This window comes from Spea bombifrons, chromosome 1, assembly GCF_027358695.1.
Source record: "Spea bombifrons isolate aSpeBom1 chromosome 1, aSpeBom1.2.pri, whole genome shotgun sequence".
Lineage (NCBI taxonomy): Eukaryota > Metazoa > Chordata > Amphibia > Anura > Pelobatidae > Spea > Spea bombifrons.
In genome coordinates this window covers 88495938-88640116 of record NC_071087.1, presented here as the reverse complement: position 1 = coordinate 88640116, position 144179 = coordinate 88495938, and the positions used below count along the sequence as shown (strand labels likewise).

Here is a 144179-nt window from a genome sequence, read left to right as displayed (position 1 = left end):
ATCTTTTTAATGTTTAAAATGCAGCAAATCATTGGAAAAAAGAAGCAAGGTGCTGTGTTGTACTGGAGAGAAGAAAGGGGATGTGATAGAAACACATATATCTATTTAAATAGACACACAGGAGGGACCTTTATTTTAATGGAATAGAAATGTTAGAACAATAGGTCATAACCTAAAACTAGAGGGTCAGAAGCTTAGGCGTAAAGGCAATTTTGATTTACTGTAGGAGTGGTAGAACAATATCCCATCTCTCTCCAGCCCCGATAGGAATCAATCTTCTGTTTGCTTTTTTTCTCTGTTTTGTATTGGCTCTCATTCATTCTGCTGTCTAACTTAGTATCACACATTACAATATAATACACTTCATCCCACAGCAAATTTAGTTAAGTGTGAAATTAATTTAAAGGCTCCAAAACAGTAGCTAAGGCCCAATTATAGTATGATTTAGTGGGTAGTGCCCACACCAGATTGCTACAAACACCAACCTGTTGCTACAAGTACTATACATGTAAGGCTACCCTAGTTTTCTAACTTTTTTTGCCACCAATACTAGCTTTTCATATTTAGCAAAAGCAGTTAATCAGAAACAAAAATAATAAAAGTACCAAAAAAACATACCAAATAACGAGGATGGGTAGGATGCTGCATATGCAAGAGAGTAATTAAAAAGGAGTATCGACAGTATGATGCACTGAAGGAAGATTAGTGTTGGATTGTGGAAAAACCTAGGTGGTGGTGAACATAGCTGCAGCTGGTGATTTGGCCAGAAAAGAAAAGGAGAGAGACAAGAGGAAAAGAGGAGAGACGAGAGACAAGAGGAAAAGAGGAAGAGACGAGAGACAAGAGGAAAAGAGGAAGAGACGAGAGACAAGAGGAAAAGAGGAAGAGACGAGAGACAGAGAGACAGAGAACTGAAGCCATGACTACATAGAGACGGATCTGTATTGCACAGGGACCCAGTAGCAAGGTATTGGAGGAGCTGGGGAGCAAGAGCTTGCTGCTTAGCAACCAGGGCGATGCAGGTTTAGGTTTGCAGAAAGCCAAGAGGGATGAAGGAAAATAACAATGCACGTTTGGTGGTGTTCGCAAAGGATGATGGAGACAGTGCAGTAGAGCAGGAGAGACATATTATACCTGATACTGATGATGTCGGAGTAGCGGCTACAATGTGATGGTTTCCTCTGTATGCCAAGAATCGTTTCCGCAGAATGGCATAAGGCTGGATTGGAGAAGATTAAATAGACTTCCAGACCCTCCCACAAATTCAGGCAATGCCTTTAACACAATAATTTGAATTCCCTATTTCATTGCTCCAAAACAGGACCAATGAATATATGTGAAATTCAACAGTGGTCTAATCCTTCTCATTGACATAGCTTTATGGCACCCCGTAATTGCATTGCCAATACAGACCACTGATACAGGAGAAGTGAGAAGACACAAAATACAGCATACAAGCATCATGTATTTCTTTATTAAGTGCTTTATTTAGTAGCTCAAAATAAAGTATCTGCTTGCACATTGGTAAAACACAAAGATAATTATTAAACCTTTATAACAGCTTTCCCAATGTTTTCTCCTTTAAGCATCCCAATAAAGCCAGCTGGCATGTTTTCAAAGCCATTTGTCACGTGTTCATGGTATTTAAGCTTCCCCTGGTTTACAAAAAAGGACAAAAAAATGTAAGCATTAAAAATATGGTCTTTATTTGTTATACTTTATTAACACATGTGTATTCATTTATGTTTCAATTAATTTAACCATGGCAAACTCCAGTGCAACATTTATAGGTGGGGGTCACTGTTTGATGACTTAATAACGGGCCTTGTCAATAGTGTATAAAAATATCTACGGGGTCTATTCACTAATACCGTAAGTCAAGGGGTAACTTGACTCCAGTCCCTCATTTATAAGTGCAATTATAAATATTTGCACCTATTGCAAACCCCTATTGGGGTTAAGTGATGGTTAAAAACAAAGAAAACACATAATTCGGGGGCACAAATACAAGATCCATTCTACACCCTATTCCAGCAAATTTTAAAATTGCCCCTTTTGCATGTATGTAAAATACCGATCTCAAGTGGTTAGAAGATGTATCCTCTGTTTACTTTAATGGGACTCCATTGAATAAGTGGTCATATTTATACAAACCTCAACGTATAAACCAAAAGAAGGCAAAGAAATTGCATTGACAAAACGTCCTGTTGAAAAGGGAAAAGGTATCTAAATATTATGAGAAAATCTGGTTTCCTTGGATCAATGGCACATACATTATCTGTTACGTATTCTAACACTTAGAGGGTATTGGCGAAAGCTGACAAAACAACAGTCCTTAGTTCTATCCTATAATGGACAAGTAATCTAAAGTCACGCCACATTAAAGATGTTATTTTCTCAGTATGGTCCAGAGTATGTGCACAACAGGGATTTTTTTATTATTTATTTACAGAGAAAGAATAGGAAATTATTACCTCCACAACCCACTCCAAGAGTTGTTTCTGGCCTTCCTGATGCTGTGGTTTGTCCTCCCAGCTACTCACTAGAAACCCTTCCATGCGAAGTTGTTTAAAGAGTAAATAAGGTTGTATGAATGGTCCTATAGGGGAAAGATATTCATAAATTCAATAAATGGAAGCTGGATTATACATTGCCGATGTGCATAAGTGCTTCATCAGGTCAGTTTCTTTGTACCCAAGAATGACATGTGGCCACACCCACTCTTTGCCCACATTCCCTCCCACAAATGACACTCTGGGACTAGGCCCACCCCTGTACTAAGCCACTCCCCCAAGAGGGAGGTGCACCAAGTAGCCTGCCCTGTAAAGTTGCTAGGTATGCTGACGGATAGCCAAGGGTTACAAAATACACTTGAACAATCTTTAAACCTATAAATATCAGATGTGTTCTCCGGCCCCAAAAAGTCCATGTCTCCGAGTCTTTTTGTGTTGCCTTGAAAGGAGATGCAACTAATATTAATGGACTCTTCATTTAGGAACTCCTGCAGTTATGCTTTGTCCAACCTTTTGACAGTAATCTTAAATGAGAATCGCAGGCAATGATAGTCCAAAACATTTAGCTAGGCAAGAATTCAGTTTCTTTATATTCAGAATATATTCAGAGACTTTAAAAAAAAATAAGCTTGACTAATCTCCCTACATTTCCCTGTTTTAAGATATAAAATAGTAACGTTCGGTCTAAATTACACAATGTTTATTAAAAACAAATGTTGACTAACTCATTACATTTTACAGTAAATATAGGTTTGAACAACAAATAACTGATGATCATGCACTTAAGATTAGTGTGAAATGTTGACAAGGTTGAAGCGAAGAAGCTTTAGGGCTTTCTGAATATTTTTAGGTGCATTCAGAAAGGTTTGTTGCCTGAACGTCAAGTTTAACCACATACCTGTTTGAGGCACTGAATCGTTGTACATGGAGATAGCCCCGCACACAGCAATTCTTCCAAAGTTTTTCATTTGTTGCAGAGCTGTATCTGCATATGTTCCACCAACCTTAAAATATACAGATATATCGCATTGTATACACAGTTACACAAAGAGCCAGTGTGACCAATGCCCTATTTTAAATATAATATATATATATATATATATATATATATATATATATATATATATATATATATATATATTATATGTGTGTCTGTGTAAACCCAACACATACCGTGTGAGTGCTAAACAAAAGAGGGCAGCACAAAACCTATTTAGAAGCTCAAAGTTTTGGAGTATTTAAACAGAACTCATTCAACTGTAGTGTTAACCCATCACAGATAAATGATGGCAATGCTTTTGTCAATTCACCTTAACACTTTTACAATAGTTCATATAAAAATGAAGGACAAATGTAGTCACACACATATGAATGTGTATGAATGTTAATGCATATGAATAAAGGATATATTGAAAGTTATCTAAAACCAAATATTTCTGTATAGAAATGTCAGCAATTACACAAAAGCATATGAAGTGCAGTATCTCTACTGACATGCCCCATGTTCTTTAAAAAGGGATTTTATGTTAAACCCCCTTTTATATTAAGAATATTTTTGAATGGTCATTACGACATAATAGTAGAAGCTAGAACATCCCCAATAGGGATGGTGCAGGAAAATGTCCCGCAGGAGTCAATGGGAGCCCACACAGTGCGCATCCATTCACCCAGTGCTTGTAAACTTATTACATGGTAGCATTTGTAACTGTACCAGTCCCTTCCAGAGGCATCCAGTACTTTTCCCAATAACAGGGTTTTTTTTGTCACTGACCCCTGCCCTTCCTGATTTGCAAACCTATAATGTTGGAGATTAAGGCACTGTTTAAAATGTTTCAAAAATATAAACTTACATTCTCAAAATAACAATCGTATCCCTCTGGAGATGCTTGTTTCAGAGCTTCCTCCAAAGAGCTCACTGTCTTGTAGTTAAAGGCTTCATCAAAACCAATTTCCTTTAGATAGGCAATTTTGTCATCTGAGCCAGCAGATCCAACTGCCTTACACCCCTGATCAGGAATACAAGTAGTTCAAATTAGCACAAGCAAAAATGGCTTTATTCAACATTGGAAATATAATTGTAAAGGTTGTTCACCGCAACATAGTTTGAAGACTTCATGTAATACTTTTCTACCTAATAAATGTTAGGTGTCCTGGTTATCACAAAATAGAGATCGTAACTTCTGCTCTTATCACTTCAGGGCACGATGGCAGCCGACTCAATGCTGTCAGAGGTATGCGAGTTCTCTTATCAACAACACGTTCTTCTTGACCATTATGCTTTACTTTGCCGTTTTGTGCATCAGCCAGAAAATCATGTAAGATTGGGATGATTATTGTCATATTAACAACAAAACCAACAAAGTATTCATTGTATATAACACACTGGATTACAATCAAGCATTTGCTAAGCAAAGTTAACAAAAATTTGGAATTCCACCGAAAATGTCCGCTATAAAAATATTTTATAATAATATGCTGTTACCAAATCATATGATAGATATGAGTTTATATTCCCTTAGCGAGGCATCGTGCCCACAAGGACTTGGTCATCTCACAGTAGTGATGTATCCTGGCTTAGGGCAACTAGGTCTAGGGCAGCAAGTTCAGGGAGACAACAGTAGTTATGACATCATATGCCTATGCACAGGCCCATTTATTGTATTTGGGATGCCTTCTGCAGGGGGTAGAGAGTGAAGAAGCTGCCCTAGGCCAGCTCCAAAGGAAAAACACATCACTGTCTCATAGTATTTACTATTGAGTGTTAGGAGTTATCTCAGAGAAACTTGTCAGGTCTCTGTGCACCCCCACTTTTCCATCCACTGCTCATGATCATGGATATCTAATGGCAAATGCATAGAAATCAAAGTGGTCACAACCTAGTCAGTTGCTCTTAGTTTACTTACCTTGATTTTTGCAATCTGTCCAACTACAGAGCCAACAGCTCCAGCTGCACAGTTGACAAGGACAACTTCCCCGTGTTTTGGCTTGCATATTTCTAACAGGCCAATATAAGCTGTCATTCTATGGAGAATATAAGAAAACATAAAAAATGGTAGATTTCTCCATATTGTTATGTGCAAATTATTTAATATATTAGATGGTCTGGATTTAATATTTAAAATTATTTTTAGTCTTTTCACTGTTTGGGTAACCTAACCCATTCACACAAATATGCGATTGTTTTCCACCCCTAGCCCATCCACTTTTGAGGGTTATAACTCCTCGTTATAACTCAAGCTGAGGGCCCTGTGCCAATGACTTGTGGCTGTTGTCCATAAAAGCATATAAGGTGATTTTTATTTCAACAATATTACTTATATAAATGTAAATGCCAGAATGTGTTTTTTTTATTCATTTATTTTGGGAAGGAAGGAAGTTTTGACAGTGGGAATTGGGGGCACTGCTGACATCACATTGATAGATGCATGCAGAGATCAGACTTTTCTAATCTTTATTTTACATATAGAGAAGCTGTCAGTCGGCCACTGACATCACAGTATTCTCCCAAACTAAGCCTCATATATAAGTCTAAAAGCCTCACTTAAAAACACAAGCCTTCTGTGTGTAGGCAATAGAATGCTGCAGGCCCATTTTTCTGTTATCGCTTTTAGCAGATATGTGGTTGGCACTTTGACCTTGCAGTCAACAGGTTATGATTAATTTATGATTGTAATTTATGATGGACTATGGACTAATAAGAGTTGCTATTGGAATTTACCCAGGCATGCCAAGTACTCCCAGCGCCAATGACTTGGGAAGATTCTCTGGCCAGTTAGAAGGCAGTGCACGAAGCCCTTTACCATCTGATATGAAGTGAGTTGTCCACCCAGCATATGCAACGAAATAGCCACCTACAGGGAAGTCAGGATTTTTACTTTCAATTACCCTGAAAACAAGGAGAAAACATGGTCAGCAAAATCAATTAACGCAGCGAAAGCAATAAAATTTATATGGCCTTATTTATAGAAGATCAAGAAACTGGGTAATAGGGACTATCACGTCATGGCATCAGTGATGTTCCACCTCTACAGAGGGATTCTCCATAGCAGAGCCTGGATTATTTTAACATTAACGAATTATACAGTTATTAACAGTTATGCGGATATTAAATACAAACAGCCTTTTGCACCACCCTTTAAAATGGATTTTCAATAATCTATACATTGCCATAAGATTTGTTTTTAAATGCACCACAATAGGTTTAATGTTTTTAATAACATTGACAATTTTCTGGTAGAACAAAATATACGTGACAGCGTTCTAATCTAATGCAATATTATGACAAGCTATAATGATGTTTGGAGAGTCGGAGAGTCTGGTTATATGCAGTATTTGGTGTGTGTGTTGGTGTATAGTAACTGGTCCCAGTAAATGTATGTGTGTTAGAATGTCAGGGATAAGCCTCGACTTATTGGTTTGAGGAAGAGGATGTAGACTTGTGCACGTACTGTGTGCGCAAACGTTAGGGTGAGTGGGTGTTAGAGCAGGTTTGACCATTAGTATTAGTGTGTGTTTTTACGTTACGGGAGAGCCAAACAAATGCAGCACCAAAATTTCACTACCGCTAGGCTCGCCCCTGACCTTAGCTATATTAAAAATATGGAATGTACAATTAAGAGAAAGAAATATAATGCAGTTGTTTTATTAAAGACCCAAATTCGCTTGAAATTTACCTGGCAACTTGTGATCCCATCATAACATCACCATCCTTCAACCTTAGTTTGCTGTATGGCCTGGTAGAAAAGAAAAACCAGACAAGTTAAACATACACATATTCAAAACAGGATAAATATATTAAAATGAAAAGTATGACAAAATGGCAAAGAGGTCTATTCACTAAAAAGCTGAGTGGTCAAATGAGTTATGGATTTACTTGACCGACCAGACTCATCTGAGGTGGGAATGCCCTCATATGCTAACACCAACAAAGCAACACACTCATGTTCACCAATAGGATTATGTCCTCCACAATTGAGAGAGCGCTGATTGATTCTGCAGCCATCATGTATGAGGTATGTGGTTGGCTCCTGGGTTTAATTTTTTTCAACCACTTAACATGCATGTTTGCCACTGAAGGGTTATATATGTGATATTTTCCACTTTCTGGTATTTAATATGGTGATTGCTTACATTTACTAAAATGCTTAGAAACATTTTTTCTTTAAATACCATACATTACTGTGTTACCTCATATATGGGTCCACACTCAGAAATTCAGATTCCAGCAACAGCTCTGAAAAAGTTCAAAATAAAGAATATCACATAGGTTTCCACTGCAAAAAAACATAATTTTTATTTTAACAGTCTACTTAGAGATGCACAGTATTAACTGCGCAACGTTAACTGCAAAATCCGTAAAGTTCAAGCACTGTTACTAAATGTCATGGATTCATTTCAACTATTTTTCTAAATCAACCTTTGCTTATACTATAACCTTATACCAATATAAAATAGCCCTAGTATTCTGAGGAACTATTATAGGCTATACTGTATACAACTTCTTACCCTTGGCTGCTAACATAATTTAAAAAAAACAAAGAATACGTAATATCAGATGTCATTGTGTTTTACTGTAAAGAACTAAAGTGTCACAAAGAATGAAACTAAACCTTTACATTGTGTTCTCCCTAACCTGGCCCCAAAACATGAGTAACATGACAAATGATCCAAGAAAGCCTAGTTCCAAGCATGCTCAATTAGTTGAGCAAAGACAATCAGTAGTATGATTGGTGCAAAAGGGGTAATGTTTGTGTATCAGAATAGTTTAATGATTAGTGTTCCTGAGGCTGATGCAGACACATGTACGGAAGTTGTTTGCCACTCCAGTGGCCCTTAAGCTACTGAATTGATGATGGCATCGATCATTAGCCCACAAACAGGTTAACGCAAACACATTGCCAGCAGCACAAGTAAGAACGAGTAAAAACTTGGTGATCAAAATTTTACAATGTACAGTAGATAGGTAATAATGGTCTTATCTGAATTTTCCATGTGTTGTCTTCTTGATATTGGGAGGATTGACAGTGAAAAGCATGCAGTATTATTTTAAGGAGTCCTAAAAAGACTTAAAACATCAAAACAAGCAGCCTACATCTGAGATCTATCCTGTCTATTGACTATTATTCTGGCGATTGTCTGGCTTTATGTAGAGGTACTCTGATTGCATCCGTTATTACTATAGACAGTTTTTTTTGAAACCCAAAAGACTTTACTGTGCAAAGAAACTGCAGGGTGATTATTACTATAGTGAGAACCGGTAGAAACAGTTCTACCGTACTTTATTGCGTAAAGTATTACAGTGTTCTTGTTTATATACAGTCTGATATTGTTTCATTGTTTGACATATTATGGAGGCATAAAAATGTAACACGTGTAATTTTATCACCTGCCTAAAATTGCTGAATTCTTGCTACACAACTTATACATAAATTGGTTCTAATTTTACCTCCGTCTTTAAGGGATGGTAGTTCGTTCTCTATCAATTTAAAGTCCTCAAGTTTAGGAGCACCTTCAAAATGTCTCACCATAGTCCATGATTTTGCGACAACCATTTTGCCTCCCTGGAACAAACAAACATAAACACAAAAACAATGTGGTATCCAATAAGATATGTTTTCACTGGTCATATTACTCCTGTTAAGTGTATTGCATTTTAAAGAACTTTATATTGCCACAATACTACTAATACGACAAAAGCCCAGAAACAATGATCCAGGGAATATGTCATGAGGATTCATAAATTCTATAAAAGGAACAGTTGTGGGGTTTTGTTCCTATTCAACAATACTTATGTAGGGATTTCCAACACCATACAACCTAATTGTATGATCTGAGCAGCAGGTTTGCGAGATGTGAAAGCAGCGCACATATTGCTCAACTAAACTGTGTACATAATGGATAACCTGGTAAATTCTTTACATTGTTAAAAAAATGTTATCAGTTTTAATAGATAACTATGGTATGACATACTGTAAGCCATCCAGAGCTACAAAACAATGGTTTTCATGTTTGTTTAGGATTTCTTGTACAGGTTATATGTTATGACAGAGAATTCCAGCCAAACTTGTTCAGCTGCATCTCTCGATTACAGAAATACCCAACATGTACGGGTTTTGTCCAAATAGACCATGAAACCATCATTGATGCAGGGTCCTGGCAGATAGGGACAGGAAAGGCAGTGGTACCTGGAGCCCTTCATAATTTCTCTCTTATAGCAGCCTATGCATCTTTTTTTTTTTTTTTTTTTTTTTACCCCTGTGGGGTCAAAGAGGAGGAGAAGAAAATATGGAATGTATAATATGTAAATTTATTTTTGCAAGCTCTCTAGTTAATCAAATACCTGAAATATGCATAGATACAAACACAATGTTTGTAATCACTAGCTTTCCTAACATAACCTGTATATTACAGGCAACGGTTTTGAGTGAAACCATTCAAAAGTCGTTCTGTATTTTAGAAACATTGGAACAGAAATAATAGCATTTCATAACACTAGCTAGAAATGTTCTGCATAAAAAAATAATTATGCTAATATATGAAATTACTGATACATTATTAACTGAGAAACCTGGGTCATGGTGCAGTTTAGAATTTTTTTTAATTTATTGTGGCACCTTTGGGAAAGCCTGTATCTGCCCTTTGGGATGTAGTTGGATCACACTGTTCATAAAATGGCAAATGTTACGATCACTACAGCTGGATTTTAGTTTATTTCTTAAAGGATCACCGGTTGAGGGTTGAGGGGCCAGTACACTGCAAATACCTTTTGCACACTCATTTCTGACACTTTGAAATAATTAACTTCAAAAGTTCCTGAAATACCACAAAACACAAAAAAATATAGTTGCACAGTTGTAATAATTAACTAAAATGTAATTAGCAATATCAGAAAGATGTTTATTTTCTAGGTTTTGAAACACATATGTAATGATTCAAATCTTGCCTAGGATATCCTAATAAGTTCAACTCATGGCGTTCCCAAACCTGCAGGCCTTTAACGTTCCTAATCTTTGATGAAAATACAGGTACTATTAACGTATAAAAACATACAAATGATGACCTCACGCATAAGTATAAAGCAATATGATCAGACTGCTTGTTTCCCAATGAAACCACAATCCAAGTGGTAAATAATGGTTTGAGGATTATATTAAGGATATATTTCTTCTCTTTGGCTGATTAAAATATTAAATATATTGGTTTACCTTATTAAATGTGCTTCTTACGAAAGAATAGGTTCCTGAACTCAAAGGGCCAGCAGTTGTGCTTCTTAGCAGACCTATACACTTCCCTTCACTCTGCAAAGTTATTCACTCCCTTCCCCCCACCTCAACTTCATACAATAGCCATAGAAAAAAGCAAGTGAAATACCAAACCATCTTAAAGGGACATTTACACCAACGTTAAGCCTCAGCAATGTTCACGGAGTTGGAACAAATGAAATAAAAAAAATTATTTAAAAGAAAACAAACAACAAAAAATCATGTGGGGGTCATCATTAGATCTTGCAATATAAAGAAAGAAGGGGACCTGAAACACAGGCCGGTTTATTCACTAAAAAGATGAACAGTTTGTCTAGTTAACTCAACTGAAAAGACTTGATTGAAGTTGCATTATGTCCCATGCCAATAATAATAACAATCATATTACTTGGTGCATGTCACCGTATGTACATTTGACAAATAACAACATTTTCAAATGATAACTACCATGTCTTCCCTTGCATATATGAAAAGTAGAAACCAAAGTCCCCCTCTCCTTGTAAAATACTTGGAAAAGAAATGTAATGAATTAGTAACTAACAACCAGTTAACCAAAAGGATTGTGTAAACATTCACCACCCCATGTGAAGTGTAGTAAAGAGTAACCAGTGGGGGTTAACAGCCCACCAAGTTCTGCCACCATAGGCCTTGGCTCACTAGAACATGCTACTGCTCAATGAGTGCTCTACCATGCATTCTTCTTTAGTTAGAGGTGTCAGGGAACATGTACTGTCCCTTTAAGAAAAAGCTTGTTGCAAGGTATGAGGGAGATTTTGTGCCTCTTAACTTGACAGAACGAGAAACAGATGGAATGTAAACAGCCTGTTTTTAATGCCTTGATACATTATACGGATTCATGGTCAAAACATGTAGATGACTGTGAAGATTTCGCTTTCTTACTTTATGTCAAACTTGTCTGAACGGTCAGAAATTGATAAGTTCGTTGAACTTCTGAAATACCCAAACGCAAGGTGCTTCTTCAAAGGATTAAAAGAGGTTCAGAATGGAATACGTCACTAGTTGCCATGTCTGTCCCTACATGGAATCCATGTTTCGCACACAAAGAAAACATGGAAAAGCCTAATATTAAACTTCAAAAACCTGCAGAAGTACTACAATGCTTGCCTTTAGAAAAAATCTTTTTTTGAAAACAATTTGTGGACTTCTGAGAAACAAATTATGATTTTCAGCACAAACATTAAATGGTTGAGTTTAGACTTTTTGAAGAAGTTCTCGAAGCATAAAACTATTCCCGCGTAGATTAATTCCGCTAACAAATACAATAGTTAATACCTGGTGCTGCATCCGAGACACAGATACATGTACCAATGTGGATGCATAAATAATCAGGACCATTACTAATGATAATGGCAGCCTGGGAACCAGGGACGTAACACTCATGGTCACAAGGGTAGCAATTTGGACAATTGATGGGAGATTAAGCAATCTAGACAGTAGAGAAAAGTCATTTTCTTAATTGGACTATATATAAGGACTGTTGAAGGGGCAGGGTTTAAGCACCTGAGGAAGCCCATTGGGCGAAATGTGTAGTGCACCAGGAAGTAAACATTAACCAGAAGTCTTGTGGGACGCTGTACCACACGGCTGGAGGCTGGAAGTACACGGTGCTATAGGCAGCGTAAGGCCAGGTTCTTCCCTCTGGAGCATGTCTTCATTTGTTGTAAATGTAAGATGTGGATTGTTGTTTTGGGAATAAAACTTGTTATACCTTTTTAACCCCGGCCACTTTGGTCTGGTTGTCATTTTGAGCCATTGATTTGGCTGATACTGTGCCTGTGGCGATCCTGGTCTCTTGTGGGGTTTCCCTATGGCCAGAAGCTATTTATATGGTCACCTATAAATCCATACTTAAACATTGTTGCACTATATGTATATGGGTTTATATATGTGGGTTTATATATATTGTGACAAACCCTGTAGCAGGAGGGCCATACATGTCACTTTTAGGGGTCCTAAGCACAGTCCTCTAGGGCAATCAGTCTCGGGAACACCAGCTTGTAACAAAACAGATTTTTATTTTTAATCACTGAAACCCCAAAAACCAAATCATAAAAAGAAAACCTAGCTCCCAATTGAAGCCCTCTCTAACTGAACTATGCTGTCCAGACTGACCAGCCTAATCACCCACTAACTCAACCTCCCAGCCAGACCCAGCTATACCAGGCTCTGCAAAACCTCCCACAGACAACACACAAAATGTCCAGGCAGGTATTGCCTCACTTGGCTCAGGGATTGTCTTCTTCAGGGCCTCTCCTTGCCCTGGGAGCACAGGGAACTTCCTCTTCCCCCAACAGTCTCTCTGAGTATCAAGCTCCAGGGGTTTTTAATGTCCAGCACCTGTGCCTGATGCCGGCCCCATAGGAATCCCGGACCGGATCCTGCTGATTTCTTGCCTCCTGGAAAACCCGGCATGGAATTTCCACAACATGGGGAAACGGAGCATTGGCCCACCCTGCTCTCCAATTGCTCCACCCCAGGGACCCATATTGACGATCTGGATAGCACCTGTACCCAAATGCCACACTAAGCATCTCCCTGGGGTTTACACTGTCACAATATATATATATATATATATATATATATATATATATATTATACACACACACACTACTGGAATCAAGCTGCATATAGAATTTTTTTTTATATAACTTCACCCTTGGTAGACACTAAGATGTACATTTTGTCACATTCGTAATGTCTCTCTAGGGGGCCCGGGTGACCACCCCTTTAAAAGCAGCTAGCTGTACCCGCAATTTGTTTTTACACTGGGGCCCTAGTGTTTCTAGTTACAACCCAGCTGGGAACCCTCCTGTCATAGGTTACACAGCCCAGTTAGTCTGACATACTGTATTCTTTTACAATGCACAGGTAAGCTGTAAAAAAAAAAAAAAACCCAAAAAAGCTGCAGTGCCCAACCCCCCCCCCCCCCGTAAGCTGACCTTTTTGCCCCTACTTAACCCTATAAAAAAGTGATGGAACCCTTCTGTCATTTGTGTTTAAAAAATCTAGAGGAAAATCTTAGGCATATGAAGTGTTTCTAAACTCAAGACAAGTAAATTATATTATATATATATATTCCGTACTTTGAATGAGCTGCGTACAGTTTTTAATGGATAAAACTGTGGAAAATGTCTAATTTTCCCCATTCTCTCTTTTAAAAATCTTAAATACAGTGTGTTGTACAGTATATATAAATATGATTTCAAATGAATGATTCACTTTTCCTGAAAACTATATACGGTAATTTGCGTGGGTAACCTAAATGTGAGAGTAAATTTCTGGTTGAATAAAAAGACAAAGTTAAAATGCTGAAAATGTTTCCAACTTTATGAGTAAAAAGATATGTCTGTTTAGTTACTAATCCAAATAGCGAGTATTTGCAGCTTCATTCCATTCACGTCGCCCCTGTAATATTTGATTAGTAAACATGCCAGCACTTAACCCCTTAATGACAAAGCCTGTACATGTACGGGCTCAAAATGCATTGTTTTCAATGGGTTTAGGAACCGCCCATTGTCCTTAAGGGGTTAAAGTAACAGAAGCACATGGTGTGGGCCAGACTTGGCTGTGTGTGTGCTTTGTCATGCTGACTCTGTAATGACTTCTCATGCAACCAATCACAGGCGGCATAACTTCCATGAAAGGAGTGTATTGTGAAAATACGTTGCTGACTGTAACAAGAAGACATTGAGATTTGTAAGCATTGCACATAGGGTTTTTTTAATAAAAAAAACAAAACAAAAAACTTTTTGAACTGTAAGCTACCATAACAAGTGACGGAAAAGGGACCACACTTGTCTCTCCAGACACTCCGGAGGACTCCCCGTGCAGGTTAAATATGTTGAATTCAACCATGCAAGTCAATGGAGCCCAGCTTTCTAATCACAATGTGATTAGTAAAATAAATGGGGGGGGGTGGCAACATGTAAAAATAGTTTCCCTCTGATGTCGGCATCAGGAGAACCTTCCAGTTCCAAAAAATGGTAAAAAAAAAAAAAAAAGACCAAAAACCCCCCCAAAAAAACATCCGGTGTCAGTAGATGAGTGTATAATGATGCTTCTACTACCCCTTTATAGATAGGAGATGGCACTGAACACATATAGGGGTGTTGTGTGACAGTGACATATACCAGGGCCTGTTAATTCATACATGAAGTAAAATGTGTGTGAAAAAAAATGCAAAAAATTACTACCACAAAGTTTGCAAAGACTGGTTGTAGAATTAGTGCATGGAAAGAGTTAAAATAATAGCATTTGAAATACCCTGGGGTGTCTAGTCTTCAAAAATAATGTAATGTAATAAATAATGCCCCTGTAATATTTGATTAGTAAACATGCCAGCTAACAGAAGCACATGGTGTGGGCCAGACTCGGCTGTGTGTGTGTGCTTTGTCATGCTGACTCTGTAATGACTCCTCATGCAACCAATCACAGCCGGCATAACTTCCATGAAAGGAGTGTATTGTGAAAATACGTTGCTGACTGTAACAAGAAGACATTGAGATTTGTAAGCATTGCACATAGGGTTTTTTGTTTGTTTGTTTTTTTACTTTTTGAACTGTAAGCTACCCTAACAAGTGACGGAAAAGGGACCACACTTGTCTCTCCAGACCCTCCTGAGAACTCTGGCTCCCCGTGCAGGTTGAATAGGTTGCCCAGCTTTCTAATCACAATGTAACATGTAAAAATAATTTCCCACCGATGTCGCCATCAGGAGAACCTTCCAGTTCCAAAAAATGGTTTAAAAAAAAAAAAAAAGAGACCAAAAAAATAAATATTTTTATGAGCAAGTCTTAAAATTAGCGCTTTATTTTCTCACATGGAAAGAGTTAAAATACTGGCATGTTAAATGCCCATGAGGTGTCTACTTTTAAAAAATTAATGATTTGAGGGGCTTAATTGAATTGGACGGATTCAACAATGTCCCAATTAACACACGGGGAAGGATGGCCCCATGTCTAATTTTCAATTAGAAAAATGCACACATCCTAAATGTGGCTTTTTAGCCCCCAAGCAACCCAACAAACCCATGCATGGGTGGTATCACTGTACTCAGGAGATGGTACTGAACACATATAGGGGTGTTGTGTGACATATACCAGGACCTGTTAATTCATACATGAAGTAAAATGTGTGTGAAAAAAAATGCAAAAAATTACTACCACAAAGTTTGCAAAGACTGGTTGTAGAATTAGTGCATGGAAAGAGTTAAAATAATAGCATTTGAAATACCCTGGGGTGTCTAGTCTTCAAAAATATATGGTTTGTTGGGGTAAATTGCATTGGCCAGCTTCAAAGATACCTAAAATGGCACATGGGGGAAGAATTACCAGATTTGGAAAAAATGGTTGTACTTGTACTTATTGCCCCATAACCATACCTGCGAACTTTCCGGATTTGGCCGGAGATCTCCGGGTGAAGCTCCGCTTCTCTGGTTCTCCGGGTGAAGACCCAAATCCTCTGAGTTGCGGGAGCAGTGTCTTCACACGCCCCGCTCCCTGCCCATTTTCCCTTTAAATGGGGGTATTTCCCACTGCCGTCAGGGGGAACGCCCCCAATGTCAGGGGGACCTCCCACCGATGTCACGGGACCGCCCGTTGACATCAGTGGGCAGTCCTGGCCGCGCCCCGCAAGGGAAGGCTCCAGGTAGCCAGAGCCCAGAAGTTCCCAGGTATGCCCATAACGTGCATAAAAAAGCAACAAAACATAAAAACAGTGGGTAATTTTAAACTCAGGACAAAAAATAGAATCTATTTAGTAGGTTTTTTCGTTAGCTTTTATAGACGAGTAAAAGATCTTTCAAGTAAAAGTCAAGTTTTCACCGTATTTTATACTTTTTTTTTTTGTAGTAAATGATATGATACAATCCAAATAAAGAAAGCCTTGCTTGTCCTAAAAAAAACCCAATATATAACTTGTGTGGGTTTAGCACCGCAGAAATGTTAAAACAGCCATTGTCACGAAGGGTACATAAAATAAAATCAGCCATTGTCACGAAGGATTTAAAGAAAATACTTATGAAAAAAAAGAAACATATGAATAAAATAACATATCCAAAACAAAACTCTGCGATGGAGGGTATAAAGATCCCATAAAAGTCACTATGTTTAAATATAAATTAATAAATTTAAAAGATACACCTTACCTATATTTTTGTCAAATTATAATTTTTTCCTTCAGCTGATATGCCCCATATCAGCTGAAGGAAAAAATAATAATTTGACAAATCTATACATATGTAAAACAATCCAAGAACACATGGACTGCAAATACCTAAGGCGTAAATGTTAAGGATTCAGTCACGCTATTTGGCCATATTGCGTTGCCTGCCACTACGTCAAAATACCTGAATTTTTCGCGAGTTCATTCATCAGTGTACAAGTTATGGATTAATCCATTAATGTCCGATCTCCTCTTCCCAAAACGAAATAAGTCAAATATAGTTACTGCTAAATTTATCAAGTATATATAATTGCCTATGGTTGCAGAAATATCTCTCCATGCAGAACTAATTCATGTGCTTTTTAAACTCCTAGTCTCCCCTCTCGTATAACCTATGTGTGTACACATAAGTATTCAATGTTTATCATGAATGGTATATATGGAGCATCAACGTGACAGTGATCAAACAGAAACAATCTCTCCTCGGGCCGTTTTCTCCAAACCCTAGTATAAATTACTACTAAATTTTCCATTTACAAAATGGGACCCAAGTTCATTGATCCCTGCACACTATTCACAGTGTACTTGTATAATATAATTTGTGCACAAATTCATAATGAGCTTTCAGATTTTCAAATATGTAGTATCATGATTCCATATTACTTCTGCTTGCTTTGATTTTGGAATAAAAAGTTACTACAGAAAAATAGAATGGCATATAATATTTTTTTTTCCAAAAGTGTAGTTAAGGTGAAAATTAGTCATGCACATCAGCCATCTCACCACCAGAGGGCAGGCTTCCTGCTGATTCACCAGATATAGCAGAAATGTAAATAAGCCTGTTGTCTTTGAGATACACTATATGGACATAAGTATTGGGACCATTACACCAATAGGGACGTTTATAATATTGCATTTTGATGTTGGATGTTGGATGAGAAAGCCCGGCTTGCAATCTCTGTTCCAGTTCATCCCAAAGGTGCTCAATGGGGGTGAAGTCAGCTGCTTTGTGCGGCCAGTCAAGTTCTTCCACACTAAACCCATCCAACCATGTCTATGGACCTGTGAGTTGGGATATATGTATAAGTGTTTGTGTGTATATATATATATATACACACAATATATAATATACACAATATATGTGTATTTGTGTGCATGAGAGCATGGATGTGTACGTGTGTTTGCGTGTATGTGTGAGCATGGATGTGTATGTGCGTGTGTGTGTGTGTGAGCTTGGATGTGTACGTGTGTGTGAAAGCATGGATGTGTATGTGCGTGTGTGTGTGAGCATGGATGTGTATGTGGGTGGGTGTGTAAGAGCATGGATGTGTACGTGTGTGTGTGAAAGCATGGATGTGTACGTGTGTGTGAAAGCATGGATATGTACAGGTGTGAGAGCATGGATGTGTGTGTGCGTGTGAGAGCACGGATGTGTACGTGTGTGTGAGAGCACAGATGTGTACGTGTTTGTGTGTGAGAACATGCATGTGTATGTGTGTAAGAGTACAGATGTGTACGTGTTTGTGTGTGTGTGAGAGCACAGATGTGTATGTGTTTGTGTGTGAGAACACGCATATGTACGTGTGTGAGAGCACAGATGTGTACGTGTTTGTATGTGAGAGCACGGACGTGTACGTGTGTGTGTGTGTGTGTGTGTGAGAGCAAGCATGTGTAAGTGTGAGAGCACGCATGTGTACGTGTGTGAGAGCACACGTGTGTGTATGTGTGTGTGTGAACATCAATGTGTACGTGTGTGTGTGTGAGCATAGATGTGTACGTGTCTGAGCATTAATGTTACATAGTTGCATAGTTCATAAGGTTGAAAAAAGACCTAAGTACATCAAGTTCAACCCTTCTACCTAACCTTCCTATTCTTGATCCAAAAGAAGGCCAAAAAACCCTAATTAAGCTGCTAAGAATTCTGCCATCTGTGGAAAAAAATTCCTTCTTGACTCCAAGAGGCAATCGGATTTCTCCTTGGATCAAGAAGCTCTAAAAATAACACCACCTCCTTTGGCAGTGAATTCCATACCTTTATTGTCTTTACTGTAAAGAATCCCTTCCTTTGTCGTCTATGAAACCTGCGCTCTTCCAGCCTCAGAGGGTGACCTCTTGTTCTTTGTACATTTCTGTTAATGAACAGGTCACTGAAGAGCTCTTTATATTGGCCCTGCATATATTTATATAATGTTATCATATCCCCTTTTCTAGCGTATATCATTTTAACTTTTTTAGCCTTTCTTCATAACTAGTATCTCCCAATCCCCTTATTAATTTTGTAGCCTTCCTTTGCACTTTTTCTAGTTCCATAATGCCCAGAATTATACTGCGTATTCAAGGTGAGGTCTTACCATTGACCTGTAAAGAGGCAAGACGACATTCTCCTCCCGTGAATCGATAGCTCTTTTTATGCATGCCAAAACCTAATTGGCCCTTGCAGCTGCTTGCTGGCATTGCGCACTATTGTCAAGTCTGTTATCTACCGTTATTCCTAAATCCTTCTCATTTGTAGTTTTCCCCATGGATATATTTAAAGAATAGGTTGCATTTTTTATTATTTCTACCATAATGCATAACTTTGTTTCTCTATATTGAACCTCATCTGCCACTTGCACGCCCAGTCCCCAACTCTAAATCTTCCTGCAAAGAAGAAACATCCAGATTAGTCTGAATTACCCGGCCTAATTTTGTGTCATCAGCAAAAACTGTGACATGGCTCTCAATGCAGCTTGGGAGATCATTTATAAATTGAAAAGAAGAGGACCGAGGACAGACCCCTGAGGCACTCCACTTAATACCTGCGTACAGGCTGAGAAACATCCATTCACAACAACTCTCTGCATTCTATCGTTTAGCCAATTTCTGATCCACATACAGACATTTGCCCCTAAGCCTATTTCTGTTAATTTGTAGATCAGCCTTTTATGTGGAACTGTATCAAATGCCTTAGCAAAGTCCAGATAAATCACATCTACAGCCACAACCAGGTCTATATTTTTACTAACTTCTTCATAGAATGCTAATAGGTTGGTTTGACAAGACCGGTATTTCACAAATCCATGTTGACTTCTACTAATTGGATTATGGATTAATATGTGATCTTGAATGTATACCTTTAGCAACCCTTCAAGTCATTTTCCCACTACCGATGTTAAGCTTACTGGCCTGTAAATGCCCGGTTCAGATTTTGATCCCTTTTGAAATACGGGCACAACATCTGCTTTGTGCCAATCTAATGGAACTATGCCTGAGCTGAAAGAGTCCCTAAAGATTAGTAATAATGGTTGGGCCAGAATTAGGTTTAGCTCCTTCAGTACCCTTGGGTGTATACCATACGGTCCAGGGGCCTTGTCTACCTTAACGGTATTTAATTACTTGAGCACTTTTTCTTGTGCCAGCAGGGGCTCCGTCATTGGCCCTTCGTTGGTATAAACAGAAGAAAAAAGTATTTAAGATGTCGGCTTTCTCTCTGTCCTCACTAACCAAATTTCCAGTTTCAGATAATAAAGGACCAACATTCTCTACCTTTAACTTTTTTCTATTTACATACTTAAAATTTTTCCAGTTTAGCCATTTTAATCGCCTTTTTGCAGGCTATGTTGGCATCTTTGTATGCCATAAATGATACTACCGTCCCTTCGCTTTTATAATGCTTAAATGCCATTTGTGTATTACTTATTTCCTGTTTTACTTGCCAGGTAAGCAACATAGGTTTTGATTTGCTTCTTTTGTATTTGTTTCCCATGGGTATATATTGGGATGTGTAACTTTGCAATGTGTGCTTAAAGGTATTCCATTTGTCCTCTGTGTTTAGCCCAGAGAACAATCCATCCCAGTCCCATCCCATGTTTGAGATAAGTTCTTCATTGTCAGTTATTACCAGATCCAGACAGGCATCCATTCTGGTTGGGGTCTCTACTAATTGCGACATGAAATGGTCATTAAGCAGGTTCAGAAACTTGCTGTCCTTAGTGGAACAAGTTCCACTACTCCAGTCTATATCTGGGTAATTAAAATCTCCCATGATTTAAACTTCATTCCTATTTGCAGCCTTTTCAATTTGAAATAGCAGCTGATCTCCCCCGCCATTACTTATGTTGGGTGGCTTGTAGTAGAGCCCTGCGTGGGACTGCTTTTGGAATCCCGCTCCCGCTGTTTTGAATCCCGCTCCCGCAATGTGGGTGTTCCGCTCCCGCCACATTTGTGGCCAATCCTGCCCGCTCCCGCCACATTTGTGGCCAATCACGCCTGCCTCCTTACCTGATTTCCCGCGCAGTCCCGCAAGGCTGCCCTCGAGTTGTTCCCTCACAGCGTCTCTTCTCTTGCTCCGCCCAGAAACAAGGCGGAGTCAAAGGAAGTGACGTCATATCACGTGACTCCGCCTTGTTCGTGGGCGGAGCAAGATAGGAGACACTATAATGGAGCAGCGAGAAGGCATCCTTGCGGGATTACCGGGACCCGCAGGTACAGTGCCTGACCGCCCGCTCCCACCCGCAGCCCCAGAAGTTTTTTGGCGGGTCCCGCGGGACCCGCAGGACCCGCCTCCCGATGCAGTCCTCTAGCTTGTAGCATACACCCACAAGTAATGTGTGACTCTTTCTACTATCTAGGTTAATCTCCACCCACAGTGTCTCCACATTACCACTGTCATCATGCACAGCTTCCTTAACACTGGGCTTTAGTTTAGGAAACTTTAGGGTTTGCAAATAAACAAATTCCTTCCTCTTTTTTATTGTTCGTGTGTTAGCATGAATGTGTACATGTGTGTGTGAATATGGATGTGTAAGTGGGGTGAGATGGAGTGTGTGTTAGTGAGTAGGAGTAAGTTTATGTAATTTGTGTAAGTGTGCTTTGATATGTTGTATGTTGGATGGGGGCAAGGGGAAAAGAAGGCACAGACCAGTTATGTGGGGGCAATGATGGCACAGAAATTGCTGCTGAAATTGGGGGACCTGGGACAATTATCACACCAGGATCCCGTGGTTTCTTGTTACGCCCCAGGCAGTATTGATTAGTTTGAGGCAATGTTGTTCAAGTATGCATTCGTGAGTTTGATATTTCTCTTTGGCTAAAGCTGATCTGAGTGATGGGAGTGCTTCAGCATGGCTTATTATTACAGTAGGTTTAAATACCCCCTCACACTGTCTGCCAAGCCCCAACCTCCTCACAGGGACTACTAAATCTCCAATAGTGGTCACAATCTACCCTAGTGGGCCCAATCTGCACCTGCATGCCCCCAGGGGCATGATCTGCAAGCCAGCCCCCAGGGGCATGATCTGCAAGCCAGCCCCCAGGGGCATGATCTGCAAGCCAGCCCCCAGGGGCATGATCTGCAAGCCAGCCCCCAGGGGCATGATCTGCAAGCCAGCCCCCAGGGGCCTAATCCTCACCAGTAGGCAGAGAAAGTCCATTTTAAGCTACCTTACAGGTCCAAATAGAAGGCCTTAAGGGTTCTGTCACCCCCATACTGGGCTCCATGGGTTTTTCTTATTCCTAAACTGGAATATTTGTTAATCCTAAACAGAGTGGAATGGGTCCTGTACCCTCCTCACAATTGGGCTACATGGACCCTGTACCCAAAAAGGAGGAGACTGACAGGCCCAGTACACCAGTACTGGTTATACCCCCCTGCTGACCAATCAGCATTTACAAGGGTAAGGGACCAGCACAGACATACAAGTCTGGTCAGTAGTAGCCATAGACTCAGGGCCAGATTAACGTAGGGGCTGATGGAGCTGCAGCTCCAGGACCCTACCTTAAAACAGGTCCAGTCAGAACCGGACAGACTGGGCTTATGCACCTGCCCCTTAAACCTGCAGCAACTGCGACCGGGCCCGCCACTCTAGGGGACCCGGGCAACTCCCACGATCAATTCCACAGGGGCACGCTACTTACTTCTACCACCAGGGGAACGCAGGAATCCAGCGGAGTCACGTTATGTACGTCACGTACGCCACATGACCCTGCTGCGCGTCTGCTTCCCCTGTGCAGTAAAACAGAAGGAAAGCAACCCAGAAGGAAGCAGCGAGCCCCTGCGGAAGTGAGTGAGTGGCACACACATCTTCAGGTAAGGGGGTGGGGGAGGCGGTTTGAATGGGTATGTGAGATTGAGTGAGTAAGTGAATTAAAGAGTATCTGTGAATTAGTGAATGAATATTTGTGAACGAGTGAATGAATATGTGTGTGTGATAGGCTGGCAGCATCAAAACACAAGTGGGCCAGCTGCGGCCATCACATAAATCAATACCAAAGGGAGGGGCAGCCTGGGGGTATAAATACACATAGGGCTGTCTGGGGACAATACACAAATGACATAAGCAGCATGGAAACCGTCCGGATGCGGGTGTCAGTGTGGCACAGCCTGTCCTGGTGTTTGGGTGTCGGTGTGGCAGGGTCTGTCCTGGTGTGTGTTCGTGTGTCGGTGTGGCAGAGCCTGTCCTGTGTGTGTGTGTGTGTGTGTGTGTGTGTGTGTGTGTTCGGGTGTCAGTGTGGCAGGACCTGTCCTAGTGTGTGTGTTTGGGTGTCGGTGTGGCTAATTCCCTGCACCTCTCCGACAGTCGGGGAAGGTCTGCGCGATGGACGCAGACAACCCCCGCTGATAACTGCACCTCCTTCCAGCTGCAGCGGAAGTTGCCTACGCGAATCGAGTAGACGTCAACCCGCTGCCCCGGCTCCACAGCAGGGAGTGGGAAGCACCGGTATGTGTGTATGTGTGTGGGGTGTTAAATGGGGGCATAAGGCATTTCTGTAGGCAGAGTGCTCTATGAAATGCCTTATGTATTAAATACATATAAAAAAATCTATATAATAAAAAAGCATCTCGGCACCAAGACACATATAGGAAGGTACATATGAACAAGGGCACATATGAAGGCACAAATGAGAAACACAAGGATGACACAAAGGAACAAATGAAATAACATACAGCAATGGTACATCAGTGCTCAAAAGTAACTAACCAAACCTAGAAACAAGGCTGAAAACAGCAAAAAGCCTGGGGTAGGTACGTTTGGACATGGCACCATTCATCACCAGGCTTTTTGCTGTTTTCAGTATGTAGAAAAACCGGGGCGCATAGATATGTGGGAAAAAAAATTAAACAAATATAGTGTAATAAGTCTCAACAAAAATTAAAAATGTGATATTAGGGGCGTGGTCTGCATGGCGACCTGATCAGACGCTTTTTGCTGGAGCTCCGCGGCCTACCGGCTAAATCGCATTTCATCGACACGAATTAGTGTTTTTTTTTCCACATTTTGACCCATCTTCTTTTCGCCTGCCTATGTCCTCTCATCGTGCGAGAAAATCGTCCAGAATGCCGAATTTTTTTGAGCCCAAATCACGGAGAAAAACTCCCGTGCGGGACTTGGGCCTACCACGTGAACAGGATGCTGACTCGGATACCTCACTAGGCCAAACGTCGGCGCTGCACTCGAGGCCTCCATCCCCTGCGCTACTCTCTCAGGCTGACCATACTCCTCCTTCGCAACAACTTACCTCGCATACCATGAAGGAACTATTGCGTGAAATGAGGGACCAACTTCGACAAGACTTCCAGGAGATTGCCTCTTCTTTGCGACGTGACTTGGATGGCCTGGGTGATCGGACAGACAGTTTGGAGCGCCGCATGGAGGAGTTTGTGGATGCACATAACGCTCTCGCTGATGGGCAGATTTCTACACAAAACGAGCTTGCCTTTCTCCGCAATAAACTCATGGACTTGGAGGACAGGTCGCGGCGCAATAATATTCGCCTTCGTGGCATCCCGGAGTCCGTTGATCAGAATGAGCTGCCTGAATATGTCACGGCTCTCTTTGCTACCCTACTTGGGGATACCTTACCTGCGGACATCCGCCTGGACCGGCTCCACAGAGTCGCCCGCACAAAGAGCGTTCCAGGTGCACCCCCTCGTGATGTGCTGACGAGGGTTCATTTCTTCGATATCAAGAATAGAATTATGCAAGAGGCGCGTAACCGTCCCTCCTTACCTGCCAGGTTCCAGGATGTGCAGCTCCTTACGGACTTGTCCCAGCTGACTCTTCAACATCGTCGGGCTTTCGCTCCTGTGACAACCATCCTTCGCTCTCACCAGATTCGGTATAGATGGGGCTACCCGGTTCGCCTGATTGTCTCACGCAATGGCTCTACCATCATTCTCGACTCGCCTGAAGACGGCCTGGCCCGCATAAAATCCTGGGGCTTGGACATGCCCTCTTCCTCGGCGCCAGCTCCGGATCAGGGCCCAATGAAGACCACCTCTCCACCGAAAAAATTGAGACGGGACTGGTTGACTAAAACCTAATCTGTCGTCGATCATCGCCTGGTAACTTCTCATAGTTTTGCTCCTCTTATTGTTTAATCGATCTCGCTGGACTGTCTGTTACCTATTTCCCTTCATGGGTTATTATAACTGTTTATACACCTAGGCTTTCTTGCACCATTCCATTTATTACACTACACACACATTATTGCTCACTAATCTCTCTGGCTGGCTAGCCGTCGTGGGGTTTCCTATTCGGTTTAGTCAAATTCCCCCTTGATGCTATTTATATCTTTAGCATGGTTATCCCCCACATTGCTCATGACCATGAGCCGATTCATGTTTATGTTATTGTTTATTTTTAATTATTACTTTATTTTTTGTTCCTCTAGAACTCTTTCACTGATGTATTTGTTCCTGTGTACTCAGGGGCGGTCGAGGCTGGCACTCTCTGGAAGGTGGGGTGTCTCTCCCCCGGATCCGATTTTCTTTTTATTTTCCAAATATACTGTGCACTCTTACATTGGGCTCCGGTTGGAGGTTTTAATTTGCTCCCCTACTCTGTACCATGGCTGATTTGAGGATTCTCTCTCTTAATGCTAAGGGCCTTAACACTCCACAGAAGCGCACATCGCTCTGGAATGAGGCCAAGACTCTCCGAGCCAGCATTATTTGTGTCCAAGAAACGCACTTAAAAAAAACCTCTAGGCCTCTTTTATACTCTGCCCATTTCACCACCCAATTTCACTCTATGGCATCCTCCAAAGCAGCTGGAGTTTCTATTTTAATTTCCAACCGCCTAGCTTTCTCATTATTACGCAAACATGTGGATCCGCGGGGTAGATACCTCATATTGGTGTGTGAGATTAATGCAGTCGTCTATACTTTGGCCTCCTTTTACTCCCCTAATACGTCGCAATTTAGCTTTTTCCGTATGTTCTTGGGGAAGGTAGATAACTGTAAGCAGGGTCGGGTGATCCTCTGCGGCGATCTTAATGTTGCCTTAGCCCCCCCCCTTGATTGCACTTCACGACACAACCTCCCCCGTGACAGCCAAAAAATTAAACTTGGGTCAGACATGTCCTTTCTGCTTCATTCCTATCAGCTCTTTGACACTTGGAGAGTCTTGCACCCTTCTGACAAGGACTACACATTCTTCTCGGCCCCGCACCATATTTATTCCCGAATAGATTACGTCTTTTTAGACAGACTTACGCTACAGTCCGTATCCTCTTGTTCTATAGGCACCATCTCCTGGTCCGACCATGCCCCTGTTTTGCTGGCCCTTAAAACTGACTTCCCACTTACGGGACACGGCACTTGGCGTCTCAATGACTCCCTCTTACACAACGACACATATAAGTCACAGCTCCACTCGCATCTGACTCAATATTTCCAAGACAACTCTCATCCTGACACCTCTATTGACACCTTATGGAACGCTCACAAAGCGGTTATGCGAGGCAGACTTATTAGCCTGGCCTCATACGTCAAAAAACAACGCTCTGACTCGAAGATTCTTTTGTTACAGAAATTGTATGACTTAAATATGCTCAACAAATCTCACACGACTGCCTCCCTTACACGCGATATTGCACGCCTCAAACTACAACTGTCGGAACTTAATGCTCAATCTACGGCCCACATGCTTCTCCGACTTAAGCAAAAATTCTATGCTAAGGGTAACAAAGCCGACTCTCTTTTAGCCCGCAAACTCCGACATGCCTCGGCTGTTTCTAGACCGCATTACATTAACTCTCCCTCTGGTTTGCGTGTCAGTAATCCCTCTCAAATGACGGAACTCTTTGCCTCTTATTATGCTAAGTTATATAAATTGAAAGATGACGCCTCTCTGCCTCACCCCACACAGACAGACATTACCGACTACCTTGCCCCGATCCCCTTGCCCTCTCTTTCACCTGACCTTTCAGCATCTCTGGCTGCCCCTATAGAGCTGTGCGAGGTGGAGAAGGCGGTGGCCCAGCTCAAAAAGAACTCTGCTCCGGGTCCAGATGGCTACACTACAACTTACTATCGCACCTTTCTACCCACACTGGGCCCTCACCTTGTTTCTTTGTTTCGTTCCTACATGTCGTCCGGCACTGTCCCCTCTGAAAATCTCCTGGCCCATATAGTTACCTTGCCGAAGCCCGGTAAATCGTTAGACATCTGCTCCAACTACAGGCCCATTTCCCTCCTTAACAATGACATTAAAATATATGCCAAGATCTTGGCCAATAGATTGTCCCCTCTTCTTCCTTCTCTCCTCCATCCCGATCAAGTCGGGTTTGTTACTGGTAGGCAACCATCAGATAACACCCGTAAGTTCATTAATGTTTTGTGGGAGGCCGACAGGGGGAAGCTCCCGGGTTTGCTCCTGTCGTATGACGCGGAAAAAGCTTTTGACAGGCTACACTGGCATTTCCTCAGACTCACTTTGTCAAAGTTTAATTTCCCCCCTGCTTTCATACAAGCGGCCATGGCGCTTTATTCTTCTCCCTCAGCCCGCATCTCTATGTCGGGTTTCTTGTCTTCCCCTTTTAGTATTTCTAACGGCACTCGCCAGGGTTGCCCGCTATCCCCTTTACTCTACATTCTTGCTTTAGAACCCCTGGCGGCCTCCATTCGCTCTGACCCTTTAATCAAGGGCTTTCCCATCCCTAATCACTCCCCTTGTGTCTTGGGTCTTTTTGCGGACGACATTCTGGTTTCTCTCACTTCACCCTCACAATCCTTGCCTGCTCTCCAACACCATTTATCTTGTTACTCTCGAGTATCTTACCATAAAATAAATATACCCAAGACTCAGGCTATGTGTTTCCATCTGGACCCGGCGGAGCGCATACGCCTTACTGATTCTTATAGCTTCACATGGCAGCGATCTCACATCTCCTACCTGGGCATTAAACTCCCCAAATCCATTCACAACATTAACGCTCTCAACATTCTCGCCACCTGGAAGAGTGTTAAGGCGGATATTATCAGGTGGCAGAAATACGAACTCTCCTGGCTTGGCCGGGTAAACGCCCTAAAGATGACTGCCCTCCCTAAACTCCTTTACACCTTTCGTACGGTTCCCGTTTGCCCCCCTGCTAATCTCTTGCATACAATCCATAAGTTTTTTGTGTCCTTCACTAAGGTAAGGACTAGCTCCAGGATAGCAGCTCGAGCTAGAGTGGTTCGAAGGCTCAGAGGGGGTTTGGGGGTCCCTCATATCCCCTCTTATTATTCCGCCTGCATTCTCTCCCATGTCTTATCATTTTACGCACGCAGTAACCCCCCGACCTGGGTACATCAGGAGAACGCTCTCCTGTCACCTTACACTCTGGACCAACTTCTTTGGGTGAAGGGCCGTTTGCGGCCTGCTCTGCCTGCTCTGCCGCCTACGACCTCCTATATTCTTGATACCTGGGATGTTGTCTCACGGTATCTACCTTCCCTGACCCAACTTACCTCCCTCACGCCGCTTCGCACCCTGGAATTCTTGATTCCTGGCCTGCGACTCGCTTCCTGGCTTCGGCCGAAATTGCAGGTGTTGGGCGACCTTTACGGGGGCTGCTCTCTGCACCCCTTTTCACACCTTTCCTCCATCCATGCGGTCCCAGGTCAGGACTTTTACAAATATCTTCAAATCCGCCACCTTCTCCAATCACCTTCTTATTCTGTCGCCCGGCACACACTACCAATACGCCCCCTCCTCTCACTTTGCGCTACTGCTCCCCAATGCAAGGGAGCCATTTCGACTTGGTATTCCCTTTTGATTGACCGCTTCTCGATCCACAAGCTTCCCCATATGGTAGCGTGGGAAAAAGACTTACACTTGACCATCTCACACGAGACCTGGCTTGAGGGCGGAGGATATGATGAGGGGGGTCTCATTTTGCGTGAATCATCTTGAGCTCCAAAAGAAGATTAGTTGTCGGTGGTATTTGACCCCAGCGCGCCTCTCCCATGTCCTCCCAGGCTACTCTAACCTTTGCTGGCGGGGGTGTGGGATGGTGGGCTCCATGGCCCATATGTGGTGGAGTTGCCCGATTTTACAACCGTTGTGGAAACGGGTGTTCTCGTTTCTCCATTCCATCTGCCACACTGCATTTGCTTTCCTCCCTGAACTCGCCCTTCTACATATGTTCGATGACCCCCCCCCTTCCAGTATCAGAAAATTGGTAATCCACGTCCTACTGGCCGTCAAGTTATGTATTGCTAAGAAATGGAAAGCGGCCTCCCCGCCTTCTTTCCAGGACGTCCTCTCCACTCTGGAAAAACATCGGATCATGGAAAAAATGTCCCATTTGGCAGCGCACACGACTCATTTGTATGACCGTGTCTGGTCTTTATGGTTACACAGCTCGACCTATGCTTTGCATTTCCAGTGACGCTGTCTCTTGTCGGGGAGTTATTTTTGTGAGAGTGTGGGCCTCGCCGGGTTCTTAACCCCTGCCTTTTGGTTTCTATGTCTCATGCCGTTTACTGTTTCGCAGCCAAGCCTCGGCTGCTACCCATTCTGTATGGCATCTCTGTACAATCCGCGTTACGCTCCATGCTGAGTTAGTGTGTACATCGTCCCGGAGGATTATGTTTTTTGTTTTTTTTTTGTTTTGTTTTCTGTCTTCTTTTGGTTATTTTGTTCTGGTTCGGTTCACATACTTACTTTTTATTGAAAACTGTAGGTCCGTTTATTGTGTCCCACGATGCATCGCCGCTGTCGATCCTCTACTATGTAATGTATATTGCATGTACCGCACATCCACGGCCGTGACACCCTACCTTGTTCGATTTTCGGTTTCCGCAAGGCCCGGTATGGAATTGTAGTCATCCGCATGTTGTGCTATGCCTTGTCATGTGTTACTCTTTGTATTACTTGGCTGCATTTCTTGTGTTATTGTACCACAATCTCGGACCTCAATAAAATTTTATTTACAAAAAAAAAAAAAATGTGATATTAATTGCACTCACAAGTGTACTTGAAAGTGATCGCTCGTCAAAAATCCAGACTCTTTTCTGTCTTGGAATTTCTGTGATGAAGATCAGAAAACGAAGTGCAATAAAAGTTGATATTTCTTTAATAAATAAAGGTAAAAAACTTACAAGCGGATGGACATAACAAATAAGTTATGCGTAAAAGCAGTGTGAGGATGTCCTTCACAAAAGTAGAAATGATGATCAGCAAGTCCTTATATAAAGTCCAAAGATCGATAATCGAAATTATAAAGTTTCTCAACGCGTTTTGACGACTTCAATGTCGGCTTCCTCAGGAAAAATAAAAAAATCAGTATGTATCCCGTCTGTATCTTCGCGGTTTTTAAAGCTCCCGCTCGCCGTCTTCTTCTGTTTACGTCATCACGTTTAGTCTTTTTTTCTTTTTTCTCTTTTCTTTATTAGTTGTTGTCTTTTGGATGCCTCAGGATAAATGACAGCGAAAGATGTGGAGCTTTTCATTCCATCATATCATCGGGACTCGTGGCTGCCAATATTCATGATCGGTAAGTATACAAGATAAATAATTTATGAGATCGAAATTGTGACATATCAGATGTATTAATTGAATAATTTCTTTTTTTCTATTCGCAGGAATATAGCCACAAAACAGCAGGGAACCCATAGAAGAAACAGACAAGCGAAATCAAGATAGAAGACATCTGTGTGTGCGGTTTGGAATCTATCCAAACTTAAGTGGGTAAGTGAAACAATGTAGCAACATAGTAGCAATGTTAATTGATACCAATTAAGAGATAGAAGGTGCATCTGATGTATTAAAAGTATATTTTCTTCTTTCCACAGGAATATGTCATGTTAAACAGAACCCTCATAGGGAAAAAGGACGTCAGAGAGAGATGAATAGAACATGATAGTTGTAACAGCGTTAATTGATTAATTGATTGATTGAACGTTGCTGTAACAATGTTACTGATGTCCATCTGTTTTGTGGTGAAGCAATTAACCCGCGGATGGAATAGAGATAATGTGTGAGATGTATAGAGAATGTATTAAGAAAAGTTAAAAACGGGAATGTAATAAATAAAAACTATGTAAAATGTATATGAATAATGGCATATATATGAAGTTATAAAATTTTGTTGTATTTAAAATTTTTTATTGTATTTTTTTAAAAAAATATAATAAAATGAATTTAAAAAGGAAATGTGTGTGTTACTTAATCAAATTATAAATGGATATATCAAGTTCTACATTTAGACCATCTTTTTTGAAAGTTTGAAATTTATATATCCACTCGGTTTCTTTTTTTGATAGAATTTCTTTTACATCTCCTCCACGCCAGTGGGGGGATACTAAATCTATCCCTATTACTTTAAAGTCAGGAAACGAAAACTTATTACATTTCACACAGTGTCTTGGGACACTGTGTTTCATATTATTATTTCTTATTCCTCCTAAATATTTGAGACCTCTTACTTTTAGTTCCCTAGATGTACGTCCTATATACTGAATTCCGCATTTGCACTCTAATAAATACACTACATTTTTTGATGTGCAGTGTATAAAATGACGAATATTATATTCTTTTTTCGTTATAGTGCAATTTCGATCTCATAAATTATTTATCTTGTATACTTACCGATCATGAATATTGGCGGCCACGAGTCCCGATGATATGATGGAATGAAAAGCTCCACATCTTTCGCTGTCATTTATCCTGAGGCATCCAAAAGACAACAACTAATAAAGAAAAGAGAAAAAAGACTAAACGTGATGACGTAAACAGAAGAAGACGGCGAGCGGGAGCTTTAAAAACCGCGAAGATACAGACGGGATACATACTGATTTTTTTATTTTTCCTGAGGAAGCCGACATTGAAGTCGGCGAAACGTGTTGAGAAACTTTATAATTTCGATTATCGATCTTTGGACTTTATATAACGACTTGCTGATCATCATTTCTACTATTGTGAAGGACCTCCTCACACTGCTTTTACGCATAACTTATTCGTTATGCCCATCCGCTTGTAAGTTTTTTACCTTTATTTATTAAAGAAATATCAACTTTTATTGCACTATTTCGTTTTCTGATCTTCATCACAGAAATTCCAAGACAGAAAAGAGTCTGGATTTTTGACGAGCGATCACTTTCAAGTACACTTGTGAGTGCAATTAATATCACACTTTAATTTTTGTTGAGACTTATTACACTATATTTGTTTAATTTTTTTCCCACATATCTATGCGCCCCGGTTTTTCTACATACTGTTTCTAATAACACTTATGAGGAGTGTTAATCTTCGGGAGCAGCAAGATCTGTAGGGTATTGTATATATTTTTTATAATTTTTAAGATCCACCCATTTGTGGAGGTGTTCCTATTTCTTCCTATTTCTTTCTATATTTTCACTTTTTTGCTGTTTTCAGCCTTGTTTCTAGGTTTGGTTAGTTACTTTTGAGCACTGATGTACCATTGTTGTATGTTATTTCATTTGTTCATTTTCACTTTATCGCTGTGGTCATCCTTGTGTTTCTATACCTTTTTTCCTTACGTGCTCTCCTTGCATTAGGTTTTGGTGTTTATATATGCTGACAGCAAATGTGACGGAGAACCGTACTCGTACTGAGTAGCTCCGCCGTAGAGATTTTCCTTGCCGCTGAAAACTTAATTGCTCATGGGATTAAACCTTCATATTCCCCCAAGCACTCTCTTTATTGAGGACTGCACACATATATATACAGCAAACATGATAGGATTAAAGGTATAATCCCATCAACTACCAGACAGCCCAGCGCCACCATACAGTTCTATGGCCAGCAATGCCCACCTGACAAAGAGTCACTATTTCAGGGTGATCCCGAGAGAGCGGCGTCAATCCCGGGGTACCAATGGAGAGTTTAGGGTAAGCTAAGATTGTATAATCAAAGAAGCGACGTGATCCGACGTTGGGGCCCTGAGTGACAGCGTTGGAAATATCCCCGGGAAAAGTCAGTGAAATAGCCAGATTTTCATAGCCACGGCTGGGTAAACCCTGGTCTTAGAGATAATTAAACCATGGTTCCCGAACGAGCTCCCTCTCTGTAACCACCGCCGAGTGTTGCCCACCACAAGCTTAATGTACCCTCAAAAGAACAACTTGGTGGGGCAAATGGCGTCCTTAGTGACGCTGTTCCAATTGTCGGCAGGCATCGTCGTGGTTCCTAGCCGCCGCACAGTTCCATGAATTTGCTGCTAGGTCCAGGTCAGGCACATCGAGTGTTTCCTGGCTTGTAGAGCCCCCATAGCCGGCAAGTCCATGGGAGTCTGGTTCCGGCAGACCAGACGGGGTTTTCCAGTCACCCTGTGCCCCCCAAAGAAGGGATTGGGAAAGCAGGTAAGGAGTCTGCCCAGAAATCCAACAGTATCCCCCTCCCACACCCATTCTCCTCAGCCTTAAAGGGTTAACTTGACACTTACGTTGCCCCTAAGCCTCTGACCCTCTAGGTTTAGACTATGACCTGTTGTTCTAACATTGTTCTTCCTTTTAAATAAGCTTGCCTCTTCTACTTTGTTAATTAGCTTTTAAGTATTTAAATGCTTCTATTGCATCTTAGATCCTCTTCTTTACTCCAAGCTATATATATTAAGATACTTTAGTGTTTCCTGATAATTTCTATCTTGTAAACGACTAAATCTGCTACACAAGAGGGACATTATGCACCAAGCAGGACCCCACTGTGGCCCCATTCATCCAATATTTAAAATGATTAAAAAAAAGCTTTGACTATTCTCATAATCATTGTTAATATTTCTTTCTAAATTATAAAAAAGTTGCTCTACCTTGTCCGCTGACCCCTTCCGCATCTTCTTTCAGGCAGCTCCACTTCTTCTTATATTTCTTCTTATATTTCTTCTTGGAATCAGCTCCATTGACCAGGACTCCTGGATTACTTCTGCAAAAGCTAAGGAAACCGTCTTTGTTGGCCACTTTCTGTGTGCTAACCATCCAAATAGGTATATACACTGCCAGTGCCTGCACTGTTGGTGACCAGTATGACCAACCACAAGAGAGACAAGGCACATTACAGAAGTGGACAGCAGATGTAAGCTAAAAATTGGAAGCTTTTCGCTAATTACTAAAAACCATATATTTTAATGTAAGTAACATTTTGCAAGGATTTAAAAAAAAAAAAAAAAAAGATTTTGTCTTTAAAGACCAAACCTTTGCTTGAGATGGATGGTTAAGAGGTGTAGTTATGACAAAGGGCATAGGCAGCAGCATATCCAGGAGCTCTGCAATGAGATTGGAGGAGGCAGTAGCTTGGTGCTGCTCCGGAAGAGACCAAGGGTAGTCTCCCACCAGCCACCTTCCCCGTCCTCACTTCAGAGGGCAGTCTAAAAACTGCCACCAGAATTCAGAGTTCCATGATCGCACATGTCTATGTAAGTGCCCCTTATTAGAAACATTTCTAAACAATACAGTGTTCGCCCTGCTGCACCACCCATAGGTATGCTCTGTCTCTCCCCCAAGCCCCACCATAACATAAACCAGTGGTGTACTTTTAAAAAAATATATTTTTTAGCAAAAAAACCCACAATGTCCAAAAGAATAATAATAATATTTCGATGCCATTTCATCTGTAGAAATGTATACATTTGGAAAGACACATCAAAAAACAAGCATACCTGTTTAGGAATTCCCTTCCCACATTTCACTTGCTCTTCTCTCATATCTGAAATGAAAAGGAAACAAAGTACGGTAAGTCTTAATAGCTTCAATTATCACATTAAAATAAGACTTTTAAATTTAAAAAATCCAGGGAAACAAATGCTCCAGATAAGCCTTATACCTTATTTTTGCCCCACAGAAATGCCTTCTATCCCCCCCCATATGCCACTCTGCCCAGGGCCGGCCCAAGGCATTATGCCGCCTGGGGCGAAGTTTAAAATGCCGCCCCCCCATTATCTACCCTTCCTCTGCCGCCCCCCATTATCTACCCTTCCTCTCCCTCCCTCTTATCTACCCTATTCCCCCCCTTTGTACTTACCTTTTAGCAGTCCTGCGGCGAGTCTCCCTGGTCGGTGTCGGTGCAGGCTTGTAATGCCGAGCGCTCGAAATGATGTCATCTTCCAGCGCTCATCATTACAAGCCGGCACCAAGACCGAGCTAGAGGGCTCGCAGAGGAGAGAGAGAGAGGGCGCCGAGCAGGTACTGACAACTTGGTAAGCGAAAACCACTCGGCGCCCCTCTCTCTCTTCCTCTTTAAAAAAAAAAAAAAAAAAAAAAAAAAGGGCTTGGGGCAGCAAAGTGCTGCCTGGAGCAATTGCCCCACTCTGCTCCATTGACTCTGCCCCACAGATATGCCTTACACCCCCTATATGCCACTCTGCCCCTGGATATGCTTATACCCTATATTTGCCACTCTGCCCCCCCAGATTTGCATTTTACCCCTATCTGCCACTCTGCCTCCCTGATATGCCTTATACCCCCTATATATGCTGTGTCAATGTTTAATGCTATCTCCATGTATCATGCTATCTCCATGTGCCGGATGTGCCGGCACCGGAAGTTGTATACGCATATTGCGTAGATGTCCCCCGCCGGCCCCGCAAGACACCCGGGAGTCTGCTCTGGTAAGTCTTGGGGGCAGAGGTAAAACGCATCGTGCGGACGTTCACCGGCTGCGGCGATGCGGGTAAACAACCTCCGCTGCAGGGACATCTGCACGATGTGCTTTAACAATCTCCCTTGCCGGGACTCCCCCCGTGGGAATTCCCGGCAAGGGAGATTGTTAAAGCACATCATGCAGACGTGCCGGCAGCGGAGGCTGTTAGGCTGTTTACCCGCATCGCCGCAGCCGGTGACCGTCCGCACGATGCGCTTAGACAACCTCCCGTGCCGGCAGCCCCCCCCCCCCGTGGAAAGTGCAGGCAGGGGAGGCTGTCTGAGCGTATCGGAGAGTAGGATGCAGGTCCCCTGCACCGCTGCGGGGGATCTGTATCCTAACCCTGCTGGCTGCCCTAGACCCCGAATATAGGCCGCACCCCCACTTTAAAGATTTAAAGTGGGGGGAAAAAGTGCGGCCTATATTCGAGCCAATACGGTATATTGGGGATTTCTTTATACTATATGGCTATATCTAAGGCTGGTTAGACAGCACTCGTCCAAATCGGGGTATTTTGATGTAGTGGCAACTGAGCGTTATATAGCCATATAGTGTGATGGAATCCCCAACACTTACTCCTCAGATCAGTGAATGATATTCGCTGAGTATGCGCGGAATTCTTCTATTGTTTTATGTTATTGTGTGTGCAGGCATGTTATTACTGTGTGTGTCTGGGTATGATATTGTCTATGTGTGTCTCTCTGGGTATGATAGCATGCATTTGTGTTAGTGTGAGTGTCTGTGCATGTGTGTTAATGTATGGGCCTTGTTGTGTTAGTGTGGGTGTCTGTGTGTGTGTGTATTAGTGCTGGTTGTCTGGTTGTGTTAGTGTCTGGCTGTGTGTTAATGTATGGGTCTGGTTGTGTTAGTGTGAATGTCTGGGTGCGTGTATTAGTGGTGATTGTCTGGTTGTGTTAGTGTGAGTGCCTGGGTGTGTGTGCCTTAGTAAAAAGATTGTGAGGAGAACCGGTGTGCCCCAAAAATAGTGTGTGTGTCAGGACCCGGGCGAGCAGGTCGGGTAGGAGTCCATGTGCAGTGGATACGGGGGATTCTGTCTGTACCCCTTTATGCATAGTGACAGAGAGATAGGTACAGACAGAGTAGCAGAACTGGAAAGGCAGAGACACGGGAGCGGACGGCAGAGACACGGGAGCGGACGGCAGAGACACGGGAGCGGACGGCAGAGACACGGGAGCGGACGGCAGAGACACGGGAGCGGACGGCAGAGACACGGGAGCGGACGGCAGAGACACGGGAGCGGACGGCAGAGACACGGGAGCGGACGGCAGAGACACGGGAGCGGACGGCAGGTACAGGCTCGGGTGCAGGTACAGGCTCGGGTGCAGGTACAGGCTCGGGTGCAGGTACAGGCTCGGGTGCAGGTACAGGCACAGGCCCACTGGCAGGTAGGCCCACTGGCAGGTAAGCCCACTGGCAGGTACAGGTTCAGGTAAGCCCACTGGCAGGGCGGAAGGCAGGTTCAGGTAAGCCCACTGGCAGAGCAGACAGGAACGGAGTAATAACAGGCACAGGCACAGGCAGTCCTTCAACTTCTTATAAAGGCAGAGCTTCACTCAGGCAATAAGGCGCAGCTGTACCTGATAATGAGCTTCAGAGCACTCCAGAGCGAGGAGGGTGGCCACTAGAGGTAGCAGATGGAACTACCACCTGTATGATTAAGCCATGGTTCAGGCAGCAAAGAGTGGACCCTGACAGTGTGCTAAATAAGTAAATCTCTTAAAAATACTTCCCTTTTGTTTTCTCACAGCTGCCGCCTTAAAAACACCTCTCTCCAGGTGTTGTTAAGTATAGGTTCAATTTCAATAGGGGGCATCATGTAAGAAAAACAAACAAAACAACAACAATAGTGTAGACTGTTCAGACGATACGGTTTTAATCACGATAGTGCTGAAGATTTGTGTCTGTTTCTCATTCCCCTCTCATAGCAGCTCGTGAATAAGGTAGTAAATGGTTGCACTCACGGGATCCAATGCACATAAAACTATGTGCAAGGTGCGCTCAGGGAGGGGGGTAGGGGAACCCCACGGTGTCCAGGATCTCTTCTCCAAATTTCGTGGAATTTCAGCTCCGATCCCCCGAACGCTGTGATACAGTGCGGAAACTTCTTCCAGCCAGGGAGCGGGAAAACCACCCCCAGAGAATAAACAACTCCTGCTTATATTTAAATATATAGATTTATTATGGGAATATCCCTTTAAAATAATTTGATATACATTTAAAAAAAGGTACTTTAAGATATATAAAATATAAATCTGTAAAAGTCAAACGATTAAGTGAAATAAAAAGCCTTTCCTCAATGCTTTTCGCCTTTAATTGCTTCCTCAGGGGGTAAAAAGTCTTTGATCGCTTTTTCCACTCTTTTTAGGTGTGTTAATTCGTTGTATTTTCTTCCATATACGCTAGATGGCGGTGTAACGTTGTTTCCCAGAACACGAGGACGTGTTGTACGCACATGTACACTAGGTGGCGCTGTTACGTCATTCCACAATACGTGAGGACGTATTGGAGGCTGGATGCGTGCTCTATACTGGCGTCATTCTGTTTATACGCGTCTCCATAGAAACGCCGGCTTCTTCTCCGTAGGGCTGTCTCTTTTCTTGGTGTTGCATCATGTCCTAGTGTCCTGCTGTGCTGTGAAGTGCCGATGTTAAGCAATGACATTTGAAGACGGATTAACATGAAGGTTGTATAAACGATATAGGATGTAAACGTTTAAGGATGTGATTGGATGAATGAGAAAATATTAAACGTATGAACTATAACTAAAGATTGTGCAGAAACATACTATGGGTTTTATCATACATAAATGTCTATATGAATCCACGGAAAAGAGAGCAATAAGGGTGGAAAAGTGCCAAACAATAATACAAAATATGAAATATTGGAATTATGCATAGTAAAAAGTAATATTGAAGAACCCATGAATTAATAAGTAGTCCGTGTCTATTTATTTCAAATGGGGGAAGGGGTTACAAAAAAACAAAACAAAAAAAAAACAACCTTTTGCATTGCCCCGCATATCCTAGACCCCTATTTGGGATCCCTTAGGTGAAAGCTTGAATATCCAAGTTTATGTTCAAGCCTCCTTTTTTATATGTTCCTAATTCCTCTGCAATTTGGGGGTACAATGTCTATTCCCATGATTCAGAATTGATTAATTGAGAAAACAGGACATGAATTACAGTATCGCGGGACTCCGTGTTTAATGCTTGAATTCATAATGTTCCCAAGATGTTCCTAAATTCTTCCTTTAAGTGGTCTGATTGTTCTTCCCCCATACTGTGCACCACATGGACATTGTAATAAATAAATTACAGATGATGACTTTCTTAATTTCGTATGTAGTCCCTGTCCTATTACTGATAAAACTGTTTGTTTTCCTTGGTAGGTAGGTGCACATCTTGCACCTACCGCATGGGAAAAAACCAATGGGTTTCTTACCCAGAAAGGTATTAGAATTATTCTCTGTTTTCTTTGTTGGGAGGAAAATGTTTTTCAAATTATTTGTTTTTTTTTTATATTTATGATTTGAGGTTTTTCCGGTAAGAGGGGACCTAAAATGTCATCGCTCTTCAGGACATGCCAGTGTTTCCGCAATGTCTTTTTAATGTGGTGAGCCTTAGTATTATATTCCATCATGAATGAAAAACTGAAATCATTTTTGTTCATATTATGTTTGGGCTTTCCTTTTAGTAGATGAGATCTGTCCATTTGTTCCACTTTCTGTTGACTTCTCGCTAATAACTCTATTGGATAGTGTTTCTCCCTAAATTTACTTTTAATATCTGTGGTGTGTTTAATAGGGTCCTGGTCCCGTGTACAGTTCCTCCTTGTTCTCATCATCTGTCCCGTGGGGATGTTATCTAACCATGCTGGGTGATGACAGCTTGTGTAATCAATGAAACCATTGGCATCGGTAGCATTTTTATAATTTCTGGAGCATTGCCTTCTGTGAATAGTTCCACATCCAAGAATTCAACACTTTGCTTTAGTATGTTGAAAGTAAATTTTAGGTTGTATTGGCTCTGGTTGATGTATTCTATAAATTGATGTAATTTATCCAGTGTTCCCCTCCATATAATTAACACATCATCGATATATCTCTTCCACAGCACCAGGTCTGCTTCAAATGGATTGTTGTGCCCCCATTCGGCTACGAAAAGGTTGGCGTAACTCGGCGGGAACCAGGCACCCATGGCTGTCCCACATAGATGACGGTAAAACTGGTGTTCAAACCAGAAATAGTTATATTTCAGAATGAAATCGATAGTATTGTGTTAATTTCTACATTCCCTGGTTAGTGTTTTATTAATTACTTCAATTCCCTGTTCATGTCTTATTACTGTGTATAAAGAAGATACATCCATTGTGGCCCATAGCCAACCTTCTGACCACACTATCGAATGTATTAAATTGAGTAGGTGTGTAGTATCTTTAATATATGCGGGGGTGCTGGGTACGTATTTTTGTAGGAAGTGGTCCACATATTCCGATGTGTTGCATGTTATCTCCGTGTTTAATGCTATCTCAATGAGTAGTGTTATGTCCATGTTTATCGCTATCTCCATGTGTAATGCATTATCCATGTGTAATCCTATGTCCATGATTAATGCTATGTCCATGATTAATGCTATGTCCATGTTTAATGTTATTTGTATGTTTAATGCTATATCCATGTTTAATGTTATCTCTATGTGTAATGCTATATCCATGTTGAATGTTATCTCTATGTGTAATGCTATGTCCATGTTTAATGTTATCACTATGTGTTATGCTATGTCAATGTGTAATGCTATGTCCATGTTTAATGTTATCTCTGTGTAATGCTATGTCCATGTGTAATGCTATGTCCATGTTTAATGCTATGTCCATGTTTAAAGTTATCTCTATGTGTAATGCTATGTCCATGTTTAATGTTATCTCTATGTGTAATGCTATGTCCATGTTTAATGCTATGTCCATGTTTAAAGTTATCTCTATGTGTAATGCTATGTCCATGTTTAATGTTATCTCTATGTGTAATGCTATGTCCATGTTTAATGCTATGTCCATGTTTAATGTTATCGCTATGTGTAATGCTATCTCCATTAGGGCTGCAACTAACGATTATTTTCATAATCGATTAGTTGGCCGATTATTATTTCGATTAATTGATTAATCAGATAAAAAAAACAATATGCAAATGTTTTGTTTATTTAAAATAAAAACGTATAATTTACATTAAGATGTGTCATTAACACTTTTTTTCTCTTTATCACAATGGCATTTCTCTATTTGCCTTCTTATTTTACTGACATAATAATGAAAGGTACAAGAACCCAAAACACATTATTTCTCAAACTAAGTTTTACCAAAATACCAAAAAAAGTTTTACTAGTAAATATTCATTCATGTAAACTATTTTTTTCATATTTAATCAAAACTATGATTGAGAAAAATGCTTCTTGTTTATATTTTCTTTTATTTGCCAACCTGCCTCCAGTTATGTACCTCTCATTCCCAGCTTGCCTCTCTGCCCCAGAAATGCCTTATACCTCCTAAATGCCAGAGATTCCACTGTGCCCCCTGATATCCCTTATACCTCCTATATGCTACTCTGTCCCCTGAAATGCCTTTTACCCCTGATATGCCTTATACCCCCTATATGCCACTGTGCCCCCCGATATGCCTTATAGCCCCCTATATGCCACTGTGCCCCTCTGATATGCCTTAAAGCCCCCTATATGCCACTGATATGCCACTGTCTCCTGATATGCCTTAAACCCCCGTGATATAAGAAAAACTGACAGTGCTAAAATGGGTATTAACATATGCTGTAATAAATATAGACAAAAAAGAATACACAATACAATATAAATATATGGACAGTCAAAAAACAATAAATCAAATATTACAGCAATCAAAAAATAAAAAAACACATATTAAAGAATGCACATAATTAATAGATCCCGGAAAAATTCTACCTGTCCCACCAGAAACACGGGGCAAATACACATAAAAATAATACTCCAGGCTTAGCTTACCCATTGGTGCTTATTTGTCCTGTTTTTCTTCTGTTGATATATTAACCCCTGGTGGGGCAGGTAGAAGTGGAAGTGAAGGGAAGTAGCGGAGGTTGCGCACATCGCACTAAAATCCAAATCCACTGCAGCACTGCAGGGGACCTGGATCCTCTCCGGAAGCCGGTGGGGGTCTGTGCGATGCCGGCAGACAGCCGCTTCTCCCCTCCACTTCTGTTGGGGTTTCCATGATGGTGCGCCGGTCCGGAAAGTCACGTGACGCAGGCGTTCAGTAATAGAAGCCCCAGCGGAAGTGGAGGGGAGAAGCGGAGGATGTCTGCGCGTTTTGCACAGACCCCCACCGGCTGACAGAGGAGAATCCAGGTCTCCTGCACCTCTGCGGGGGATCTGGATTCTAGTGTTATAATCTGATCTCTCTTTCATGTCGGATTATAGAAGGAGGGGAGTTTTTCAGAGCATTTGCTCTGAAAAAACTCATTTTTTAAATCGATAAAAATCGATTCAACTAACCGATAATGAAAATCGCTGACAATTTTCATAATCGATTATTATCGATTTTATTGATTCGTTGTTGCAGCCCTAATCTCCAAGTGTAATGTTATGTCCATGTTTAATGCTATGTCCATGTTTAATGTTGTGTCCATGTTTAATGTTTAATGCTATGTCCATGTGTAATGCTATCTCCATGTGTAATGCAATATGCATGCGTAATTCTATATCCATGTTTAGTGCTGTGTCCATGTGTAGTGCTATGTCCATGTTTAATGCTATGTCCATGTTTAATGCTATATCCATGTGTAATGCTATGCCCATGTTTAATGCTATGCCCATGTTTAATGCTATGTCCATGTTTAATGTTGTGTCCATGTTTAATGCTATATCCATGTGTAATGATATGTCCATGTTTAATGTTATTAGGGATGCAACTAACGATTATTTTCATAATCAATTAGTTGGCCGATTATTTTTTCGATTAATCGGATAAAAAAAATATGCAAATGTTTCGTTTATTTAAAATAAAAACGTATAATTTACATTAAGATGTGTCATTAACACTGACATAATAATTAAAGCTATATTTTAAAAGAACCCAAACACACTATTTCTCAAACTAAGTTTTAATACCAAAAAAGTTTTACTTGTAAATATTAATTCATGTAAACTATTTTTTCATATTTAATAAAAACTATGAGAAAAATGCCTCTTGTTTATATTTTCTTTTATTTGCCAACCTGCCCCCCAGTTATGGACATCTCACTCCCAACTTGCAACTCTGCCCCATATATGCCTTATACCTCCTATATACCAGAGATGACACTGTGTCCCCCCAATATGCCTTGTACCTCCTATATGCCACTGTTCCCCCCCTGATATGCCATATAGCTCCCTAAATGCCACTGACATGCCACTCTGCCCCCTGATATGCCACTCTGCCCCGAAATATGCCTTATACCCCCTATATGCTACTGTGCCCCAATATTCATTATAGCCCCCTATATGCCACTGATATGCCACTCTGTCCCCTGATATGTCTTATAGCCCCCTATATGCCACTGTGCCCCGCTGATATGCCTTATACCCGATATATCAGTGATATGCCTTTTACCCTTGATATGCCACTGTGCCCCGATATGCCTTATACCCCCCTATATGCCACCATGCCCCCTGATATGCCTTACATCCCTGATATGCCACTGTGCCCCGATATGCCTTATACCCCCTATATGCCACCATGCCCCCTGATATGCCTTACACCCCCTTAATGCCACTGTGCCCCCTGATATGCCTTACACCCCCTTAATGCCACTGTGCCCCCTGATATGCCTTATAGCCCCTTAATGCCACTGTGCCCCCCTGATATAAGAAAAACTGACAGCGCTAAAATAGGTATAAAAATATATGCTTTAATAAATATAGACAAAAAAGAATAGATAATACACAATACAATATAAATATATATTAATATATGGACAATACAAACAATAAATCATATATTACAGCAATCAAAAAAGAAAAAACACAAATTAAGGAATGCACATAATTAATAGATCCTGAAAAAATTGTACCTGCCCCACCAGGAGTTAATATATCAACAAAAGAAATACAGGGCAAATAAGCATAAAAATAAAGATAATACTCCAGGGAGGGCGGGCAAAAATTCAGTTGTTGTGGGGAAGATGGAGGAGTGTATTGCAGGCTTTGAGGGCTTTCAGCAAAGTATGGAGGTTTGCTTAGGCTTCGGTTGTTGTGGGGAAGACGGAGGAGTGTATTGCAGGCTTTGAGGGCATTCAGCAAAGTATGGGGGTTTGCTTAGGCTTCGGTTGTTGTGGGGAAGACGGAGGAGTGTATTGCAGGCTTTTGAGGGCTTTCAGCAAAGTATGGAGGTTTGCTTAGGCTTCGGTAGTTGTGGGGAAGACGGAGGAGCGTATTGCAGGCTTTTGAGGGCTTTCAGCAAAGTATGGAGGTTTGCTTAGGCTTCGGTTGTTGTGGGGAAGACGGAGGAGCGTATTGCAGGCTTTTGAGGGCTTTCAGCAAAGTATGGAGGTTTGCTTAGGCTTCGGTTGTTGTGGGGAAGACGGAGGAGCGTATTGCAGGCTTTTGAAAGCTTTCAGCAAAGTATGGAGGTTTGCTTAGGCTTCGGTTGTTGTGGGGAAGATGGAGGAGTGTATTGCAGGCTTTTGAGGGCTTTCAGCAAAGTATGGAGGTTAGCTTAGGCTTCGGTGGTTGTGGGAGTGTATTGCAGGCTTTTGAGGGCTTTCAGCAAAGTATGGAGGTTTGCTTAGGCTTCGGTGGTTGTGGGAGTGTATTGCAGGCTTTTGAGGGCTATCAGCAAAGTATGGAGGTTTGCTTAGGCTTCAGTGGTTGTGGGGAAGATGGAGGAGTGTATTGCAGGCTTTTGAGGGCTTTCAGCAAAGTATGGAGGTTTGCTTAGGCTTCGGTTGTTGTGGGGAAGACGGAGGAGTGTATTGCAGGCTTTTGAGGGCTTTCAGCAAAGTATGGAGGTTTGCTTAGGCTTCGGTGGTTGTGGGGAAGATGGAGGAGTGTATTGCAGGCTTTTGAGGGCTTTCAGCAAAGTATGGAGGTTTGCTTAGGCTTCGGTGGTTGTGGGGAAGATGGAGGAGTGTATTGCAGGCTTTTGAGGGCTTTCAGCAAAGTATGGAGGTTTGCTTAGGCTTCGGTCGTTGCGGGGAAGATGGAGGAGTATATTGCAGGCTTTTGAGGGCTTTCAGCAAAGTATGGAGGTTTGCTTAGGCTTCGGTGGTTGTGGGGAAGATGGAGGAGTGTATTGCAGGCTTTTGAGGGCTTTCAGCAAAGTATGGAGGTTTGCTTAGGCTTCGGTGGTTGTGGGGAAGATGGAGGAGTGTATTGCAGGCTTTTGAGGGCTTTCAGCAAAGTATGAAGGTTTGCTTAGGCTTCGGTGGTTGTGGGGAAGATAGAGGAGTGTATTGCAGGCTTTTGAGGGCTTTCAGCAAATTATGGAGGTTTGCTTAGGCTTCGGTGGTTGTGGGGAAGATGGAGGAGTGTATTGCAGGCTTTTGAGGGCTTTCAGCAAAGTATGGAGGTTTGCTAAGGCTTCGGTGGTTGTGCGGAAGATGGAGGAGTGTATTGCAGGCTATTGAGGGCTTTCAGCAAAGTATGGAGGTTTGCTTAGGCTTCGGTGGTTGTGGGGAAGATGGAGGAGTGTATTGCAGGCTTTTGAGGGCTTTCAGCAAAGTATGGAGGTTTGCTTAGGCTTCGGTGGTTGTGGGAGTGTATTGCAGGCTTTTGAGGGACTTCAGCAAAGTATGGAGGTTTGCTTAGGCTTCGGGGGTTGTGGGGAAGATGGAGGAGTGTATTGCAGGCTTTTGAGGGCTTTCAGCAAAGTATGGAGGTTTGCTTAGGCTTCGGTGGTTGTGGGGAAGATGGAGGAGTGTATTGCAGGCTTTTGAGGGCTTTCAGCAAAGTATGGAGGTTTGCTTAGGCTTCGGTGGTTGTGGGGAAGATGGAGGAGTGTATTGCAGGCTTTTGAGGGCTTTCAGCAAAGTATGGAGGTTTGCTTCGGTGGTTGTGGGGAAGATGGAGGAGTTTATTGCAGGCTTTTGAGGGCTTTCAGCAAAGTATGGAGGTTTGCTTAGGCTTCGGTGGTTGTGGGGAAGATGGAGGAGTGTATTGCAGGCTTTTGAGGGCTTTCAGCAAAGTATGGAGGTTTGCTAAGGCTTCGGTGGTTGTGGGGAAGATGGAGGAGTGTATTGCAGGCTTTTGTGGGCTTTCAGCAAAGTATGGAGGTTTGCTTAGGCTTCGGTGGTTGTGGGGAAGATGGAGGAGTGTATTGCAGGCTTTTGAGGGCTTTCAGCAAAGTATGGAGGTTTGCTTAGGCTTCGGTGGTTGTGGGAGTGTATTGCAGGCTTTTGAGGGACTTCAGCAAAGTATGGAGGTTTGCTTAGGCTTCGGTGGTTGTGGGGAAGATGGAGGAGTGTATTGCAGGCTTTTGAGGGCTTTCAGCAAAGTATGGAGGTTTGCTTAGGCTTCGGTGGTTGTGGTAGTGTATTGCAGGCTTTTGAGGGCTTTCAGCAAAGTATGGAGGTTTGCTTAGGCTTCGGTGGTTGTGGGAGTGTATTGCAGGCTTTTGAGGGCTTTCAGCAAAGTATGGAGGTTTGCTTAGGCTTCGGTGGTTGTGGGGAAGATGGAGGAGTGTATTGCAGGCTTTTGAGGGCTTTCAGCAAAGTATGGAGGTTTGCTTAGGCTTCGGTGGTTGTGGGGAAGATGGAGGAGTGTATTGCAGGCTTTTGAGGGCTTTCAGCAAAGTATGGAGGTTTGCTTAGGCTTCGGTGGTTGTGGGGAAGATGGAGGAGTGTATTGCAGGCTTTTGAGGGCTTTCAGCAAAGTATGGAGGTTTGCTTAGGCTTCGGTGGTTGTGGGGAAGATGGAGGAGTGTATTGCAGGCTTTTGAGGGCTTTCAGCAAAGTATGGAGGTTTGCTTAGGCTTCGGTGGTTGTGGGGAAGATGGAGGAGTGTATTGCAGGCTTTTGAGGGTTTTCAGCAAAGTATGGAGGTTTGCTTAGGCTTCCGTGGTTGTGGGAGTGTATTGCAGGCTTTTGAGGGCTTTCAGCAAAGTATGGAGGTTTGCTTAGGCTTCGGTGGTTGTGGGGAAGACGGAGGAGTGTATTGCAGGCTTTTGAGGGCTTTCAGCAAAGTATGGAGGTTTGCTTAGGCTTCGGTGGTTGTGGGGAAGATGGAGGAGTGTATTGCAGGCTTTTGAGGGCTTTCAGCAAAGTATGGAGGTTTGCTTAGGCTTCGGTGGTTGTGGGGAAGATGGAGGAGTGTATTGCAGGCTTTTGAGGGCTTTCAGCAAAGTATGGAGGTTTGCTTAGGCTTCGGTGGTTGTGGGGAAGATGGAGGAGTGTATTGCAGGCTTTTGAGGGCTTTCAGCAAAGTATGGAGGTTTGCTTAGGCTTCGGTGGTTGTGGGGAAGATGGAGGAGTGTATTGCAGGCTTTTGAGGGCTTTCAGCAAAGTATGGAGGTTTGCTTAGGCTTCGGTGGTTGTGGGGAAGATGGAGGAGTGTATTGCAGGCTTTTGAGGGTTTTCAGCAAAGTATGGAGGTTTGCTTAGGCTTCCGTGGTTGTGGGAGTGTATTGCAGGCTTTTGAGGGCTTTCAGCAAAGTATGGAGGTTTGCTTAGGCTTCGGTGGTTGTGGGGAAGATGGAGGAGTGTATTGCAGGCTTTTGAGGGTTTTCAGCAAAGTATGGAGGTTTGCTTAGGCTTCCGTGGTTGTGGGAGTGTATTGCAGGCTTTTGAGGGCTTTCAGCAAAGTATGGAGGTTTGCTTAGGCTTCGGTGGTTGTGGGAGTGTATTACAGGCTTTTGAGGGCTTTCAGCAAAGTATGGAGGTTTGCTTAGGCTTCGGTGGTTGTGGGGAAGATGGAGGAGTGTATTGCAGGCTTTTGAGGGCTTTCAGCAAAGTATGGAGGTTTGCTTAGGCTTCGGTGGTTGTGGGGAAGATGGAGGAATGTATTGCAGGCTTTTGAGGGCTTTCAGCAAAGTATGGAGGTTTGCTTAGGCTTCGGTGGTTGCGGGGAAGATGGAGGAGTGTATTGCAGGCTTTTGAGGGCTTTCAGCAAAGTATGGAGGTTTGCTTAGGCTTCGGTCGTTGCGGGGAAGATGGAGGAGTATATTGCAGGCTTTTGAGGGCTTTCAGCAAAGTATGGAGGTTTGCTTAGGCTTCGGTGGTTGTGGGGAAGATGGAGGAGTGTATTGCAGGCTTTTGAGGGCTTTCAGCAAAGTATGGAGGTTTGCTTAGGCTTCGGTGGTTGTGGGGAAGATGGAGGAGTGTATTGCAGGCTTTTGAGGGCTTTCAGCAAAGTATGGAGGTTTGCTTAGGCTTCGGTGGTTGTGGGGAAGATGGAGGAGTGTATTGCAGGCTTTTGAGGGCTTTCAGCAAAGTATGGAGGTTTGCTTAGGCATCGGTGGTTGTGGGAGTGTATTGCAGGCTTTTGAGGGCTTTCAGCAAAGTATGGAGGTTTGCTTAGGCTTCGGTGGTTGTGGGAGTGTATTGCAGGCTTTTGAGGGCTTTCAGCAAAGTATGGAGGTTTGTTTAGGCTTCAGTTGTTGCGGGGAAGATGGAGGAGTGTATTGCAGGCTTTGAGGGCTGTCAGCAAAGTATGTGTAATGCTATGTCCATGTTTAATGTTATCTCTATGTTTAACGTTATGTCCATTTTTAATGCTATGTCCATTTTTAATGCTATCTCCATGTGTAATGCTATATTCATGTTTAATGCTATGTCCATGTTTAATGCTGTATCCGTGTGTAATGCTATGCCTATGTTTAATGCTATGTCCATGTTTAATGTTATCTCTTGTTATGCTATGTACATGTTTAATGTTATCTCTATGTGTAATGCTTTGTCCATGTTTAATGCTATTTCCATGAGTAGTGTTATGTAAATGTTTAATGCGATATCCATGTGTAATGCTATGTCCATATTTATTGCTATGTCCATGGTTATTGCTATGTCCATTTTTATTGCTATGTCCATGCTTAATGCTCTGTCCATGTGGAAGGCTATGTCACTGTTTAATGCTATGTCCATGTGTAATGTTATGTCCATGTTTAATGCTATGTCCATTTTTAATGTTATCTCTATGTGTAATGATATGTCCATTTTTAATGCTATATCCATTTTTAGTGCTATGTCCATGTTTAATGTTATCTGTATGTTTAATGGTATGTCCATGTTTAATGCTATATGCATGTGTAATGCTATATTCATGTTTAATGCTATGTCCATGTGGAAGGCTGTGTCAATGTTTAATGCTATGTCCTTGTTTAATATTATCCCTATGTGTAATGCTATATCCGTGTTTAATGCTATGTCAATGTTTAATGTTATCTCTATGTCTAATGATATGTCTATGTTTAATGCTATGTCTATGTTTAATGTTATCTCTATGTTTAATGCTGTGTCCATGTTTAATGTTATATCTATGTTTAATGTTGTGTCCGTGTTTAATGTTATATCTATGTTTAATGCTATATCCATGTTTAATGCTATGCCCCTGTTTAACGTTATCTCTATGTATTATGCTATGTCCATGGTTAATGCTATAGCCATGTTTAATGGTATTCCCATGTTTAATGTTATCTCTATGTTTAATGCTATATCCATGTTTAATGCTATGCCCATGTTTAATGTTATCTCTATGTGTAGTGCTATATCCACGTTTAATGCTATATCCACGTTTAATAATATGTCTGTTTAATGCTATATTTATGTTTAATGCTATGTCCATGTTTAATGCTATAGTCATGTTTAATGCTATATCCATGTGTACTGCTATGTCCATGTTTAATGTTATTTGTATGTTTAATGCTATGTCCATGTTCACTGTTATCTCTATGTATAATGCTATGTCCATGTTTAATGCTATATCCATGTTTAATCTTATCTATATATGTAATGCTATGTCCATGTTTAATGTTATCTCTCTGTTTAATGCTAAGTCCATGTTTAATGCTATGTCCATGTTTAATGCTATATCCGTGTTAATGCTATGTCATGTTTAATGCTATGTCCATGTTTAATACTATCTTCATGTGTAATGATATATCCATGTTTATTGCTATGTTCATGTTTAGTGCTTTGTTCATATGGAAGGCTGTGTCAATGTTTAATGCTATGTCCTTGTGTAATGCTATGTCCATGTTTAATGCTATGTCCATGTTTAATGCTATCTCTATTTTTAATGCTATATCCATGTTTAATCTTATCTATATATGTAATGCTATGTCCATGTTTTATGCCATCTCTATGTGTAATGGTATATCCATGTTTAATGCTATATCCGTGTTTAATGCTATGTCCCTGTTTAATGTTATCCCTATGTCTAATGATATGTCCATGTTTAATGCTATTCCCATGTTTAATGTTATATCTATGTTTAATGCAATATCCAAGTGTAGTGTCCATGTTTAATATTATTTGTATGTTTAATGCTATGTCCATGTTCACTGTTATCTCTATGTATAATGCTATGTCCATATTTAATTCTATATACATGTTTAATGCTATGCCCATGTTTAATGTTATCTCTGTGTGTAATGATCTGTCCTTGTTTAATGCTATATCCATGTTTAATCTTATCTATATATGTAATGCTATGTCCATGTTTAATACTATGTCCATGTTTAATGTTATCTCTATGTTTAATGCTATATTCATGTTAATGCAATCTCCGTGGTTAATGCTATCTACCTGTGTAATGCTATATTCATGTTTAATGCTATGTCCATGTTTAATGTTATGTCCATGTTTAATGCTATGTCTTGTTTAATGCTATGCCCCTGTTTAATGCCATCTCTATGTGTAATGGTATATCCATGTTTAATGCTATATCCATGTTTAATCTTATCTATATATGTAATGCTATGTCCATTTTTAATGCTATAGCCATGTTAAATGCTATGCCCATGTTTAATGCTATATCCATGTGTAGTGCTGTGTCCATGTTTAATGTTATTTGTATGTTTAATGCTATGTCCATGTTCACTGTTATCTCTATGTATAATGCTACGTCCATGTTTAATTCTATATCCATGTTTAATGCTATGCCCATGTTTAATGTTATCTCTATGTGTAATGATGCTATATCCAAGTGTAGTGCTATGTCCGTGTTTAATGTTATCTCTATGTGCAATGCTATGTCCATATTTAATGCTATATCCATGTTTAAGGCTGTGTCTATGTTTAATGCTATGTCCATGTTCAATGTTATCTCTTTGTGCAATGCTATGTCCATGTTTAATGCTATATCTACTTGTAATGCTATATCCATGTGTAATGCTATGTCCATGTTTAATCCTATGTCCATGTTTAATGTTATCTCTATGTGTAATGCTATATCCGTGTTTAATGCTATGTCCCTGTTTAATGTTATCTCTATGTCTAATGATATGTCCATGTTTAATGCTATATCTATGTTTAATGTTGTCTCTGTTTAATGCTATGTCCATGTTTAATGCTATAGCCATGTTTAAAGCTATGCCCATGTTTAATGTTATCTCTATGTGTAATGATATCTCCATGTGTAATAATATGCCCATGTTTAATGCTATGTCCATGTTTAATGTTATCTCTATGTTTAATGCTATGTCCATGTTTAATTCTATATCCATGTTTAATGCTATTCCCATGTTTAATGTTATATCTATGTTTAATGCTATATCCATGTTTAATGCTATGCCCATGTTTAATGTCATCTCTATGTGTAATGATATGTCCACGTGTAATGCTATGCCCATGTTTAATGCTGTGTCCATGTTTAATGTTATTTGTATCTTTAATGCTATGTCCATGTTCACTGTTATCTCTATGTATAATGCTATGTCCATGTTTAATTCTATATCCATGTTTAATGCTATGCCCATGTTTAATGTTATCTCTATGTGCAATGTTATGTCCATGTTTAATGCTATATCCATGTGTAAGGCTGTACCTATGTTTAATGTTTAATGCTATGTCCATGTTTAATGTTATCTCTTTGTGCACTGCTATATCCATGTGTAATGATATGTCCATGTTTAATGCTATATCCATGTTTAATCGTATCTATATATGTAATGCTATGTCCATGTTTAATGTTATATCTACTTGTAATGCTATATCCATGTTTAATCCTATGTCCATGTTTAATGTTATGTCTATGTTTAATGCTATCTCTATGTTTAATGCTATGTCCATGTTTAATGCTATCTCTATGTTTAATGCTATGTCCATGTTTAATGCAATAGCCATGTTTAATGCTATGCCCATGTTTAATGCTATATCCATGTGTAGTGCTGTGTCCATGTTTAATGTTATTTGTATGTTTAATGCTATGTCCATGTTCACTGTTATCTCTATGTATAATGCTATGTCCATGTTTAATTCTATATCCATGTTTAATGCTATGCCCATGTTTAATGTTATATCTATGTTTAATGCTATCTCCATGTGTAATGCTATATCCATGTGAATGCTATGTCCATGTTTAATGCTATGCCCATATTTAATGCTATATCCATGTGTACTGCTACGTCCATGTTTAATGTTATTTGTATGTTTAATGCTATGTCCATGTTCACTGTTATCTCTATGTATAATGCTATGTCCATATTTAATTATATATCCATGTTTAATGCTGTGCCCATGTTTAATGTTATATCTATGTTTAATGCTATGCCCATGTTTAATGTTATCGCTATGTGTAATGCTATGTCCATGTTCAATGTTATCTCTTTGTGCAATGCTATGTCTATGTTTAATGATATGTCCACGTTTAATGCTATATCCGTGTTTAATGCTATGTACCTGTTTAATGTTATCTATATGTCTAATGATATGTCTATGTTTAATGCTATATTTATGTTTAATGTTATCTCTATGTTTAATGCTATGTCCATGTTTAATACTATAGCCATGTTTAATGTTATGCCCATGTTTAATGCTATATCCATGTGTAGTGCTATGTCCATGTTTAATGTTATTTGTATGTTTAATGCTATGTCCATGTTCACTATTATCTCTATTTATAATGATATGTCCATGTTTAATTCTATATCCATGTTTAATGTTATGCCCATGTTTAATTTTATGTCTGTTTAATGCTATATCCATGTTTAATGCTATGCCCATGTTTAATACTATGTCCATGTTTAATGTTATATCTATGTTTAATGCTATGCCCATGTTTAATGTTATCTCTATGTGTAATGATATGTCCATGTGTAATGCTATGCCCATGTTTCATACTATGTCCTTGTTTAATGCTATATCCATGTTTAATCTTATCTATATATTTAATGCTATGTCCATGTTTAATGCTAAGTCCATGTTTAATGCTATATCCATGTTTAAGGCTGTGTCTATGTTTAATGCTATGTCCATGTTCAATGTTATCTCTTTGTGCAATGCTATGTCCATGTTTAATGCTATATCTACTTGTAATGCTATATCCATGTGTAATGCTATGTCCATGTTTAATCCTATGTCCATGTTTAATGTTATGTCTATGTTTAATGCTATGTCCTTGTTTAATGCTATGCCAATGTTTTGTCCACGTTTAATGTTATCTCTATGTGTAATGCTATATCCGTGTTTAATGCTATGTCCCTGTTTAATGTTATCTCTATGTCTAATGATATGTCCATGTTTAATGCTATATCTATGTTTAATGTTGTCTCTGTTTAATGCTATGTCCATGTTTAATGCTATAGCCATGTTTAAAGCTATGCCCATGTTTAATGTTATCTCTATGTGTAATGATATCTCCATGTGTAATAATATGCCCATGTTTAATGCTATGTCCATGTTTAATGTTATCTCTATGTTTAATGCTATGTCCATGTTTAATTCTATATCCATGTTTAATGCTATTCCCATGTTTAATGTTATATCTATGTTTAATGCTATATCCATGTTTAATGCTATGCCCATGTTTAATGTCATCTCTATGTGTAATGATATGTCCACGTGTAATGCTATGCCCATGTTTAATGCTGTGTCCATGTTTAATGTTATTTGTATCTTTAATGCTATGTCCATGTTCACTGTTATCTCTATGTATAATGCTATGTCCATGTTTAATTCTATATCCATGTTTAATGCTATGCCCATGTTTAATGTTATCTCTATGTGCAATGTTATGTCCATGTTTAATGCTATATCCATGTGTAAGGCTGTACCTATGTTTAATGTTTAATGCTATGTCCATGTTTAATGTTATCTCTTTGTGCACTGCTATATCCATGTGTAATGATCTGTCCATGTTTAATGCTATATCCATGTTTAATCGTATCTATATATGTAATGCTATGTCCATGTTTAATGTTATATCTACTTGTAATGCTATATCCATGTTTAATCCTATGTCCATGTTTAATGTTATGTCTATGTTTAATGCTATCTCTATGTTTAATGCTATGTCCATGTTTAATGCTATCTCTATGTTTAATGCTATGTCCATGTTTAATGCAATAGCCATGTTTAATGCTATGCCCATGTTTAATGCTATGTCCATGTGTAGTGCTGTGTCCATGTTTAATGTTATTTGTATGTTTAATGCTATGTCCATGTTCACTGTTATCTCTATGTATAATGCTATGTCCATGTTTAATTCTATATCCATGTTTAATGCTATGCCCATGTTTAATGTTATATCTATGTTTAATGCTATATCCATGTTTAATGCTATGCCCATGTTATCTCTATGTGTAATGATATGTCCATGTTTAATGCTATATCCAAGTGTAGTGCTATGGCTATGTTTAATGTTATTTGTATGTTTAATGCTATGTCCATGTTCACTGTTATCTCTATGTATAATGCTATGTCCATGTTTAATTCTATATCCATGTTTAATGCTATGCCCATGTTTAATGTTATCTCTTTGTGCAATCCTATACATGTGTAATGATATGTCCATTTTTAATGTTATATCTACTTGTAATGCTATATCCATGTGTAATGCTATGTCCATGTTTATTGCTATGTTCATGTATAATGCTATGTCCATGTGGAAGGCTGTGTCAATGTTTAATGCTATGTCCTTGTTTAATGTTATCTCTATGTGTAACGCTATATACGTGTTTAATGCTATGTCCGTGTTTAATGTTATATCTATGTTTAATGCTATGTCCGTGTTTAATGCTATGCCCATGTTTAATGTTCTCTCTATGTGCAATGTTATGTCCATGTTTAATGCTATATCAATGTGTAAGGCTGTATCTATGTTTAATGTGTAATGCTATGTCCATGTTAACTGTTATCTCTATGTATAATGCTATGTCCATGTTTAATTCTATATCCATGTTAAATGTTATATCTATTTGTAATGCTATATCCATGTGTAGTGCTATGTCCATGTTTAATGTTATCTCTATGTGTAATGATATGTACATGTTTAATGCTATATCCAAGTGTAGTGTAGTCCATGTTTAATGTTATTTGTATGCTTAATGCTATGTCCATGTTCACTGTTATCTCTATGTGTAATGATATGTCCATGTTTAATTCTATATCCATGTTTAATGCTATGCCCATGTTTAATGTTATCTCTATGTGTAATGCTAAGTCCATTTTTAATGCTATGTCCATGTTTAATGCTATATCCATGTGAATGCTATGTCCATGTTTAATGCTATGTCCATGTTTAATGCTATGTCCATGTTTAATGCTATCTCCATGTGTAATGCTATATCCATGTGAATGCTATGTCCATGTTTAATGCTATGCCCATATTTAATGCTATATCCATGTGTACTGCTACGTCCATGTTTAATGTTATTTGTATGTTTAATGCTATGTCCATGTTCACTGTTATCTCTATGTATAATGCTATGTCCATATTTAATTATATATCCATGTTTAATGCTGTGCCCATGTTTAATGTTATATCTATGTTTAATGCTATGCCCATGTTTAATGTTATCGCTATGTGTAATGCTATGTCCATGTTCAATGTTATCTCTTTGTGCAATGCTATGTCTATGTTTAATGATATGTCCACGTTTAATGCTATATCCGTGTTTAATGCTATGTACCTGTTTAATGTTATCTATATGTCTAATGATATGTCTATGTTTAATGCTATATTTATGTTTAATGTTATCTCTATGTTTAATGCTATGTCCATGTTTAATACTATAGCCATGTTTAATGTTATGCCCATGTTTAATGCTATATCCATGTGTAGTGCTATGTCCATGTTTAATGTTATTTGTATGTTTAATGCTATGTCCATGTTCACTATTATCTCTATTTATAATGATATGTCCATGTTTAATTCTATATCCATGTTTAATGTTATGCCCATGTTTAATTTTATGTCTGTTTAATGCAATATCCATGTTTAATGCTATGCCCATGTTTAATACTATGTCCATGTTTAATGTTATATCTATGTTTAATGCTATGCCCATGTTTAATGTTATCTCTATGTGTAATGATATGTCCATGTGTAATGCTATGCCCATGTTTCATACTATGTCCTTGTTTAATGCTATATCCATGTTTAATCTTATCTATATATTTAATGCTATGTCCATGTTTAATGCTAAGTCCATGTTTAATGCTATATCCATGTTAATGCTATGTCTATGTTTAATGCTATATCCATGTTAATGCTATGTCATGTTTAATGCTATCTCCATGTGTAATGCTATATCCATGTTTAATCTTATCTATATATTTAATGCTATGTCCATGTTTATTGCTATGTTCATGTTTAATGCTATGTCCATGTGGAAGGCTGTGTCAATGTTTAATGCTATGTCCTTGTTTAATGTTATCTATATGTTTAATGCTATGTCCTTGTTTAATGTTATCTTTATGTTTAATCCTATGTCCATGTTTAATGTTATCTCTATGTGTAATGCTATATCTATGTTTAATGCTATATCCGTGTTTAATGCTTTGTCCCTGTTTAATGTTGTCTCTATGTCTAATGATTTTTCCATGTTTAATGCTATATCTATGTTTATTGTTATCTCTGTTTAATTCTATGTCCATGTTTAATGCTATGCCCATGTTTAATGCTATGCCCATGTTTAATGCTATATCCATGTTTAGTGCTATGTGCATGTTTAATGTTATTTGTATGTTTAATGCTATAGCCATGTTCACTTTTATCTCTATGTATAATGCTATGTCCATGTTTAATTATATATCCATGTTTAATGCTATGCCCATGTTTAATGTTATATCTATGTTTAATGTTATTTCCATGTTTAATGCTATGCCCATGTTTAATGTTATCTCTATGTGTAATAATATGTCCATGTTTAATGCTATATCCAAGTGTAGTGCTATGTCCGTGTTTAATGTTATCTCTATGTGTAAGGCTGTGTCTATGTTTAATGCTATGTCCATGTTCAATGTTATCTCTTTCTGCAATGCTATGTCCATGTTTAATGCTATATCCATGTGTAATGTTATGTCTACTTGTAATGCTATATCCATGTGTAATGCTATGTCCATGTTTAATCCTATGTCCATGTTTAATGTTATGTCTATGTTTAATGCTATGTCCTTGTTTAATGCTATGCCAATGTTTTGTCCATGTTTAATGTTATCTCTATGTGTAATGATATGTCTATGTTTAATGCTTTATCTATGTTTCATGTTATCTCTATGTATAATGCTATGTCCATGTTTAAATCTATATCCATGTTTAATGCTATGCCCATGCTTAATGTTATATCCATGTTTAATGCTATGACCATGTTTAATGTTATCTCTATGTGTAATAATATGTCCATGTTTAATGCTATATCCAAGTGTAGTGCTATGTCCATGTTTAATGTTATTTGTATGTCTAATCCTATGTCCATGTTCATTGTTATCTCTATGTATAATGCTATATCCATGTTTAATTCTAAATCCATGTTTAATGCTATGCCCATGTTTAATGTTATATCTATGTGCAATGTTATGTCCATGTTTAATGCTATATCCATGTGTAAGGCTGTATCAATGTTTAATGCTATGTCCATGTTTAATGTTATCTCTTTGTGCAATGCTATATCCATGTGTAATGATATGTCCATTTCTAATGTTATATCTATTTGTAATGCTATATCCATGTGTAATGCTATGCCCATGTTTAATGTTGTCTCTATGTTTAATACTATGTCCTTGTTTAATGCTATACCCATGTTTAATCTTATCTATATATGTAATGCAATGCCCATGTTTAATGTTATCTCTATGTTTGATGCTATGTCCATGTTTAATGCTATATCCATGTGAATGATATGTCATGTTTAATGATATGTCCATGTTTATTGCTATCTCCATGTGTAATGCTATGTCCATGTGGAAGGCTGTGTCAATGTTTAATGCTATGTTTAATGTTATCTCTATGTCTAATGATATGTCCATGTTAAATGCTATATCTATGTTTAATGATATGTCCATGTTTAATACTATGCCCATGTTTAATGTTATCTCTATGTTTAATGCGATATCCATGTGTAATGCTATGTCCCTGTTTAATGTTATCTCTATGTCTAATGATATGTCCATGTTAAATGCTATATCTATGTTTAATGTTATCTCTGTTTAATGATATGTTCATGTTTAATGCTATAGCCAGGTTTAATGCTATTCCCATGTTTAATGTTATCTCTATGTTTAATGCTATATCCATGTTTAATGCTATGCCCATGTTTAATGTTATCTCTATGTGTAGTGCTATATCCACGTTTAATGCTATATCCACATTTAATAATATGTCTGTTTAATGCTATATTTATGTTTAATGCTATGTCCATGTTTAATGCTATAGCCATGTTTAATGCTATATCCATGTGTACTGCTATGTCCATGTTTAATGTTATTTGTATGTTTAATGCTATGTCCATGTTCACTGTTATCTCTATGTATAATGCTATGTCCATGTTTAATTCTATATCCATGTTTAATGCTATGCCCATGTTTAATGTTATATCTATGTTTAATGATATATCCATGTTTAATGCTATGCCCATGTTTAATGTTATCTCTATGTGTAATGATATGTCCATGTTTAATGCTATATCCATGTGTAGTGCCATGTCCATGTTTAATGTTATTTGTATGTTTAATGCTATGTCCATGTTTAATGTTATCTCTATGTGCAATTTTATGTCCATGTTTAATATTATGTCCTTGTTTAATGCTATGTCCATGTTTAATGTTATCTATATATGTAATGCTATGTCCATGTTTAATGTTATCTCTGTTTAATGCTAAGTCCATGTTTAATGCTATGTCCATGTTAATGCTATGTCCTTGTTTAATGCTATGTCCATGTTTAATCTTATCTATATATGTAATGCTATGTCCATGTTTAATGTTATCTCTATGTTTACTGCTAAGTCCATGTTTAATGCTATGTCCATGTTAATGCTATGTCATGTTTAATGCTATCTCCATGTGTAATGCTATGTCCATGTTTATTGCTGTCCATGATTAAAGCTATGTCCATGTGGAAGGCTGTGTCAATGTTTTATGCTATGTCCTTGTTTAATGTTATCTCTGTGTTTAATGCTATGCCCATTTTTAATGTTATCTTTATGTTTAAAGCTATGTCCATGTTTAATGTTATCTCTATGTGTAATGCTATATCCATGTTTAATGCTATATCTATGTTTAATGTTATCTCTATGTTTAATGCCATGTCCATGTTTAATGCTATAGCCATGTTTAATGCTATTCCCATTGTTGGTTGAATTAATGGTCTAATTCTCCTCAGAACAAGTTATTTCCTTTATTTAGATTATGCGCATAATCGAGACAAGGCACACAACACACAAAAGTCGAAGTGTTGTCTAATTACGTATTTGGATTACATGGTTTATATTAGGGCTGCAACTAACGATTATTTTAATAATCGATTAGTTGGCCGATTATTTTGTCGATTAATCGATTAATCGGATAAAAAAATACATTATTTTAAATTGAAGAAAAATTGCAATAAAAAACGTACAATTGACACTTTCATCTCTTTATTGCAATGGCCTCTCTCTATTCACCTTCTTATTTTACTGACATAATAATAAAAGCTACAAGAACCCAAACACAGTGCTTCTCAAACTAGGTTTTAATACAAAGTTATTATTAAATATTAATTAATGTTAACTATTTTTCATATTTAATAAAAACTGAGAAAAAAGCCTTGTTTAAATTTTTTTATTTACCAAACTGCCCCCAGTTATGCACATCTGACCCCCAGCTTGCCACTCTGCCCCCATATATGCCTTATACCTCTTATATGCCAGATGCCACTGTGCCCCTGATATGCCACTGTGCCCCTGATATGCCTTATACTCCTTGTATGCCAGTGATATGCAACTGAGCCCCCTGATATACCTTTTACCCCCAGATTTGTTTTATGCCCCCCTGATATGCCTAATATCTATGTCTTATACCCCCTATATGCCCTAAAAATTCATAATACCCCCCATACGCCACTATAACTCACCCATACACCACTCTGGCTCCTCCCCCTCCCATACTCCACTCTGGCTCCTCCCCCTCCCATACTCCACTCTGGCTCCTCCCCTCCCATACATCACTTTGGCTCCTCCCCTCCCATACATCACTTTGCCTCCTCCCCCTCCCATATACCACTCTGCCTCCTCCCCTCCCATACATCACTTTGGCTCCTCCCCTCCCATACTCCACTCTGCCTCCTCCCATACACCACTCTGGCTCCTCCCCCTCCCATACTCCACTCTGCCTCCTCCCATACATCACGTTGGCTCCTCCCTCTCCCATACATCACTTTGCCTCCTCCCCCCTCCCATATTACACTCTGCCTCCTGTGAACCTCCGTTTCTGACAAGACACCAGGGAGCCGGGTAGAGAGGCAGAGTGGCGTATGAGAGGGGGAGGAGCCAGAGTGGTGTATTGGAGGGTGGCTCCCATACACCCCTCTGACTCCTCCCCCCTCCCATACACCGCTCTGCCTCTCTACCCGGCTCCGTTACTGAAGGCACTTTCATTGCAGCTTCATAGAAGCCACAGTGTAAGTGAAGGCCAGTAACGGAGTCTGTCTGTGCGATGCAGAGAGGATGATTCTCTGTCAGCCGGTGAGGGTCTGCATCGCACAGACAGACTCCGTTACTCACCTTCACTTACACTGAAGCTTCTATGAAGCTGCAATGAAAGTCCCTGTCAGTAACGGTGCCGGGTAGAGAGGCAGAGTGATGTATGGGAGGGGGAGAGAGACGGAAGTGAGAGGGAATCCAGGTCCCCTGCAGCGTTGCGGGGGATCTGGATTCCGGTGTTATAATCCGATCTCTGTTTGAGGTCGGATTATATAAGGAGAGGAGTTTTTCAGAGCATTTGCTCTGAAAACAACCTCTTTTTATAATCGATAAAAATCGATCCGATTAATCGATGATGAAATTCGTTGACAACGATTTTCATTATCGATTATTATCGATTTTATCGATTAGTTGTTTCAGCCCTAGTTTATATAACTTCTTATATTTCTTATCTACTTCTAATAGCATGCATCATTCTGATTGGTTACTTTTTAAGCAGGTTACACCTCTTAGTAGATATGTTGGCGCAACTCGTGATATATCATAGACTAGACATTTTCTACTGTCTTTGTCAGCAATAATATTTATGATTACATAAGCATTTTTCTAACACCCATACTTAATGTTATCTCTGTTTAATGCTATGTCCGTGTTTTTTGTTATATCTATGTTTAATGATATATCCATGTGTAGTGCTATGTCTATGTTTAATGTTATCTCTATGTTTAATGCTATGTCCGTGTTTAATGTTATGTCCATTTTTAATGCTATATTCATGTTTAATGCTATGCCCATGTTTACTGTTATCTCTATGTGTAATGCTATGTACGTGTTTAATGTTATCTGTATGTTTAATGCTATGTCCATGTTCAGTGTTATCTCTGTGTTTAATGCTATGTCCATGTTTAATTCTATATCCATGTTTGATGCTATGCCCATGTTTAATGTTTTCTCTATGTGTAATGATGTGTCCATGTTTAATGCTATATCCATGTGTAGTGCTATATCCATGTTTCTTGTTATCCGCATGTTTAATGTTATCTCTATGTTTAATGCTATATCCATGTTTAATGTTATCTATATATGTAATGCTATGTCCATGTTTAATGCTATGTCCATGTTTAATGCTATGTCCATGTTTAATGTTATCTCCATGTTTAATGTTAAGTCCATGTTTAATGATATGTCCATGTTTAATGCTATGTCCTTGTTAATGCTATGTCCATGTTTAATGTTATCTCTATGTGTAATGATATGTCCAGGTTTAATGCTATGTCCATGTTTAATGCTATGTCCATGTTAATGCAATCTCCATGGTTAATGCTATCTACCTATGTAATGCTATGTCATGTTTAATGCTATGTTCATGTTCAATGCTATATGTAATGCTATGACCTTGTTTAATGCTATCTACATGTGTAATGCTATATACATGTTTAATGCTATATCCGTGAGTAATGCTATGAACATGTTAAATGCTATGTCCTTGTTTAATGCCATGTGCATGTGTAAAGCTATGTTCTTGTTTAATGCTATGTCCATGTGTAATGCCATCTCCATGTTTAATGCTATGTCCATTCATATTGAACTGATGATGTTAAGGCAGCCTATTCAAGGGAATGAGCTTGCGATGGAGGTATAATCATCCACAGATGCTTTGTGCTCCCGTGTTGTCAATTATGTTTTGCCTTTTCTTCTCTACAGGTATAAATACACAGTTAACCTCTTAGTGTCCAGAGGGAAGGACAATCTTTCAAGCCATGGTTCCCCAGAGGTTTCCCCCCCTTAGGGTGGTTTTTCCTCTCCTGTGTGCTGAAAGGTGACTCTTCGTGAGTCTCGAGGTAGCTGTCACCATGATCAGCTCTTTCAGGCCTAATTAATTGGACTATTAATTAATTAATGTTGTAATTAATAATAAATAAATTAAATGACCATTAGTTTCTGTTGTGTTTTTTTTATACTATTGACTAATAGTAGCTGTAACCATATGTAATAACAAAAATGAATGGAGTTTATCCAGACCAATGGATCGGGCCCAACCAGTGTGTACACTCAAGAGCTGCAGGGCTGGCTTCCTCAGGGCCCTTTGCCAATGCACAGGTGTACAAAAAAAGTGCGTCTTTTTTCATATGTATTGACGTCACTTACATCTTCACACACATCATAGTTAAACATTTAGCGTGAGTAATGTTATAAAAAATACTAAAACCCCATATTTTTCATATATATCTAATCCCTCATTAAATCAGTTAAATTGACAGAACATACCCCCAACAACAATTCAGATGTCCAGATTGTATATGCATTTTGAGCATTTTAATTGGGCTTATAAGGTGTATATTGCTATTTTGGAACAGTTTTTTTACATTTAGTTTGTTGGGTTTGTAACTGGAAATTTTAAACAAAGAAGCCGTAATCACCACCCAATCTAGGATATGTCACTAATGGCTTCAGGACACATTCCAGGACTTTCCTGAACCTTTTTTACCAATGCTTCTGTCTTGTTTAGAATTTTTTGGCACAGGTTATGTGTTATGGCAGAGAAATCCAGTATATATTTTTTTTAGATTATGGAAATACCCTACATGCATAGGTTTCTTTACATTTTGTTTTGGAATTTGCCTGGAACGCTGCTTAGAGTTTTTATGTAGGTTATGTGCCATCAAAATACCCCACAGTTTCATCTTTTTTTACTAAGTTGCAGCAATCCTACTGTTTTTTGTTATCTCAATTCAAATCTCCGTTTATTCAAAGTATGCGTAAAGACAAGTTACAGTGTGTACATTAGAGGAATGGGAGACACCGCCCGCGTTTGCACAGTAAAACAACGGTCCGCTAAAATAAAATGATATTGGTAAGCATACCAGGGTCCGAAAGACTCTAGAATGAACAGTGGACAGTGAATAACACCAGATACGGAGAGGAGATCAACAGTGTGATTGTGTCAGAAAATACAGTATTACAAAAACACAGCGTCATTAATAAAAAATAAACATAACTAAAACAGAATCAAAACACTCCAGGATGTCATTGCAATCCTACTGTTAAAGCAAAAGCAGAACAATATATATTATTGAAAACATTTCCAATTCCCTACTTTTGTATGATACAGAGTCCTGTTAGAGAGGGGCAGGAAGTGCAGTGGTACCTAAGGAGTTTGTCCTAATACCTCTTTTTATAGCAGACTTTTTGTGCGTTTGGTGGGGGGAATGTACAAGGAAAATGCCATTTTTGTCTTTGGATCAGGATGTTTCTCAAAATCTTTAGCTGGAACTGTAGAAAAGTGTATATTTTTCCAGTTCCAAATTTATCTTAAAGCCCCTATGTATTAAACACGGCAACTTGGGTCAGGTAGATCACAACTTTTGTATACCATGTTGTGGTCTTGCGTAACACTAGGTAGGGCTGTTTGACTTTGATCGGAAAGGTATACCCCACTATGTTTTATTGTTATTGATAATGCACTTTGGTTTTGGGAACTCTGCATCACCCTTACCTCTGACATGTACCAGCACCAAAGTTTCATTGTGTATGGAGGAAAGAACATACTCTACATGTCTGGCTGGGTACCTAACAGCCAGAATGTCTTCACAAAGCACTTTGGTTTGGGTACACCAATTGGTGGATGGAAGCTTTTTAGGCTGGGGTGTCATATATAAAAGAAAAAATTAAACAACTCCAGGCTGGTATCGGAATTATCTACCTGGATACCAACGGTACGTACATTTCTAGTTTCCTATTTTTCCTTCTTGCTACATAACCCTGCACCCACTGATACTTTTTTAACCTGTTCCATGCCATAAGCACATAAGCTTTCTGGACCTCAGAGGTCTTTTCGTCAACATTTCTTCTGTAGGAGAGACCTCTGATGTCCAAACATACACCTATCAATATAAATCATACAACTTATGCAGTTAAGTGTCCATTTTACTTGTGGAGCTCTGTAAGAACAATACCAAGACTTTGCTACACCTTTAATTTTATTTCAAATATTTTAAATACACGATAGATACTTAACATAGACACAACTGTACCATGGAACTGACAAAATGTTGATATTGTTTTAAAGATACAACGCCTGGCTTCTTCAAAATATACATAAATAAAAATTAAATTAATTCAATCTGAATCCCATTATGAGAAATGTATTCCTTGTTTTCATCACATTGGTTACAGATACAAAGGCCTGACAAATGGAGATACCGTATTTGCTCGATTATAAGACGACCCTGATTATAAGACGACCCCCCAAAATCTGAATATTAACTTAGGAAAAAAAGAAAAAGCCTGAATATAAGACGACCCTAAAGGAAAAAAGTTTTACCAGTAAATGTTAATTCATGTAAACTATTTTTTTTAATAAAAGCTATGATTGAGAAAAATATTTTTTTTTTGTTTTTATTTCTTGTATTTTCCAACCTGTCCCCCAGTTACGCACACCAATATGGCACTGTGGCCCATGATATGCCTTTTAACCCTCTATATGCCACTGTGCCCCATGGTATGCCTTTTGACCCCCTATGTGCCACTCTGCCTCCAGAAATGCCTTATACCCCTATATCCCATTCTGGCATTTAGGGGGTTAAAATGCATATTATGGGGCAGAGTGGCATATAGGGAGGTATAAGGCATTCCAGGAGGCAGAGTGGCATTAAGGGAGTTAAAAGGCATTATATAGAGCACTCTGCCTCCAGAAATGCCTTGGGGTTAAAAGGCATATTATGGGGCAGAGTGGCATATAGGGAGGTATAAGGCATTTCAGGAGGCAGAGTGCTCTATTAAATGCCCCCTTAACGCCACTCTGCCTCCTGAAATGCCTTATACCTCCCTATATGCCACTCTGCCCCATAATATGCCTTTTAACCCCCTAAGTGCCAGAGTGGCATATAGGGGTGTAAGGCATTCCAGAAATGACACACACACACACTTACTTACCGGTGCTTCCAATTTCCTGCTGTATTGCCGGGGCAGCGGGTTGACGTCTCATTCCGCGGCAGCCGGAAGGAGGTGGAGTTGGCAGCGGGGGTTTGTATGCGTCCGTCGCAAATACCTTCCCCGGCTCTCAGAGATCAGGAACTCTTGAACTCTGATCTCTGACAGTCGGGGAAGGTATTTGCGACGGACGCATACAAACCCCCGCTGCCAACTTCACCTCCGGAAGCACCGGTAAGTGTGTGTGTGTGTGGGGGGGGGGGGCGACAGGAGGATCCAGGTCCCCTGCAGCGGTGCGGGGGATCTGGATCTTAGTCTCCTAATCAGACCTCTATTTGAGGTCTGATTAGAAGACGACCCCGATTATAAGACGAGGGGTATTTTTCAGAGCATTTGCTCTGAAAAAAACCTCGTCTTATAATCGAGCAAATACGGTATTATTTTATTGTGGGGCCTTGAACGAGTTTTCAGGTCTCCCAGGAACAATACGGGAGATAAAGGGATTAGCCTCTGATATCTTCCACCGACAGTCAGGCTGGAGCCCTAGCTGGACACCCTGTGGAGATAATCCTGTCTGGTATACATAGTGGGGCAGGAGGCTATTCTAGCCGCCCAGCACCTCCAGAAGTAAAACCTGTATGTCCTGGTACTGGGCCTGGCGGTGTGGGTGGCAGAGGGCAGCTTCTGGGTCGGGGCAATAGGAAAAAGGGGTATAACATAGAAACTGGGTTCCAGGGGAACGGGTGGTTGGGCTGTATAATATCCACAGCAGTGTGCCTGAAGGAACAAGTTCTATATCAGAGAAATATAGAAAAGAGCATTTCTAGATAGCTTCGCCCCACTGATGGGAATCTCCGAGCGTGGTTTATCCTTCTCTGTAACAAATATGCACCGGGCCTTTGAAGTCAGTTGTGGAGATGTTGTCATGTGTGTTCCGATTCACGTTGACACTTGAGACTCCTGTTTCTCCTGCATACTGTTTGTAAGAGGAGTCACAGCCACCCCAACGCCTGTGCGAAGGACAAAGAACCATTTAAACAAGTGATATTCACAGAAAATATTCCATCTGAAGAAGAGACCTATGACTTTCTGAAAACCTTTGTAACTTTACATTGTTTTGTATGTTGGCCCAATAAAGTATCAACTTTGACGTAATACTCTACTATCACCCTTTCAACTGCTGGGCTGAGTAAAAACACATTAAGAACAATCTCAATGCTCGCTTGACAGCCTTATCACACCAACATCAGCACTCACTAAGTAAGACTGCAAACTAAAATCTAGATCTAGGCGTTCCTGTGTATTGGACATCACAACAGGCACAGACCTCCCTAATACCCCTTTGGCCAACCTGTGTGACCTCTGGAGGCGTTATGTGAATTCATGTCCTGGTACTCCAAGATTACACTCAGTACAAGGATGAGGAGGTAGGTTATGTGTCCCTCCCAAATATGTATTAGATCAGGGCAAAACTAAAGACATAGCTACATTTAAGCACAAATACCCCTTGAGGGCATACATATAATTACAAGTGAAAAAAAACAGAAGGTGCCAGTGCCTCACCTCATATCATGAGAAATAAGAAAATCATGGGGATCAGCTGGTCCCCCATCCTTAAAATCACCCTTATCTGTCTGGGTCTTCTGCAGAATCTTTATCAATGCCACATGACATACCTATTTTTATGTTCGTGTGTCGGTGTGGCAGAGCCTGTCCTGTGTGTGTGTGTGTGTGTGTGTGTGTGTGTTCGGGTGTCAGTGTGGCAGGACCTGTCCTGGTGTGTGTGTTTGGGTGTCGGTGTGGCTAATTCCCTGCACCTCTCCGACAGTCGGGGAAGGTCTGCGCGATGGATGCAGACAACCCCCGCTGATAACTGCACCTCCTTCCGGCTGCAGCGGAAGTTGCCTACGCGAATCGAGTAGACGTCAACCCGCTGCCCTGGTTACACAGCAGGGAGTCGGAAGCACCGGTATGTGTGTATGTGTGTGGGGTGTTAAATGGGGGCATAAGGCATTTCTGTAGGCAGAGTGCTCTATGAAATGATTTATGTATTAAATACATATAAACAAATCTATATAATAAAAAAGCATCTCGGCACCAAGACACATATAGGAAGGTACATATGAACAAGGGCACAGGACTACAGGAACTAGGATGGAAATACGTATGTATATGAAGGCACAAATGAGAAACACAAGGATGACCACAGCGATGAAGTGAAAAGGAACAAATGAAATAACATACAGCAATGGTACATCAGTGCTCAAAAGTAACTAACCAAACCTAGAAACAAGGCTGAAAACAGCAAAAAGCCTGGGGTTGGTACGTTTGGACTTGGCACCATTCATCACCAGATTTTTTGCTGTTTTCAGCCTTGTTTCTAGGTTTGGTTAGTTACTTTTGAGCACTGATGTACCATTGTTGTATGTTATTTCATTTGTTCATTTTCACTTTATCGCTGTGGTCATCCTTGTGTTTCTATACCTTTTTTCCTTACGTGCTCTCCTTGCATTAGGTTTTGGTGTTTATATATGCTGACAGCAAATGCGACGGAGAACCGTACTCGTACTGAGTAGCTCCGCCGTAGAGATTTTCCTTGCCGCTGAAAACTTAATTGCGCATGGGATTAAACCTTCATATTCCCCCAAGCACTCTCTTTATTGAGGACTGCACACATATATATACAGCAAACATGATAGGATTAAAGGTATAATCCCATCAACTACCAGACAGCCCAGCGCCACCATACAGTTCTATGGCCAGCAATGCCCACCCGACAAAGAGTCACTATTTCAGGGTGATCCCGAGAGAGCGGCGTCAATCCCGGGGTACCAATGGAGAGTTTAGGGTAAGCTAAGATTGTATAATCAAAGAAGCGACGTGATCCGACGTTGGGGCCCTGAGTGACAGCGTTGGAAATATCCCCGGGAAAAGTCAGTGAAATAGCCAGATTTTCATAGCCACGGCTGGGTAAACCCTGGTCCTAGAGATAATTAAACCACGGTTCCCGAACGAGCTCCCTCTCTGTAACCACCGCCGAGTGTTGCCCACCACAAGCTTAATGTACCCTCAAAAGAGAAACTTGGTGGGGCAAAGGGCGTCCTTAGTGACGCTGTTCCAATTGTCGGCAGGCATCGCCGTGGTTCCTAGCCGCCGCACAGTTCCATGAATTTGCTGCTAGGTCCCGGTCAGGCACATCGAGTGTTTCCTGGCTTGTAGAGCCCCCATAGCCGGCAAGTCCATGGGAGTCTGGTTCCGGCAGACCAGACGGGGTTTTCCAGTCACCCTGTGCCCCCCAAAGAAGGGTTTGGGAAAGCAGGTAAGGAGTCTGCCCAGAAATCCCACACCCATTCTCCTCAGCCTTAAAGGGTTAACTTGACACTTACGTTGCCCCTAAGCCTCTGACCCTCTAGGTTTAGACTATGACCTGTTGTTCTAACATTGTTCTTCCTTTTAAATAAGCTTGCCTCTTCTACTTTGTTAATTCGCTTTTAAGTATTTAAATGCTTCTATTGCATCTTAGATCCTCTTCTTTACTCCAAGCTATATATATTAAGATACTTTAGTCTTTCCTGATAATTTCTATCTTGTAAACGACTAAATCTGCTACACAAGAGGGACATTATGCACCAAGCAGGACCCCACCGTGGCCACCACCCATTCATCCAATATTTAAAATGATTAAAAAAAAGCTTTGACTATTCTCATAATCATTGTTAATATTTCTTTCTAAATTATAAAAAAGTTGCTCTACCTTGTCCGCTGACCCCTTACGCATCTTCTTTCAGGCAGCTCCACTTCTTCTTATATTTCTTCTTATATTTCTTCTTGGAATCAGCTCCATTGACCAGGACTCCTGGATTACTTCTGCAAAAGCTAAGGAAACCGTCTTTGTTGGCCACTTTCTGTGTGCTAACCATCCAAATAGGTATATAGAGAGACAAGGCACATTACAGAAGTGGACAGCAGATGTAAGCTAAAAATTGGAAGCTTTTAGCTAATTACTAAAAACCATATATTTTAATGTAAGTAACATTTCGCAAAGATTTAAAAAAAAAAAAAGATTTTGTCTTTAACCCCTTCGTGACAAAGGCTGATTTTACTTTTTGTACCCTTTGTGACAATGGCCGTTTTAACATTTCTACGCTGCTCGTGTTTAGCTGTAATTTTCTTCTTTCCCGTTTACTGAACCCACACACATTAGATATTGTTTTTTTCAGGACAAGAAGGGCTTTCCTTAGATGACATTGTTTTGATTGTATCATATCATTTACTATTAAAAAAAGTATAAAGTATGGTGAAACATTTAGAAAAAAATGACTGTTTATAACTTTTAGTTGAAAAATCTTTTACTCATCTATAAAAGGTAATACAAAAACCTGCTAAATAGATTCTACTATTTGTCCTGAGTTTAGAAATACCCAATGTTTTTATGTTTTTTTGCTTTTTTCTACACATTATGGGGCAATAAGTACAGGTAGCGTTTTGCTATTTCAAAGCCATTTTTTCCAAATCTGGTAATTCTTCCCCCCATGTGCCATTTCGGGTATCTTTGAACCCGGCCAATGCAATTTACCCCATCAAGTCATATATTTTTGAAAACTAGACAGCCCAAGGTATTCCAAATGCTAGTATTTTAACCCTTTCCAAGCACTTATTCTACCGTTCAGCAACATCTCCTGAGTACAGCGATACCTCACATGAATGATTTTGCCTGGCTGTTTGGGGGCAAAAGGGCCACATTTGGGGCATGCACATTTTTCAATGTTGAACTTTGGCATTTGAGGATCCACTGCCCATGCCCTATTTGGTACATCTTTGAGCCGGGCCATTTCAGTGTGCCCAATAAACCCATATATTTTTGAAAACTAGACACCCCAGGGTATTTCAAATGCTAGTATTTTAACTCTTTCCATGCACCATATCTACCACCAGTCTTTGTCAAACTTATGGTAGTCATTTTTTTGCATTTGTTTTGTCACACACACATTTTAATTCAGGTATGAATTAAAAAGTTCTCGTATATGTCACTATCACAAAACACCCCAATATGTGTTCAGCAACATCTCCTGAGCGCAGTGATACCCCACATGAATGATTTTGTCTGGCTGTTTGGGGGCAAAAGGGCCACATTTGGGGCATGCACATTTTTCAATGTTGAACTTTGGCATTTGGGGATCCACTGCCCATGCCCTATTTAGTACATCTTTGAGCCGGGCCATTTGAGTGTGCCCAACAAAACCATATATTTTTGAAAACTACACACCACAGGGTATTTTAAATGCTGGTATTTTAACTCTTTGCATGCACACATCTTACCACCAGACCAAAGACCAAACCTTTGCTTGAGATGGATGGTTAAGAGGTGTAGTTATGACAAAGGGCATAGGCAGCAGCATATTTACCCCAGCGGCCGTCTTACCCACCCTCGTTGAGGAGCGCAAAAAAAAGCTGTCATATCCAGGAGCTCTGCAATGAGAATGGAGGAGGCAGTAGCTTGGTGCTGCTCCGGAAGAGACCAAGGGTAGTCTCCCACCAGCCACCTTCCCCGTCCTCACTTCAGAGGGCAGTCTAAAAACTGCCACCAGAATTCAGGGTTCCATGATCGCACATGTCTATGTAAGTGCCCCTTATTAGAAACATTTATAAACAATACAGTGTTCGCCCTGCTGCACCACCCATAGGTATGCTCTGTCTCTCCCCCAAGCCCCACCATAACATAAACCAGTGGTGTACTTTTAAAAAATATATTTTTTTAGCAAAAAAACCCACAATGTCCAAAAGAATAATAATAATATTTCGATGCCATTTCATCTGTAGAAATGTATACATTTGGAAAGACACATCAAAAAACAAGCATACCTGTTTAGGAATTCCCTTCCCACATTTCACTTGCTCTTCTCTCATATCTGAAATGAAAAGGAAACAAAGTACGGTAAGTCTTAATAGCTTCAATTATCACATTAAAATAAGACTTTTAAATTTAAAAAATCCAGGGAAACAAATGCTCCAGATAAGCCTTATACCTTATATTTGCCCCACAGAAATGCCTTCTACCCCCCCCATAAAATGCCGCCCCCCCATTATCTACCCTTCCTCTGCCGCCCCCCATTATCTACCCTTCCTCTCCCTCCCTCTTATCTACCCTATTCCCCCCCCTTTGTACTTACCTTTTAGCAGTCTTGCGGCGAGTCTCCCTGGTCGGTGTCGGTGCCGGCTTGTAATGCCAAGCGCTGGAAATTACGTCATCTTCCAGCGCTCAGCATTACAAGCCGGCACCAAGACCGAGCTAGAGGGCTCGCAGAGGAGAGAGAGAGAGGGCGCCGAGCAGGTACTGACAACTTGGTAAGCGAAAACCACTCGGCGCCCCTCTCTCTCTTCCTCTTTAAAAAAAAAAAAAAAGGGCTTGGGGCAGCAAAGTGCTGCCTGGAGCAATTGCCCCACTCTGCTCCATTGAGTCTGCCCCACAGATATGCCTTACACCCCCTATATGCCACTCTGCCCCTGGATATGCTTATACCCTATATTTGCCACTATGCCCCCCAGATTTGCATTTTACCCCTATATGCCACTCTGCCCCACAGATATGCCTTATACCCCCTATATGCCACTCTGCCCCTGGATATGCTTATACCCTATATTTGCCACTCTGCCCCCCAGATTTGCATTTTACCCCTATATGCCACTCTGCCTCCCTGATATGCCTTATACCTCCTATATATGCCGTGTCAATGTTTAATGCTATCTCCATGTATCATGCTATCTCCATGTGCCGGATGTGCCGGCACCGGAAGTTGTATACGCGTATTGCGTAGATGTCCCCCGCCGGCCCCGCAAGACACCCGGGAGTCTGCTCTGGTAAGTCTTGGGGGCAGAGGTAAAACGCATCGTGCGGACGTTCACCGGCTGCGGCGATGCGGCTAAACAACCTCCGCTGCAGGGACATCTGCACAATGTGCTTTAACAATCTCCCTTGCCGGGACTCCCCCCGTGGGAATTCCCGGCAAGGGAGATTGTTAAAGCACATCATGCAGACGTGCCGGCAGCGGAGGCTGTTTACACGCATCGCCGCAGCCGGTGACCGTCCTCTGCGCTTAGACAACCTCCCGTGCCGGCACCCCCCCCATGGAGGCTGTCTGAGCGTATCGGAGAGAAGGATGCAGGTCCCCTGCCCCGCTGCGGGGGATCTGTATCCTAACCCCGCTGCCTGCCCTAGACCCCGAATATAGGCCGCACCCCCACTTTAAAGATTTAAAGTGGGGGGGGGAAAGTGCGGCCTATATTCGAGCCAATACGGTATATTGGGGATTTCTTTATACTAAGGCTGGTTAGACAGCACTCGTCCAACTCGGGGTATTTTGATGTAGTGGCAACTGAGCGTTATATAGCCATATAGTGTGATGGTACCCCCAATACTTACTCCTCAGATCAGTGAATGATATTCGCTGAGTATGCGCGGAATTCTTCTATTGTTTTATGTTATTGTGTGTGCAGGCATGTTATTACTGTGTGTTTCTGGGTATGATATTGTCTATGTGTGTCTCTCTGGGTATGATAGCATGCATTTGTGTTAGTGTGAGTGTCTGTGCATGTGTGTTAATGTATGGGCCTTGTTGTGTTAGTGTGAGTGTCTGTGTGTGTATTAGTGCTGGTTGTCTGGTTGTGTTAGTGTCTGGCTGTGTGTTAATGTATGGGTCTGGTTGTGTTAGTGTGAATGTCTGGGTGCGTGTATTAGTGGTGATTGTCTGGTTGTGTTAGTGTGAGCGCCTGGGTGTGTGTGCCTTAGTAAAAAGATTGTGAGGAGAACCGGTGTGCCCCAAAAATAGTGTGTGTGTCAGGACCCGGGCGAGCAGGTCAGGTAGGAGTCCATGTGCAGTGGATACAGGGGATTCTGTCTGTACCCCTTTATGCATAGTGACAGAGAGATAGGTACAGACAGAGTAGCAGAACTGGAAAGGCAGAGACACGGGAGCGGACGGCAGAGACACGGGAGCGGACGGCAGAGACACGGGAGCGGACGGCAGGTACAGGTTCGGGTGCAGGTACAGGCACAGGCCCACTGGCAGGTAAGCCCACTGGCAGGTAAGCCCACTGGCAGGTAAGCCCACTGGCAGGTTCAGGTACAGGTTCAGGTACAGGTTCAGGTAAGCCCACTGGCAGGGCAGAAGGCAGGTTCAGGTAAGCCCACTGGCAGGGCGGACAGGAACGGAGTAATAACAGGCACAGGCAGTCCTTCAACTTCTTATAAAGGCAGAGCTTCACTCAGGCAATAAGGCCCAGCTGTACCTGATAATGAGCTTCAGAGCACTCCAGAGCGAGGAGGGTGGCCACTAGAGGTAGCAGATGGAACTACCACCTGTATGATTAAGCCATGGTTCAGGCAGCAAAGAGTGGACCCTGACAGTGTGCTAAATAAGTAAATCTCTTAAAAATACTTCCCTTTTGTTTTCTCACAGCTGTCGCCTTAAAAACACCTCTCTCCAGGTGTTGTTACGTATAGGTTCAATTTCAATAGGGGGCATCATGTAAGAAAAAACAAACAAAAGAACAACAATAGTGTAGACTGTTCAGACGATACGGTTGTAATCACAATAGTGCTGAAGATTTGTGTCTGTTTCTCATTCCCCTCTCATAGCAGCTCGTGAATAAGGTAGTAAATGGTTGCACTCACGGGATCCAATGCACATAAAATTATGTGCAAGGTGCGCTCAGGGAGGGGGGTAGGGGAACCCCACGGTGTCCAGGATCTCTTCTCCAAATTTCGTGGAATTTCAGCTCCGATCCCCCGAACGCTGTGATACAGTGCGGAAACTTCTTCCAGCCAGGGAGCGGGGAAACCACCCCCAGAGAATAAACAACTGCTGCTTATTTTTAAATATATAGATTTATTATGGGAATATCCCTTTAAAATAATTTGATATACATTTTTAAAAAAGTACTTTAAGATATATAAAATATAAATCTGTAAAATTCAAACGATTAAGTGAAATAAAAAGCCTTTCCTCAATGCTTTTCGCCTTTAATTGCTTCCTCAGAGGGGAAAAAGTCTTTGATCGCTTTTTCCACTCTTTTTAGGTGTGTTAATTCGTTGTATTTTCTTCCATATACGCTAGATGGCGGTGTAACGTTGTTTCCCAGAACACGAGGACGTGTTGTACGCACATGTACACTAGGTGGCGCTGTTACGTCATTCCACAATACGTGAGGACGTATTGGAGGTTGGATGCGTGCTCTATACTGGCGTCATTCTGTTTATACGCGTCTCCATAGAAACGCCGGCTTCTTCTCCGTAGGGCTGTCTCTTTTCTTGGTGTTGCATCATGTCCTAGTGTCCTGCTGTGCTGTGAAGTACAGATGTTAAGCAATGACATTTGAAGACGGATTAACATGAAGGTTGTATAAACGATATAGGATGTAAACGTTTAAGGATGTGATTGCATGAATGAGAAAATATTATCCGTATGAACTATAACTAAAGATTGTGCAGAAACATACTATGGGTTTTATTATACATAAATGTCTATATTAATCCACGGAAAAAAACAATGGGTTTCTTACCCAGAAAGGTATTAGAATTATTATCTGTTTTCTTTGTTGGGAGGAAAATGTTTTTCAAATTATTTGTTTTTTTTAATATTTATGATTTGAGGTTATTCCGGTAAGAGGGGACCTAAAATGTCCTCGCTCTTCAGGACATGCCAGTGTTTCCGCAATATCTTTTTAATGTGGTGAGCCTTAGTATTATATTCCATCATGAATGAAAAACTGAAATCATTTTTGTTCATATTATGTTTGGGCTTTCCTTTTAGTAGATGAGGTTTGTCCATTTGTTCCACTTTCTGTTGACTTCTCGCTAATAACTCTATTGGATAGTGTTTCTCCCTAAATTTACTTTTAATATCTGTGGTGTGTTTAATAAAGTCCTGGTCCCGTGTACAGTTCCTCCTTATTCTCATCATCTGTCCCGTGGGGATGTTATCTAACCATGCTGGGTGATGACAGCTTGAGTAATCAATGAAACCATTGGCATTGGTAGCATTTTTATAATTTCTGGAGCATTGCCTTCTGTGAATAGTTCCACATCCAAGAATTCAACACTTTGCTTTAGTATGTTGAAAGTAAATTTTAGGTTGTATTGGCTCTGGTTGATGTATTCTATAAATTGATGTAATTTATCCAGTGTTCCCCTCCATATAATTAACACATCATCGATATATCTCATCCACAGCACCAGGTCTGCTTCAAATGGATTGTTGTGCCATATCTGTTCTGCTTCCCATTCGGCTACGAAAAGGTTGGCGTAACTCGGCGTGAACCTGGCACCCATGGCTGTCCCACATAGATGACGGTAAAACTGGTGTTCAAACCAGAAATAGTTATATTTCAGAATGAAATCGATACATTCCAAAATGAAATCCTTCAGTATTGTGTTAATTTCTACGTTCCCTGGTTAGTGTTTTATTAATTACTTCAATTCCCTGTTCATGTCTTATTACCGTGTATAAAGAAGATACATCCATTGTGGCCCATAGCCAACCTTCTGACCACACTATCGAATGTATTAAATTGAGTAGGTGTGTAGTATCTTTAATATATGCGGGGGTGCTGGGTACGTATTTTTGTAGGAAGTGGTCCACATATTCCGATGTGTTGCATGTTATCTCCGTGTTTAATGCTATCTCAATGAGTAGTGTTATGTCCATGTTTATCGCTATCTCCATGTGTAATGCATTATCCATGTGTAATCCTATGTCCATGATTAATGCTATGTCCATGATTAATGCTATGTCCATGTTTAATGTTATTTGTATGTTTAATGCTATATCCATGTTTAATGTTATCTCTATGTGTAATGCTATGTCCATGTTTAATGTTATCTGTATGTTTAATGCTATGTCCATGTTTAATGTTATCACTATGTGTTATACTATGTCAATGTGTAATGCTATGTCCATGTTTAATGCTATGTCCATGTTTAATGTTATCTCTGTGTAATGCTATGTCCATGTGTAATGCTATGTCCATGTTTAATGCTATGTCCATGTTTAATGTTATCTCTATGTGTAATGCTATGTCCATGTGTAATGCTATGTCCATGTTTAATGCTATGTCCATGTTTAATGCTATGTCCATGTTTAATGTTATCGCTATGTGTAATGCTATCTCCATTAGGGCTGCAACTAACGATTATTTTCATAATCGATTAGTTGGCCGATTATTATTTCGATTAATTGATTAATCAGATAAAAAAACCAATATGCAAATGTTTTGTTTATTTAAAATAAAAACGTATAATTTACATTAAGATGTGTCATTAACACTTTTTTTCTCTTTATCACAATGGCATTTCTCTATTTGCCTTCTTATTTTACTGACATAATAATGAAAGGTACAAGAACCCAAAACACATTCTTTCTCAAACTAAGTTTTACCAAAATACCAAAAAAAGTTTTACTAGTAAATATTCATTCATGTAAACAATTTTTTTCATATTTAATCAAAACTATGATTGAGAAAAATGCTTCTTGTTTATATTTTCTTTTATTTTCCAACCTGCCCCCAGTTATGTACCTCTCATTCCCAGCTTGCCTCTCTGCCCCAGAAATGCCTTATACCTCCTAAATGCCAGAGATTCCACTGTGCCCCCTGATATCCCTTATACCTCCTATATGCTACTCTGTCCCCTGATATGCCTTTTACCCCTGATATGCCTTATTCCCCCTATATGCCACTGTGCCCCCCGATATGCCTTATAGTCCCCTATATGCCACTGTGCCCCCCGATATGCCTTATAGTCCCCTATATGCCACTGTGCCCCTCTGATATGCCTTAAAGCCCCCTATATGCCACTGATATGCCACTCTGTCTCCTGATATGCCTTAAACCCCCGTGATATAAGAAAAACTGACATTGCTAAAATGGGTATTAACATATGCTGTAATAAATATAGACAAAAAAGAATACACAATACAATATAAATATATATAAATATATGGACAATCAAAAAACAATAAATCAAATATTACAGCAATCAAAAAATAAAAAAACACATACTAAAGAATGCACATAATTAATAGATCCCGGAAAAATTCTACCTGCCCCACCAGAAACACGGGGCAAATACGCATAAAAATAATACTCCAGGCTTAGCTTACCCATTGGTGCTTATTTGTCCTGTTTTTCTTCTGTATATATATTAACCCCTGGTGGGGCAGGTAGAAGTGGAAGTGAAGGGAAGTAGCGGAGGTTGCACACATCGCACTAAAATCCAAATCCACTGCAGCACTGCAGGGGACCTGGATCCTCTCCGGAAGCCGGTGGGGGTCTGTGCGATGCGGGCAGACAGCCGCTTCTCCCCTCCACTTCTGTTGGGGTTTCCATGATGGTGCGCCGGTCCGGAAAGTCACGTGACGCAGGCGTTCAGTAATAGAAGCCCCAGCGGAAGTGGAGGGGAGAAGCGGAGGATGTCTGCACGTTTTGCACAGACCCCCACCGGCTGACAGAGGAGAATCGAGGTCTCCTGCACCTCTGCGGGGGATCTGGATTCTAGTGTCATAATCTGATCTCTCTTTCATGTCGGACTATAGAAGGAGGGGAGTTTTTCAGAGCATTTGCTCTCAAAAAACTCATTTTTTAAATCGATAAAAATCGATTCAACTAACCGATAATGAAAATCGCTGACAATTTTCATAATCGATTATTATCGATTTTATTGATTCGTTGTTGCAGCCCTAATCTCCATGTGTAATGTTATGTCCATGTTTAATGCTATGTCCATGTTCAATGTTGTGTCCATGTTTAATGTTTAATGCTATGTCCATGTGTAATGCTATCTCCATGTGTAATGCAATATGCATGAGTAATGCTATATCCATGTTTAGTGCTGTGTCCATGTGTAGTGCTATGTCCATGTTTAATGCTATGTCCATGTTTAATGCTATGTCAATGTTTAATGTTATCTCCATGTGCAATGCTATGCCCATATTTAATGCTATATCCATGTTTAGTGCTGTGTCCATGTGTAATGCTATATCCATGTGTAATGCTATATTCATGTGTAATGCTATATCCAAGCAAAGTATGGAGGTTTGCTTAGGCTTCAGTGTTTGTGGGAGTGTATTGCAGGCTTTTGAGGGCTTTCAGCAAAGTATGGAGGTTTGCTTAGGCTTCGGTGGTTGTGGGAGTGTATTGCAGGCTTTTGAGGGCTTTCAGCAAAGTATGGAGGTTTGCTTAGGCTTCAGTGGTTGTGGGGAAGATGGAGGAGTGTATTGCAGGCTTTTGAGGGCTTTCAGCAAAGTATGGAGGTTTGCTTAGGCTTCGGTGGTTGTGGGGAAGATGGAGGAGTGTATTGCAGGCTTTTGAGTGCTTTCAGCAAAGTATGGAGGTTTGCTTAGGCTTCGGTGGTTGTGGGGAAGATGGAGGAGTGTATTGCAGGCTTTTGAGGGCTTTCAGCAAAGTATGGAGGTTTGCTTAGGCTTCGGTGGTTGTGGGGAAGATGGAGGAGTGTATTGCAGGCTTTTGAGGGCTTTCAGGAAAGTATGGATGTTTGCTTAGGCTTCGGTGGTTGTGGGGAAGATGGAGGAGTGTATTGCAGGCTTTTGAGGGCTTTCAGGAAAGTATGGAGGTTTGCTTAGGCTTTGGTGGTTGTGGGGAAGATGGAGGAGTGTATTGCAGGCTTTTGAGGGCTTTCAGCAAAGTATGGAGGTTTGCTTAGGCTTCGGTGGTTGTGGTTGTGTATTGCAGGCTTTTGAGGGCTTTCAGCAAAGTATGGAGGTTTGCTTAGGCTTCGGTGGTTGTGGGGAAGATGGAGGAGTGTATTGCAGGCTTTTGAGGGCTTTCAGCAAAGTATGGAGGTTTGCTTAGGCTTCGGTGGTTGTGGGGAAGATGGAGGAGTGTATTGCAGGCTTTTGAGGGCTTTCAGCAAAGTATAGAGGTTTGCTTAGGCTTCGGTGGTTGTGGGGAAGATGGAGGAGTGTATTGCAGGCTTTTGAGGGCTTTCAGCAAAGTATGGAGGTTTGCTAAGGCTTCGGTGGTTGTGGGGAAGATGGAGGAGTGTATTGCAGGCTTTTGAGGGCTTTCAGCAATGTATGGAGGTTTGCTTAGGCTTTGTTGGTTGTGGGGAAGATGGAGGAGTGTATTGCAGGGTTTTGAGGGCTTCCAGCAAAGTATGGAGGTTTGCTTAGGCTTCGGTGGTTGTGGGGAAGATGGAGGAGTGTAGTGCAGGCTTTTGAGGGCTTTCAGCAAAGTATGGAGGTTTGCTTAGGCTTCGGTGGTTGTGGGGAAGATGGAGGAGTGTATTGCAGGCTTTTGAGGGCTTTCAGCAAAGTATGGAGGTTTGCTTAGGCTTCGGTAGTTGTGGTTGTGTATTGCAGGCTTTTGAGGGCTTTCAGCAAAGTATGGAGGTTTGCTTAGGCTTCGGTGGTTGTGGGGAAGATGGAGGAGTGTATTGCAGGCTTTTGAGGGCTTTCAGCAAAGTATGGAGGTTTGCTTAGGCTTCGGTGGTTGTGGGGAAGATGGAGGAGTGTATTGCAGGCTTTTAAGGGCTTTCAACAAAGTATGGAGGTTTGCTTAGGCTTCGGTGGTTGTGGGAGTGTATTGCAGGCTTTTGAGGGCTTTCAGCAAAGTATGGAGGTTTGCTTAGGCTTCGGTGGTTGTGGGGAAGATGGAGGAGTGTATTGCAGGCTTTTGAGGGCTTTCAGCAAAGTATGGAGGTTTGCTTAGGCTTCGGTGGTTGTGGGGAATATGGAGGAGTGTATTGCAGGCTTTTGAGGGCTTTCAGCAAAGTATGGAGGTTTGCTTAGGCTTCGGTGTTTGTGGGAGTGTATTGCAGGCTTTTGAGGGCTTTCAGCAAAGTATGGAGGTTTGCTTAGGCTTCGGTGATTGTGGGGAAGATGGAGGAGTGTATTGCAGGCTTTTGAGGGCTTTCAGCAAAGTATGGAGGTTTGCTTAGGCTTCGGTGGTTGTGGGAGTGTATTGCAGGCTTTTGAGGGCTTTCAGCAAAGTATGGAGGTTTGCTTAGGCTTCGGTGGTTGTGGGGAAGATGGAGGAGTGTATTGCAGGCTTTTAAGGGCTTTCAGCAAAGTATGGAGGTTTGCTTAGGCTTCGGTGGTTGTGGGAGTGTATTGCAGGCTTTTGAGGGCTTTCAGCAAAGTATGGAGGTTTGCTTAGGCTTCGGTGGTTGTGGGGAAGATGGAGGAGTGTATTGCAGGCTTTTGAGGGCTTTCAGCAAAGTATGGAGGTTTGCTTAGGCTTTGGTGGTTGTGGGGAAGATGGAGGAGTGTATTGCAGGCTTTTGAGGGCTTTCAGCAAAGTATGGAGGTTTGCTTAGGCTTCGGTGGTTGTGGGAGTGTATTGCAGGCTTTTGAGGGCTTTCAGCAAAGTATGGAGGTTTCCTTAGGCTTTGGTGGTTGTGGGGAAGATGGAGGAGTGTATTGCAGGCTTTTGAGGGCTTTCAGCAAAGTATGGAGGTTTGCTAAGGCTTCGGTGGTTGTGGGGAAGATGGAGGAGTGTATTGCAGGCTTTTGAGGGCTTTCAGCAAAGTGTAGAGGTTTGCTTAGGCTTCGGTGGTTGTGGGGAAGATGGAGGAGTGTATTGCAGGCTTTTGAGGGCTTTCAGCAAAATATGGAGGTTTGCTAAGGCTTCGGTGGTTGTGGGGAAGATGGAGGAGTGTATTGCAGGCTTTTGAGGGCTTTCAGCAAAGTATGGAGGTTTGCTTAGGCTTTGTTGGTTGTGGGGAAGATGGAGGAGTGTATTGCAGGCTTTTGAGGGCTTTCAGCAAAGTATGGAGGTTTGCTTAGGCTTCGGTGGTTGTGGGGAAGATGGAGGAGTGTATTGCAGGCTTTTGAGGGCTTTCAGCAAAGTATGGAGGTTTGCTTAGGCTTCGGTGGTTGTGGGGAAGATGGAGGAGTGTATTGCAGGCTTTTGAGGGCTTTCAGCAAAGTATGGAGGTTTGCTTAGGCTTCGGTGGTTGTGGGAGTGTATTGCAGGCTTTTGAGGGCTTTCAGCAAAGTATGGAGGTTTCCTTAGGCTTTGGTGGTTGTGGGGAAGATGGAGGAGTGTATTGCAGGCTTTTGAGGGCTTTCAGCAAAGAATGGAGGTTTGCTCAGGCTTCGGTGGTTGTAGGAGTGTATTGCAGGCTTTTGAGGGCTTTCAGCAAAGTATGGAGGTTTGCTTAGGCTTCGCTGGTTGTGGGGAAGATGGAGGAGTGTATTGCAGGCTTTTGAGGGCTTTCAGCAAAGTATGGAGGTTTGCTAAGGCTTCGGTGGTTGTGGGGAAGATGGAGGAGTGTATTGCAGGCTTTTGAGGGCTTTCAGCAAAGTATGGAGGTTTGCTTAGGCTTCGGTGGTTGTGGGGAAGATGGAGGAGTGTATTGCAGGCTTTTGAGGGCTTTCAGCAGAGTATGGAGGTTTGCTTAGGCTTCAGTGGTTGTGGGAGTGTATTGCAGGCTTTTGAGGGCTTTCAGCAAAGTATGGAGGTTTGCTTAGGCTTCGGGGGTTGTGGGGAAGATGGAGGAGTGTATTGCAGGCTTTTGAGGTATTTCAGCAAAGTATGGAGGTTTGCTTAGGCTTCGGTGGTTGTGGGGAAGATGCAGGAGTGTATTGCAGGCTTTTGAGGGCTTTCAGCAAATTATGGAGGTTTGCTTAGGCTTCGGTGGTTGTGGGGAAGATGGAGGAGTGTATTGCAGGCTTTTGAGGGCTTTCAGCAAAGTATGGAGGTTTGCTTAGGCTTCGGTGGTTGTGGGGAAGATGGAGGAGTGTATTGCAGGCTTTTGAGGGCTTTCAGCAAAGTATGGAGGTTTGTTTAGGCTTCGGTGGTTGTGGGGAAGATGGAGGAGTGTATTGCAGGCTTTTGAGGGCTTTCAGCAAAGTTTTGAGGTTTGCTTAGGCTTCAGTGGTTGTGGGGAAGATGGAGGAGTGTATTGCAGGCTTTTGAGGGCTTTCAGCAAAGCATGGAGGTTTGCTTAGGCTTCGGTGGTTGTGGGGAAGATGGAGGAGTGTATTGCAGGCTTTTGAGGGCTTTCAGCAAAGTTTTGAGGTTTGCTTAGGCTTCGGTGGTTGTGGGGAAGATGGAGGAGTGTATTGCAGGCTTTTGAGGGATTTCAGCAAAGTATGGAGGTTTGTTTAGGCTTCGGTCGTTGTGGGGAAGATGGGGGAGTGTATTGCATGCTTTTAAGGGCTTTCAGCAAAGTATGGAGGTTTGCTTAGGCTTCGGTGGTTGTGGGAGTGTATTGCAGGCTTTTGAGGGCTTTCAGCAAAGTATGGAGGTTTGCTTAGGCTTCGGTGGTTGTGGGGAAGATGGAGGAGTGTATTGCAGGCTTTTGAGGGCTTTCAGCAAAGTATGGAGGTTTGCTTAGGCTTCGGTGGTTGTGGTTGTGTATTGCAGGCTTTTGAGGGCTTTCAGCAAAGTATGGAGGTTTGCTTAGGCTTCGGTGGTTGTGGGAGTGTATTGCAGGCTTTTGAGGGCTTTCAGCAAAGTATGGAGGTTTGCTTAGGCTTCAGTGTTTGTGGGAGTGTATTGCAGGCTTTTGAGGGCTTTCAGCAAAGTATGGAGGTTTGCTTAGGCTTCGGTGGTTGTGGGAGTGTATTGCAGGCTTTTGAGGGCTTTCAGCAAAGTATGGAGGTTTGCTTAGGCTTCGGTGGTTGTGGGGAAGATGGAGGAGTGTATTGCAGGCTTTTGAGGGCTTTCAGCAAAGTATGGAGGTTTGCTTAGGCTTCGGTGGTTGTGGGGAAGATGGAGGAGTGTATTGCAGACTTTTAAGGGCTTTCAGCAAAGTATGGAGGTTTGCTTAGGCTTCGGTGGTTGTGGGAGTGTATTGCAGGCTTTTGAGGGCTTTCAGCAAAGTATGGAGGTTTGCTTAGGCTTCGGTGGTTGTGGGGAAGATGGAGGAGTGTATTGCAGGCTTTTGAGGGCTTTCAGCAAAGTATGGAGGTTTGCTTAGGCTTCGGTGGTTGTGGGAGTGTATTGCAGGCTTTTGAGGGCTTTCAGCAAAGTATGGAGGTTTGCTCAGGCTTCGGTGGTTGTGGGAGTGTATTGCAGGCTTTTGAGGGCTTTCAGCAAAGTATGGATGTTTGCTTAGGCTTCGGTGGTTGTGGGGAAGATGGAGGAGTGTATTGCAGGCTTTTGAGGGCTTTCAGCAAAGAATGGAGGTTTGCTCAGGCTTCGGTGGTTGTGGGAGTGTATTGCAGGCTTTTGAGGGCTTTCAGCAAAGTATGGATGTTTGCTTAGGCTTCGGTGGTTGTGGGGAAGATGGAGGAGTGTATTGCAGGCTTTTGAGGGCTTTCAGCAAAGTATGGAGGTTTGCTTAGGCTTCGGTGGTTGTGGGGAAGATGGAGGAGTGTATTGCAGGCTTTTGAGGGCTTTCAGCAAAGTATGGAGGTTTGCTTAGGCTTCGGTGGTTGTGGGGAAGATGGAGGAGTGTATTGCAGGCTTTTGAGGGCTTTCAGCAAAGTATGGAGGTTTGCTTAGGCTTCGGTGGTTGTGGGGAAGATGGAGGAGTGTATTGCAGGCTTTTGAGGGCTTTCAGCAAAGTATGGAGGTTTGCTTAGGCTTCAGTGTTTGTGGGAGTGTATTGCAGGCTTTTGAGGGCTTTCAGCAAAGTATGGAGGTTTGCTTAGGCTTTGGTGGTTGTGGGAGTGTATTGCAGGCTTTTGAGGGCTTTCAGCAAAGTATGGAGGTTTGCTTAGGCTTCGGTGGTTGTGGGGAAGATGGAGGAGTGTATTGCAGGCTTTTGAGGGCTTTCAGCAAAGTATGGAGGTTTGCTTAGGCTTCGGTGGTTGTGGGGAAGATGGAGGAGTGTATTGCAGGCTTTTGAGGGCTTTCAGCAAAGTATGGAGGTTTGCTTAGGCTTCGGTGTTTGTGGGAGTGTATTGCAGGCTTTTGAGGGCTTTCAGCAAAGTATGGAGGTTTGCTTAGGCTTCGGTGGTTGTGGGAGTGTATTGCAGGCTTTTGAGGGCTTTCAGCAAAGTATGGAGGTTTGCTTAGGCTTCGGTGGTTGTGGGGAAGATGGAGGAGTGTATTGCAGGCTTTTAAGGGCTTTCAGCAAAGTATGGAGGTTTGCTTAGGCTTCGGTGGTTGTGGGAGTGTATTGCAGGCTTTTGAGGGCTTTCAGCAAAGTATGGAGGTTTGCTTAGGCTTCGGTGGTTGTATGAGTGTATTGCAGGCTTTTGAGGGCTTTCAGCAAAGTATGGAGGTTTCCTTAGGCTTTGGTGGTTGTGGGGAAGATGGAGGAGTGTATTGCAGGCTTTTGAGGGCTTTCAGCAAAGAATGGAGGTTTGCTCAGGCTTCGGTGGTTGTGGGGAAGATGGAGGAGTGTATTGCAGGCTTTTGAGGGCTTTCAGCAAAGTATGGAGGTTTGCTTAGGCTTCGGTGGTTGTGGGGAAGATGGAGGAGTGTATTGCAGGCTTTTGAGGGCTTTCAGCAAAGTATGGAGGTTTGCTTAGGCTTCGGTGGTTGTGGTTGTGTATTGCAGGCTTTTGAGGGCTTTCAGCAAAGTATGGAGGTTTTCTTAGGCTTCGGTGGTTGTGGGGAAGATGGAGGAGTGTATTGCAGGCTTTTGAGGGCTTTCAGCAAAGTATGGAGGTTTGGTTAGGCTTCGGTGGTTGTGGGGAAGATGGAGGAGTGTATTGCAGGCTTTTGAGGGCTTTCAGCAAAGTATGGAGGTTTGCTTAGGCTTCGGTGGTTGTGGGAGTGTATTGCAGGCTTTTGAGGGCTTTCAGCAAAGTATGGAGGTTTGCTTAGGCTTCAGTGTTTGTGGGAGTGTATTGCAGGCTTTTGAGGGCTTTCAGCAAAGTATGGAGGTTTGCTTAGGCTTCGGTGGTTGTGGGAGTGTATTGCAGGCTTTTGAGGGCTTTCAGCAAAGTATGGAGGTTTGCTTAGGCTTCAGTGGTTGTGGGGAAGATGGAGGAGTGTATTGCAGGCTTTTGAGGGCTTTCAGCAAAGTATGGAGGTTTGCTTAGGCTTCGGTGGTTGTGGGGAAGATGGAGGAGTGTATTGCAGGCTTTTGAGTACTTTCAGCAAAGTATGGAGGTTTGCTTAGGCTTCGGTGGTTGTGGGGAAGATGGAGGAGTGTATTGCAGGCTTTTGAGGGCTTTCAGCAAAGTATGGAGGTTTGCTTAGGCTTCGGTGGTTGTGGGGAAGATGGAGGAGTGTATTGCAGGCTTTTGAGGGCTTTCAGGAAAGTATGGAGGTTTGCTTAGGCTTCGGTGGTTGTGGGGAAGATGGAGGAGTGTATTGCAGGCTTTTGAGGGCTTTCAGGAAAGTATGGAGGTTTGCTTAGGCTTTGGTGGTTGTGGGGAAGATGGAGGAGTGTATTGCAGGCTTTTGAGGGCTTTCAGCAAAGTATGGAGGTTTGCTTCGGTGGTTGTGGTTGTGTATTGCAGGCTTTTGAGGGCTTTCAGCAAAGTATGGAGGTTTGCTTAGGCTTCGGTGGTTGTGGGGAAGATGGAGGAGTGTATTGCAGGCTTTTGAGGGCTTTCAGCAAAGTATGGAGGTTTGCTTAGGCTTCGGTGGTTGTGGGGAAGATGGAGGAGTGTATTGCAGGCTTTTGAGGGCTTTCAGCAAAGTATGGAGGTTTGCTAAGGCTTCGGTGGTTGTGGGGAAGATGGAGGAGTGTATTGCAGGCTTTTGAGGGCTTTCAGCAAAGTATGGAGGTTTGCTTAGGCTTCGGTGGTTGTGGGGAAGATGGAGGAGTGTATTGCAGGCTTTTGAGGGCTTTCAGCAAAGTATGGAGGTTTGCTTAGGCTTCGGTGGTTGTGGTTGTGTATTGCAGGCTTTTGAGGGCTTTCAGCAAAGTATGGAGGTTTGCTTAGGCTTCGGTGGTTGTGGGGAAGATGGAGGAGTGTATTGCAGGCTTTTGAGGGCTTTCAGCAAATTATGGAGGTTTGCTTAGGCTTCGGTGGTTGTGGGGATGATGGAGGAGTGTATTGCAGGCTTTTGAGGGCTTTCAGCAAAGTATGGAGGTTTGCTTTAGGCTTCGTTGGTTGTGGGAGTGTATTGCAGGCTTTTGAGGGCTTTCAGCAAAGTATGGAGGTTTGCTTAGGCTTCGGTGGTTGTGGGAGTGTATTGCAGGCTTTTAAGGGCTTTCAGCAAAGTATGGAGGTTTGCTTAGGCTTCGGTGGTTGTGGGGAAGATGGAGGAGTGTATTGCAGGCTTTTGAGGGCTTTCAGCAAAGTATGGAGGTTTGCTTAGGCTTCGGTGATTGTGGGGAAGATGGAGGAGTGTATTGCAGGCTTTTGAGGGATTTCAGCAAAGTATGGAGGTTTGCTTAGGCTTTGGTGGTTGTGGGAGTGTATTGCAGGCTTTTGAGGGCTTTCAGCAAAGTATGGAGGTTTGCTTAGGCTTCGGTGGTTGTGGGGAAGATGGAGAAGTGTATTGCAGGCTTTTGAGGGCTTTCAGCAATGTATGGAGGTTTGCTTATGCTTCTGTGGTTGTGGGGAAGATGGAGGCGTGTATTGCAGGCTTTTGAGGGCTTTCAGCAAATTATGGAGGTTTGCTTAGGCTTCGGTGGTTGTGGGGAAGATGGAGGAGTGTATTGCAGGCTTTTGAGGGCTTTCAGCAAAGTATGGAGGTTTGCTTAGGCTTCGGTGGTTGTGGGGAAGATGGAGGAGTGTATTGCAGGCTTTTGAGGGCTTTCAGCAAAGTATGGAGGTTTGCTTAGGCTTCGGTGGTTGTGGGGAAGATGGAGGAGTGTATTGCAGGCTTTTGAGGGCTTTCAGCAAAGTATGGAGGTTTGCTTTGGCTTCGGTGGTTGTGGGGAAGATGGAGGAGTGTATTGCAGGCTTTTGAGGGCTTTCAGCAAAGTATAGAGGTTTGCTTAGGCTTCGGTGGTTGTGGGGAAGATGGAGGAGTGTATTGCAGGCTTTTGAGGGCTGTCAGCAAAGCATGGAGGTTTGCTTAGGCTTCAGTTGTTGCGGGGAAGATGGAGGAGTGTATAGCAGGCTTTGAGGGCTGTCAGCAAAGTATGTGTAATGCTATGTCCATGTTTAATGTTATATCCATGTTTAATGCTATGTCCATGTTTAATGCTGTATCCGTGTGTAATGCTATGCCCATGTTTAATGCTATGTCCATTTTTAATGCTATCTCTGTGTAATGCTATATCCATGTTTAATGCTATGTCCATGTTTAATGTTATCTCTATGTGTAATGCTTTGTCCATGTTTAATGCTATTTCCATGAGTAGTGTTATGTAAATGTTTAATGCGATATCCATGTGTAATGCTATGTCCATGGTTATTGCTATGTCCATTTTATTGCTATGTCCATGTTTAATGCTCTGTCCATGTGGAAGGCTATGTCACTGTTTAATGCTATGTCCATGTGTAATGTTATGTCCATGTTTAATGCTATGTCCATTTTTAATGTTATCTCTATGTGTAATGATATGTCCATTTTTAATGCTATATCCATTTTTAGTGCTATGTCCATGTTTAATGTTATCTCTATGTTTAATGGTATGTCCATGTTCACTGTTATCTCTATGTTTCATGCTATGTCCATGTGTAATGCTATATCCATGTTTAATGCTATGTTCCTGTTTAATGTTATCTCTATGTATAATGCTATGTCCATGGTTAATGCTATAGCCATGTTTAATGGTATTCCCATGTTTAATGTTATCTCTATGTTTAATGCTATGCCCATGTTTAATGCTATGTCCGTGTGTAATGATATGTCCATTTTTAATGTTATATCTACTTGTAATGCTATATCCATGTGTAATGCTTTGTCCATGTTTAATGCTATGTCCTTGTTTAATGCTATATCCATGTTTAATCTTATCTATATATGTAATGCTATGTCCATGTTTAATGTTATCTCTCTGTTTAATGCTAAGTCCATGTTTAATGATATGTCCATGTTTAATGCTATATCCATGTTAATGCTATGTCATGTTTCATGCTATGTCCATGTTTAATACTATCTTCATGTGTAATGCTATATCCATGTTTATTGCTATGTCCATGTTTATTGCTATGTCCATGTTTATTGCTATGTCCATGTTTATTGCTATGTCCATGTTTATTGCTATGTTCATGTTTAATGCTATGTTCATATGGAAGGCTGTGTCAATGTTTAATGCTATGTCCATGTTTAATGCTATGTCCATGTTTAATACTATCTCTATTTTTAATGCTATATCCATGTTTAATCTTATCTATATATGTAATGCTATGTCCATGTTTAATGCCATCTCTATGTGTAATGGTATATCTATGTTTAATGCTATATCCGTGTTTAATGCTATGTCCCTGTTTAATGTTATCCCTAAGTCTAATGATATGTCCATGTTTAATGCTATTCCCATGTTTAATGTTATATCTATGTTTAATGCAATATCCAAGTGTAGTGCTATGTCCATGTTTAATATTATTTGTATGTTTAATGCTATGTCCATGTTCACTGTTATCTATGTATAATGCTATGTCCATATTTAATTCTATATACATGTTTAATGCTATGCCCATGTTTAATGTTATCTCTGTGGGTAATGATGTGTCCATGTTTAATGCTATATCCATGTGTAATGATATGTCCATTTTTAATGTTATATCTACTTGCAATGCTATTTCCATGTGTAATGCTATGTCCATGTTTAATGCTATCTCTTTGTTTAATGCTAAATCCATCTTTAATACTATGTCCATGTTTAATGCTATATTCATGTTAATGCAATCTCCGTGGTTAATGCTATCTACCTGTGTAATGCTATATTCATGTTTAATGTTATGTCCATGTTTAATGTTATGTCCCTGTTTAATGCCATCTCTATGTGTAAAGGTATATCCATGTTTAATGCTATATCCATGTTTAATCTTATCTATATATGTAATGCTATGTCCATTTTTAATTCTATAGCCATGTTAAATGCTATGCCCATGTTTAATGCTATATCCTTGTTTAGTGCTGTGTCCATGTTTAATGTTATTTGTATGTTTAATGCTATGTCCATGTTCACTGTTATCTCTATGTATAATGCTACGTCCTTGTTTAATTCTATATCCATGTTTAATGCTATGCCCATGTTTAATGTTATATCTGTGTTTAATGCTATGTCCATGTTTAATGCTATGCCCATGTTTAATGTTATTTCTATGTGTAATGATGCTATATCCAAGTGTAGTGCTATGTCCGTGTTTAATGTTATCTCTATGTGCAATGCTATGTCCATATTTAATGCTATATCCATGTTTAAGGCTGTGTCTATGTTTAATGCTATGTCCATGTTCAATGTTATCTCTTTGTGCAATGCTATGTCCATGTTTAATGCTATATCTACTTGTAATGCTATATCCATGTGTAATGCTATGTCCATGTTTAATGTTATGTCTATGTTTAATGCTATGTCCTTGTTTAATGCTATGCCAATGTTTTGTCCATGTTTAATGTTATCTCTGTGTAATGCTATATCCGTGTTTAATGCTATGTCCCTGTTTAATGTTATCTCTATGTCTAATGATATGTCCATGTTTAATGCTATATCTATGTTTAATGTTGTCTCTGTTTAATGCTATGTCCATGTTTAATGCTATAGCCATGTTTAAAGCTATGCCCATGTTTAATGTTATCTCCATGTGTAATGCTATGTCCATGTTCACTGTTATCTCTATGTATAATGCTATGTCCATGTTTAATTCTATATCCATGTTTAATGCTATTCCCATGTTTAATGTTATATCTATGTTTAATGCTATATCCATGTTTAATGCTATGCCCATGTTTAATGTCATCTCTATGTGTAATGATATGTCCACGTGTAATGCTATGCCCATGTTTAATGCTGTGTCCATGTTTAATGTTATTTGTATCTTTAATGCTATGTCCATGTTCACTGTTATCTCTATGTATAATGCTATGTCCATGTTTAATTCTATATCCATGTTTAATGCTATGCCCATGTTTAATGTTATCTCTATGTGCAATGTTATGTCCATGTTTAATGCTATATCCATGTGTAAGGCTGTACCTATGTTTAATGTTTAATGCTATGTCCATGTTTAATGTTATTTCTTTGTGCACTGCTATATCCATGTGTAATGATATGTCCATGTTTAATGCTATATCCATGTTTAATCTTATCTATATATGTAATGCTATGTCCATGTTTAATGTTATATCTACTTGTAATGTTATATCCATGTTTAATCCTATGTCCATGTTTAATGCTATCTCTGTTTAATGCTATCTCTATGTTTAATGCTATGTCCATCTTTAATGCTATCTCTATGTTTAATGCTATGTCCATGTTTAATGCAATAGCCACGTTTAATGCTATGCCCATATTTAATGCTATGTCCATGTGTACTGCTACGTCCATGTTTAATGTTATTTGTATGTTTAATGCTATGTCCATGTTCACTGTTATCTCTATGTATAATGCTATGTCCATGTTTAATTATATATCCATGTTTAATGCTGTGCCCATGTTTAATGTTATATCTATGTTTAATGCTATGCCCATGTTTAATGTTATCGCTATGTGTAATGCTATGTCCATGTTCAATGCTATGTCTATGTTTAATGATATGTCCACGTTTAATGCTATATCCGTGTTTAATGCTATGTACCTGTTTAATGTTATCTATATGTCTAATGAAATGTCTATGTTTAATGCTATATTTATGTTTAATGTTATCTCTATGTTTAATGCTATGTCCATGTTTAATACTATAGCCATGTTTAATGTTATGCCCATGTTTAATGCTATATCCATGTTCACTATTATCTCTATTTATAATGATATGTCCATGTTTAACTCTATATCCATGTTTAATGTTATGCCCATGTTTAATTTTATGTCTATGTTTAATGCTATGCCCATGTTTAATGTTATGCCCATGTTTAATGTTATCTCCATGTGTAATGATATGTCCATGTGTAATGCTATGCCCATGTTTAATACTATGTCCTTGTTTAATGCTATGTCATATTTAATGCTATGTCCATGTTTATTACTATGTCCATGTTTAATGCTCTGTCCATGTGGAAGGCTGTGTCAATGTTTAATGCTATGTCCTTGTTTAATATTATCCCTATGTGTAATGCTATATCCGTGTTTAATGCTATGTCAATGTTTAATGTTTTCTCTATGTCTAATGATATGTCTATGTTTAATACTATATCTATGTTTAATGTTATCTCTATGTTTAATGCTGTGTCCATGTTTAATGTTATATCTATGTTTAATGCTGTGTCCGTGTTTAATGTTATATCTATGTTTAATGCTATATCCATGTTTAATGCTATGCCCATGTTTAATGTTATCTCTATGTGTAATGATATGTCCATGTTTAATGCTATATCCATGTGTAGTGCTATGTCCATGTTTAATGTTATTTGTATGTTTAATGCTATGTCCATGTTCACTGTTATCTCTATGTATAATGCTATGCCCATGTTTAATTCTATATCCATGTTTAATGCTATGCCCTTGTTTAATGTTATCTCTGTGTGTAATGATGTGTCAGCGTTTAATGCTATATCCATGTGTAGTGCTATGTACATATTTAATGTTATCTCTATGTGCAATGCTATGTCCATGTTTAATGCTATATCAATGTGTAAAGCTGTATCTATGTTTAATGTTTAATCCTATGTCCATGTTTAATGTTATCTCTTTGTGCAATGCTATGTCCATGTTTAATGCTATATCCACGTGTAATATGTCCGTTTTTAATGTTATATCTACTTGTAATGCTATGTCCATGTTTAATGCTATCTCTATGTTTAATGCTATGTCCTTGTTTAATGCTATATCCATGTTTAATCTTATCTATATATGTAATGCTATGTCCATGTTTAATGTTATCTCTCTGTTTAATGCTACGTCCATGTTTAATGCTATGTCCTTGTTAATGCTATGTCCCTGTTTAATGCTATATCCATGTTAATGCTATGTCCATGTTTAATGCTATATCCATGTTAATGCTATCTCATGTGTAATGCTATCTCCATGTGTAATGCTATATCCATGTTTATTGCTATGTCCATGTTTATTGCTATGTCCATGATTAAAGCTATGTCCATGTTTAATGTTATCTCTATGTGTAATGCTATATCCATGTTTAATGCTATATCTATGTTTAATGTTATCTCTATGTTTAATGCCACGTCCATGTTTAATGCTATAGCCATGTTTAATGCTATTCCCATTGTTGGTTGAATTAATGGTCGAATTCTCCTCAGAAAAAGTTATTTCCTTTATTTAGATTATGCGCATTATCGAGACAAGGCACACAACACACAAAAGTCGAAGCGTTGTCTAATTACGTATTTGGATTACATGGTTTATATAACTTCTTATATTTCTTATCTACTTCTAATAGCATGAATCATTCTGATTGGTTACTTTTTAAGCAGGTTACGCCTCTTAGTAGATATTTTGGCGCAACTCGTGATATATCATAGACTAGACATTTTCTACTGTCTTTGTCAGCAATAATATTTATGATTACATAAGCATTTTTCTAACACCCATACTTAATGTTATCTCTGTGTAATGCTATATCCGTGTTTAATGCTATGTCCCTGTTTAATGTTATCTCTATGTCTAATGATATGTCCATGTTTAATGCTATATCTATGTTTAATGTTGTCTCTGTTTAATGCTATGTCCATGTTTAATGCTATAGCCATGTTTAAAGCTATGCCCATGTTTAATGTTATCTCCATGTGTAATGCTATGTCCATGTTCACTGTTATCTCTATGTATAATGCTATGTCCATGTTTAATTCTATATCCATGTTTAATGCTATTCCCATGTTTAATGTTATATCTATGTTTAATGCTATATCCATGTTTAATGCTATGCCCATGTTTAATGTCATCTCTATGTGTAATGATATGTCCACGTGTAATGCTATGCCCATGTTTAATGCTGTGTCCATGTTTAATGTTATTTGTATCTTTAATGCTATGTCCATGTTCACTGTTATCTCTATGTATAATGCTATGTCCATGTTTAATTCTATATCCATGTTTAATGCTATGCCCATGTTTAATGTTATCTCTATGTGCAATGTTATGTCCATGTTTAATGCTATATCCATGTGTAAGGCTGTACCTATGTTTAATGTTTAATGCTATGTCCATGTTTAATGTTATTTCTTTGTGCACTGCTATATCCATGTGTAATGATATGTCCATGTTTAATGCTATATCCATGTTTAATCTTATCTATATATGTAATGCTATGTCCATGTTTAATGTTATATCTACTTGTAATGTTATATCCATGTTTAATCCTATGTCCATGTTTAATGCTATCTCTGTTTAATGCTATCTCTATGTTTAATGCTATGTCCATCTTTAATGCTATCTCTATGTTTAATGCTATGTCCATGTTTAATGCAATAGCCACGTTTAATGCTATGCCCATATTTAATGCTATGTCCATGTGTACTGCTACGTCCATGTTTAATGTTATTTGTATGTTTAATGCTATGTCCATGTTCACTGTTATCTCTATGTATAATGCTATGTCCATGTTTAATTATATATCCATGTTTAATGCTGTGCCCATGTTTAATGTTATATCTATGTTTAATGCTATGCCCATGTTTAATGTTATCGCTATGTGTAATGCTATGTCCATGTTCAATGCTATGTCTATGTTTAATGATATGTCCACGTTTAATGCTATATCCGTGTTTAATGCTATGTACCTGTTTAATGTTATCTATATGTCTAATGAAATGTCTATGTTTAATGCTATATTTATGTTTAATGTTATCTCTATGTTTAATGCTATGTCCATGTTTAATACTATAGCCATGTTTAATGTTATGCCCATGTTTAATGCTATATCCATGTTCACTATTATCTCTATTTATAATGATATGTCCATGTTTAACTCTATATCCATGTTTAATGTTATGCCCATGTTTAATTTTATGTCTATGTTTAATGCTATGCCCATGTTTAATGTTATGCCCATGTTTAATGTTATCTCCATGTGTAATGATATGTCCATGTGTAATGCTATGCCCATGTTTAATACTATGTCCTTGTTTAATGCTATGTCATATTTAATGCTATGTCCATGTTTATTACTATGTCCATGTTTAATGCTCTGTCCATGTGGAAGGCTGTGTCAATGTTTAATGCTATGTCCTTGTTTAATATTATCCCTATGTGTAATGCTATATCCGTGTTTAATGCTATGTCAATGTTTAATGTTTTCTCTATGTCTAATGATATGTCTATGTTTAATACTATATCTATGTTTAATGTTATCTCTATGTTTAATGCTGTGTCCATGTTTAATGTTATATCTATGTTTAATGCTGTGTCCGTGTTTAATGTTATATCTATGTTTAATGCTATATCCATGTTTAATGCTATGCCCATGTTTAATGTTATCTCTATGTGTAATGATATGTCCATGTTTAATGCTATATCCATGTGTAGTGCTATGTCCATGTTTAATGTTATTTGTATGTTTAATGCTATGTCCATGTTCACTGTTATCTCTATGTATAATGCTATGCCCATGTTTAATTCTATATCCATGTTTAATGCTATGCCCTTGTTTAATGTTATCTCTGTGTGTAATGATGTGTCAGCGTTTAATGCTATATCCATGTGTAGTGCTATGTACATATTTAATGTTATCTCTATGTGCAATGCTATGTCCATGTTTAATGCTATATCAATGTGTAAAGCTGTATCTATGTTTAATGTTTAATCCTATGTCCATGTTTAATGTTATCTCTTTGTGCAATGCTATGTCCATGTTTAATGCTATATCCACGTGTAATATGTCCGTTTTTAATGTTATATCTACTTGTAATGCTATGTCCATGTTTAATGCTATCTCTATGTTTAATGCTATGTCCTTGTTTAATGCTATATCCATGTTTAATCTTATCTATATATGTAATGCTATGTCCATGTTTAATGTTATCTCTCTGTTTAATGCTACGTCCATGTTTAATGCTATGTCCTTGTTAATGCTATGTCCCTGTTTAATGCTATATCCATGTTAATGCTATGTCCATGTTTAATGCTATATCCATGTTAATGCTATCTCATGTGTAATGCTATCTCCATGTGTAATGCTATATCCATGTTTATTGCTATGTCCATGTTTATTGCTATGTCCATGATTAAAGCTATGTCCATGTTTAATGTTATCTCTATGTGTAATGCTATATCCATGTTTAATGCTATATCTATGTTTAATGTTATCTCTATGTTTAATGCCACGTCCATGTTTAATGCTATAGCCATGTTTAATGCTATTCCCATTGTTGGTTGAATTAATGGTCGAATTCTCCTCAGAAAAAGTTATTTCCTTTATTTAGATTATGCGCATTATCGAGACAAGGCACACAACACACAAAAGTCGAAGCGTTGTCTAATTACGTATTTGGATTACATGGTTTATATAACTTCTTATATTTCTTATCTACTTCTAATAGCATGAATCATTCTGATTGGTTACTTTTTAAGCAGGTTACGCCTCTTAGTAGATATTTTGGCGCAACTCGTGATATATCATAGACTAGACATTTTCTACTGTCTTTGTCAGCAATAATATTTATGATTACATAAGCATTTTTCTAACACCCATACTTAATGTTATCTCTGTTTAATGCTATGTCCGTGTTTGTTGTTATATCTATGTTTAATGATATATCCATGTGTAGTGCTAAGTCTATGTTTAATGTTATCTCTATGTTTAATGCTATGTCCGTGTTTAATGTTATGTCCATTTTTAATGCTATATTCATGTTTAATGCTATGCCCATGTTTAATGTTATCTCTATGTGTAATGCTATGTCCGTGTTTAATGTTATCTGTATGTTTAATGCTATGTCCATGTTCAGTGTTATCTCTGTGTTTAATGCTATGTCCATGTTTAATTCTATATCCATGTTTGATGCTATGCCCATGTTTAATGTTTTCTCTATGTGTAATGATGTGTCCATGTTTAATGCTATATCCATGTGTAGTGCTATATCCATGTTTCTTGTTATCCGCATGTTTAATGTTATATCTATGTTTAATGCTATATCCATGTTTAATGTTATCTATATATGTAATGCTATGTCCATGTTTAATGCTATGTCCATGTTTAATGTTATGTCCATGTTTAATGTTAAGTCCATGTTTAATGATATGTCCATGTTTAATGCTATGTCCTTGTTAATGCTATGTCCATGTTTAATGTTATCTCTATGTGTAATGATATGTCCATGTTTAATGCTATGTCCATGTTTAATGCTATGTCCATGTTAATGCAATCTCCATGGTTAATGCTATCTACCTGTTTAATGCTATGTTCATGTTCAATGCTATATGTAATGCTATGACCTTGTTTAATGCTATCTACAGGTGTAATGCTATATCCGTGAGTAATGCTATGAACATGTTAAATGTTATGTCCTTGTTTAATGCCATGTGCATGTGTAAAGCTATGTTCTTGTTTAATGCTATGTCCATGTGTAATGCCATCTCCATGTTTAATGCTATGTCCATTCATATTGAACTGATGATGTTAAGGCAGCCTATTCAAGGGAATGAGCTTGCGATGGAGGTATAATTATCCACAGAGGCTTTCTGCTCCCGTGTTGTCAATTATGTTTTGCCTTTTCTTCTCTACAGGTATAAATACACAGTTAACCTCTTAGTGTCCAGAGGGAAGGACAATCTTTCAAGCCATGGTTCCCCAGAGGTTTCCCCCCTTAGGGTGGTTTTTCCTCTCCTGTGTGCTGAAAGGTGACTCTTCGTGAGTCTCGAGGTAGCTGTCACCATGATCAGCTCTTTCAGTCCTAATTAATTGGACTATTAATTAATTAATGTTGTAATTAATAATAAATAAATTAAATGACCATTAGTTTCTGTTGTGGTTTTTTTTTATACTATTGACTAATAGTAGCTGTAACCATATGTAATAACAAAAATGAATGGAGTTTATCCAGACCAATGGATCGGGCCCAACCAGTGTGTACACTCAAGAGCTGCAAGGCTGGCTTCCTCAGGGCCCTTTGCCAATGCACAGGTGTACAAAAAAAGACAATCTATGAATTTAAAAGGTTACAAAGTTGCATCAGTGCGTCATATGTATAGACGTCACTTACATCTTCACACACATCATAGTTAAACATTTAGCGTGAGTAATGTTATAAAAATACTAAAACCCCATATTTTTCATATATATCTAATCCCTCATTAAATCAGTTAAATTGACAGAACATACACCCAACAACAATTCAGGTGTCCAGATTGTATATACATTTTGAGCATTTTAATTGGGCTTATAAGGTGTATATTGCTATTTTGGAACTGTTTTTTTACATTTAGTATGTTGGGTTTGTAACTGGAAATTTTAAACAATGAAGCCATAATCACCACCCAATCTAGGATATGTCACTAATGGCTTCAGGACACATTCCAGTACTTTCCTGAACCTTTTTCACCAATGCTTCTGTGTTGTTTAGAATTTTTTGGCACAGGTTATGTGTTATGGCAGAGAAATCCAGTATATATTTTTTTTAGATTATGGAAATACCCTACATGCATAGGTTTCTTTACCTTTTGTTTTGGAATTTGCCTGGAACGCTGCTTAGAGTTTTTATGTAGGTTATGTGCCATCAAAATACCCCAGTTTCATCTTGTTTTACTAAGTTCCAGCAATCCTACTGTTTTTTGTTATCTCAATTCAAATCTCAGTTTATTCAATGTATGCGTAAAGACAAGTTACAGTGTGTACATTAGAGGAATGGGAGACACCCCCCGCGTTTGCACAGTAAAACAACGGTCCGCTATAATAAAATGGTATTGGTAAGCATACCAGGGTCCGAAAGACTCTAGAAAGAACAGTGGACAGTGAATAACACCAGATACGGAGAGGAGATCAACATAGGGTGATTGTGTCAGAAAATACAGTATTACAAAAATACAGCAGTATTAATAAAAAATAAACATAACTAAAACAGAATCAAAACACACCAGGATGTCATTGCAATCCTACTGTTAAAGCAAAAGCAGAACAACATATATTATTGAAAACATTTCCAATTCCCTACTTTTGTATGATACAGAGTGCTGTTAGAGAGGGGCAGGAAGGGCAGTGGTACCTAAGGAGTTTTTCCTAATACCTTTTTTATAGCAGACTTTTTGTGCGTTTGGTGGGGGGATTGTACAAGGAAAATGCCATTTTTGTCTTTGGATCAGGATGTTTCTCAAAATCTTTAGCTGGAACTGTAGAAAAGTGTAGATTTTTCCAGTTCCAAATTTATCTTAAAGCCCCTATGTATTAAACACGGCAACTTGGGTCAGGTAGATCACAACTTTTGTATACCATGTTGTGGTCTTGCGTAACACTAGGTAGGGCTGTTTGACTTTGATCGGAAAGGTATACCCCACCATGTTTTACTGTTATTGATAATGCACTTTGGTTTTGGGAACTGTGCATCACCCTTACCTCTGACATGTACCAGCACCAAAGTTTCATTGTGTATGGAGGAAAGAACATACTCTACATGTCTGGCTGGGTACCTAACAGCCAGAATGTCTTCACAAAGCACTTTGGTTTGGGTACACCAATTGGTGGATGGAAGCTTTTTAGGCTGGGGTGTCATATATAAAAGAAAAAATTAAACAACTCCAGGCTGGTATCGGAATTATCTACCTGGATACCAACGGTACGTACATTTCTAGTTTCCTATTTTTCCTTCTTGCTACATAACCCTGCACCCACTGATACTTTTTTAACCTGTTCCATGCCATAAGCACATAAGCTTTCTGGACCTCAGAGGTCTTTTCGTCAACATTTCTTCTGTAGGAGAGACCTCTGATGTCCAAACATACACCTATCAATATAAATCATACAACTTATGCAGTTAAGTGTCCATTTTACTTGTGGAGCTCTGTAAGAACGATACCAAGACTTTGCTACACCTTTAATTTTATTTCAAATATTTTAAATACACGATAGATACTTAACATAGACACAACTGTACCATGGAACTGACAAAATGTTGATATTGTTTTAAAGATACAACGCCTGGCTTCTTCAAAATATACATAAATAAAAATTAAATTAATTCAATCTGAATCCCATTATGAGAAATGTATTCCTTGTTTTCATCACATTGGTTACAGATACAAAGGCCTGACAAATGGAGATATTATTTTATTGTGGGGCCTTGAACGAGTTTTCAGGTCTCCCAGGAGCAATACGGGAGATAAAGGGATTAGCCTCAAACAGACCCCCACCTCTGATATCTTCCACCGACAGTCAGGCTGGAGCCCTAGCTGGACACCCTGTGGAGATAATCCTGTCTGGTATACATAGTGGGGCAGGAGGCTATTCTAGCCGCCCAGCAGCTCCAGAAGTAAAACCTGTATGTCCTGGTACTGGGCCTGGCGGTGTGGGTGGCAGAGGGCAGCTTCTGGGTCGGGGCAACAGGAAAAAGGGGTATAACATAGAAACTGGATTCCAGGGGAACGGGTGGTTGGGCTGTATAATATCCACAGCGGTGTGCCTGAAGGAACGAGTCCGTCACACAGAGAAATATAGAAAAGAGCATTTCTAGATAGCTTCACCCCACTGATGGGAATCTCCGAGCGTGGTTTATCCTTCTCTGTAACAAATATGCACCGGGCCTTTGAAGTCAGTTGTGGAGATGTTGTCATGTGTGTTCTGATTCACGTTGACACTTGAGACTCCTGTTTCTCCTGCGTACTGTTTGTAAGAGGAGTCACAGCCACCCCAACGCCTGTGCGAAGGACAAAGAACCATTTAAACAAGTGATATTCACAGAAAATATTCCATCTGAAGAAGAGACCTATGACTTTCTGAAAACCTTTGTAACTTTACATTGTTTTGTATGTTGGCCCAATAAAGTATCAACTTTGACGTAATACTCTACTATCACCCTTTCAACTGCTGGGCTGAGTAAAAACACATTAAGAACAATCTCAATGCTCGCTTGACAGCCTTATCACACCAACATCAGCACTCACTAAGTAAGACTGCAAACTAAAATCTAGATCTAGGCTTTCCTGTGTATTGGACATCACAACAGGCACAGACCTCCCTAATACCCCTTTGGCCAACCTGTGTGACCTCTGGAGGCGTTATGTGAAGTCATGTCCTGGTACTCCAAGATTACACTCAGTACAAGGATGAGGAGGTAGGTTATGTGTCCCTCCCAAATATGTATAAGATCAGGGCAAAACTAAAGACATAGCTACATTTAAGCACAAATACCCCTTGAGGGCATACATATAATTACAAGTAGAAAAAAACAGAAGGTGCCAGTGCCTCACCTCATATCATGAGAAATAAGAAAATCATGGGGATCAGCTGGTCCCCCATCCTTAGAATCACCCTTATCTGTCTGGGTCTTCTGCAGAATCTTTATCAATGCCACATGACATACCTATTTTTATGATTGCCAGCAATAAGATAACAACAGATACCAGCATAATACTTCCTGCAATAGACATCATGATGATCTCATAGGTCCTGTTTGTATAATCTGCTATAACAAGGGCATAAAAAAGTAGTCATTTTCCTCTTCCCGTACTGCCACTCAAGAGTAATACGCAAACATGACCTTTTACAAAGAAAGAGAATATTGAAGTCCCTGCACGCCTGAGTTAAAAATCACACAGCAAGCCAAGCATAGTCAGAAAGTCCATTATTTTACACTTTTATAGTAAGTGTTACTGTATGTGAATTAGCACTCCTTTTAACTTTTCTCAGAACAGCTGAGCTCACGACCATTAATGAAACATACCCCTGCTTGAGTACGGGTGACTTAATTCAGAAGTGTTGTATTTGAGTGCCAAGCTAGTTCCCAAGTGTATGTATAACTTAATATTAAAATTAATCAATCCTTGGTTAAGCCTCAACTACTTCATCTGGAAGGCTATGACATGCATCAACCACCCTCTCAGTAAAACTTTTGTTGTGTCATGTTTTATAACAGCTTTCTAGAATGTTACCTAAATTGTGGTTCTCTCTCTCTCTTAAGCATTTAATATTTCAGCCCACAAAGAAAAAAACTCCTTTTTCGGAGTTTGTGTCTGCAACCATTTCGCTTCCAGAGTTATCCAGAGCCATTCTGTAAAACAGCAACCAAAACATAATATAAAACATAGTAGAAAACACACACACACACACATATATATATATATATATATATATATCCTATAGTACATTACTGTGGAATATGATGGTGCCATATAAGATAATTATAATAAATATTATTATTAAAAATGAAATTCAATAATTGTGTATTATCAATATATTGTTAAGATATTTATAAGACAAAATTTTGCGCTATAATAGCATCAAAAAGCGTAGTGTAAGGATAGCTTAGTCACCTTAACACTTTATTTAGTGATTACCTTAGCAATACTTTAGCCTTCATATACTAAAGACTGGTTGTGTTAAGTATTTTTTCCACCCTTGTGTTTTACACTATTTTTTTGCCGTAACCAAACAAAATTATATTTCATTAAAATATATAAAAAATAGCATTGAGCGTTCTAGAATATCAACCTTAAAGCAAAACTCATACAATGGGAATGGATGGTGGATAAGAGAACATCCTAAAATAAATACGTTAGTCTAATAAGAAAGCTATGACCCCTATACAATTTTTTTTCCATTTATATGACTAACATGGCTGGTCCCGAGCAACATATGTGATTAGTAAATCTTGTATGTAATGAATGTAAATCACAGAGTGTATTTACCTGGGAAAGAGATGCTTCTGCCTCTATAGCCCACGGGACTCTCTGGCTCTCCTCTTTTATCTTGGGTGGTTTATGATATATTTTATGGCATAGAGTTAGCACCTTGAATCATTCCTAACGCTCCTTTTTTCCCCCCTCTTACATTTTTTTCCAGTATAAATTCCATTGTAAAAATGCCAGCGGCTAATTAACAGAGATTAGATCTCCACCTAGAGGGGACTGAAGCTGGATTGGAGTCAACGTTCTGCTGCCCTGGACCAGAAGGTTTATGTTGGCAGAGAGCTAAGAAAACAATATACAGTATATATATATATATATATATATATATATATATATATATATATGTATATTGTGACAAACCCTGTTGCATGAGGGCCATACATGTCACATTTAGGGGTCCTAAGCACAGTCCTCTAGGGGAACACCAGCTTTGAACAAAACAGCACTTTATTTTAATCACTTAAACCCCAAAAAAACAAATCATAAAAAGAAAACCTATCTCCCAATCTCTCAAACTGAACTATGCTGGTCCAGACTGACCAGCCTAATCACCCACTACCTCAACCTCCCAGCCAGACCTAGCTACGCCAGGCTCTGCAAAACCTCCCACAGACAACACACAAAATGTCCAGGCAGGTATTGCCTCACTTGGCTCAGGGATGGTCTTCTTGTTCAAGGCCTCTCCTCGCCCTGGGAGCACAGGGAACTTCCTCTTCCCCCAACAATCTCTCTGAGTATCAAGCTCCAGGGGTTTTTAATGTCCAGCACCTGTGCCTGATGCCGGCTCCATAGGAATCCCGGACCGGATCCTGCAGACTTCTAACCTCCTGGAAAAGCCGGCATGGATTTTTCACAGAATGGGGGAACGGGGGAACGCATTGGCCCACCCTGCTCTGCAATTGCTCCACCCCAGGGACCCATGTTTACGATCTGGATAGCACCTGTACCCAAATGCCACACTAAGCATCTCCCTGGGGTTTACACTGTCACAAAAAAAATAAAAAAAATATATATATATATATATACACACAGTATATATACTATACTGTTCAAAAGTTTGGGGTTGCTTAGAAATGTTCTTGTTTTTGAAAGACAAGTATATATATATATATATATATATATATATATTAAATGGATCAGAAATCCAGTGCAGAAGGGGTTAATGCTGGAAACAGCTGATTTTCTAATGGAATCTCTTCATGGGCGTACAGAGGCCCTTTATCACTCCCATCACTCCTGTGTTCCAATGGCCCTTTATTACTACCATCACTCCTGTGTTCCAATGGCCCTTTATCACTCCCATCACTCCTGTGTTCCAATGGCCCTTTATCACTCCCATCACTCCTATCACTCCTGTGTTCCATTGGCCCTTTATCACTCCCATCACCCCCATGTTCCAATGGCCCTTTATCACTCCCATCACTCCTGCGTTCCAATGGCCCTTAATCACTCCCGTCACTCCTGTGTTCCAATGGCCCTTTATCACTTCCACACTGGAGCACCAGGGCCTTTGGTCTTATGATGTGGAATGTCATACTAAGCTGGGTAATGGAATCTACACCATCAGAGCTCTACTGGCACTTTAAGGCCAGCATCCACCTGATGGCGTAAGTGCGACTGGATATGAGCGAGTACAAGCTATGTTTTTATCCTCATCTCTTCTGCCAACCAAGCTGTTGAGTGTGTGGAGCTGTCGGCCGACAACCCACCTGCATACCTGAGATTTCCAGGCTCCAGCTGTCCAGAGCCTTCTCATAAGGTAGACATCTGGCACAAGGCCAATGACATCAGAGGGCAGAGTCGATGATGTTATGGGCAGGGCCAGCCCTAATGACTTTACATTTGAATGGGGGTGGTTGAGGGAAATGGCCATGCGTGCGTAGCAGGGTTATTTGACTCTAGTAGCCCACCACGCATTTGCCCAGTGTGCTAGATAGCCAGCTTGGGCCCTTGATCGCCATGCTGACTCCATGGTTGGGAATTTTCTGATCAACAGAAAGGGCAGAATCCTAATGTCCTCCATCTTCTGCTAGAGAGTACGAGTAGTACATCTTAAGTTGTTATTTTGAAGCCAGGAGAATACCTTCTGGACCAGAGTTTTCCACATGGAGGAATTCTTTCATCTCGAGTAGATGATCGGGATGATCGGCCGAACGCCTATGGGACCGGAGGTAGACAGAACTCGGTATCAAAGCTAACACAAGACCATGGTTCACAACTTGTCTCCTTAAGGGCCACAAGTTTTAGATACCCAAACCTGAGCGCAAGCATTACAATAAAAAAAAAAATCATGAAACTATTTCTTTTTAGACACACAGTTTTTCTGACGCTATTTACTCCCAATTTACAGAGCATGACCAATATTTTGAGTACTAAGAAAACTCATGCAGAGCTGTACAGCGCTGCGGAATATAACCGCACTATATAAAACAATGAATAATAATAATAACTGATCTATCACTTGATTTTGTTTTATTAAAGACATTTTATGCACATAAATATTAAAAAAACTACAAGAAGGGAGATAAATACTTTTTTAGAACAGAGATTATATTCATAATTATACTTAATATTAAACTGCAAATTATTTTCAAGGAGGATACAGTTTAATCCATACAGCAAGCAGAATATAATATCAGTAGGGCCAATGCGGACTCGCAGTCCTCAGATTAAACGTTCATCCTTGGGGTCTCCGCCATCTTGTTTTTTACACCATTGAAGAATGGAATTCAGTTCTCTTCCAACGTGGTGTTGGTGGCGGCTTTTAACAATCCAAGCCGACTGGCCATTATTATTATTTTCCGGGGTACAAAGGTTGGATGTATCAGTTGTGGTTCTGTCCGTCGTAAGTCTGGGGCACGTTGTCACACACTTTGGTACTGCCGGGAAGCCCAGATATGTATTAGCTTCTATATGCAATGGTCCATTAATTGGACCTTAGATAATTAATTGGACCTTAATAAGCCGAGGATCCCTATGCGGCACTGGCATTTTAAGGCCTGTTTCTATTCCCTGTTTATATTCCCTCACTGTATTTGCCTCTACCACTTCTGCAGGGAGACTGTTCCATTTATCTACTATACTCTATAGTAGAACTTCCTTACGTTAAATCTCCATCAGTACCTCAACATAGTATTTATTTTGTTACTCTCCATTTTAAGTTCTAATGATACTAGAACATTAAATTGGATTTATTTAATGATATAACGGTGGTTATTCTCTTTTCAAACATCGTGTTTTGGGTGGTAATTTAAATTGACTAAATCAACGGTCTTTGGAAATATCTTTCATATCCTAGAGATGGTGAGACATGAAGTAACTGGGGAAATTGGCAATAACACGCATAACGTTCCTTTTCTATTCTGGTGGTCTAACAAGAAAGCTTGAAGATCTGTCTGAACAGCACCTAGGTCTTCAACTACTGCCAACCAACCTGCATGTTGCTACGGACTCAGATGGCCACATATTACGGCTAATAAACATGTAGCTGTTATGTTGCATGTGCAGGAATGTAGGCTGTAGGAGAACAACGAAACTTTGAACACAGAGGATGCAGCAAAAACAAAATATACAGCAATATTAACCCCTTAAGGACCGGGCTCATTTTTTCTTTTTGTACCCTGTGGGACCGAGGCTGTTTTAACACTTTTGCGGTGCTTGTGTTCAGCTGTAATTTTCTCCTCACCCATTTAGTGTACCCACACATGTTATATATTGTTTTTTTCAGGGCAAGATGGGCTTTCTTCAGATACCATATGTTTTGATCATATCACCTTATTTACTATAAAAAAATAATAAAACATGGTGAAAATTTGAAAAAAAAACACCTTTTATGACTTTTCTTTGAAAAATCTTTTACTCACCTACAAAAGGAAGTAAAAAAACTAGCTAAATAGATTCTACTATTTGTCCTGAGTTTAGAAATACCCAATGTTTTTATGTTTTCTTGCTGTTTTTTGTAAGTTATTGGGCAATAAGTACAAGTAGCGTTTTATGATTTCCAAACCTTTTTTTCCAAATCTGGTAATTCTGCCTCCATCTCCTCTTTGGAACATCTTTGAAGCCGGTTAACTCAATTAATCCCCATCAAACCATATATTTTTGAAAAACAGACACCCCAGGGTATTTCAAAAGCTGGTATTTTAACCCTTTCCATGCACTAATTATACAACCACACTTTGTCAAACTTTGTAATAGTCATTTTTTTAATTTTTTTTTCACACGAATTGTAATTTAGTTATAAATATAAAGGTTCTGGTATATGTCACTGTCAAACAACACTCCAATATGTGTTCAGCAACATCTCCTGAGTATGGTGATACCCCACATGCATAGGTTTGTCAGATTGTTTGGCTGGTAAAAGGCTACTTTTGGGACATGCGTAATTCAGGTAGTGATTTGGTCATTCTGCTTCTATATCCTCTTTGGAACATCTTTGAAGCCGACTACTTCAATTTACCCCATCAAATCATATATTTTTGAAAACTAGACACCACAAAGTATTTCAAATGCTGGTATTTTAACCCTTTTATGCATGAGATACCACCTGCCTTTCCCAAAATTTAATTTTGTATTTTTTTCCACACAAATTGTACTTCAGGAATGAATTCATAGCTCCTGGTATGCGTCACTATCAAACAACCCCCCAATGTGTGTTCAGCAACATCTCCCGAGTGCAGTGATACCCCACATGCATGGGTTTGTTGGGTTGTTTGAGATTTAAAATCCCACATTTGGAAGTGCGCTTTTTTTCTCTATTTTGGTTAGTCTGTACCTATGCCCTATCTTTGAGCCCGGCCACTCCAATTTACCCCATCAAGCCATTTTTTATTAAAATAAAAGCACTTCAAATAACCAAGGAGTGTCTAATTTAACTCTTTGTATGTTGAGAATTTTTTTTAGAAATTTTAGCACTTGCTCAAAATAATAAACTTTATTTTATTTTTTTTTTTAATTTTTATTTATTTATTTATTTTTACACATTTTGCTTGTCCTGGATGGTCCCTCTGGTGACATCGCTGCATAATTATTTTTAAATGTTAGCACATTTTTTTTTTTAAGCATTTTTGTTTCCATATTTTTTTTTTTTTTAAATATTTTACTAATCACATTGTGAGTAGAAAGCTGGCCTCCTTTGACTTGCATGGTTGAATGCAGTACATGTATTCAACCTGCAAGTGGAGCCAGAGTTCTCTAGAGGGTCTGGAGACCATCTAGCTAAGTTTTTCAACTTTATTATTTTTTTTACAGGGCGGCCGCCATCTTGCGGATGGTGAAGATCACCGGCAGTGGCGGCTGTGACTGCTCTCCGGAAGAAATCTATGAAGTCTCTGCACATTATGAGAGAGAGGAGGGTTCTGGAGGTAGCCAGGAACAGTCCGTTTCTATGCCACGGGTATGCAGCTTTCCAGACAGAGACCTGTGTGTTCCTCGCCATGGAGTTTATGGCTGGAGGAACCTTGGAGTCTTATATGGAAAGCGTTGGCTACATGACTCAGAACACAGCTGCCTTCTACTCTGCAGAGATGGTCTGTGGCATCCAGTTCCTCCATTCCCAGGGCATCATTCATAGAGACCTGAAGCCGCAGAATCTCCTACTTGATCGCGAGGGCCATCTCAAGATCAGTGATTTTGGTCTTGCTGTAGAAGGTGTTTTTGGAAGTACAGTTAAAGGACATTGTGGAACACGTCTATACATGGCCCCAGAAATATTTCTAAAGAAAGAATATGGTGTTGCTGTCGACTGGTGGTCCTTCGGGGTGATTCTCTTCCGCATGCTTAATGGAACTTTTCCCTTCTTCACTGGCTACTGCAAGAAGGCAACTGTCCATTCTATTATCTACAGCAGACTGAAATACACCAAAGCATTAAGCCAACAAGCTGTGGATGTACTGACTCATCTGTTAAAGAAGGATCCTCAGCATCGCCTCTGGATGACTGAAGATATCAGACAGCATCCATTCTTTCACAGCATCAATTGGGAAGATATAGAGAGCCGGAGAATGCCTCCCCCTACCAGAAGGCTGAAAGACCCAATCGCCGCTTCAAGAACATCCAACCGATACCACCAGTTTTGGAGATCACAGAGGACACTGCCTCTCCATCTAGTAAGCAGAGCCTGCCCGTCACCTCGTCTTTATTTAGTGATCAGAGCCTGTCCGGCACGTCCTCTTCATCTAGTGAGCAGAGCCTGTTCGGCTTTTCTTTTGTGACTCCAGACTGGATGTTTTGAAGATTTTGTCAGAGCGATTGTCAAGGCTTTCCACATTTGTTGTCTCCAAGAAAGTCAAAAATAAAATTAAAAACCCTCCACTAATTTTGGTTATAGTTTCCTTCCTGTTGTATAGTTACAGGGTGCATATGACCTCTCAATGCAGGTTCAGCCTGACATCATATATTTAGTGACCTCACACAGTGATTTCTTATGTGCAAAATGAAATGTCCCAAAAACAACAAGATATTATTCTTGTATCCAGGAATTAATATTAAATCTTATGATATATGATTTTCAAAGGCTTCTTCTGGCCAAGGTGACCAGATTTTTAAAATAAAATCCAGGGACATTTTTTTTCATTGGCAAATGGTAAAAAAACCCCTATTTTATAAGCATATTTTCTTCAAACTATGTATGCAGTGTATTTGGTATGTGTTTATGAAGTAAATATGATATATATACATTATTTCTCTCATTTTGTCCATGAGATAAAAAAGCACTTCTTAGAATCTTTTGGGCAGGGCCGGATTAAGAGCATCATGGGCCTGGTGCTGAGAATTTTGGGTCTTTTACTTTTTTGCTTATTACAATAATTGCAACCTTCGTTCAGGTATTCTTGGCTTCTCGCCCTGTCCTGAATGCCTGGCATGGAGCCTCAAACTGGGCCTCACAGAACGTGGAGAGGAAAGAGGGATGGATTAGCTGAAGAGAAGGTAGGGGAATACCTAAAAGAACATGCTGCCTCCAGTCGCTGTACGGCCATTGACCTCCCAAATCTGCTTCCTGTAGCACACCAGTACCCACTACCTAGGAAACGGACATTGCTCTGCAAAAAAGTACACAAGCTGCTCAGTAAGAATATTAACAGCAATCACACTCCTATCATGCCCAGGTTCTAGCATGTACTGGTTGCCTGGACATGATAGGAGTGTGATTGCTGTTAGCAATTATATATATATATATATTAATATTGTTATTTAATTTTTCTGTCCAATTTAATAATAATAATAATTTATATATATATAATTGCTAACAGCAATCACACTCCTATCATGCCCAGGCAGCCAGGACATGCTGGAACCTGGGCATGATAGGAATGTGATTTCAGCCTCCCTATGCCATGCTACCCCCCCTACACTTACACATCCATGCTATCACACACAAACATCTATTCACCCCAGCCATACCCCCCTCCTGTTAATATTGATTTTGTATTACCAAAACCCAGCCGGCCCCCTCCCTTGAATATGGGTCCTCTGACAATTTTTTTGGTAATACTTACATTTTGTTTTGTTTTTTCCTGCTCTCCTCTGACGTGAAGACCCTCTCCTTGTCAAGCCGGCTTGAAGTTAAATCGGCCAGCACGACGGCTGCTTTGAACTTCGTTGCCGGGCTGCCACTTTGAATGTTGGTTTGCCGGCCCACGGCCCACATCAGCCACCCATATGCCCAGTCAGTCTGGCCCTAACTGCTACTGATCTAACTCTTCATTTACGAGCTAGCATAGTGTCAGCTTTCTTTCAAATACAACACATTAATATTTTTGTTTACAGCATACACCCTGGAGCTGCATCTTTGACAGCTCAGATTTTTTTTTTTAAATCTTCCACAATGTTGTTAGATGTGCTTTTGTTTTAATACTTTTTTTCCAATCTATGTAGGTCTGTTGTTAGCTTAATTCATTTTCCTTCCCTCAGCTTCTTTAAGGTAGATGACAGCTTTATTGTATGACCCTTGATCACTGCCTTGAGTGTCTTGGGTCATACTTCTGGGTTTTTGTTGTTTTGTTGTCAAATGACCTTGGATAAATAAAGTATAAGATCTGTTGGTTACCAAACTATCATTGAATCTCTCCCCAAGCCAAAGTGAAATGGTTACATGGTCAGATAAAGGTATTATGTTCCTTTTGCTGCCTAACACAATGGGTAGTCTAAATGTCTCAAAAAACAAAAAAGAATCAATTCCTGAGTATGTTTTATGTGGTGGGGAGAATTAAGCATAATATTTTTCCCCAACATGAATTACCCTACAAATATTATATACTGTAAATAAGAAGAGTTTAAGAGGCACATAATTTCCTGACCCCAACTCTTTGTGTAAGTAAAAAGCTTAGGATCTTACAGAGAAGAATTGTCCACAGTGGTGTCTAGAGTGCCATTTAGATACAAACAAAACCCATCAAAGACTTGCCCTTTAATCCCACTTTTCTGTATGTCCTGCATTTTTCACGTGATTGGGGATTCCCTTATAGTAGCCTGCGGCGAGCTCTCTGATTGCTCTCCCTCCTGGCTGATCGCACTCATGACTCATTAACAATGACCCAATTTTTGTTTGACTACATCCCTTGATTACAAACATGGTATTTTTACTACCCCCCCCTTCTCACTATCTACCCTCCTCCCCCTCCCTTTGTAGTTCACTTACCCTGCCGAAGTCCTGCGGTAGGAGCACGAGGCACCACGACCAAGATAGAGGCCTCATGCTCCCACCACTGCAGTCAGGGCAGCACCATGGCGGCATGGAGCAGAGGAAACAGAACGGCGTAGAGTGCTTACCGAAAACGTTTTCATGAGCGTCCGCTCGCCGCCCCTCTCTCTCCTCCCACATACCCCAAAGGCTGGCCCTGTCAGTCGGCAACCTGGCCGCGTGCCACAGCTGAAGGCTTCAGATATACAGTATGTAAAAGCAAGATAAACTACATATAATACTTTTGACAGTTTAAATTACTTATCGTATCTCTTATTTTGCTTAGCTCCATTTTCTTTGAAATAATACTTGTTTAAAGCAAAAATGTTCTTAAAATTGTGTCCATATTGTGGTTACCATATTTCTTGTTATATGTAAAACTGACTATGGACAAGGTCTGCCATCTTCAGGTATTGTGGCATACTGCAAACCTAGCCCTTCTTGTCCTGAAAAAAAACAAAAACAATATGTGATTTGTGAAGACCATTTTTTCTCGCAATATATTTTTGCAATATCTCGGCCATTAATCCCCTTTCCTCTGAACAGAGTACCCATGTAAACTATTGTTTGTTTGTTTTCTAGGAGTAGTTGCTCGATTATAAGATGAAAAATGTAAATATTGATTTCGGGAAAAAAAGAAAAATGTATTTCATGTATTTTCTCTTAATCCTCACAAAATGTGTTAAATTGACAGAAAACACACTTAGATGTCCCGATGTTGGAAATACCTTAGTATAATACCTTATATAGAATTTACACACATTATTATTATTATATTTTATTTATGTAGCACCAACAATCTACGCAGTGCTTAATACAATACATATATTCAAGCAGTATAAGATGAGAATTGACAGACTAAGACAAACCGATACATTAGGAGGACAGAACCCTGCTCACAAGCTTACAATCTTGATACTTTTATGTGTACATTACTGTTTCAGACTGTTGAATTTGTACATTTAGTATGCTGGGTTTGCAACTCTAATTTCGAGCAAAGAAACCAAAAAATACCAACAACATTTTTACTTGCTTTTTTCCTCTGCTTTTTTTTTTTTTTTTATTAACACCATGTTGCTAAGTATTTTTTTGCACAGTTTATGTGTTATGGCAGATAAATGTAGTCAAACTTGTTCAGCTGCATTCCCAGATTATACATATACCTCACATGAATAGGGGTTTTCTTGGTTTTCTGGACATCACAAGTTGGAACACGACGGTATATTGGTATATTGGGTCATGGTGTTTTGCTAGGCCTATGCTCCTGTAAAAGTATATATTTTTATAAAGCAGCCATACCCAGAGTATTTCTTTAGGAGCATTTAGACCATTTTTATGCAGCTATTTGGCCACCAATAACTGCAAAAGGGATAATTTCCTAAGCTTTTTTTGCTGACACTTATGTGTTGTTTAGGATTTTTTCACAGATTATGATAGAGAAATCCAAACACATGTATTCAGTTTCATCTCCCGCTTACATGCATGCATTTTTTTATGCTTATGGTTTTTATATGTTTTGTAACTTGTAAGGCAAAAACGTATGGATCAAAATACCCCTATTTCCCCACTTAGCTCACCCTAACTGAATGTAAAAAGAAGACAAATATATGATATAACAAAATCTAAATTATTTTGGTATGATAGACCATGAAACAATCATCAATGCAGTTCTGGAATAGAGGACAGAGAAAGACAGTGGTACCTTGGTAGCAGACTATACATTGTTTTTTGGCACCAGTCTTGGCACCAGTAGGGGGAATGTGCAAGGAAAACGCCTGTGGGTAAGACGCAGGACACTTACACCTTGCACATTTGGAGTAGACGTCTCAAACAGGATGACACCAGAACTCCAAGAAAGTATAGGTCCTTCCAATTCCCCATTTCTTATATAGCACATACATATAGTACATGGCAACCTGGGTCATGCTGATGGCAATCTTTTTTCACCATGTGATTTTAAGCAACACCAGGTACTCATCCATGTTTTTTGTTGTAGTCAATGATGCAGTGCGGTTTTAGAACCTGTGCATCACCCTTTCCTCTCACACTGACACCCACCACTCATTTGTTGTATATGGTACAACAAGGGTCAGAATTTCATGTATATTGAATGAAATAAAAGAAATGTAATATAGTTTATATAATAATTTTAATAAAAGTAAAAGTCTACTTAACTTGTTAACTTGTATCCACTCAAAATTCTGTATTAGTGCACGTTTTGGCTGTCTAAACCAATTGATAGATTTGCTAAAAATAACAAATCATGGCCACTGGATGGCACTCAAGGTGAAGCTTGAATTGTGCATTTAATTGTGGTTCTTTGAAAGTGAATTGATTTTACAGCTGAGTGCATCCAACTTTCCCCTCCTTACCATCCAATAGCCTGTCCTAAGGGAGAGATTAGAGCAACAGCATCACATCTGGCTGTATCTCAGACACAGCATCATTGCAATACAGCTCTCTTGGGACATTAAAGTAAATACCTAGAACCCTGGTGCCATAATTTGCTGGGCTATGAAAAGCTACAACTTTCCTTTTCTGTTCTATCTCACTGGCATTGTACTGGTAGGTTGCACTAATTTCTTAAAATTGTGTCCTGTGTATTTTGTCATCTACATGTTAAGATCCACCTTTATCTGCCAACTGCACTGTGTATTTATTTCTCCGGGTTGCCAAAAATAATGAAAGAAAGTTATTGTGTTCTCAAACACATAGGTGTTGAGTTGACGTCGTTTTTTCTTTTGATAAGTTACACCAGGTAGATCCATTTTTGTAGACTAAAGCACAGTTGTATGGGTAATCTGGCCTTTTTTACATAACAATATTATTTTATTAAATGAATATATTTATAATTTTATTTAACTCTTTTTTTACTTTAGGTGTTCATGGTTGAAGTGACTAGAGGGTGGCATGATTTGGATAACACTGAATATGACTGTTGGCCGCTCGAGAACCCTGATGATGTTAATATGATTGATTGTGGAGGTGAGACTTCATCAGTTCTCGGTCGCTACATAGCATACAACACATACTTAGTTTGCATGTTGCCCTTTCTTTGTCAGATGACAATTAGACCCTTGAAATATTTACTACTTAATAGTTCATCACAAAGATTATGAAATAATTAGCTAATAATAGCAACCAAGTTGTTCAGTTTTTTATGAAAACCTTGGTTTATTATTGATACCTGTGCTCAAGCAGGGGTTTTGGCTGTGATATACCAGTGAGAAAATCTCCAACTGCTTTAAATATATCATTAATTCAGTACATTATGAAGGAGTCACCTCCAGACTATGTAATTCTGAAAAGCTGCCCACTTACCCTGAGATCCTGAGAATAGGGGGCACACCTTGAGAGTTGTAGATGCCTGAAATATTCCCTGGGCTGTATTTAGGAGTGTATCAAATAAAATAGTTGTCATTTTATATAAATTCCAGATTAGTAAAAAATCACAAATACACCACAGTCACATTGTGCAGACTGAGGGCTACCAACCCCAAAATTACCAATTTGTATTCTGTGATTCAGCACTCTCTTATGTAAATTGCTCTCACTTTAGTAGGTGTACAATAAAATAATAATAATAATAATAAAACCCTATTATTGGTAGATGTAAACAATACAAAAGTATTCTTATAATATTTTAGCCTACTGTCTCCCTATAATTTTTATAAAAGAGACCAGGGTGTCAAAGATTGATTTCAAGATGGGGCTTGTTTTCTTGCTTGGGAATGCCTGTTTTTCATCATTCCGATTACCTTTCGCTGCTCAAGTGTTATACACATATTTTGAGACTTTTTATTAGTATTACATATTTTGGTATGTATATGGTTTGTATATTTTACTTAATTTGTAAATGTTATTTTGGGAATGTGGTCATATTGAACTTTTTATGTGTAGGTTTGTATACTTGTGAACATTAGTTATGTGTGTTTTTAATATTTCCTTTATTATTATTTATTATATATTCATTACTGAATTTATGTTTTGTTGTGTATTTTCAGAAGCCCTGGTCTTATTTTATTAGACTATAAATACGTTATTTAAAAAAAAAGAAATACTAAACATTACCTTACAAAATAACATGTAACCATAGTTATAGTTATACAGATATAATTATAATTACTTTTTGATAATCTGGATACTCTGCATTAATTATTCAACAGGTGCATTAGACATGTGCATTTTGGATGAATTGATGCTTTGTGTTTCTTTGAATTTTTAGTTTGCCTCATGCTGTTCCTTTTGAGGTTTTTTTTCTTTATTCTTTTTAAAATAAAGCTTGATAGGTTGGAAAAACAAATGAAAAGAGAGAGTTAAAAGTGAAATTAAGGGAAGTATATGTTCTCTCAAATGGAAAATGTATGGGTAAGATACGGTATTGTCCCGTTTTTAGGCCACAACCTTATAGTATGGTGCCATTGTAAAGAAAATGCATTTTTCAAGAAATAAAAAAAAAATTGTAGAATGGTAAAAGTATTTTCTCACCTACTCCCTATACTTGCACTGTTTTAGCCCAGTAGAGTGTTGTAGATGGAAAATAGACTGGAAAGAGTCAAAGATTTAAAGGAAAGACAGTGGGTTTAGTTAGGGTAGCCATAAGTACACTGGAAACAGAAGGTAAGAGATGCAAGAGAACATGTCTAGGTGGGAAGGCTATAAAGTGGGAGGACAAGAGGACATCATAAACCTTGTTGGGGTGTGTTAGTCACTTGTGGCAAATCAAACTCAGAGAGGTTTCTATATACCACGATTTAGTCACAAGAAATACAAGTAAAATATAGAGAACTGAGTGTTAGTTTTGGAAATTCATTTTTAAAAATTAACTACACTATAACAGTTTTGTTAATTCTTTAGACATGAAATGTAGCGTATAACTACATCATAACATCTTAACAAAATGCTACTTCTCCCTGCATGATGTAGTTTGGAGAATATGCAGACAGATGGCACAAAGAAAAGAGTTTATAAATTCATCACATTTAAATGAAACATATGTGGTCAGTGGATCATACAAATCTGATTTATAGGGATTTGCAACACAGTTAATTACTAAACTATGGAGTGATATATTACTATAATCGCAACTAAAGCAGAACAAAGGCACAGGGCAACCAATATTATTAGAAGAAATAACTTTTAAAAATGAGAGGCTAGTCTAAAAGTTGTCAACCATGACTATAATAAATTATACAACAAATATTGTTTTCATAAAATATTTATTTATAAGGTAAAGTAAACATCTTTCCCTGATAATGAAATCAGCGTAATACAGTCTCCTGTTATTTATTAATTCAAATATAAATGAAATCAAGCATAAGGGGAACACGTCTATATTTACGCCAGATAAATATCTGTACCATGCTACTGCACCCTACCTAAGACTAAAGATGTAAATCATGTCCAAGCATTCCTTTATTGAAACATTAAGACATCTTTGTTTTCTGTTTGTTTTTTTAAAATCTGAATTTAAATAATAATTTCAGTAATTCTAGTTCTCACCCAATGTTTCAAACATACTGTCAAGCTCTCTTGTCACTGTCAAGCTAAACTTAATAGAGACCTAACCGCCTTTTCATACTGCCTCGAGGTAAACAATGACTAATGAAAGCATCCTGCCGAAAGAACTTCATTGGGTAAGCATGACTTAATTAGCTTTGCCATACAAAATAAGCAAAGTGTGGCATTTGATCAATCAAGGTTGTCCGAAGTATCACATGACTCCATACAATGGCTACCTAGATGTCTTAAGATAAAGGAAGTTTGTTTGGACGCATTGAAATGTAGTCATTTTATTCAATGCCCATCTACATTACCAGGGCCATCTTTAATATCGATTGGACCCTGGGCTCTTCCTTGACCCCTCCATGCGCTCACTAGCATGCATTCACACGCTCCACCCCAAAACAAAACACACAAAAAAACAAACTGCTTGCAGCATTAGCTCTGCAGATTAGGAGGAGACTGTAAGAGTCAGTGCGGGCTTTTCTCCTTCTGACCCTAGTGACTTCTTGTGAGGAGTCCTCACGCCACATGCACAGGGCAGGGAGGAGCACAATACTATGCCAGTCACATAGTAAATGAATGGTGCTGATCCAAAATTGGACACGTAGGACTTGCCCAGCACCCAAATCGCACACTTAGGTATTTCTCCAGGACTTGCCCAGCACCCATATTCCATCCACAGGACTTGTCCAGCACCTAGATTGCATTTACAGAATTTACCCAGCCCCTAAATTGTACACATAGGACTTGCCCAACACCCAGATTGCATCCATATGACATGCTCCAGCACCTTGATTGCTTCCACAGGATTAGCCCAGCACCCATATTGCACATAGGACTTGCCCCAGCACCCAAATTCTATTTCTCTCTTTATCTCTCCTTTCTATCTCCTCCCTTTCTCTTCATATCTCTTTGTTCTTTTTATCTCCCCATTCTCTTTATATATGCTAAGTTTTCTCTTCATCTACCCACTTTCTCCCCATCTCTCCCATTTGTGGTTATCTCTCCTCTTTTTTATTTTTTCTCATCTCTCCCCCTTCTTTTTCTCTCCTTTTATTTTCACCATTTCTCATTATCTCTCCAACTTTTTATTTTCTCTTCCCTTTATCTGTCCCTTTTCTCTGTCCCTCTCCCCTTTCTCATTATCTCTCCTCCTGTTTCAGTTTATCCCTCCCTTGTCTCTCCACCTCTCCAATTTCTCATTATTCCTCCCATTTTGCATTATCTCCCTATCTTTTCCCTTATTTGTTATCTTTCCCCTTCTCATTTTCTCCCCCTTTTCCTCTTTTCTCCTCTCTCCACATTCTTCTCATCTCTCTTCTTTCCTCTTTCTCTTTCTCCTCTTCATTATCTCTCCCCTATACCTTTCTCTTTACCTCTCCATTTTCTTATCTTATACTTTACTGAATTCTGGGATTTCATATCATATGCTAGTGCTCAGCATCAATAGCTGGCACGCTTTGAAAGGGACCAGTGAAACAGAGATCTTTATGAACAGATCTTGCATTCCCTTCATTTTAGGCCAGTTAGAGGGAGATCCGTGATCTGCCCAACCAGGCCTGCTCCTTCAGCAGCTGGCAGTCCAGTCCGCCTCTGAAGAGAGCTGTCAGCGTGGCCAACACCACAAATTTTGGTAGCGTACACAAGTGGTCATATATTGGGCTCATGGAGCAGCTGCCCACGTTAAAGACAGTCCTGTAAAATTACTGTTTACAGCATTACAGTATTTAATGCTCAAAAATATACTATGCACGGAAATATAGCACAGAGAATTATGCAAGCAAAGGTAAGAACTAGCCTTCTAAGTCCACTGATTGCTCTAGGAGGATCAAGAAAGTGGTGATATGAAGGAAGGTGGGAGTTGATGTAGTGAGGAGAAGACCTGTTTAGGGAGGAGTAATAAGAAGTTTAGGGGGCAGTGTTTTAACGCAGAGACTCCTTGAAATGGGTTAGAAGTGTCCAAACTGCACAATTTATGAAACAAGCTTCTATTCCCTGTCAATTAAGTTTTTTTTACTACTGATTGATTCCACCTGCCTCTACTTCCCCTTTTACTATTAAAAAACAAAACATCGATATTAACCATTAACCTTTCTAAAGTACAAGATATGTTTTTTTCTGAAGTCATACTTTGAAGTTTGAAAATTGTAATGTATATAATATTGTATAATTGCTGATTTCATAGGTCTGGAGATGTCATGGATTTACAGGCCTCCTGAGAAAATCGTAAGTGGAGAAACCTTTGATGTCACCTACTCAGTTTCTGCGTCCGATAAGTTTTATCAGTATGCAGTAACAAATGGGATCCTTTCTCACAGGTAGACCATGTGCTTTTCTGATGCATTAAGATTTATCCATGTAACTAAATAACACTTTCAGAACCTGTTCTCTAGGTTTAGGTTGCCTTTTCCACAATGTCTTTTTAGGCCAGATTACACTAAAATCACAATGTATTTCAGGGATGTTTTTTATTTTACCATCTCTTTTTTTCTTATGGTTTTCCGCTAGCACATGCACTAGCTGCTATATTTTTTCTGAAAACACAGTAACCTAAAAACATGTTCCCACAAAAAATATTGGACAGTGTAAGAGAGATCCCACAGGGTCTTTAGAGACTCCACTGGGGCTTCAGAGGTGCCCCCTACTGCAGCAGGGGGGCACCTGTAGAGACCAAAAATATGATCGAAAAAATAGTAAAAAAAACCCCAGATAAATAAAGGTTCCCAGTCACGTCACTGTGGCACATTTAGGGGTATCTGCTGCTTACAAGAGTAATAGCTACAAAGATTCAAGAGAATCTCTGGTGACACATTGCACTTCTTTCTGATGAGGGTAGTAAAGTTGAAGATGTGAATAAATAAAAATAAACAGTAAACTCTTCTCTTTCCCGTGTTTGTGAAGAGATGCTGTATCTGCTAAAAAGTTTTGCGAGGAACAGGAGTGCCCATCCAACTGGAAAGATGCTAATGGGGAGAATTGTTGTGTGCACCACGCAAATATCCACTCCTGCCCAATGTCCTTCATGGTAAGTGATTATGCTATGTGAAGCAGGGAAAGGAGTATCACATATCTTACATTTGTGAAAATGTGTTGGTGAACTCTCACCTTCACCTACGCTATTCTGTCCAGGCCTTTTAAGTATTATCTCTTCTTTTTATGGTGTACAAAGGTTACATTAGCAAGTTTAACAAATTAAAAGTACTGTAGCTCCTATTATTTTGAATGCACATTAGAGTCCATTTTTAATAGATCTCAATGCATTTTACCGCATACAAATTTGTATAGATGCTCTTTTTTATTAGACAATTAGACTTCTTTCTTGATCTTTAACTTGTATACATGTAGCTGACATTTGCTTTTCAAGTGTGTAAGCTGAATTCCCATTGATGTCATACATGTATATATATATATACAGGGGGTGGAATATGAAAGTCCCATTTTCAACTCCCATAAAACACGTGCATCAGGTTGCATGCAGTAAAATGCATTGGAATCCATGCAAAATGGCCTACAATATGCTTTTTACTTAAATGGGACCTATAGTAGTAAAGTCGTAAAAAAACTACTCAAAATGTACCTTGTCAACCCTTTAAAAAATACTAATCAACGAAAGCAGCATTGCAACATCCACAGACAAATGATTTATCTCTTACATGTGCTTGTTTCATAAAGGGGAAAGGAGGAATTTGTGGTCCCTGGATACCAGATGATGGACAGATTTTTACGCACACTTTATCTTTGGCGGGTAAAATAACACAGGGGAACTGGAGTGCAAAGGTATGGAATATTACTTAGTTCCACCTAAACCATGGTTAATTATTATTTATTATTAAATACTACTGTGGGACATGGGGACAGAGCTCTTCAATCTATCTAATACGTTGTGCTAATAAGTTGTACAAAACAATGACATTACATTTATTTTTAACTAGGTTGTCTTATTCCATGTTGGTGTTACTTCACTGATTGCACACATCCGAGTGGGCAAAATGCAGGTGGCATTGGAGGCAAAAACCCTGGTACTGCCAGTAGTAGGTATAGTATAAATAAGTAGGACTCTCATTCTAAGTCTACATGTTCACATGTATTGAATTAATTGTCAAAATAAAATATTGAATTAATGCCAAAAGATAAATAACAGGATTAAGCATTCAACCTTTAATTATACCCTATAGTTTCATGATTAAAGGTCCCCTTAAGTTTTATTTCCGTGCCAAGTGCATATTTTACTAGATGCTAGTTGGTGCAGACATACTGTATTGGTCTGATTATAGGCCATACTTTTTTCCCATAATTTAAATCTTTAAAGTGGGGGTGCAGCCTATAATCGGGGGGTAAGCATTTTTACCTTCTCCAGGGTGTCTGGAGGACCGGATCAGAAGACAGCAGCGCAAGCAGAAACCTTTTTTGATTCCCAACTTTGATGTTGATGAGGCAGACTGGTGCAGGAAGTGGAGGTCACGTCTGCTGCATCTACATCAATGTTGCAAAACTAAAGTTTAGGTAAGGAGGGTGAGAGCCTCCTACCATACATTAAATGTAAAAATAATAATAATAATAATAATAAATCCCCCCCCTTTAAAAAAGCACCAAACTATAAGGGAGCGGCCTATAATCGGGAGCGGCCTATATTCAAGCAAATACGGTACTTTAGACCTCCCCCGGGTTAGCCCCCCCATATTAATTTTTTTTACAAAAGATCATGGCATTTGTTAGATCTTTGTTAGATCAGGTTTGATCAACTGTTTTTTTTCGTTAGATCTACTCTAAAATAGGCAATATTAACAATCTTTTTCAGGGGGGGCTAACCCGTAGCCAGCCCCCCCTCAACAAAAATTTCAACAAAATGTTACTGATTATGATAGCTCTACGTTAGATCAGGTTTGATCAGACAAAATTTTTGTTAGATCTAGTCTAATTACTGAGATATTGCATATTTAATGAGGGGGGCTGGCCCCCCTCAACTGAAATTTGGATTTTTTTTATGGATCTTGGTAGATATTCGTTAGATCAGGTTAGATCAACTGTTTTTTTCGTTAGATCTACCACGCAGGAGGCGGTATTCACAATCCTATTTTGTGTGCGGGGGATGGGTACACATACGGTCTGGCCCCCCCTCAACTGAAATTTGGATTTTTTTTAATGGATCTTGGTAGATATTCGTTAGATCAGGTTAGATCAACTGTTTTTTTCGTTAGATCTACCACGCAGGAGGCGGTATTCACAATCCTATTTTGTGTGCGGGGGATGGGTACACATACGGTCTGGCCCCCCTCAACTGAAATTTGGATTTTTTTTATGGATCTTGGTAGATATTCGTTAGATCAGGTTAGATCAACTGTTTTTTTTGTTAGATCTACCATGCAGGAGGCGGTATTCACAATCCTATTTTGTGTGCGGGGGATGGGTACACATACGGTCTGGCCCCCCCTCAACTGAAATTTGGATTTTTTTTAATGGATCTTGGTAGATATTCGTTAGATCAGGTTAGATCAACTGTTTTTTTCGTTAGATCTACCACGCAGGAGGCGGTATTCACAATCCTATTTTGTGTGCGGGGGATGGGTACACATACGGTCTGGCCCCCCCTCAACTGAAATTTGGAATTTTTTTTTATGGATCTTGGTAGATATTCGTTAGATCAGGTTAGATCAACTGTTTTTTTCGTTAGATCTACCACGCAGGAGGCGGTATTCACAATCCTATTTTGTGTGCGGGTAATGGGTATACATACGGTCTGGCCCCCCCTCAACTGAAATTTGGATTTTTTTTTATGGATTTTGGTAGATATTCGTTAGATCAGGTTAGATCAACTGTTTTTGATATAAAATATGCAATATCTCAGTAATTAGACTAGATCTAACAAAAATTTTGTCTGATCAAACCTGATCTAACGTAGAGCTATCATAATCAGTAACATTTTGTTGACATTTTTGTTGAGGGGGGGCTGGCTACGGGTTAGCCCCCCCTGAAAAAGATTCTTAATATTGCCTATTTTAGAGTTGATCTAACGAAAAAAACTGTTGATCAAACCTGATCTAACAAAGATCTAACAAATGCCATGATCTTTTGTAAAAAAAATTAATATGGGGGGGCTAACCCGGGGGAGGTTACTTTAGTGGTTGACTTCTGTCTCACTTACCTCATCCCCCAGCTGCCTCTACTGAAAGCATGAAACATACAATGTGCATGCCCGGTAGCACTCCCATTCTAGTCAATAAGAGCTGGGATAATTTTCATTGGTAGTAGCAGCAGCCAATCTCATGTGCTGATGTTTTGCCAGCATACACGCCATTGCAGCTAGTCCTGTTGATTTCAGCAGAAGCTCAGCTTCCATTCACTCTACTAGGTATGCCACTGAGCATGAAAAGGTGTATGCTTTATGCTTAAACTTGCTTTGAGTGGGGTTACTGGGGGAAATATTAAATGGCGGAACTAATTTTGTCGCACCATGGCTCCGCCCCTTGCATACTGCCCTTGGGGGTGGAGTCATACAAGCGCATCATACACATTACCCCCTGTGCTTTGACAGCACCTACATTACAGGCATACATCATAGGTAGCACACCCCAAATGCCTTCTCTGGCATCCATATTGCAAACACAGGACTTCCCCCAGCATCCAGATCTCCTCTCACCTCTCTTTTCTCCCTCTTTCCTCTTTCTCTTTATTTCTCCCCTTCTCTTTGACCCCTTCTCATTATTTCTCCTCTTTATGTCTTCTTTCTATCTCTCCTCTTTTTATCAAAATCTCCTGCTCTTTCTCTTTACCCTATCTCTCTTCTTTCTTTTTATCTCTTCTCTCTCTTTTTTTTCTCCCTACCCCCATTCTCTTTTTATCTCTCCCCCTTTTCTTTGATTTCTTGTTGCGTGACCCCGCCTCCTCCTCCATACTTCATATGCCGGAGTCGGCAGAATCACAAAGCATCGGTGACGGCCAGTTGGAGGGAGATCTATGATCTGCACAACTGGCCCTGCTCCTCCAGCATATCTGCGTGGGGCAGCCCCAATGCAGCGGACTGGACTGCCTCTCCAGTCCACCGCAGAGGAGGCGATTCCACGAAGATCTGAGCCCTAGGCAGCGCCTACGTTGCCTATATATCGGTAGCGCCAGCCCTGGATTTGCATGCAGTAAATCACATTGTAGTCCATGGAAAATGTACTACAACATGCAAACTAAAATGTTCCTTTAAAAAGGTATAGAGGGATGGAGTTCCTCCTTTCATGCAGACTTGGTGAAGGAGATATTATGAACAAAATTCCTCAGCTGATACAGCTTGGTCGGACATTGTATGCAGTTCCAAGACAGAAACCTTTACACTAAGGGAGTTCCATATGACATATGAGATGATTATGCCGCCATACATTTTTTGTGTTGCAGTGTGTGGTAATGGAGGATGTGAAGAAGATGAATCTTGTTCAACATGTTCAGTGGATTGTGGGGAATGCCCTCTACCACCTGATATTCGAATGTCAATCTCAATTCCCGTGGCATTAATTGTAGCTGGCTTTGTTCTGGCAGTGGTGGTACATTTTTATTTCTCACTTAATACGATATGTTATTTTATCAGACAAAACAAATGCAACCATATAATTCACACATAAAATGAAAAACTATAAGGTGCCCATCTTACTTTTCTATATACAAAGGCTGGGCTTTAATTTAGGTGGGGTTAGTTGTGTAATTTTAGAAGGTATTTAGAATTTAGAAAATATTTTTTTTAAATACTTTAATTTATACACACGTTTCCTGCTACTTATACACAAATTATTGTTATTTTGTGAGCAATAGAACATATCATAGCCTCATACTCAGCAAACATTCATCCCTAGAAAGGAAATACACCAGGTAGGAAATGGGGTCCCAAATACAGACTCTCTTGCTCTTAAGGTGACTTAAAGTGCTGTATGAGCTCAATACTAAAGGCATTCCAGCTTTAACCCTTTCAGTGCTAGCTTCATATGCCTCGGCAAGCTTAGAATGCTGTTATATATATATGTTAGCTTTTGGAACTGTAAAAAAATGCACATTCAATAAATAAACTTAGAATTGCATCTTTTTGTCTGCTGCTCGCTTTCTAGGGATTTCAGTACCAAAAACAGAAGATGTTTTTGGATGAAAGTTGGATCATTGATTTTAATCAAATAAAACAAGGTATGGAAAATTCTCAATACTGAGAGTTATCTTTTCTTTTAAATACAAATCATGCTGAATGAATTGCTGCTTTTATTTTTGCTTTAATAGTAATTATAACACCAAGTATTTTTTTTTAACGTACACAGGTAACAAATATCAGAATTGAGCTATAACTCATACCATAATAAAGACAACATGCACTAATGAGAATGAACTACTGGAAATCTCCAGTATGACATAAATAGGCTAGATATCTAATTAGGATTAAATAATCTGTCAAAGCTGCCAACCAATACAAAATAAGTCTCCCAGATGTGCAAACATTTTAGATCACCCCTCTCCACAGAATTTATCACAACAAGGTACACAACAATGTGAGAATGAAATGTCACAGTTGTGCCTTTTTGTTATCCAGATACTTAAAACCAAACATACTTCAGGACTGGGCTGTACTCTTCTCTTTGAGCGTAGCAATAGGACCCCCTTGCTCCTTCGTGGGTTGAAAAAGATCAATCGAAGCATAAACAGCCTCCATATAATATGTCATATTTGTATTAGTGTACGGGCCATATAGATCAAAAATGTATCTCATTGTTTCCCTTTTGTCTTCCTAAATATATTAACTAATATTGCTGGTAAACATGCCAAAAATGTAACTCATCTTTAAAGAGGGGTGATGATTTATATACTGCACTTATTAATATACTTTCTGTATTGGAAAAGTTGTTCACAAAATAGTCTATACATGACTGTGTTTTTCATTATATTTACACATGTGATACCTTTCCCAATGACCCAATTGAATGGCACTGATTATTAAAATAACTTTTTTTTAGTTTTGTTTTGCCTCATTGATCTGTGGAGAGGTCGGTGGCCACTCAATTTAATTAAGACTTCAACTACTTGAGTAAACCCTATTTTTTATTAAATAGCTAACAAAGTGTCCTTTTAATCACGAGGCACGTATGCATGACATACTTTGTACTGAACAACAATGTAGACATACTGTATGTTCATATGAGTATATTTTTGGCCTCATACGGTAGGTTTGATTTCAGATCATCCCACAGGTCGGAACACAACAGGAAGTACACTAAGTGCAGGCCTCTGTGCTAGCGACTCCAACACAAGTCATATCACGGCTCTGAGCTCCTGCCCAGTGGCTGTCAACACTTCCAGAAAGCAATTCTTCACTCACACTGGCCGATAGTAAGTCCTTATCAATCTTGCTTCCCTTTTCAAGTTATCTCTACTAATTCAATTCTACCCTAGCACATCCATCTGTCTTCTTAAATCTGATATACCCAAGCAGGATTGTTGTAACAACCTGTAAATACCTATTTTATATAACGTCAATTGTGTTGTGAACTGTAGTATTTCTCATAATCTGCACCATCATTTTGGTAACGTGTTTCTATTGTAAAACAGAAAATTACAAAACATGCCAAGGATATAAAAAAAAAAAACACTAAAGCACCAATAATCCCCGTTTCCATATTTTAGTGATGGCCGAATAGTTGCTATCAAAAAAATCCAGAAGAAGACTTTTACCCTCTCAAAGACAATACGTAGAGAAGTAAAAGAAGTTAGGTAAGTACAGTAAATTAATTGTGATGCCTGTTTTGCGTGTGCATGTTATTTGTCAATCAGTGCAGTTATTTTAGAGGTATGTAGTTTAAAACTGTATCTCAGCGAAGCTGAGAGCTGTGGCAAAATACGACAAGTGATCTTCTTTTCCCTCACTATGTCCTTAATAAAAGGAACTTAACAATAGGTTATCAAGTCAGACTGATCATGAGATTTAGATGACTGCTCCTATAGTATGCATATAAGGTGGGTTACATATAATATGTGACAACTAAATGCGACTCATTAGCATCCCTGGAGAATGAGAACTAAAGCTATTTGGGTTGTGGTGTGAGTAGCATGATCATCTAGGAGGGGTAGACTTTTAGAAGCTCCCCAGTGAGCTGATGTATACCATCCTGGCCCACTTCCATGTCTTCATATGTTAAATATTACACTTAAATTCAAACTACAGTAAGGTTGGTCCTTATAAGACCCCCATCTAAACGTTAGACAATCACAGATCTATAGTCTGTACAGTTCCTGAGCCATAGCGTATGTCCGGATGCAAACACCAGTGTGACATCTTCTGTTGACTGGTTTTATGCGACTGTCTCCAAAACCACAAATGATAGTTCTGCCATTGAAACAAAAACACAAAGGTGACAGAACCCTCTCCAAACAATATTATTTTCTTATCTCTTTAGAGAACTAGACCATCCCAACTTATGCAAATTTATTGGTGGGTGCATTGAAGTTCCCAACGTGGCTATTATTACAGAGTACTGCCCAAAAGGGAGTTTGAATGATGTGCTGCTGAATGAAGACATCCCTTTGAACTGGGGCTTCAGGTATGAAAATGGGTCACAGATCCAGCAGGAGAGACACACTAGAATTTCACAAATAGGTACAAACATTCTCTTGCAAGAGTATTTAGTTTCGGCAAGGTTTATTGTGTGCCAGAGCATCAACATCTCCCAATGCAGTGGAAACAAATAATGACACACTACCTTTCCCAAAAGCATATACAAATATGTCAAATAGGGCAAACTATTTATTATTTTTATTATTAATTGTTTTACCCTAATTTGTTGCCCTGCACTAAGAGTTTTAAAACATTTAGTTTGCATGTACAGCACTACAGAGTGTCAGTTGTTTGAGCATGCAAATTGTTATGTTATGTACTACTTGTGTTCTATTTGCCCACTGTTCAGAATATGATGTTGCTATATAAATGTATAAATAATAATAATATTACCGAGTATGTTCTAGAGAGAATAAAAGAAGCTCCTATTAAGTGAGCTATAATCAATCATATAAAACAACGGAAATGATTATCCACTTCTCTGCACAGCATTTTAAAGCTCTTTCCATTGAAGCAATGCAAACTAAACAGCATATACACACTTCTCCTGTTCTTGCACTTCATGTTGATACATCACCCATTGTCTCTGTGGAGAGGCTACAATTGCTTACATAGGGATCCATTAATGACCTATGCTCCATAGGGAGCCCAACAATAATGCTTAGTGAGGCAGAAGGTGTCCAGATTGTGCCCAGATCTAAATTGGTGACTGTTTCTGCTTATATATAATGTCAACTCAGTTATTTTATAGACTTGTGTGGCTTTTCTTCTGAAAATCTCAACTTGCTTGCCTTAAAAAATCAACGCTTTTTTTTATTTTTTCCATTGTTAAGAGAGAATATGTTTTATGCGCTATTTTCATTTCTCAGCGTAGTCTATTGTTATTTATATTATTTAAACTTGTCCAAGACTGAGTTATTTGTCTTCTATCTAAATCCCTTAAAGCATAGGGTCACTTAAGTGTGGCTGGTAAAGTTACTTACCCTCATCCTGCAGCACAACCCCTAAGTGTGGCTCTGGATTCATTAATTTTTTTCACCATCTACATTAATTCACTATAACCTGTCACCTCCATCTCTAGGAAGTAGTCTAGGAAGCAGTTTATACACAAAGTCAAGTACCTGTTGGGGAGAAAGTATATATATTTTGTCTTTTTAGGTTCTCATTCGCCAATGATATTGCCCAAGGAATGGCTTATCTTCACCAACATAAAATGTACCATTCACGTCTCAAATCTACAAACTGTGTCATTGATGACCGCTGGGTTTGTAAAATCACAGGTAAGGGAATGCAGCATTTCCTGAAGCATGGACTCTTTGATACAGAGCAAGCTAAACAACTGTTTATGACAATTAGTTTTTATCTACCGTATGTTAGCAAGCAAGTGCATACAGTTGGGTGTGCTTGTCTAGTGTACTAGAAATTTCAGGGCTGCCCCTACAATGATAGAAAATAAAACCACACCTAATGAGTACTGAACAAAGTACTGCATTTCCCATGTCTTTGTGACGCAGCTGTGTTTTTGTTAGCCAATTTTATTGGGCGTAGGGGCCCTGTAGAGCTCTGTAGGGAGTTGCCTCCTCAGCTATTCCACAGCCAATTGGATCCGAGCTAGGATACTTTTTAAAGTTAAGCTACTTACAATGACTTGCAAAAACCTCTTATAACATTTGTATTCCTTTTTCAGATATCGGCTTGGATTATTACCGCAAATGTGACATTTCCAATGATTCTAGTGATTATCATGATCGTCTTGTGCAAGTGTACATGCCACCTGAGGAGCATGCCATACCCAGTCCTGATAAATCTACTGCAGGGGACATGTATCGGTAATCTGCGAATTGTAGCAGCTGTAGCATGGGGGGTGGATGTCGTTGGAAAAAATTTTTTTTTAGAGTCTTCCAAGCAGGGAGGCACCGTATGGCAGGCTTTTTTTGTATAGTGCCGTATTGGCCCGATTATAGGCCGCACCTGATTATAGGCTGCACTCTAATAGTTTGGTACTATATTAAAGAAAAAACTATTTTAAAAGAAAAAATACACATTAGTGGACTAGTAAAACAATATTTTACCTAATGAACAGGAATACATGTATTTTAACATTTTTGGTATCTATTATGCAGTTAGTCAGCATAAACTTGGAAAACCATTAGCCATTTGAAGGTCCCCACTTACTTCATATGGCACCATACTTAGATAGATATGCCACTCTGCCCCCTGATATGCTTTATACCCCCTTGATACACTTTATGCCTCCGATATGTTTTATGCCCCCCAGATATGCCTAATACCTCCTATATGCCACTCAGCCCCCAGATATGCCACTCTGCCCCCCATAAATGCCTTTTACTCCCTATATGTCACTCTGCCCCCCCAGATTTGCCACTCTGTCCCCCAGATATGCCACTCTGTCCCCCCCCAGACTTACCTATGCATCCCTAGACTTGCCACCCAGACTCCCTGTTGTCTAGTGGAGGCAGCTTCATGACATATCTCTATAGGACACAGTTTTAATTTTCTCCACAACAAATAACAGAAAAAATCAGCAATCAGTTATGCTAAAAGTATCCATATTTATTACAGTGGCTGTGTAGGAAGAATCGGAGGTAAACTCTCCTAAACACCCCACAATGGTAACTCATTGAGCCTAGTGATGTGATTGATCTATCCCAGGAGAGAGAGCCCTTTTTCTGAGTACATATCACCCTTTAACAGACACTTGCAATATGATCCTTATCTGATATTAAATTCTCTCTTTTCACAGCTATGCCATTATTTTACTTGAAATAGCAACCAGGAGTGATCCTGTACCAGTAAGTACTATTATTATTATTTATTATAATTTATTTATGGATTTGTGTATGACAATCATATTCTAAAGTCCAACAATTTCTTAAAACCAACCAACCGTTGTGACAGTATAGGACCCAAGTCACCCTGAGATCCCAGGCCCAGATAACACATTCCAAACCCAGTCTTGAGCCCCAGAAAAGGTAGGAGTTAAAGTAAGATAAAAATGATACTCACCACTGGCTAGCGAGCAGACTGGGTAGATGTAGAAGTCATGGCCTCTTGAGCTACATGCCCAAAAAGCGAATGCATAAATAACTCCGTCGTGGCAGAAAAAATAGCTGGTGAAGCCATGGTCCTCACATGAGGCGAGGGAAGGTTTTCCTGTTCCTGCCCCAAGTCATGTTGCCCTTCCACTTGACAAGTTGCTCCAAGTCTGCTCCTGCAGATAAATGAATAACAGACAGTGTGGCGTAGGTTTCAGTGTAAAACATGTGTGACAGAATACAGTCCTAGGGATAACATTGAAAGGCCTGGCTTAAAAGATTTTACTGACTTTATTTTAGATGATGAAAGACCAGATGAACCCTTTCTGTGCTGAATAGACTAATTTTTAAATGTGGGTCATTTTTTTTTTTATATGCAGAAAGATGAAAATGGTTCAGATGAACACTGCTGCCTGCCTCTGCCAGAATTAATTAAAGCCAAATCAGACAATTCCTGCCCATGTCCATCAGAATATGTCGAGGTAGGTCTAATACTATTTCATGAACATAATTCCAAACTACACATATAGCCAAAACCTTTTGTTTTTCATGAGTGTAGTTAGTTATGATAAGAGGCTTTATCAAGTCTTTTTACATGGCATTGGGACTATGATAGCTCTTTATGTTATTGTGTACGTTAATAATAATAATATCTTTTCTTTAGACACTGTCATATGTAAACAATGTCACAATTGCCCTGCCAAATTCGGGGGGTGTTGGCAAGTATGCCCCATGATGTCATTCTTTCTTATTGCAATGTAATACGTTTAATATTTGTGTGTGTTGTTATAATAAGAATACCCCTTTATTTAGCAATTTCAAAGAAAAATCTAGTTCAAATCAGCCAAGGGCAATGATTCCTTCATGCTCATACATATACGTGTTAAACAGTAAATATAGGTCCACGCTAATCACTGCTTCAAAAAGTAGAAAGTAAGTGCCGAAACATAAAGAAGGAAAGACAAATGGCAGGGACAGATCATGGAACAGGCTTCAGATATCCCCAGAAAGCATCTGTGTGCTGTCTAATACCTAGATCACTTTATGCCGGTGTATTAAGATAATCCAAGGTGACCCGTCTCAATGATATTGTAACAGACACTTCACACTACACATGGATGTTGTAATATATCTGTGCTTTGCTGGTATTCTCGAAATCCTAGCACAGAAAATACCCTGGATTTACTCTTTATTGAATTTCTTCTGTAGCTTATCAGAAAGTGTCGGAGCCAAAACCCTGCCCAGAGGCCTACATTTGAGCAGGTTAAGAAACAGCTGCACAAAATGAACCCTAACAAAGTCAGTCCCGTGGATGTCATGATGACTCTGGTAAGTCTAAATATGTTTTATTTATGAGGAAATATAACTTTGATCATTAACTAGTAATATTTACAAGTGCATTCATGAGCTTCTCACTACCTTGCATATTATAGAAATCAGCATATAAACACTGCAGAAATACTGTTGGTTGACTGAGGTTGGTTTTCGATCTTCTAAATTATATTGCTCTAATAAGCCAAATATGTACATCTCATAGGTGATAGAAAAAAGCCATTAGGAATAACACAGATAATAATAAATGCAGTATTTTTTGTAAAAAAATAAGATTTTACTCATCCGTATCCATCGTAATGAGAACTAGACACTTTCTGGTGACCGCTGATGTGCTAGGAATTGCTTCCTGCAATAAATGCAATTTCTTGCTAAATTCTGCAATTTAGTATAATAGAAAATATATCATTCATGCATGTATCGCTGTATTGTAGTTTAGCAATGATACATTTTAGCTGTCATTGTGTTCCCATTACAAGTTTATCAGAGATTAAATCATTCTCGTAATGATCTTTAAAGCTGCTTTTCAATAAACATGCTGTTTTTGAGAAGGCTGTTCTGCTCCTGTTTCTTCAGTACACCCCGCTGATTATGATGTATCAAGATTGTAAATACAGTCACCTTTTTAGTCCTCAGATTGCCCTGAAAGGCCTCTGTAACCTACATTAAGATTTCATTATATGCTCTAGCTTGCTGTATAAACCCTTAGTTTGTCCTAATCAATATTATGATCTTCGAGGCTCTACCTTTAATGAAGACAATAATTCTGATTACGATTTCTCACTTCAAGTAAATGCCAGAATGCATAGGGCTTTATTTTATATATTGTGCAGCCATTTTGACAGACTACAATAAACATTTATTTTTGCCTTTAGATGGAAAAATATAGTAAGCACCTGGAACTCTTGGTAGCCGAGCGTACACAAGACTTAATAAATGAAAAGCAGAAGACGGACCAGTTATTGTACAGTAAGAAATCTAAGGGCAACGTATATAAAGTACATTTATGGTAGTTTCATTATAACACCCTAATATCACCAGGCTAACTGACCACATAAATGTATATAGGATGCACTGTGCTAGCTCAGCTCTGTAGGGAACCAGCTACGGAACCAGCAGTAGCCGGTTGCCGGGCCGCCATTATCTAATCAACTTCCTGTCAACCACCATTCCATTCACCCACCTTTGCAAAGCCTGCTTGACCTAATCAACAGCAATCAGCAATTTGACAATAGTGGAGAGAAACAGAATGGGGTACATTTATCATGCAGATCTTATAAAGTTGATTTTTAATACATAAAAGTTTATTTTAAAGCATAAACATCATTACATGACAAGGTAGTCATTCCGAAGCTTACAAACATATTTCTCGTAATGATCACAATGTCAAAACAAAAGTAACACACTGTAATATATACCTGCTCATTCCTGCAAAATTTTCAGTGAAATACTGCTTCTTTGGAAGCTTTGACTTTTATCAGGGAACCTGGCGTCTAATCAGAGGCAAATCTTATTTTTTTACATCTCAAGGCATGTTACCAAAACAAGTTGCAGATGACCTGAGGCAAGGAAAACCTTCCCAAGCTCAAAGCTATGCCAGCGCTACTATATTTTTCAGGTAAAATTCTAGGATTAACCAAAAATGGTGGAATTTCGATTCTTAGTGAATCTACTCTAAACCAGAGGATGTAAAGTTACAGTAAATCTGCTGTTGTGCACTGCTAGGACTAATACAATGAAAACAAAGATAAAACAGGCATGATGTGATGGAAACAAAATAAAGGAAAAGTAAAGCGTTTACTAGTTTTGCTTTATTTTGTATTTTTAAAGGCCTACATACCATTTCTATAAAAAAACAAAAAAGGGTCTGTCTTCGCTCTGTGTCTGTAAGACTGACGTCACAAATCCCCATCTCAGCACCTTCTGAAAGATGTTCATTCCTACATAGATGTTTTCATTGCTAATTATCCAATAATTTATTGGTTTTTTTTCTAGTGATATTGTTGGGTTCACTCATTTATCCAGCACCAGTACACCTTACCAGGTAGTGGATTTCCTAAACAAGCTCTACACCACATTTGATGAAATTATTGACAACTATGATGTCTATAAAGTGGAGACAATAGGTGATGCATGTGAGTATGTTCCCCATACCAAATGTATTTGAAGCTTGGATTTACCTGTGTCTGAAACCAACTTTTAGGTGTATGTCCTCCATGCCTCTAGTTGATTTTTTCTAGATGTGTTTTACTTAGCAGAGCAACACTAGAAACAAGGTACCTTTGAAGGGAATCGTCCGTCATTATATTCTGCTTACACTATAATCTGTCCCATAATGATTAGCTTCAGTAAATTGATGAACTATTGTAATAACAAGAATTTGCTTGCTGAATGGTGATTTTCTTCCATCTACTACAAAACAATGCACTATGTGTTACATCATGTCTACTCACATAACCCTATGGCCTTAGATTACTAAAATACACTACTTATCTTCAGCTTGTTTTGGAATGCATTGTGTTCCTTGCCATGGATGTTCATCTCTTACACAGTGTCAGGTTTAGTCAGCATTCTTCCACATCTTTGAAAAGTCTAATTGAACACCAGGGAACACCATTTACTTCCTCACATTCTCCCCAGACATTTTAACCGTGGTGAACTATGATAAATATTGCCATGTGGATTTCTCTGTACCTTCTACTGTACACTGGAAAGATGGAAACCACAAAAAAAGCCTCCCCTCAACTCGAATCGGTTTATATCATTTCTAGACTATTGAGTGGAACTGTGCTGTGTTTTTTTTGTCAAGTAATTCCCTACATGATCAATAAAATGATCACCTGATAAATGAGAGAGGATTATGTATAATACAATAAACTATATTTTGCAAAATGAAATGAATAACATGATTGTGTTCCAATTTATGGCCAACTAAATTTTCAAGTAAATGTTGATCTTGTTTCTTTGTTGTGTTTTTTTTCCTTGATGATTGTGTGCTTTTATTTAGATATGGTTGTTTCTGGAGTTCCAAAGGAGAATGGTATTCTACATGTCAGTGAAATTGCAAGCATGGCGTTGGATCTAGTAGCAGTTTGCAAGACATTTAGAATTCCACACAAGCCAAATACACAGTTAAAGATCCGAGCTGGAATCCATTCGGGTATGTTATATTTATGAAGCAAAACCTTTGTTTAATAAACACAACCTGTCTACATATGGGGAGGTGTCAGAACAACATACACCAATCAACTGTAACATTATGACCACTGGCAGGTGAACTGAATAACACTTATATCATGGCACCTGTCAGTAGTTGGGAAATATTAGGCAGCAAGTGAACATTTTGTCCCAAAGTTGATGTGTTAGAAGCAAGTGTAAGGATCTGAGTGACTTTGACAAGGGCCAAATTGTGATGGCTAGATGGTTCTTATAGAGAGGTGTCAGAACACACAGTGCATCGCTGTTTGTGCATATGGGGCTGCAGACCAGTCAGGGTGCCCAAGCTGACCCGTGTCGACTGCCAAAAGCGTCCTGCCTGTTTCTCCTGGAGGCTATCATTGAGAGATTAGAGCTCTGTGTCCCCAGTGGTACAGATCTCCCAAACTCTTCTCAATTAGTCTCAACCATAGGATCCAACCTAGACTGTAGTGTAACACAGGCACATGTTTCTGCTTTTACAAAACAAGAAATACAGAAAGTGTGTACCCCCACAACCTAACATGTTCTGGGGCCCTTTTCTCCTAGCTATATATAAACCATGACAATTAACCTTAGAACTGAAGAAGACAGATGCCATACATTGTTGGTACTATATAAATTGAATTCAATGTAATTTTTTCTTACACAGCACAATACATAATTTTATTTTTTGATGTTTTATGACAAATAAGTTGCTAAAGAGGAATCTATTTAAAGATCCTGTTCCACTTGAATTTAAAACTTTTATAATTAAGTGCAGCATTGGAAACACATTCCCAAATGTCAAAACTTTCTCAGAAATAATTATTTAATCAAATAAAATGTTGCCCTGTTCATATTTTTTTCTGAGGAAGAGTTGTCATATGAGCAGGCACTGACAGGCATTTATAAGTTTCTGTGCTAGGAGGTAAGACATTTAAAGTAAAGGATGAAACGGTAGATGTGCAAAAATATAATATTCTTGCTTAGAATAATACAGTAGATGAAAGAACCAAGTATAACAGGTTATATAAAGTCCATTGTATTATTTACAGTTCAGTACATACAATGAATTAATTATTGTTTCATCTATGAAAGATAACCTCATTCCTGATGACCAGGGCAAAAAAAAAAACATTAAAGGAACCAAGAGGAACACAAAAAAGGATGTTACTGTGGTGGATATAACAGCAGTGAAAACAGCAGGGAAATATTTTTAGAAGATTTATTTTTTTTTACTTTTATTTTATTCAGGTCCTGTAGTTGCTGGAGTTGTGGGAACAAAAATGCCTCGGTACTGTCTTTTTGGGGATGCAGTGAACACGGCTTCAAGAATGGAATCAACAAGTGAAGGTAACGCAAGCTTTCATGTTTTGAATTGTTCCTCATGGTTTGCCTTAATCCTGCTCCTTGTCCATATTAACATAATCATAACAACTCTAAGGGGCTATTTAGCTGCAAGCTTGGTTGGATTCCATCTTCTGCTTCCTTCTCTTTGGGTGTTGTAACCTCCTCAACAGACTTTTCCTTCTGTTGGGTTTTGAACTAATGCTGCTCAGGAGTGGCGCAAACAACACTTGCTGTGTCATAGGTGTGCACTAGGCACTGGCCTAGGTCTCACCCAAATGTACATTAGCCCCACTCATCCAGGTCAGACTGCTCTTCACTAAAAGGGCTACCAAGAACAAAATATGAGGCAAATCATCTCCACACAAGAGAACCAACAAGCCCCAGACGTATGTTTCTGCCTCTACTGTCTCATCAGTGAAGTGCTGCCACTATTCTTCTAGGAACATGTGTTTCCTATTATAAGTACAGTGACTCTTTTGTGCCATTACAGAGGACAAATATTCATATTATTGTCTTAACCCCTTGTGTAATGGTTGTCCAATAATATGGGCAGTCGTACAATAAGAACAAGAGTGAGATATTATTAACAGGGTACAATAGGAATAAATATATTGTTCTGGTAGAGCATGTTAAACCAGTTTCTAAGTTATTGTAGTGCAGCAATAAAAATGTGTTGCTTTAGTTTGGTTTTGTTTGAGTATTCATGTGGTTTACGCTTGCAAAGAGTACCTAAGCATCTTCAAAATGGCAAATGTGTTTTTAATTCTTCTGAACCAAGCACAGGCACAAGTTATGCATATAATGTACCTTCAAACATTGTTTGCTCACATGCTATTAGAGAGAAAAAAAATTCTATGAACGTACGATACTGGAGAATTAACAGAGATAGATGGAGATTAAAATACTTATTTTGTTTTTCACTTTCTGAATCCAATATGTGCACCTTAAGAAACAGGATAAATAACCCACATAGGACAAAACTACAGGGTGTAAATACTGTGAATTTTCTTGTATTGGCTATTATTATGGGTGAATACAATAGTCTTGAAATAGTTTTGATTTGCATCATGGTATTATATTAGTGGATTTCAGATATCAGGTCCCCCAAAAAAAGCACAGTTTTTACCTTGGCCATTATAATGAAAACACTTCAATGCATATCCAGGCTTGGCCTCTTTTCAACAGATTAGATGTGATAGCTGAACCAAGTAGTAATAACTGTGACACATGTAAGTAGGTGAAAATAGGAAGACTCCAGAACAAAAAAACATTCTTCTCTTGATGCAATGTGATCCGAGATAGCTTTAAACTTGCCGGGAGGACATTGAGATGTGAGAAGTGGCTGCTGACAGTTTCTTTAGGAGGCTTCAAAGTATCCTTATACTAAAACAAGGGCCCCAGGAACAGTCTGATAAAACATTTGGCTACAGAATATAGATGACTTTCTCTTCCGGATAAATCTTTCAGGGCTTGTCAATGAAAACAGGACAAACCGTCAATGTCCTGTAGATTGCTCATTATAAGTATTTTAGTGTCAATGTGTTTCTGAACATATTGCCAGCTAACAACCACCAATAACAGATCTTATTAGCCAGGCACCCATAATCTTCTGGCCAAGATGTATCTTATTCTATTTGTTGCTGACTCCTATTTTCTCAAAATTTCCAATGTTTTCTTGCAGCGCTGAAAATTCAGTGCAGTTCCAACACATATGACCTTCTACAACAAATTGGTGGTTATATCTTGGTATGTCGTGGGACCCTGCAAGTAAAGGTACACATTGCCTGTTCCCTGAATTAATGAACTATTGCCAATTCTTTTTCTTTTTAAACATATTTTTGGAAGGGCCCTTTCTAAACTATTTTAGAGCATGGATATGTAATTGTGTGTGAGCATGAATGTGCAATTTGGGTGAGATGGAGTGTGTGTTTTAGAATGAATGTGTACATGTGTGTTAGTGAGTTTGAGTGAATGTGTGTAATTTATATGTTTACGTTTCTGTGCCAGAGCGTATGTTGGAAGGGAAGGCAAAGAAGGCACAGATAAGCTGTTTGGGAGCAATGATGGCAAAGACCAGCTGTTGAAGTTGGGGGCCCCAGGGCAATTTTTGCACCAGGGCCCTGTGGACGCCCTTGGACATGGTATTACACCCAACCACAGAAATTATATCATAGAGGACTGTACTGACCAAATCACAGACTCGTCTAAACATGCCATTTGACCTCTGCCGTGTGAACCCATGGAGAAGCCTTTAGTGTGGGACAGGAGCTGCTACTGCTTGTTGCCCCCCCCCCGAGTCTTTTCATTTGGTAAAAGCATGTACAGAATGGTGAAAGTATGGTCTTATTGACAAAAATGTGTGACAAGAGTAATTTTCAAAAAACAGTATCTCTTTTGGCCTGTAAACAAACTCTTAACCCCTTGAAAACAATTGACGTGCCAGGCACATCACGGAAATGCATCTCCTTAACAAAAGTGATGTGGAGGTGACTGGCTGCCAGTGTTTGGCCTGTCCTGCCTTGTGTTCTGCCCTATGCATCAATGCCCTTCCTTACTCTGATGGATCAATTCTTGTTCTTGTTTCTAATATGAGGGGAAGGGATTCAGTCTGGTGTCAGTGCCTGCCCTGTTCTGCCTCTGCTGTTGCAGCTCAATTTCCTTCCTTATTCTGAGGTATAAATATTCTTCTAATTTGGGGGTGAAATTCAGTGTCCTGCACGGTGAGGCTGGGTATGTGCCACTGTAAATCTATTCCCAGAGTCTTGGTGCTAGTGGAGCTGCTGCAATATCACATTAGGGATCAATTAATAAAACTAGTCCAATTTTGGGAGAAATTAAGTCCCATAGCTTGCTGCTGGATGTGTGTAACCATTGGTGTGGTGTTACTGGTGGTGGTCCTGCAGTGCAAAACCGAGTGTGGATCTCTTCCCTAACCTTGAGATGGTGTGGCTGTAGGTGAAAAGTGAGTCTAGGTTTTCAGGGTCCTCCCCTTTGGAACACCCTCTGAATTTCTGAATCAAAAAATGCCTACAAAATTTGTTGCCCGAAAATGACTGCAACAAAAACAAAACACATTTTTCGTCTGAATAGATTTTGCTTGCTGTCCACAACTCTAATACATACACATTCATGCTGACACACACATACATAAAAGCTCACATACAAACACTTATACACTCTAGCGTAATACAGTCATTTATGCATATTCCCTCCCGTCCGCTCTCCCTCCCTCTCTTTTCCCTGCTTCACTCACCCCCTTACCTCAACCACTTTCCCTCCGGCTGTGAGCAGGCGCGTGTTTAAGCTCAGGGTCACGTATCCTTGTGTTATGTGACCCAGCTACGTTTGGGGGCTGCTACTGGGCCGGTCCAAGATTGTTCACAAAGGCCACCCAAGATACAGCCCTGTGTACAGAAGCCCTTTATCAGAGACCATCACTCCTGTGATCCATTAGCACATAGTGTTAGCTAACCCAAGTTTAAAAGGCTAATTGATCATTAGAAAACCCTTTTGCAATTATGTTACACAGCTAGAAATTAACTTTTGAATGGTAGGATGTATATGTATAGGTGGTGCTCATGTTTATACTTACATCATGATTTTTTTCCACAGGGAAAAGGAGACATGGTGACATATTGGTTAGAAGGTAAAACATTTACAGCAAAGAAAGTCAGCCCACATACTCAAGCAGTCATTCCAGAAAAAGAAAGAGACTTGTTTAGTTTGATTCCTGGAACACTGCCCAGTGAAGCTCTGTCAACTTCATTCTGAGGATCGATAATGCTAATTCATGCCACCTTCAATATGTCCTATCATACAGCATAATAGCATGTTGTTCTTGTTCCTGATGACCTCTTCAGAGTATCTGCAAGAGGCAGGAACACATGGGAATGTTTTCATGGTTTGATGCAGCCATGTACTTCTCCCGTATGAAGTGTCCAGGAAAGAATAGATAAGAACTTCAAGAAAAAAAATGTCTACTACTGACAAATGAAGATAGAAGATTATTAATGCCTTTTCAGAAAAAAAGGCTGGTTGAATGTTGTCTACATGCCATGAATCAGACAGATGCAATTATTTTGTATCATTCATTGTTTTATATACCGTCATATTCCATAGCACTGTACAATGGATTATTTGACTGATCGCCTCTAATGTAGAGATCCATCTACCTACCATTGTGGCTAAGATTGTCCATTCTTGTGCAATAAGTAAACATTTGGGCAAAAAACAAGAACTCCAGCGTTAGTGTTTTTAATAAACATTAAATACACATTTGCATTTAGTTTATATTAGCATTATGTTCTGCAATTATACTTACCATAAAATTTCAGGTATAAAATGTTTTATGTAGGAGTAAAATTGTTTATACAAATAAGGACACATTATTTTTTACCTATGTATACTATATACATTACATCTCTAAGTTTCCTAAAACTGGGTAAAATATGAGATTAGTATACTTGAGATTTTGCAGTAATTGTTTTTCCTCTAATACATGGCGAGTGAAGCGTTCCATAATGTTTTTTCCCCAATATATTCTCAAATGTGTATTATTTTATTTCTCCAATATTAATACATTGACAAATCAAGATTAATCACTTGAAAGATCAGTGTGAACGGTCAAAGTTGTCATCCTGTGTCTCACAAGAAGTACATTTGTTGTATATACCGTTAATATTGCTTGCTTTTCATAAGAGCTGCTGTTCTAGAAGTAACCTTCTGGGTGTTTGTTAGTCCCTGGTTTCAGATGAGATTTCGAATTTTATAATGTGTAACAAAAAATGTTGTAGTGACATCTGTGATCTACAACCATGTCTAAGCTTGCACCATATTGGCTACCACCAAAAATTCCAAGAAGTGCATCAAGAAGCAACAAATTCATATCAAAGGTATAGCAAATGGATCAGGACTATCTTCCATGGGACCACCCATGCTTTATCCAGGCATACTTAAAAGGAAACAATCCTGAATGAATATTGGTAACAATATTGGTAACTAATTGGTAGAGAAAAAAATAAATGTCTGGCGTTCTACCTTTTGGTTCATGCCTCCTAATCCTATGTTTTTTCAGTGATTATTTAAGTTAAATCTTGCAGAATGGTCAGAGATTTAGATGGATTTAAGGTCCCATGGGGCACTAAAGCAGGTTAGCCTACCTGGTGACCATTCCCATTATCAAATAGGACATTCCCCATACTTATTTTATGCTGTTATTTTTCAGTTTGGTTCACTCCAAATGTATCCTCTCATTTATTCAACTGTAACCCAACAGACCTGTGGAAATCCAGGTGGCCCTGGACCCCAGGTACTCATCACATAAAATCTAGTTGAAGAGTTTTAGTCAGTTGGGATTATTTACAAGGTCGTGCAGTGAACCGCAAATACTGCAACAGAAACATTTGACAATCCCATATATAGGTGTGTGGTTCAAACTATTTATTTTTATTTTTGTACCCTCTTCTTTGGAAGCATAACATCTAGAAAGGTTGTCAGTGCCCAGCTGTTATACATTGTGTGAGTTATATGCGTAAAACAGCCTTATTTATAAGAAAACTGTTACTTAAATCCCTTAATCGAATTAGACCATGAGTTGGATACACTTTAAGAAATCCATATACAAATACATGGCAGTGAAGTCTATTCACAAAAAAATGTTTACTCGACTAATATGACTTGATATTGCATGCACATGCCTGCTAAAACACGGTACACAACTTATCTATTCATCAATATACATAATAGTTTGCAAGTTGATGAGAGCACTCAAAAGTTTCAGTTGAGTTTATAAACCCCTTGGCACTCAAAGGGGATAACCTATAAAAAAAATTTTGTACTATCAGTACTCAGTCAGCACCTGGGTCCACACCTTCAGCTCATGGAAAGGGGTCATGCCAAAAATATTGGAAGCTGCATTGACTATAATGGAAGTCATGCATCAATCATAATGTGCTAGTGTAAAGGAATACTCCAGTGCAAAAAATGGACGTTTCTAACATCTATTTTCATCTGGTGGAGAGTGGTATTTTTTTCATTATTTTTGCAATGGCCTCTTACTGACAGCCCATCATCTCTATGGTGTTGACAGATTTAATTAAAACATGACTTGCACCTAAAAGAAACCCCAAAAAAATAGAATGAATTGCTAGAAAGAAAATTAGGCTGGTTAAATATGAAACAACACCTCAAACACCCTATGTTGCCATATTATACTTTAGTCTAGCCGGTTGCTAGAGAAAGCAATGCCTAGCTTCATGGAATAATCCCCAAAATGAGGATTTAGGGCCACTAGATCTCCACATTTAGGAGGTATTTGTTTGAGGTATTGTTAAAACCATGACACCTGCTTTGCTGTTCACTCATGTGGCTTCTTCTGGAGGACTGGAATCATCTTGGTGGAAACCCAGTCCTATGACAGAACATCTTAAAAAGCAATTGGTGAAAGGGGTGAGTCTCTGTTACGTAATTACATTGGCGATACATTGAAGTTCTTCAATCTGGATAGTATATAACATAAACTTTTTATATCCCGGAATATTTTATCAAAAGAAAAGAGAAAAATAAGATATGTTCTTTATATTGCTGCTGTGTGACCATTCACAATGCCATACTAGGTATACCATATAGCATGTCTTACAAAATAATTAGATAATCAGTGATAGATAAAAGTTGATCTAGGTATTTAAGTATCCTAGGTTCTATTCTGTAATCCTCATGTCTCAAATTTGACGTCACACGCATACAAAAGGTTTGTTTTTCCAGGATTAATGCTAAGTATCCAGATCATTCAGGTTACAGGAAAGGGGATGTCTTTGAAGTACAGTAAACATGCTTAAAAATGTAAGTTTGCCTGGAATTCTAACATTAATTTATCCTATGTTTTAACAAGATGCTAACACATACAAATGTTGATAAAAGAAATGACAGAAGACTAAACCTAATTGTGAGTGTGTGCTTAATGTCTTTAAATTATGTCATGAGACATAAAGAAGCCTAACAATGCACCCATATGTTTATATTTCTCTTAAAAAAATATTTATTCTTAGCAAGACAACTACAACAGACAACAAATGCCCAACAGTAGCCCCAGAACTACACTAACACCAAAAACTGACAATATTTAAAGCCTAATGGTGCCAACTGGATTTGAGGAAAGTTGGACAAATTTAGGAGTGGGTTTAGAATCGGTGTAAAATCATACCATGCGGGATACCAGTGTGACAGCTGGAAAGAAGACAGATTGCTGTTGAGACCAAGATAACAAAAATACAATATGATATTGAAAGAGGCAACTATTATTAATGTGTAGTGTATATGTATATATATATATATATATATATATATATAGTCCTCTGGACATGTTATTAAAGGTGGGAGAAGAGACAATTACCCCCTCTCTCCTCTGTGTGTGTTATGGTGGTTGGGGGTAATGAAATCATTAACCATTTTGGGGTTAGAGCCTACCAATATTACCATTTAACTCACACGCACTCTCCTGCAACTTGCAAAATTTAAAGTCACATGTACTGGAAAGCAACATATGAATAGACAAGTTGTTTGGCACAAAGTAAGATGAAACAATGCAGTAGCTATATTTGATAATGCAGGACACAAGGTGTAAGTCACAAAGTCTCCAATGCTTCACATGCACAAAGGTCCTTAATCATCTATATTGCATTAATGGCATTTTCAAGGACATTGGACACAAGCCCAGAATTGCTACACCTACAGAGAACATTGTTTAATTTTTTTCATGTATTTCCACAGCATTCACCAAGTGTTTTTTCCCATTTACTTTCTGACAGAACATGAAAAGTAGGATTGTGTCTTGAGAAGTGAGAACCTTAAAAAAATGTATTCTTAGCAAATACCATTTCATTATTTTGTGTTGTAGTACGAGACTCTTGTAAAGTAATACATAGGTCAAAAAAGAGGTCTCTGAGTTTGCTTTATAACTAGAACATAGCATAGTTTATTGAT

At 39.6% G+C, this 144179-nt stretch overlaps 1 protein-coding gene, 1 long non-coding RNA gene and 1 pseudogene across 2 annotated transcripts; 2 read left to right on the top strand and 1 right to left on the bottom strand.

Moving 5' to 3' along the window:
• Window positions 1-1454: 1454 nt before the first annotated feature.
• On the bottom strand, window positions 1455-10838 carry LOC128495066 (prostaglandin reductase 1-like). The gene is made up of 10 exons (XM_053465852.1): window positions 10718-10838; window positions 8959-9073; window positions 7701-7746; window positions 7187-7246; window positions 6232-6399; window positions 5417-5534; window positions 4364-4519; window positions 3412-3517; window positions 2475-2599; window positions 1455-1655 (listed from the first exon to the last, which is right to left on the bottom strand). The coding sequence occupies exons 2-10, from the start codon at window positions 9062-9064 to the stop codon at window positions 1545-1547; spliced, it is 996 nt and encodes a 331-aa protein (XP_053321827.1). The 5' UTR covers window positions 9065-9073; window positions 10718-10838; the 3' UTR covers window positions 1455-1544.
• Window positions 10839-75091: 64253 nt separating this feature from the next.
• On the top strand, window positions 75092-97626 carry LOC128474189 (uncharacterized). Its single transcript, XR_008346323.1, has 3 exons — window positions 75092-75210; window positions 76046-76165; window positions 97424-97626. It is a non-coding gene; the product is annotated as an uncharacterized LOC128474189 (long non-coding RNA).
• A 10341-nt stretch (window positions 97627-107967) lies between these two features.
• LOC128500998 (atrial natriuretic peptide receptor 2-like) lies at window positions 107968-140665 on the top strand (annotated as a pseudogene).
• The last annotated feature ends 3514 nt before the right edge of the window (window positions 140666-144179 follow it).

Excerpts from the sequence above, each read along its gene's own strand:
- LOC128495066 (XM_053465852.1), bottom strand. The coding sequence starts at position 9,064 with ATGGTTGTCGCAAAATCATGGACTATGGTGAGACATTTTGAAGGTGCT. Across the intron at positions 7,747-8,958 it reads ACCATCCCTTAAAGACGGAG|AGCTGTTGCTGGAATCTGAA; the intron begins GTAAAATTAGAA and ends GAACTTTTTCAG. Across the intron at positions 3,518-4,363 it reads ACGATTGTTATTTTGAGAAT|GTTGGTGGAACATATGCAGA; the intron begins GTAAGTTTATAT and ends GTATATTTTAAG.